The 131,860-nt window shown below is 37.1% G+C and overlaps 5 protein-coding genes, 1 non-coding gene and 2 pseudogenes across 6 annotated transcripts; 1 reads left to right on the top strand and 7 right to left on the bottom strand.

Moving 5' to 3' along the window:
• Nucleotides 1-20,011: 20,011 nt before the first annotated feature.
• LOC106700984 (olfactory receptor 6C2-like) lies at nt 20,012-24,423 on the bottom strand (annotated as a pseudogene).
• Nucleotides 24,424-37,481: 13,058 nt separating this feature from the next.
• Nucleotides 37,482-38,417, top strand: LOC102275433 (olfactory receptor 6C2). Its single transcript, XM_005899022.2, has one exon. The coding sequence runs from the start codon at nt 37,482-37,484 to the stop codon at nt 38,415-38,417; it is 936 nt and encodes a 311-aa protein (XP_005899084.2).
• A 6,297-nt stretch (nt 38,418-44,714) lies between these two features.
• On the bottom strand, nt 44,715-44,821 carry LOC138988075 (U6 spliceosomal RNA). Its single transcript, XR_011464411.1, has one exon. It is a non-coding gene; the product is annotated as a U6 spliceosomal RNA (small nuclear RNA).
• A 16,786-nt stretch (nt 44,822-61,607) lies between these two features.
• On the bottom strand, nt 61,608-62,543 carry LOC102275144 (olfactory receptor 6C2). Its single transcript, XM_005899021.1, has one exon. It carries the CDS (start codon nt 62,541-62,543, stop codon nt 61,608-61,610), a length of 936 nt encoding a protein of 311 aa, XP_005899083.1.
• An 18,871-nt stretch (nt 62,544-81,414) lies between these two features.
• LOC102274873 (olfactory receptor 6C2) lies at nt 81,415-82,350 on the bottom strand. Its single transcript, XM_005899020.2, has one exon. The coding sequence runs from the start codon at nt 82,348-82,350 to the stop codon at nt 81,415-81,417; it is 936 nt and encodes a 311-aa protein (XP_005899082.2).
• Nucleotides 82,351-95,829: 13,479 nt separating this feature from the next.
• Nucleotides 95,830-96,777, bottom strand: LOC106701075 (olfactory receptor 6C2-like). The gene has a single exon (XM_014479693.2). The coding sequence runs from the start codon at nt 96,775-96,777 to the stop codon at nt 95,830-95,832; it is 948 nt and encodes a 315-aa protein (XP_014335179.2).
• Nucleotides 96,778-106,177: 9,400 nt separating this feature from the next.
• Nucleotides 106,178-107,108, bottom strand: LOC102274300 (olfactory receptor 6C2-like; annotated as a pseudogene).
• A 3,119-nt stretch (nt 107,109-110,227) lies between these two features.
• LOC102272579 (olfactory receptor 6C2) lies at nt 110,228-111,163 on the bottom strand. The gene has a single exon (XM_005899016.2). It carries the CDS (start codon nt 111,161-111,163, stop codon nt 110,228-110,230), a length of 936 nt encoding a protein of 311 aa, XP_005899078.2.
• Nucleotides 111,164-131,860: the final 20,697 nt, after the last annotated feature.

The raw sequence follows: 131,860 nt of genomic DNA, 5'->3' as shown, positions 1-131,860 counted from the left end.
GACGGTGGAGAACACTTAGGAACTGATTACTGTCTGGATCTGTCTCCCTCCTTTTCATTCAACCCTTTTATCCTTCTGGCCACCTCTGTCACCTTCCTCCTTCTTCTCTTTTCTGTATAACTCCGTGAACATCTCTGAGGGGTCCAGTTGTGGCGTGCACATAAGGAAGTGACTACTGGCTAGCCCACTCTCTGCACTGTTGATTCCACCTCATCTCATTTGGGTCGCCTCTAACTCCCTCCTCCCTCTTCTCTTCTCCATGTAACACTGTGAACGTCTCTGGGTGACCCTCACAGTAGAGAAACTTTTCATCTTTAATGTAGATGTTTTATCAATGGTGCTGTATAGAAGGAGAAGTTTTGAAACTACTGTAAAAATAAGACCGATAACTGGAAGCAGGAAGCTTAAGTCCAAACCCTGACTCCAGGGAACTCCTGACTCCTAGGAACATTAATTGACAGGAGCTCATCAAATGCCTCCATACCGACACTGAAACCAAGCACCACACAAGGGCCAACAAGTTCCAGGGCAAGACATACCAAGCAAATTCTCCAGCAACAAAGGAACACAGCCCTGAGCTTTCAAGATACAGGCTGCCCAAAGTCACCCCCAAAACCATAGACATCTCATAACTCATTACTGGACATTTCATTGCACTCCAGAGAGAAGAAATACAGCTCCACGCACCAGAACACCGACACAAGCTTCCCTAACCAGGAAACCTTGACAAGCTACCTGTACAAACCCACACACAGTGAGAAAACGCCACAATAAAGAGAACTCCACAAACTGCCAGAATACAGAAAGGACACGCCAAACTCAGCAATTTAAACAAGATGAAGAGACAGAGGAATAGCCAGCAGATAAAGGAACAGGATAAACGCCCACCAAACCAAACAAAAGACGAAGAGATAGGGAATCTACCTGATAAAGAATTCCAAATAATGATAGTGAAATTGATCCAAAATCTTTTTTTTTTAATTAATTTTATTTTATTTTTAAACCTTACATAATTGTATTAGTTTTGCCAAATATCAAAATGAATCCACCACAGGTATACATGTGTTCCCCATCCTGAACCCTCCTCCCTCCTCCCTCCCCATACCATCCCTCTGGGTCGTCCCAGTGCACTGCAGCCCAAGCATCCAGCATTATGGTGCATTGAACCTGGACTGGCATCTCGTTTCATATGACATTTCACATGTTTAAATGCCATTCTCCCAAATCTTCCCACCCTCTCCCTCTCCCACAGAGTCCATAAGACTGTTCTATACATCAGTGTCTCTTTTGCTGTCTCGTATACAGGGTTATCGTTACCATCTTTCTAAATTCCATATATATGCGTTAGTATACTGTATTGGTGTTTTTCCTTCTGGCTTACTTCACTCTGTATAATAGGCTCCAGTTTCATCCACCTCATTAGAACTGATTCAAATGTATTCTTTTTAATGGCTGAGTAATACTCCATTGTGTATATGTACCACAGCTTTCTTATCCATTCATCTGCTGATAGACATCTAGGTTGCTTCCATGTCCTGGCTATTATAAACAGTGCTGCGATGAACATTGGGGTACACGTGTCTCTTTCCCTTCTGGTTTCCTCAGTGTGTATGCCCAGCAGTGGGATTGCTGGATCATAAGGCAGTTCTATTTCCAGTTTTTAAGGAATCTCCACACTGTTCTCCATAGTGGCTGTACTAGTTTGCATTCCCACCAACAGTGTAAGAGGGTTCCCTTTTCTCCACACCCTCTCCAGCATTTATTATTTGTAGACTTTTGGATTGCAGCCATTCTGACTGGTGTGAAATGGTACCTCCTAGTGGTTTTGATTTGCATTTCTCTGATAATGAGTGATGTTGAGCATCTTTCCATGTGTTTGTTAGCCATCTGTATGTCTTCTTTGGAGAAATGTCTATTTAGATCTTTGGCCCATTTTTTGATTGGGTCATTTATTTTTCTGGCGTTGAGCTGTAGGAGTTGCTTGTATATTTTTGAGATTAGTTGTTTGTCAGTTGCTTCATTTGCTATTATTTTCTCCCATTCTGAAGGCTGTCTTTTCACCTTGCTAATGGTTTCCTTTGATGTGCAGAAGCTTTTAAGTTTAATTAGGTCCCATTTGTTTATATTTGCTTTTATTTCCAATATTCTGGGAGGTGGGTCATAGAGGATCCTGCTGTGATGTATGTCAGAGAGTGTTTTTGCCTATGTTCTCCTCTAGGAGTTTTATGGTTTCTGGTCTTACTTTTAGATCTTTAATCCATTTTGAGTTTATTTTTGTATATGGTGTTAGAAAGTGTTCTAGTTTCATTCTTTCACAAGCGGTTGACCAGATTTCCCAGCACCACTTGTTAAAGAGATTGTCTTTAATCCATTGTATATTCTTGCCTCCTTTGTCAAAGATAAGGTGTCCATATGTGTGTGGATTTATCTCTGGGCTTTCTATTTTGTTCCATTGATCTATATTTCTGTCTTTGTGCCAGTACCATACTGTTTTGATAACTGTGGCTTTGTAGTAGAGCCTGAAGTCAGGTAGGTTGATTCCTCCAGTTCCATTTTTCTTTCTCAGGATCGCTTTGGCTATTCGAGGTTTTTTGTATTTCCATACAAATTGTGAAATTATTTGTTCTAGCTCTGTGAAGAATACTGTTGGTAGCTTGATAGGGATTGCATTGAATCTATAAATTGCTTTGGGTAGTATACTCATTTTCACTATATTGATTCTTCCAATCCATGAACATGGTATATTTCTCCATCTATTAGTGTCCTCTTTGATTTCTTTCACCAGTGTTTTATAGTTTTCTATATATAGGTCTTTAGTTTCTTTAGGTAGATATATTCCTAAGTATTTTATTCTTTTCGTTGCAATGGTGAATGGAATTGTTCCTTAATTTCTCCTTCTATTTTCTCATTATTAGTGTATAGGAATGCAAGGGATTTCTGTGTGTTGATTTTATATCCTGCAACTTTACTATAATCATTGATTAGTTCTAGTAATTTTCTGGTGGAGTCTTTAGGTTTTCTATGTAGAGGATCATGTCATCTGCAAATAGTGAGAGTTTTACTTCTTCTTTTCCAATTTGGATTCCTTTTATTTCTTTTTTCTGCTCTGATTGCTGTGGCCAAAACTTCCAAAACTATGTTGAATAGTAGTGGTGAGAGGGGCACCCTTGTCTTGTTCCTGACTTTAGAGGAAATGCTTTCAATTTTTCACCATTGAGGATAATGTTTGCTGTGGGTTTGTCATATATAGCTTTTATTATGTTGAGGTATGTTCCTTCTATTCCTGCTTTCTGGAGAGTTTTTATCATAAATGGATGTTGAATTTTGTCAAAGGCTTTCTCTGCATCTATTGAGATAATCATATGGTTTTGTTTTTCAATTTGTTAATGTGGTGTATTACATTGATTGATTTGCAGATATTGAAGAATCCTTGCATCCCTGGGATAAAGCCCACTTGGTCATGGTGTATGATCTTTTAATGTGTTGTTGGATTCTGATTGCTAGAATTTTGTTTAGGATTTTTGCATCTATGTTCATCAATGATATTGGCCTGTAGTTTTTTTTTTTGTGGGATCTTTGTCAGGTTTTGGTATTAGGGTGATGGTGGCCTCATAGAATGAGTTTGGAAGTTTACCTTCCTCTGCAATTTTCTGGAAGAGTTTGAGCAGGATAGGTGTTAGCTCTTCTCTAAAATTTTTGGTAGAATTCAGCTGTGAAGCCGTCTGGACCTGGGCTTTTGTTTGCTGGAAGATTTTTGATTACAGTTTCAATTTCCATGCTTGTGATGGGTCTGTTAAGGTTTTCTATTTCTTCCTGGTCGAGTTTTGGAAAGTTGTACTTTTCTAAGAATTTGTCCATTTCTTCCTCATTGTCCATTTTATTGGCATAGAATTGTTGATAGTAGTCTCTTATGATCCTTTGTATTTCTGTGTTGTCTGTTGTGATCTCTCCATTTTCGTTTCTAATTTTATTGATTTGATTTTTCTCCTTTGTTTCTTGATGAGTCTGGCTAATGGTTTGTCAATTTTATTTATCCTTTCAAAGAACCAGCTTTTGGTTTTGTTGATTTTTGCTATGGTCTCTTTTGTTTCTTTTTCATTTATTTCTGCTCTAATTTTTAAGATTTCTTTCCTTCTACTAACCCTGGGGTTCTTCATTTCTTCCTTTTCTAGTTGCTTTAGGTGTAGAGTTAGGTTATTTATTTGACTTTTTCTTGTTTCTTGAGGTGTGCCTGTATTGCTATGAACTTTCCCTTGGGACTGCTTTTACTGTGTCCCACAGGTTTTGGGTTGTTGTGTTTTCATTTTCATTCATTTCTATGCAAATTTTGATTTCTTTTTGATTTCTTCTGTGATTTGTTGGTTATTCAGCAGCGTGTTGTTCAGCCTCCATATTTTGGAATTTTTAATAGTTTTTCTCCTGTAATTGAGATCTAATCTTACTGCATTGTGGTCAGAAAAGATGCTTGGAATGATTTCTATTTTTTGAATTTACCAAGGCTAGCTTTATGGCCCAGGATGTGATCTATCCTGGAGAAGGTTCCATGTGCGCTTGAGAAAAAGGTGTAATTCATTGTTTTGGGATGAAATGTCCTATAGATATCAATTAGGTCTAACTGGTCTATTGTATCGTTTAAAGTTTGTGTTTCCTTGTTAATTTTCTGTTTAGTTGATCTATTCATAGGTGTGAGTGGGGTATTAAAGTCTCCCACTATTATTGTGTTATTGTTAATTTCTCCTTTCATACATGTTAGCATTTGTCTTACATACTGCGGTGCTTCCGTGTTGGGTGCATATATATTTATAATTGTTTTATCTTCTTCTTGGATTGATCCTTTGATCATTATGTAGTGACCTTCTTTGTCTCTTTTCACAGCCTTTGTTTTAAAGTCTATTTTATCTGATATGAGTATTGCTACTCCTGCTTTCTTTTGGTCCCTATTTGCATGGAAAATCTTTTTCCAGCCCTTCACTTTCAGTCTGTATGTGTCCCCTGTTTTGAGGTGGGTCTCCTGTAGACAACATATGTAGGGTCTTGTTTTTGTATCCATTCAGCCAGTCTTTGTCTTTTGGTTGGGGCATTCAACCCATTTACGTTTAAGGTAATTACTGATAAGTATGATCCTGTTGCCATTTACTTTATCGTTTGGGGTTCAATTTATACACCATTTTTGTGTTTCCTGTCTAGAGAATAACCTTTAGTATTTGTTGGAGAGCTGGTTTGGTGGTGCAGAATTCTCTCAGCTTTTGCTTGTCTGAAAAGCTTTTGATTCCTCCTTCATACTTGAATGAAATCCTTGCTGGGTACAATAATCTGGGCTGTAGGTTATTTTCTTTCATCATTTTAAGTATGTCTTGCCATTCCTCCTGGCTTGAAGAGTTTCTATTGAAAGATCAGCTGTTATCCTTATGGGAATTCCTTGTGTGTTATTTGTTGTTTTTCCTTGCTGCTTTTAATATTTGTTCTTTGTGTTTGATCTTTGTTAATTTGATTAATATGTGTCTTGGGGTGTTTCTCCTTGGGTTTATCCTGTTTGGGATTCTCTGGGTTTTTTGGACTTGGGTGATTATTTCCTTCCCAGTTTAGGAAGTTTTCAACTATTATCTCCTCAAGTATTTTCTCATGGTCTTTCTTTTGTCTTCTTCTTCTGGAACCCCTATGATTCAATGTTGTAGCGTTTAATATTGTCCTGGAGGTCTCTGAGATTGTCCTCATTTCTTTTAATTCGTTTTTCTTTATCCTCTCTGATTCATTTATTTCTACCATTCTATCTTCTAATTCACTAATCCTATTTTCTGCCTCTGTTATTCTACTATTTGTTGCCTCCAGAGTGTTCTTAATTTCATTTATTGCATTATTCATTATATATTGACTCTTTTTATTTCTTCTAGGTCCTTGTTAAACCTTTCTTGCATCTTCTCAATCCTTGTCTCCAAGCTATTTATCTGTGATTCCATTTTAATTTCAAGATTTTGGATTATTTTCACTATCATTATTTGGAATTCTTTATCAGGTAGATTCCTATCTCTTCCTCTTTTGTTTGGTTTGGTGGGCATTTATCCTGTTCCTTTATCTGCTGGCTATTCCTCTGTCTCTTCATCTTGTTTAAATTGCTGAGTTTGGGGTGTCCTTTCTGTATTCTGGCAGTTTGTGGAGTTCTCTTTATTGTGGCTTTTCTCGCTGTGTGTGGGTTTGTACAGGTGGCTTGTCAAGGTTTCCTGCTTAGGGAAGCTTGTGTCGGTGTTCTGATGGGTGGAGTTGTATTTCTTCTCTTTGTTCAGTCGCGCTCCTTTCGAAGAGTTGGATTGCTTTTCTGGGTGCCTGATGTCCTCTGCCGGCATTCAGAAGTTGTTTTGTGGAATTTACTCGACGTTTAAATGCTCTTTTGATGAATTTGTGGGGGGGAAAGTGTTCTCCCCGTCCTACTCCTCCGCCATCTTGGCTCCTCCGGGGCCAAGGGAACATTTCATGCAAAGATGGGCATCATATGAACCATCCTCAGATCCCTGCTGGTGCCTCCCATTGGCCAAATCCAAGAGGAAGTTAACCATCAAGGGGAACTAGATGATGAAGGCTGTGGAGGACAGACTCCAGCTGCTCTCTGCTCCAGCACCTCCTTCCAATCAAGTCTTTTGCTTTGTTAGCACGTGTGTCTACTCAGACAATTCATTTCCAAGTGTTAAACAAGTGCCCACTCCCAGGCTTGTATTCTGAATGAAGACTGCAACTGCTGCCACTCCTGTTGCTACTGTTAAGCCAACAGGCTCAGGCCGCAGTACTGGCCACGCCAAATTTTGGGCTCTGAGATTGCGTAGGCCCCAGCAAATCTAAAAGAAACAATGGGCTTAGAAGAGCCCACAGCAGAGTTCGGGATGGGGCTTTGGTATCTCAGGATCCACCGCTGTGATGGCCTCAGCACTTCCTAGTGCTCATGTTCACCAGCACACCAACACACACCAGCACATGGTGCCTCACAGAACCCTTAGCACAGGCTCTCGCTGATCCAAAATCTTGAAATCAAAATGGAATCACAGATAAATAGCCTGGAGACAAGGATTGAGAAGATGCAAGAAAGGTTTAACAAGGACCTAGAAGAAATAAAAAAGAGTCAATATATAATGAATAATGCAATAAATGAAATTAAAAACACTCTGGAGGCAACAAATAGTAGAATAACAGAGGCAGAAAATAGGATTAGTGAATTAGAAGATAGAATGGTAGAAATAAATGAATCAGAGAGGATAAAAGAAAAACGAATTAAAAGAAATGAGGACAATCTCAGAGACCTCCAGGACAATATTAAACACTACAACATTCGAATCATAGGGATTCCAGAAGAAGAAGACAAAAAGAAAGACCATGAGAAAATACTTGAGGAGATAATAGTTGAAAACTTCCCTAAACTGGGGAAAGAAATAATCACCCAAGTCCAAGAAACCCAGAGAGTCCCAAGCAGGATAAACCCAAGGCGAAACACCCCAAGACACATATTAATCAAATTAACAAAGATCAAACACAAAGAACAAATATTAAAAGCAGCAAGGGAAAAACAACAAATAACACACAAGGGAATTCCCATAAGGATAACAGCTGATCTTTCAATAGAAACTCTTCAGGCCAGGAGGGAATGGCAAGACATACTTAAAATGATGAAAGAAAATAACCTACAGTCCAGATTATTGTACCCAGCAAGGACCTCATTCAAGTATGAAGGAGGAATCAAAAGCTTTTCAGACAAGCAAAAGCTGAGAGAATTCTGCACCACCAAACCAGCTCTCCAACAAATACTAAAGGATATTCTCTAGACAGGAAACACAAAAATGGTGTATAAATTCGAACCCAAAACAATAAAGTAAATGGCAACGGGATCATACTTATCAGTAATTACCTTAAACGTAAATGGGTTGAATGCCCCAACCGAAAGGCAAAGACTGGCTGAATGGATAAAAAAACAAGACCCCTACATATGTTGTCTACAAGAGACCCACCTCAAAACAGGGGACACATACAGACTGAAAGTGAAGGGCTGGAAAAAGATTTTCCATGCAAATAAAGACCAAAAGAAAGCAGGAGTAGCAATACTCATATCAGATAAAATAGACTTTAAAACAAAGGCTGTGAAAGGAGACAAAGAAGGTCACTACATAATGATCAAAGGATCAATCCAAGAAGAAGATAAAACAATTTTAAATATATATGCACGCAACACGGGAGCACTGCAGTATTTAAGACAAATGCTAACATGTATGAAAGGAGAAAGTAACAATAACACAATAATAGTGGGAGACTTTAATACCCCACTCCCACCTATGGATAGATCAACTAACAGAAAATTAACAAGGAAACACAAACTTTAAACGATACAATAGACCAGTTAGACCTAATTGATATCTATAGGACATTTCATCCCAAAACAATGAATTACACCTTTTTCTCAAGCACACATGGAACCTTCTCCAGGATAGATCACATCCTGGGCCATAAGGCTAGCCTTGGTAAATTCAAAAAAATAGAAATCATTCCAAGCATCTTTTCTGACCACAATGCAGTAAGATTAGATCTCAATTATAGGAGAAAAACTATTAAAATTCCAACATATGGAGGCTGAACAACACGCTGCTGAACAACCAACAAATCACAGAAGAAATCAAAAAAAGAAATCAAAATTTGCATAGAAACGAATGAAAATGAAAACACAACAACCCAAAACCTGTGGGACATGGTAAAAGCAGTCCTAAGGAGAAACTTCATAGCAATACAGGCACACCTCAAGAAACAAGAAAAAAGTCAAATAAATAACCTAACTCTACACCTAAAGCAACTAGAAAAGGAAGAAATGAAGAACCCCAGGGTTAGTAGAAGGAAAGAAATCTTAAAAATTAGAGCAGAAATAAATGAAAAAGAAACAAGAGAGACCATAGCAAAAATCAACAAAACCAAAAGCTGGTTCTTTGAAAGGATAAATAAAATTGATAAACCATTAGCCAGACTCATCAAGAAACAAAGGGAGAAAAGTCAAATCAATAAAATTAGAAACGAAAATGGAGAGATCACAACAGACAACACAGAAATACAAAGGATCATAAGAGACTACTATCAACAATTCTATGCCAACAAAATGGACAACGTGGAAGAAATGGACAAATTCTTAGAAAAGTACAACTTTCCAAAACTCGACCAGGAAGAAATAGAAAATCTTAACAGACCCATCACAAGCACGGAAATTGAAACTGTAATCAAAAATCTTCCAGCAAACAAAAGCCCAGGTCCAGACGGCTTCACAGCTGAATTCTACCAAAAATTTAGAGAAGAGCTAACACCTATCCTGCTCAAACTCTTCCAGAAAATTGCAGAGGAAGGTAAACTTCCAAACTCATTCTATGAGGCCACCATCACCCTAATACCAAAACCTGACAAAGATCCCACAAAAAAAGAAAACTACAGGCCAATATCACTGATGAACATACACGCAAAAATCCTTAACAAAATTCTAGCAATCAGAATCCAACAATACATTAAAAAGGTCATACACCATGACCAAGTGGGCTTTATCCCAGGGATGCAAGGATTCTTCAATATCCGCAAATCAATCAATGTAATACACCACATTAACAAATTGAAAAATAAAAACCATATGATTATCTCAATAGATGCAGAGAAAGCCTTTGACAAAATTCAACATCCATTTATGATAAAAAACTCTCCAGAAAGCAGGAATGGAAGGAACATACCTCAACATAATAAAAGCTATATATGACAAACCCACAGCAAACATTATCCTCAATGGTGAAAAATTGAAAGCATTTCCTCTAAAGTCAGGAACAAGACAAGGGTGCCCACTTTCACCATTACTATTCAACATAGTTTTAGAAGGTTTCGCCACAGCCATCAGAGCAGAAAAAGAAATAAAAGGAATCCAAATTGGAAAAGAAGAAGTAAAACTCTCACTATTTGCAGATGACATGATCCTCTACATAGAAAACCCTAAAGACTCCACCAGAAAATTACTAGAACTAATCAATGACTATAGTAAAGTTGCAGGATATAAAATCAACACACAGAAATCCCTTGCATTCCTATACACTAATAATGAGAAAACAGAAAGAGAAATTAAGGAAACAATTCCATTCACCATTGCAATGGAAAGAATAAAATACTTAGGCATATATCTACCTAAAGAAACTAAAGACCTATATATAGAAAACTATAAAACACTGGTGAAAGAAATCAAAGAGGACACTAATAGATGGAGAAATATACCATGTTCATGGATTGGAGGAATCAATATGGTGAAAATGAGTATACTACCCAAAGCAATTTATAGATTCAATGCAATCCCTACCAAGCTACCAACAGTATTCTTCACAGAGCTTGAACAAATAATTTCACAATTTGTATGGAAATACAAAAAACCTTGAATAGCCAAAGTGATCTTGAGAAAGAAGAATGAAACTGGAGGAATCAACCTACCTGACTTCAGGCTCTACTACAAAGCCACAGTTATCAAGACAGTATGGTACTGGCACAAAGACAGAAATATAGATCAATGGAACAAAATAGAAAGCCCAGAGATAAATCCACGCACATATGGACACCTTATCTTTGACAAAGGAGGCAAGAATATACAATGGATTAAAGACAATCTCTTTAACAAGTGGTGCTGGGAAATCTGGTCAACCACTTGTAAAAGAATGAAACTAGAACACTTTCTAACACCATACACAAAAATAAACTCAAAATGGATTAAAGATCTAAAAGTAAGACCAGAAACCATAAAACTCCTAGAGGAGAACATAGGCAAAACACTCTCTGACATCCATCACAGCAGGACCCTCTATGACCCACCCCCCAGAATATTGGAAATAAAAGCAAATATAAACAAATAGGACCTAATTAACCTTAAAAGCTTCTGCACATCAAAGGAAACCATTAGCAAGGTGAAAAGACAGCCTTCAGAATGGGAGAAAATAATAGCAAATGAAGCAACTGACAAACAACTAATCTCAAAAATATACACGCAACTCCTACAACTCAACTCCAGAAAAATAAATGACCCAATCAAAAAATGGGCCAAAGAACTAAATAGACATTTCTCCAAAGAAGACATACAGATGGCTAACAAACACATGAAAAGATGCTCAACATCACTCATTATCAGAGAAATGCAAATCAAAACCATAGTGAGGAACCATCTCACACCAGTCAGAATGGCTGCTATCCAAAAATCTGCAAATAATAAATGCTGGAGAGGGTGTGGAGAAAAGGGAACCCTCTTACATTGTTGGTGGGAATGCAAACTAGTACAGCCACTATGGAGAACAGTGTGGAGATTCCTTAAAAAACTGGAAATAGAACTGCCTTATGATCCAGCAATCCCACTGCTGGGCATACACACTGAGGAAACCAGAAGGGAAAGAGACACGTGTACCCCAATGTTCATCGCAGCACTGTTTATAATAGCCAGGACATGGAAGCAACCTAGATGTCCATCACAGATGAATGGATAAGCAAGCTGTGGTACATATACACAATGGAGTATTACTCAGCCATTAAAAAGAATACATTTGAACCAGTTCTAATGAGGTGGATGAAACTGAAGCCTATTATACAGAGTGAAGTAAGCCAGAAAGAAAAACACCAATACAGTATACTAACGCATATATATGGAATTTAGAAGGATGGTAACAATAACCCAGTGTATGAGACAGCAAAAGAGACACTGATGTATAGAACAGTCTTATGGACTCTGTGGGAGAGGGAGAGGGTGGGAAGATTTGGGAGAATGACATTTAAACATGTAAAATATCATGTAAGAAACGAGTTGCCATTCCAGGTTCGAAGCACGATACTGGATGCTTGGGGCTAGTGCACTGAAACGACCCAGAGGGATGGTATGGGGAAGGAGCAGGGAGGAGGGTTCAGGATGGGGAACACATGTATACCTGTGGCAGATTCATTTTGATATTTGGCAAAAAATAATACAATTATGTAAAGTTAAAATAAAATAAAATTAAAAAAAATAGATTCCAAGAAACAAATGACAACAAATACATGACGATCCCAAACCTATGGGATTCAGTAAAGCCGTTCTAATAGGTAAGTTTATAGGAATACAATGCTACTTCAAGAAACAAGAAAAGCATTAAACAGACAACCTAACTCTACATCTGAAGCAGCTGGAAAAAGAAGAGGAACAACAACAAAGAAAAACCCTGGTTAGGAGAAGGAAAGAAATTATAAAGATCAGAGCAGAAAAAATGAAAAAGAAATACCTGTGGCAGATTCATTTTGATATTTGGCAAAACTAATACAATTTGTAAAGTTTAAAAATAAAATAAAAATTTTTTAAAAAGGAACCAATAACAAAGATTAATAAAACTAAAAGCTGGTTCTTTGAGAAGATAAAATTGACAAAGCACTAGCCAGACTCATCAAGGAAAAAAGGGAGAGAAATCAAAATAACAAAATTAGAAATAAAAAGGAGAGGTTACAATAGACAACACAGAAATACAAAGGACCATAAAAGAATATTATGAGTAATTGTATGCTAATAAAATGGACAACCTAGAGGAAATGGACAGAGTGTTAGAAAAGCTCATCTTCCCAAGACTGAGCCAGGAAAAAGTAGGAATTATGAACATGACAATTACAAACACTAAAATCTAAACTGTGATAAAAAATCTCTCAAAAATCAAAGTCACAGGGCCAGATGGTTTCACATGGAATTTCTATCTAGCATTTAAAAAGAGGTTAATGCCTATTTTTCTTAAACTCTTCCAAAAAATTGCAGAAGGAACACTTCCAAACTCATATGCAAGACCACAATCCCCCACCCCCACCCCATACCAAAACCAGGCAAAGACAACACACACACACAAATTACAGGCCAATATCACTTATGAACATAGATGCCAAAAAAACCAACAAAATTCTGACAAAAAGAATTCAACAGCACATTAAAAAGCTCATACACCATGATCAAGATGGATTTATTTCAGGGATGCAAGGATTCTTCAATAAGCGTAAATCAATCAGTGTGATACACCATATTGACAAATTGAAAGATGAAAACCATGAGTATCTCAGTAAATGCAGAAAAAGCCTTTGACAAAATTCAGCACCCATTGATGTTAAAAATGCTTTAAAAAATGAGCATAGAAATAACCTACATCAACATAGTAAAGGCCATATATAAGCCCATGTCAAACATTATTCTCAATGGTGAAAAATATACAGAGTGAAGTAAGCCAGAAGGAAAAACATAAATACAGTATACTAACGCATATATATGGAATTTAGAAAGATGGTAACAATAACCCGTGTACGAGACAGCAAAAGAGACACTGATGTATAGAACAGTCTTATGGACTCTGTGGGAGAGGGAGAGGTGGGAAGATTTGGGAGAATGGCAATGAAACATAAAATATCATGTAAAATGAGTTGCCAGTCCAGATTCGATGCATGATGCTGGATGCTTGGGGCTGGTGCACTGGGATGGCCCAGAGGGATGGTATGGGGAGGGAGGAGGGAGGAGGGTTCGGGATTGTATACCTGTGGCGGATTCATTTTGATATTTGGAAAATAAAATAAAATTAGAAAAAAAAAAAAAAGCATTCCCTCTAAGATCAAGAAAAAGGCAAGGGTGTCTACTCTCACCACAATTATTCAATGTAGTTTTGGAAGTCCTGGCTGTGGTTTAGATAAGAAAAAGGAATTAGAGAAGAAAAAGAAATAAAAGGAATCCATATCAGAAAAGAAGTAAAACTGTTTGCGGGTGAAATGATACTATACATAGAAAACCCAAAAGAAACTATCAGAAAATTGTTAGAGCTAATCAGTGAATTCATTGGAAAGGAAATGGCAACCCACTCCAGTGTTCTTGCCTGGAGAATCCCAGGTATGGGGGGACCTGGTGGGCTGTCATCTATGGGGTTGCACAGAGTCAGACATGACTGAAGTGACTTAGCAGCAGCAGCAGCAGCAATCAGTGAATTCAGCAAAGTCATGGGATACAACGTATACACAGATCAATTGTATTTCTATATACTAACAATGAAAAGTCTGAAAGAGAAATTAAGGAATTAATCCCATTCACCACTGCAACAAAAAGATAAAACATCTAGGAATAAACCTACTTAAGGAGACAAAAGAACTCTATACAAAAAATTATAAGACACTGATGAAAGAAATCAAAGACAACATGAACAGATGGACAGAAATTCCATGCGTATGGAAAGGAAGAATCAATATTGTGAAAATGACTATGCTACCAAAAAGTCTAGATTCAATGTGATCCCTATCAAATTACCAATGGCATTTTTTCACAGAACTAGAACAAAAATTTTACAATTCATATGGAAACACAAAAGACCCTGAATAGCCAAAGCAGTCTTGAGAAAGAAAGATGGAGCTGGAGGAATCAACCTGCCTGACTTCAGACTATACTACAAAGTTACAGTCATCAAAACAGTATGGTATTGGCACAAAAACAGAAATATAGACCAATGGAACAAGATAGTGAGCCCAGAGAAAAACCCATACATCCATGGGTACCTTATTTTTGACAAAGGAAGTAAGAATATACAATGGGGCAAAGATAACCTCTTCAATAAGTGGTATTGGGAAACTGGACAGGTATATGCAAAAGAATGAAATTAGAATACTTCCTAATGCCATACACAAAGATAAGTTCAAAATGGATTAAAGACTTAAAAGTAAGACCAGTCAGTTCAGTCGCTCAGTCGAGTCCGACTCTTTGCGACCCCATGAGTCGCAGCACGCCAGGCCTCCCTGTCCCTCACCAACTCCTGGAGTTCACTCAGACTCACATCCATCGAGTCAGTGATGCCATCCAGCCATCTCATCCTCTGTCGTCCCCTTCTCCTCCTGCCCCCAATCCCTCCCAGCATCAGAGTCTTTTCCAACGAGTCAACTCTTCGCATGAGGTGGCCAAAGTACTGGAGTTTCAGCTTTAGCATTATTCCTTCCAAGGAAATCCCAGGGCTGATCTCCTTCAGAATGGACTGGTTGGGTCTCCTTGCAGTCCAAGGGACTCTCAAGAGTCTTCTCCAACACCACAGTTCAAAAGCATCAATTCTTCGGTGCTCAGCCTTCATCACAGTCCAACTCTCACATCCATACATGACCACAGGAAAAACCATAGCCTTGACTAGATGGACCTTTGTTGGCAAAGTAATGTCTCTGCTTTTGAATATGCTATCTAGGTTGGTCATAACTTTCCTTCCAAGGAGTAAGCGTCTTTTAATTTCATGGCTGCAATCACCATCTGTAGTGATTTTGGAGCCTAGAAAAATAAAGTCTGACACTGTTTCCACTGTTTCTCCATCTATTTCCCATGAAGTGATGGGACTGGATGCCATGATCTTCGTTTTCTGAATGTTGAGCTCTAAGCCAACTTTTTCACTCTCCACTCTCACTTTCACTTTCATCCTCCTCACTTTCTGCCATAAGGGTGGTGTCATTTGCATATCTGAGGTTATTGATATTTCTCCCGGCAATCTTGATTCCAGCTTGTGCTTCTTCCAGTCCAGCGTTTAGTAAGACCAGAAACTATAAAACTCTTAAGAGGAAAACATAGGCAGAACACTTAATGACATCAATCAAGAGAAGATCTTCTATCACCCAGTTCTTAGAGAAATGGAAATAAAACCAAAAATAAACAAGTGGGACCTATTTAAACTTAAAAGCTTTTGCACAGCAAAGGAAATTACAAACAAGGTGAAAAGATAACCCTCAGAATAGGAGAAAATAATAGCAAATGAAACAACTGACAAAGAATTAATTTCCAAAATATACTAGTAGCTCATACAACGCAATAATAGAAAAACAAATAACCCAATCAGGAAGTGGGAAAAAGACCTAAACAGACATTTCTTCAAAGAAGCCACAAACACATGATGCCTAAAAAACACATGAAAAGATGCTCAACATCACTCATTATTACAGAAATGCAAATCAAAACTACAGTGTGATACCAACTCCTACCAGTCAGAATGGCCATCATCAAAAAAGGCTACAAACAATAAATGCTGGAGAGGGTGTGGAGAAAAGGGAACGTTCTTGCACTGTTGATGGGAATGTAAGTTGATACATCCACTATGGAAGATGGTATGGAGATTCCTTAAGAACTAGAAATAAAACCACCACATGACCCAGCAATCCCACTCCTAGGTATATACCCTGAGGAAATCAAAACTGAAAAAGACACATACCCCAGTGTTCACTGCAGCACTATTTACCATAGCTAGAACATGGAAGCAACCTAGATGCCCATTGACAGATGCATGGATAAAGAAGTAGTGGTACATATATACAATGGAATATTACTCAGCCATCAAAAGGAACACATTTGAGTTAGTTCTAATGAGGTGGTTGAACCTAGAGCCTATTACACAGAGTGAAATTAGTCAGAAAGAGAAATATAAATAGCATATACTGACACATATATATGGAATCTATAATGATGTTACTGATAAATTTATTTTTAGGGCAGCATTCAAAAAAGACATAGAGAATAATAGGCTTATGGACCCAGAGGGAGGGGACGAAGGAGAGGGTGAGATGTATGGAGAGAGTAATATGGAAACTTACAATACCATATGTAAAATAGATGACCAATGGGAATTTGCTGTATGATTCAGGGAACTCAAACGGGGCTGTGTGACAATCTAGAAAGGTGGGATGTGGAAGGAGATGAGAGGGAATTTTGGGAGGGAGGGGAAATGGGTGTACCTATGGCTGATTCTTGTTGATGTTTGACAATAAACAACAAAACTCTGTAAAGCAATTATCCTTCAAATAAAAAATAAGGTGGCATAAAAGAAAAGAAATACATGCTGCAATTCGATTTTGAGGAAAAACAAAACATAGAAAACTTAAAAAGTATAAGCAATTTATACCAATAAAAGCATTGCAAACAGTAAAAACATTAATATAATTATATATAAAATATATGCTATAGATATTATATAATACAATTAATACAATGTTTAATATTATCCCAGAGGGCTCGAGATACCTCATTTGAGTAAATTTTTTGGAAAAATGATGTACAATCTTTTATGCACTGGGAAAGAATGGTTGATAATGTAGTAATGCTTAGATTTCCTGAAAAAACAGCTTGTATTTTTTAAAAATATATTGTGTGATTTTCAAGGAATTTTCTTTATAAGAAGACTGTACAGGTAGCTTGATTAAGTCAGTACAGAAGGGAAGATCAAATCTAAATTTGGAAGAAACAAAATAGTTTATAAAATTATTTATGAATAAGAAATAAGAAAATTATAAATTGTTTATAAATAAGAAAATTGTTTATGAATCCTGACTTCAACATGCTCCTAATTCTTTGAGACCAATAGAATTCTTTTGACTAAGTCATAAAAGGCTTGTCAAAATGCAGTACTTGGATGCAATCACAAAAATGACAGAATGATCTCTTTGTTTCCAAGGCAAACCATTCAATATCACAGTAATCCAAGTCTATGCCCCAACCAGTAATGCTGAAGAAGCTGAAATTGAATGGTTCTATGAAGACCTACAAGACCTTTTAGAACTAACATCCAAAAAAAGATGTCCTTTTCATTATAAGGGACTGGAATACAAAAGTAGGAAGTCAAGAAACACCTGGAGTAACAGGCAAATTTGGCCTTGGTATACAGAATGAAGCAGGGCAAAGACTAATAGAGTTTTGCCAAAAAAATGCACTGGTCATAACAAACACTCTCTTCCAACAACACAAGAGAAGACTCTACACATGGACATCACCAGATGGTCAACACAGACATCAGATTGATTATATTCTTTGCAGCCAAAGATGGAGAAGCTCTATACAGTCAGCAAAAACAAGACCAGGAGCTGACTGTGGCTCAGATCATGAACTCCTTATTGCCAAATTCAGACTGAAACTGAAGAAAGTAGGGAAAACCACTAGACCATTCAGGTATGACCTAAATCAAATCCCTTATGATTATACAGTGGAAGTAAGAAACAGATTTAAGGGCCTAGATCTGATAGATAGAGTGCCTGATGAACTATGGAATGAAGTTCATTACATTGTACAGGACAGGGATCAAGACCATCCCCATGGAAAAGAAATGCAAAAAAGCAAAATGGCTGTCTTAGGAGGCCTTACAAATAGCTGTGAAAAGAAGAGAGGTGAAAAGCAAAGGAGAAAAGGAAAGATATAAGCATCTGAATGCAGAGTTCCAAAGAATAGCAAGAAGAGATAAGAAAGCCTTCCTCAGCAATCAACGCAAAGAAACAGAGGAAAACAACAGAATGAGAAAGACTAGAGATCTCTTCAAGAAAATTAGAGATACCAAGGGAACATTTCATGCAAAGATGAGCTTGATAAAGGACAGAAATGGTACAGACCTAACAGAAGCAGAAGATATTAAGAAGAGGTGGCAAGAATACACAGAAGAACTGCACAAAAAGGAACTTCACAACCCAGATAATCATGATGGTGTGATCACTGACCTGAAGCCAGACATCCTGGAATGTGAAGTCAAGTGGGTCTTAGAAAGCATCACTACGAACAAAACTAGTGGAGGTGATAGAATTCCAGTTGAGCTATTTCAAGTCCTGAAAGATGATGCTGTGAAAGTGCTGCACTCAATATGCCAGCAAATCTGGAAAACTCAGCAGTGGCCACAGAACTGGAAAAGGTCAGTTTTTATTCCAATCCCAAAGAAAGGCAATGCCAAAGAAAGCTCAAACTACTGCACAATTGCACTCATCTCACATGCTAGTAAAGTAATGCTCAAAATTCTCCAAGCCAGGCTTTAGCAATATGTGAACCGTGAACTTCCTGATGTTCAAGCCAGTTTTTGAAAAGGCAGAGGAACCAGAGATCGAATTGCCAACATCCACTGGATCATCGAAAAAGATGAGATTTCCAGAAAAACATCTATTTCTGCTTTATTGACTATGCCATAGCCTTTGACTGTGTGGATCACAATAAACTATGGAAAATTCTGAAAGAGGTGGGAATACCAGACCACCTGACCTGCCTCTTGAGAAACCTATATGCAGGTCAGGAAGCACCATTTAGAACTGGACATGGAACAACAGACTGGTTCCAAATAGGAAAAGGAGTACGTCAAGGCTGTATATTGTCACCCTGCTTATTTAACTTATATGCAGAGTACATCATGAGAAATGCGGACTGCAAGAAACACAAGCTGGAGTCAAGATTGCCGGGAGAAATATCAATGACCTCAGATATGCTGATGACACCACCCTTATGGCAGAAAGTGAAGAGGAACTAAAAAGCCTCTTGATGAAAGTGAAAGTGGAGAGTGAAAAAGTTAGCTTAAAGCTCAACATTTAGAAAACGAAGATCATGGCATCCAGTCCCATCACTTCATGGGAAATAGATGGGGAAACAGTGGAAACAGTGTTAGACTTTACCTTTTTGGGCTCCAAATTCACTGCAGATGGTGACTGCAGCCATGAAATTAAAAGACGCTTACTCCTTGAAAGGAAAGTTATGACCAACCTAGATAGCATATTCAAAAGCAGAGACATTACTTTGCCAACAAAGGTCCATCTAGTCAAGGCTATGGTTTTTCCAGTGGTCATATATGGATGTAAGAGTTGGACTCTGAAGAAGGCTGAGCGCTGAAGAATTGATGCTTTTGAACTGTGGTGTTGGAGAAGACTCTTGAGAGTCCCTTGGACTGCAAGGAGACCCAACCAGTCCATTCTGAAGGAGATCAGCCCTGGGATTTCTTTGGAAGGAATGATGCTAAAGCTGAAACTCCAGTACTTTGGCCACCTCATGCGAAGAGTTGACTCATTGGAAAAGACTCTGATGCTGGGAGGGATTGGGAGCAGGAGAAGAAGGGGACGACAGAGGATGAGATGGCTGGATGGCATCACTGACTCGATAGACATGAGTTTGAGTGAACTCCAGGAGTTGGTGAGGGACAGGGAGGCCTGTCGTGCTGCGATTCATGGGGTCGCAAAGAGTCGGACATGACTGAGCGACTCAACTGAACTGAAGTGAACTCATTTGTTTGTTCCTCAGTGTATAAATAGAGGGGTTTAACATGGGAGAAATGGAATTATTAAGTATATATACTCCTTTATTAATGGTAATTTCATCTTTTAATGATGGTTTGATATAGACTAAGATGCAGCTGTCATAGGTGATCAAAACCATAATAAAGTGGGAAGAACAGGTGGGAAAGGCTTTTGTACTTTGCTGGGCAGTGGGGAATCTTAGAATTGTTGTGATGATATACATGTAGGACAAAACAACACATGTAAGAAACATGATAAATATCAAACACAGCCAACAATGGTCATTTATTTGATGATACATGGATCTGACCATGATATCTTCAGAAGTGGATTACCATCACATAGAAAAAATGGTCAATGGCAGAGTCACAGAATTCCAGGTCCAATCCCAAGTGAAATGTTGGAATATTGATGGAGAAAGTGGTCATCCAACAGCAGAAGACAAGCATTTTGCAGAACCTGTGGTTCATGATGGTCATGTAATGTAGGGGTTTGCAGATGGCTACATAGTGATCATAGGACATGGTGGCCAGCAGAAAAAATTCTGTTCCTGCAAACACATATGTAAAAAAATATTTGGGATAGACAAGCATTGTAGGTAATGGTCCTGTCTCCTGTTGATATACTGTATAAGAATCTAGGAATGCAGGCAGAAGTGAATAAGATGAATAAGATGAAAATAAGATGAATAAGTGAAAAATTTTGGGGAAAAAAGTACATTGCAGTTTTAAGATGAGAACCCAGTAATATGAGGATGATTATGACCAGATTTCCAATTATACTCAACATGTAGGTGATGGGAAGAAATGTAAAAATAAACATTTGTATTTGTAGGTCATCTGTTAATCCTAGGAGGATGAATGTGACTACTGGCGTGTGGTTTCTAATTTCTGGGTCCTTATTTCTGCACAATCTGCCTATAATACTGAGGGAAGTAAGATCTGAGAAGATGATAAAATGTTTTATAATAGTTGTTGTTTAGAAAAGCAAAACAATGTATTTTATATGTACCTTCTTTTACTCAGTAATGAGCATTTTTAACTAATTCATGCTGTTAGCTCTTTTGACATATCACTTGATAGGTTATAAACTTGGCTTTCAAATATTTCTGATCAAAAAACATGTGAGATATACATTTTATATTGTAGTTTACTGTACATGCACACACATGCATACACAAATATATATATTTCCATGTATTTATAAGAATTTCAATAATAACTAACTCTTATGTGCCCTGCTCTCTGATGTTTTCTATATAGTATATAAAAATATTAACCACAATGCTGTAAATGTAAAGCTAACATAATGCTGTAAATCAAGTATACTTCAATTTTTAAAATAAATACAAAAAATCACCTCAGTTTTATAATCTGCCCAATGGTCATAAACTGTATTAAAAAAAAAAACAACTTCATTTTTTAAGGGATTCTTTAAATAACATTGTCCAAGTAATATGCCCTTTTCAAAACTTTTAAAAATATACACTATTCTGTTAATTTATACTTTGGAATAGATTTTTTTTTCATAGCACTCTTGTACCCTAGCGAGCATTAATATCATGAACTTTGGGATATCACTTTTTCTAAGAATTTTTCCCATATCAATAACTGAAAATTTACAAAGTTTAATTATCTGCTTGAAGGTTTTTGTTCCTGGATAAGTTGAAAAAAGTTGAGGACGCTGTTTCATTGCCATGAGTGAATCTAGACTTACTCTACAAAAGACAGTTCCTGTATTAAAAATTCCTTTCCCAGGTCTTTCCCATGACTTTCTGCAACTGTTTATGCCTTTACATGGCTGTCACTGATTTCCCACTGTGGTGCAAAACATAGAGAGCATTTGACATTTATGGAATTCATTATGTGAAAGAATGTTTTATAACAGCTGAAGGATATTATTCTTGTGTGCTCAGCCACAAAATAGTGTCTGACTCTGTGACTGCCTGGACTGTAGTCCGCTAGTCCATGGAATTTTACAGACAAGAATACTGGGGTGGGTTTCCATTTCCTACTCCAGGTTATATCCCTGACCCAGGAGTCAAACCCGTGTCTCTTGTGTCCCCTGCATTGGCAGGTAGATTCTTTACCACCAAGACACCTGGGAAGTCTTGTTTATCTTTCAATCTGATATGTATTTGTATGATACACTCTGACATTTTTTAGCAAGTCATTGATGTTATAGTCAGCTCTATAAGTATTAAATGTTTTCTCCAGTCTGTCTTCTATCCTTAGCTTCTAATAATTGTCTCTAGCTCCAGACTTCCAACATACTCCACAACTACTTCTGGGGCATTTAACATTGTCCTGGAGGTCTCTGAGATTGTCCTCATTTCTTTTAATTCATTTTTCTTTTTTCCTCTCTGATTCATTTGTTTCTACTATTGTATCTTCTACTTCACTAATCCTATCTTCTGCCTCTATTATTCTACTATTTGTTCCCTCCAGAGTGTTGTTGATCTCATTTATTGCATTATTCATTATATATTGACTCTTTTTTATTTCTTCTAGGCCCTTGTTAAACCTTTCTTGCATCTTCTCAATCCTTGTCTCCAGGCTATTTATCTGTGATTCCATTTTGATTTCAAGATTTTTGATCATTTTCACTATCATTATTCGGAATTCTTTATCAGGTAGATTCCCTATCTCTCCCTCTTTTGTTTGGTTTGGTGGGTATTTATCCTGTTCCTTTACCTGCTGGATATTCCTCTGTCTCTTCATCCTGTTTATATTGCTGTGTTTTGGGTGGCCTTTCTGTATTCTGGCAGTTTGTGAAGTTTTCTTTATTGTGGAGTTTCCTCGCTGTGGGTGGGATTGTATGGGTAGTTTGTCAAGGTTTCTTGGTTAGAGAAGTTTGCCTCAGTGTTCTGGTGGGTGGAGCTGGATTTCTTCTCTCTGGAGTGCAATGAAGTGTCCAGTAATGAGTTATAAGATGTCAGTGGGTTTGGAGTGACTTTGGGCAGCCTGTATATTGAAGCTCAGGGCTGTGTTCCTGTGTTGCTAGAGAATTTGTGTGGTATGTCTTGCTCTGGAACTTGTTGGCCCTTGGATGGTGCTTGGTTTCAGTGTTGGTATGAAGGCATTTGATGAGCTCCTGTTGATTAATATTCCCTGGAGTCAGGAGTTCTCTGGTGTTCTCAGGATTTGGACTTAAGCCTTTTGCTTCTGGTTTTCAGTCTTATTTTTACAGTAGTCTCAAGACTACTCCATCTATACAGCACCATTGATAAAACATCTAGGTTAAAGATGAAAAGTTTCTCCACAGTGGGGGACACCCAGAGAGTTTCACAGAGTTACATGGAGAAGAGAAGAGGGAGGAGGGAGTTAGAGGCGACCCGAAAGAGAGGAGGTGGAATCAAAAGAGGAGGGAGCAAGCTAGCCAGTAATCACTTCATTATGTGCGCTCCACAGTCTGGACCGCTCAGAGATGTTCACGGAGTTATACAGAGAAGAAAAGAGGGAGGAAGGAGACAGAGGTGGCCAGGAGGATAAAGGGGGGGAATCAAAAGGAGAGAGACAGATCCAGCCAGTAATCAGTTCCCTAAGTGTTCTCCACCATGTGGAACACACAAAGAGAGTCACAGCGTTGGGTAGAGAAGATATGGGGGAGGGAGGAGATAGAGGTGACCTGGTGGAGAAAAATGAGAGTCCAAAGGGGGAGAGAGAAGTCAAGCCAGTAATCTTGCTCCCAAGTAAAAATGGGTACTGAAGATTGGGTTCTTAAAGGTACAAAATTGATAACAAATACCAAAAATCAAAGATTAAAAATCTAGAGTAGAGGTTGGATTTTCAATAATACAATATTAAAGAAAAGAGAAAAAAGAAAAAAAAACAAAGTCACAAAAATTACAAAATATATATATATGAAGTTTGATTTAAAAATAGGGTCTTTCTCTTTTTTTTTTGCAAAAATTTCTTTTGCAAAATAATAGTAGGTTATAAAGATAAAAATTAAAGGAGTAATAGAGGACTTAAAATTTAAAAAAATAAAAAATGATAGTAAAAATAGTAAAAATATATCTAGGACTTTCTCTGGTGTTGTTGTGGGCAGTGTGGGATCAGTTCATTTTTGGATAGTTCCTTGGTCTGGCTTATATTTCTCAAGATCTATAGGCTCCTTGCCATGTAGTCAGTACTAACTACAGGGTTTTAATCTATTGCACCTGTCACTTCCAAGACGGTTCCCTCGGTTTTAGCTTCTTCTGTTTGCTGGTCTCTTCAGTGTCTGATTTCCACCCTGACACAAAGGGGGTGGTGGTGGTCGCTTTTTAAGCCTCACTTGTTCAGTCGCAGCTGTGGGGAGGGAGGGACGCTGCAAACAAATAACACTGGCGTGTGCTCACAGTGTCTCAGCCACACTGGGCCTGTCCCTGCTCATGGCGCATGTGCCCTCCCTGCCCACACTGCTCAGGCTCTAGGTTGCTCCACCGGTAACCATCCGAGGCCGCCCTGGGCTGCATGCACCTCCCAGGTCTAAGCCACTCAGGTTCAGGCACTTGGGTAGTCCTCAGAGGTGCAGATTCTGTTGGGCCTGCATTTTGTGCCCCTCCCAGGTCCGAGCAGCTCAGGTGATGAGGTGTTTGGCGAGCGCAGTTGCTGCAACTTATCGCCTCCCTCATCCCTGCCGCTTGGTTTTCTGGGTGTACAACTGGCACGCCTTCTCAGGTGGATGTTGACTGTCCAGAACCCTCAGAAGCCTTTGTTAGCAAAGAAGCCTGCTTGCAGTTAGGTAGATAATGCCTCTCTGGGGCTGCGATTGCCCGTTCTGGCTCTGGCTGCCTGTCACTAGAGGGGCATGGTCTGCAGCGGGATAGCTTTGTTCAGTCCTTTGTTCTGTGAGCGGGCCTGACGGTATCTTAGGTTAGGGCTTTTCACGTGGTACTATCCCACAGTCTGGCTTGCTAGCCCAACTTAGTTCCCTCAGATTGTGCTTGGGGCATTCAGGCCCAGTCCTTACTCTAAGCAATGCAGCCTGCGCCTCCCTGCCTAACCCCCACTTGCTAGTGGCGGGTGCAGGCCTCTGCGCTGCTTCTCCGCTGGGGGAGTTACCGCTGGACATGTAATTTGTGGGTTTTAATTATTTATTTATTTTTCCTCCCAGTTATGTTGCCCTTTGTGGTTCCAAGGCTTGCCACAGACTCGGAAGTGAGAGTGTTTCCTGGTGTTTGGAAACTTCTCTTTTTTTAAGACCCCTTTCCCGGGATGGAGCTCCATCCCTACCTCTTTTGTCTCTCTTTTTGTCTTTTATATTTTTTCCTACCTCCTTTTGAAGACAATGGGCTGCTTTTCTGGGTGCCTGATGTCCTCTGCCGGCATTCAGAAGTTGTTTTGTGGAATTTACTCAGAGTTTAAATGTTCTTTTGATGTTGTGGGTGAGAAAGTGTTCTCCCCGTCCTATTCCTCTGCCATCTTAGGACCGCCTCTCTCAACTACTTCTGATATGGTATCTGAAGATACCACTCTACTGAAATGACACTTGGCAATTTTAGCTGTTGTTTCTGTAAGTTTCAATGAAATGTGGCCCATTTTACTTGCACTTTTTATTGTATCTGGCACTGTCAATCACTCCCTCTTCTTATGTTGTTCTAGACACATTGTTTGTACAATATCTACACTTCTGGTTTTTGTCTGCCTTTCTTGTTTCTCCTTCATTAGAACCTCTTCTCCTATTCATCTATTTCTCACTTCACCTGTACATCATCTTCTCTGCTTATTTTGCCTTTTCTTTGAAAATTGATGAAACCATGATGTCAATTTATCATTTAAAATTTGATAATTATCCAAAATTGCATATTTGATATGATCTCTTTCAAGTTTAAACATTTTCACCTGATAATTTCACACTCCCTGAAAGCACACAGGTTCACAATGGAATACCTCCTCAACTGCATCTCTGTTCACTCCTTGCTTTACTTCCTGTTTCCTGTACTAAAACAAAAATCCAACATGGATTGCCCTATATTAGTAACTGAGATCAAGCTAGAGTTTTCTCAGAAAAACACTAACTTGAAACTCTTTGACTCTGCAGGTATTTTCACTTAATTATGCTGTTTCCCTGACTTAAACACAGGAAGTTCTATTTGTTTGGCAGCCTTCAGTAATGGAGAGTGGCTCTAGAAACACACCATAGTGAGAGTCGGGTATTGTTGTCATCTTAGGTAGACTACCTGTTTGGAAAGTGGTTTTATCTAACCATTTATGATTTTCCCCTCCTCATGACTCCATCTGTTTGTTCCTTCTGACCTATATCTGGCATTTAGTGACTTGTTCCTCTGTTTTCTGTTCAGGTTCTTTCAAGGAATCTCTTAACTTCTCAAACCACAGTAAGACCTAGGTGTTTTGACACATGCTATGCTTACACTTAAAGATGGTAACAATAACCCTGTGTACGAGACAGCAAAAGAGACACTGATGTATAGATCAGTCTTATGGACTCTGTGGGAAAGGGAGAGGGTGGGGAGATTTGGGAGAATGGCATTGAAACATGTATAATATCATGTATGAAATGAGTCACCAGTCCAGGTTTGATGCACAATACTGGATCCTTGGGGCTGGTGCACTGGGACGACGCAGAGTGGGGGTATGGGGGGGAAGGAGGGAGGAGGGTTCAGGATGGGGAACACAGGTATACCTGTGGCAGATTTTTTTTGATATTTGGCAAAACTAATACAATATTGTAAAGTTTAAAAATAAAATAAAATTAAAAAAAAGCTCATTGAATGTAATAACCACAGAACAGAAAGGGTCTGAGAAAGAGAATTAATTCTACATAATATTTACCCTAGACCTAGGTACTTACACTATTTTGGATAGTCACGATATTCAAATCTTTCTAGACAAAGTGAGAATTTCTGACAGTATTAGACTGATATTTGTTTTTCTGTGCCAAACAGGAAGCAAGTGAATAAACACAAGTCCTAGGTGAATTAGGTTTTAAAGTCACTTATGAATGTTTTGTGTATTCTTCTGGCAAAGATCCTGAAACAAACAGCAGTAGGGACAGTTTCCTCAGATAAGTGAAGAATCTACAATGACATTTAACAGAGAACTTTCACATAAAATAAAAATAAAATGATAAAGCTCAAGCCTATCTTTCCTTCATCTTGTTTAATAACATCTATAGTTTTTAAGTGCTGCTCTCAGAATACAATTATCCCTTGATCCTTCTAACTTAATTTTACCATTGTTGCTGTTGTTTAGTCAATAAGTCATGTACAACACTTTTGGGGCTTCATGGACTGTAGCCAATCAGGCTCCTCTGTCCATGGGATTACCCAGGCAAGAATATTGGAATGGGTTGCCATTTACTTCTTCAGGGAAATCTTCCCAACCCAGGGACTGAACCCTGCATTGGCCAGTGGATTATTTACCACTGAGCCACCAGGGATGCCCTAATTTTATCTTAAGTAATTGTTACTTATTACAAACTAGATACAAGCTTATTTTATTTGTGGTTACTCTCAGCAAATATTTTTTGGTTTTGTTTATGCTTTTTCATTTTTCTTTTTATAATTTTGACAAAATACATATAACATAAAGTTTACCAATTCAATTCAATTAAGGGTACATTTCAGCAACATTAAGTACATTTCCATTGTTCTGTATTACATTGATATATTGTGACTTCCATTCTGTCTGCCCTCGGATAGATAAGGATAAGAGGCTTGTGTAATCAAAATGGACTAAAGACCTAGATGGAAGGCCAGGCACTATAAAACTCTTAGAGGTAATCAGAGGCAGAACACTTTTTGGCATAAATCACAAAAGATCATTTTTGACCCATCTCCTCAAATAATAAAAATTACAATAAAACAAAAATAAATAAATGGACTATGTGGGAGAGGGAGAGGGTGGGAAGATTTGGGAGAATGGCATTGAAACATGTAAAATATCATGTATGAAAAGAGTTGCCAGTCCAGGTTCGATGCACAATACTGGATGCTTGGGGCTAGAGCACTGGGACGACCCAGAGGGATGGTATGGGGAGGGAGGAGGGAGGAGGGTTCAGGATGAGGAGCACATGTATACCTGTGATGGATTCATTTTGATATTTGGCAAAACTAATACAATATTGTAAAGTTTAAAAATAAAATAAAATAAAAAAAAATCTGAACTAATGCTGATAATATAAAGAAGGCATCAGCATTCAGCATAAGACACGATCAATAGTATCCTTCAAATTAGTCCAAAACAAGAAAAAGACAAAAATCAGGCTAAGTTACAGTCTTGTTTGAAACTATGCTCTAGAAATCAGTTATTTGTGGACATTAAAAGAAAAACACAACATTGAATATGTGTGTTAACATATTAAGGGTAATACACAGCAATAAAAATGTACTTAATACTCCTTTAAACAAGCTGAGATAGGAAATTTTATTTTATATGCATTTAGTCAAAGTTATAAAAAATAATATAAGGAAAACAAATTTGTATTGAGTGTAATCACACATAATACAAACACAGGTAAATTATTTTCAGAAGATGTCAAAAGAATGAGCAATTTTGAAAGAAAACTATGAAAATGAAAATATTTAACTGTATTAATAAGCAAAAATAAATAGTAAGATATATAATCTTATTAAAAAGTATAGCATATAAATATAGACATGAAAAATGTCATGATCAGAAAAATATGAATTTTTTTCTGAAATGTAACATGAGATTCTATTTCAGGAAAATCCACAAACAAGTTGAAGACCAGTAAAAAGCTGGGGAAAATAGTTACAATCCACACAACAGACAATATGTCAATATACACAGAAGTAATAGCAATAATGCTGACTTTTAGGGAATATAGAAAACTGAAAGTTATTTGCACAAAATGATTTTTGCATCACAGTTGATAATTTATTTAGAAATAAATGAGATACATTTATTAAAAATTGTAGAATTTTATAACAATATCAACTTGAGGTAGTCATTTTTGTAATAGCAAAATTTTTTTTTTTTAGAAATAACAAAGATTCAATTGTTAGAACTGATTTCAATTTATGATGGAATGCCCCAAGAGGAATATTACATAGTTTCCCAAATGATAATGTAAATTTATAATTATTAAGGTAACAAGTAGTTTATTTAAAACTTTTTATTAAGTAGTTTGAAAAGCAACTTGTAAATAAAGTTTACATTTTGAAATAACCAATTAATAAAAATATATGTATATAGGAGATATCTGGAATGTTGTAATGTGAGATATTAAGATTGGTTTTCATATTGAAGTTTAACTTTTCTATTTTATTAATTTATTATATATTAAATATCAATTTTAGATAATAATTAGTGAAAACTTTATAATTTTTAATAAATAGTAATATATTACTATATATTATAAAAAATAAGCAGAGTTAGATATATGTGTTAAAATGTTAAGGATAATACATAATGGTAAAGTGAAAAGAGAAAGTGTTAGTTGTTCAGTCTTGTCTGACTCTTTGCAACCCCATGGACTTAGCCCATCAGCTCCTCTGTCTACTGAATTCTTCAGGCAAGGATACTGGAGTGGGTTTTCCACTCCCTTCTGCAATGATAGGAATGTACTTAATACTACTGAATTGTACCTTTTAGGTAGTTGAGATGGTAAATTTTATGTTATATGTAATTTACAAAATTAAGAAAAATAACATGAGAAAGTATAAAGAAAACCAAGAGAAATATACTGAGAATAGCAAGAAATAAAACAAAATCCATATCTAGTTTATAATAAATAACAATTAGGGTAATTTTAAGTTAAAAGGAGCAAGGGGTAAGTGTATTCTGTGAGCAGCTATTAGCAGCTGTAGATGTTATTATTGGACAAGAGGAAGAAAAGGTAGGCTTGCACTTTATCATTTTATTTTTATTTTATGTAAGAGTTCTGTGTTGAATATCACTGTGAAATCTTCAGTTCTCTGAGGACACTGGCCCCAGGTTGCACATTTCAAAATTTTCCCCAGAAGATCACACTAGAGATTCATAATTAACTTTAAACCTAATTCACCTAGGACTCATGTGTGTTTACTTGGTTTCCTGTTTGGCACATAAAACAAATATGAATCTTGTTATGGTCAGAAATTCTAAGTTTGCCAGGAAGTTTGAATATCATATCTATCCAAACTGGAGAGTTCCTGATATTCCTCCCAACGCTGGGGTAGCAAATACCTTTCAAAGAAACACAAATGCTATGGCAGGAAAGCCTTAGCAACATGTTAGAAATGATAGGATTGGATAAATTAGAGTCATCTCACTGCCTATGAGGTAAGTGTGGGTCCATGAGTAAGAGTGACCAGATGTCCAGGTAAAGTTTACAAAAAATGTTTTTCTTTATCCCAGGATGTCCAGGGATAAATAGCCAACTGAAACCACAACATTTCTGGTCTTTGAGAGACAGAAAATTATTATCTCTTATAAACAGTTTAATCAGATCAGATCAGATTAGATCAGTCGCTCAGTCGTGTCCGACTCTTTCGCAACCCCATGAATCGCAGTACGCCAGGCCTCCCTGTCCATCACCAACTCCCGGAGTTCACTCAGACTCACGTCCATCGAGTCAGTGATGCCATCCAGCCATCTCAACCTCTGTCGTCCCCTTCTCCTCCTGCCCCCAATCCCTCCCAGCATCAGAGTCTTTTCCAATGAGTCAACTCTTCGCATGAGGTGGCCAAAGTACTGGAGTTTCAGCTTCAGCATCATTCCTTCCAAAGAGATCCCAGGGCTGATCTCCTTCAGAATGGACTGCTTGGATCTCCTTGCAGTCCAAGGGACTCTCAAGAGTCTTCTCCAACACCACAGTTCAAAAGCATCAATTCTTCGGTGCTCAGCCTTCTTCACAGTCCCACTCTCACATCCATATACGACCACAGGACAAACCATAGCCTTGACTAGAGGAACCTTTGTTGGCAAAGTAATGTCTCTGCTTTTGAATATGCTGTCTAGGTTGGTCATAGCTTTCCTTCCAAGGAGTAAGCATCTTTTAATTTCATGGCTGCAGTCACCATCTGTAGTGATTTTGGAGCCCAGAAAAATAAAGTCAGACACTATTTCCATTGTTTCCCCATCTATTTCCCATGAAGTGGTGGGACCAGATGCCAGATCTTTGTTTTCTGAATGTTGAGCTTTAAGCCAACTTTTTCACTCTCCATTTTCACTTTCATCAAGAGGCTTTTGAGTTCCTCTTCACTTTCTGCCATAAGGGTGGTGTGTCGTCTGTGTATCTGAGGTTACTGATATTTCTCCTGGCAATCTTGATTCCAGCTTGTGTTTCTTCCAGTCCAGCATTTCTCATGATGTACTCTGCATATAAGTTAAATAAACAGGGTGACAATATACAGCCTTGATGAACTCCTTTTCCTATTTTGAACCAGTCTGTTGTTCCATGTCCAGTTGTAACTGTTGATTCCTGACCTGCATACAAATTTCTCAAGAGGCAGATCAGGTGGTCTGGTACTCCCATCTCTTTCAGAATTTTCCAGTTTATTGTGATCCACACAGTCAAAGGCTTTGGCATAGTCAATAAAGCAGAAATAGATGTTTTTCTGGAACTCTCTTGCTTTTTCTATGATCCAGTGGATGTTGGCCATTTGATCTCTGGTTCCTCTGCCTTTTCTAAAACCAGCTTGAACATCAGGAAGTTCACGGTTCACATATTGCTGAAGCCTGGCTTGGAGAATTTTGAGCATTACTTTACTAGCATGTGATATGAGTGCAATTGTGCAGTAGTTTGAGCATTCTTTGGCATTGCCTTTCTTTGGCATTGGAATGAAAACTGACCTTTTCCAGTCCTGTGGCCACTGCTGAATTTTCCAAATTTGCTGGCATATTGAGTGTAGCACTTTCACAGCATCATCTTTCAGGATTTGGAATAGCTCAACTGGAATTCCATCTCCTCCACTAGCTTTGTTCTTAGTGATGCTTTCTAAGGCCCACTTGACTTCACATTCCAGGATGTCTGGCTCTAGGTCAGTGATCACACCATCGTGATTATCTGGGTCGTGAAGATCTTTTTGTACAGTTCTTCTGTGTATTCTTGCCATCTCTTCTTAATATCTTCTGCTTCTGTTACGTCCATACCATTTCTGTCCTTTATCGAGCTCATCTTTGCATGAAATGTTCCTTTGGTATCTCTGATTTTCTTGAAGAGATCCCTAGTCTTTCCCATTCTGTTGTTTTCCTCTATTTCTTTGCATTGATCGCTGAAGAAGGCTTTCTTATCTCTTCTTGCTATTCTTTGGAACTCTGCATTCAGATGTTTATATCTTTCCTTTTCTCCTTTGTTTTTCATTTCTCTTCTTTTTGCAGCTATTTGTAAGGCCTCTCCAGATAGCCATTTTGGTTTTTTGCATTTCTTTTCTATGGGAATGGTCTTGATCCCTGTCCCCTGTACAATGTCCTGAACCTCATTCCATAGTTCATCAGGCACTCTATCTATCAGATCTAGGCTCTTAAATCTGTTTCTTACTTCCACTGTATAATCATAAGGGATTTGATTTAGGTCATACCTGAATGGTCTAGTGGTTTTCCCTACTTTCTTCAATTTAAGTCTGAATTTGGCAATAAGTTCATGATCTGAGCCACAGTCAGCTCCTGGTCTTGTTTTTGCTGACTGTATAGAACTTCTCCATCTTTGGCTGCAAAGAATATAATCAATCTGATTTCAGTGTTGGCCATCTGATGATGTCCATGTATAGAGTCTTCTTTTGTGTCTCAGCAATTAGAGAGATTAAATAGTTAATAGGGGATCCCCTGGTGGCTCAGCTGGCAAAGAATCTGCCAGTAATGCAAAAGACCTGGGTTCAATCCCAGGGTTTAGAAGACCCCCTGGGGAAGGGAATGGCAACCCACTCCAGTATTCTTGACTGGAGAATTCCATGGACAGAGGAGCCTGGTTCGTTGGGTCTCAAAGAGTCGGACACGCCTGAGTGACTAACACACACACATCACACAAATAAATAATTAATTAAATTTTGATTAAAAGAAACCTGATTTCATAATTTTGAATTGATCGAGGATACTGATGAGACTGGGGTTTGAACTAACAAATATCAGGCAACTTAAAAATAGGTGCAATGAAGGACTTCTAGAAGCAGTCTTGAATTGGACATTATTTGCTGATATGATTAAGATCTTTGCACTCTTTAAAACATTCTGTTCTCTAAAAGGCAAGACAAGTAAAGAGGCATCCATCAAACAATAGTGATAATTTATTTTTCAAGATATTTATGAGCAAGGACAGAGTCTGAAATTTCCAGAGTTGTGAAAGTCACCAAATAAATGTCTCAAGACTGAAGAAAAAAAGATAGGTGGGTTGTACCTGCAATCCTTTTTTGTAATCTGAGTCTGTTATTCTCTTTAATTATCCTGATGATTTAATCTGTTGTTTATATTTGTTTAGTTTATTGTTATATATGTGATGCTCACATATTTGGAAGAGACCCTGGCTCATCCTAAAATATGTTTTTAGACAGTCTGCCCTCCCCCTCTTTAATGGAATCTATAAACTCTGGGAGGTTTACTAGGGGAAATGGGCACATGAGTAGCTCTCACTTTTGCAGGAAAGGAATATATTAAAGCAATCAAGTGATGCTGTCACAATCCAGGTAATTGGAACTTCTAGCAGAAATTATGTTTTTATCTTTAAAAAATTTACTGATGGCCTTGGTCAAAATTTGGGGAGCAAAATCATTTCAGTAGATGTTAGTGTATTGAGTTGGTGTTGGCTGAGGAACAACCACAGAGCAGTTGTTGGTCCAAATCCACAACTGTATTCCTGAATCTCTGGTATTGTTATTTTAGTGTCAGGTGTTTTGAAGAAGCATGAATTGAAGGCATAAAAGGGAAGCTATTTCTTTGCCAAACAGTGTTTGCCTTTCGGCCTTGATGCAAGTGTTTTTTATGTGCTGAGTGGAGAGGTTATAGTGCCATTTAAGAGCCACCTAATGGACTTCCCTGGTGGTCCACTGGTTATGAGTTCTGGCGATGAAGGGACACATGTTCCATCCCTGGTCTGGGGAGATCCCACATGCCACCAGTCAGCTAAGCCCATTCACCAAACTTCAGAGTCCATGATCTAGAGCCCACACTCTGCAATGAGAAGCCACCATGAAGAAAATCCCAAAATTGCAACTAGTGTATAGCTCTCATTCACTGCATATAGAAGTATACACAAAACAAGGAAGACAAATCACAGTCAAAAATGAAAATAAAAATAATAAAGTATATAAACAGATAACAAAATAAATAAAATAAAACTCACCTAGAACATTTCATCAACAAATGTAAAAACCAACAAGAATCCTTGGAATTAGAGTCAGAGATATGTAAAAAGTTAGAAGTGTCAGAGTAGTTATTAAATTGATTCCATATATTATACAATATAAACTGATCTATGTCTAAGGGTAAATATTATCTTGAATTAATTCTATATCTCAGAATCTGTCAGTTCTGTGGTTATTACATAAAATGAGATTTTTGAATAGGATGTGATATAAAGTGTGACAAAACCCATAGGTCTTAAACTGGCTTGAGAGTTTAGGAGACTGCTTAGAGGAGTCTAAACAGAACAAAGAGGAACAAGTCACTAAATGCCAGTTATAGATTGGGAGCAGCAAACAAGTAGAATCATGAGGAGTGGAAGGGAACAAATGGTTAGGGAAAACTACTTTCTGGACAGTAGCCCACCTAAGATGACTACAATACCTGACTCTCAGGATGGTGTGCTTCTAGAGCCACTCTCCATTACTCCAAGACCAGCAAACTTCCCCAAGACCAGATAGAGCTTCCTCTGTATGAATCAGGGAAAAAACATAATTAAATGAAAATACTTGCAATGTTGATAGACTTTCAAGATAGGGTTATACTAAGAAAATTCTAGCTTGATCTCAGTTGTTAATATAGGTCAGTCAACACTAAATTTTGGTTTTAGTACAGCAAACAAGGATTAATAACCTCAGGTATGCATATGACCACCATTATGGCAGAAGGTGAAAAGGAACTAAATAGCTGCTTTGAAAGTAAAAGAGGAGAGTGGAAAAAACTGATTTAAAACTCAACATTTAAAAAACTAAGATGAGGGCATCTGGTTCCATCACTTCATGGCAAATAGATGGGGAAACAGTGGAAACAGTGAGAGATTTTATTTTGGGGGGCTTCAAAATCACTGCAGGTGGTGACTGCAGCCATGAAATTGAAAGATGCTTGCTCCTTGGAAGAAAAGCTATGATCAACCTAGACAGCATATCAAAAGCAGAGACAATACTTTGCCAACAAAAGTCCATCTAGTCAAAGCTATGGTTTTTCCAGTAGTCATGTATGGATGTGAGAGTTGGACTATAAAGAAAGCTGGGCACTAAAGAATTGATGTGTTTGATCTGTCGTGTTGGAGAAGACTCTTGAGAGTCCCTTGCATGGAGATCAAACCAGTCAATCATAAAGGAAATCAGTCCTGAATATTCACTGAAGTACTGATGCTGAAGGTGAAACTACAATATTTTGGCCACCTGATGCAAAGAACTGACTCATTGGAAAAGACCCTGATGCTGGGCAATATTGAAAGCAGGAGGAGAAGGGGATGACAGAGGATGAGATGGTTGGATGGCATCACCGACTTGATGGACTTGAGTTTGAGCAAGCTCCAGAAGTTGGTGATAGGGAAGCCTGGCGTGCTGCAGTCTATGGGGTTGCAAAGAGTCGGGCACGACTGAGCAACTGAACTGAACTGAACACCAAACATGGAATAAGGCAGAGAGTGAACAGAGGTAGTGGAGATGGCATTCCATTTTAAACATGTGTGCTTTGAATGAGTGTGAAATTGCCAGGTGATGATGTTTAGCATTGAAAGTGTGTGTTAAAGTGTGTTAGTTGCTCAGTCATGCCCAATTCTTTGTGACCCCATGGACTGTAGCCCACTAGGCTCCTCTGTCCGTGAGATTTTCCAGGCAAGGATACTGGAGTGGGTTGCCATTTCCTTCTCCAGGGGATCTTCCCAACCCAGGGATCGGTCCTGGGTCTCCTGCACTGCAGGCAGATTCTTTATCCACTGAGCTACAAGGGAAGCATTGAAACAGATCATATCAAATATGAAACATTTTTAAATTACCAAATTTTAAGTGATAGATTGAAGTCAAGATATTTCACAATTTCCACAAAAAAGTCATAGATAAGCAGAAGATGATGTAGGGGTGAAGTGTGAGAAATATCAATGTTATAAAGATGAGTAGTGGAAAAGGTTGTTATAAAGGAGAAACCGAAAGGGCAGAACAAAAACCAGGAGTATGGATATTGTGCAGACAATGTGTTTATAGCAATCTAAGTAGAAGAAGTGATTGACAGTGACAAATTACAACAAAACTTGCAAAGAATATGATCTACACTTCGTTGAAACATAACAGCTACAACTGCAAGAAATAATTGCTACAAATAACAGTTTCAGTGGAGTGCTGTGCTCAGAAACCATATTGGAAGTAGTTGAGGAATAGATTGGAAATTGGATGCAGTTATACTAAAGCTAATGATGAAAGTTCATTTGGAGAAATTCACAGTAAAGGTCTAGGAAAGAATTTTCATTACAGGAACTCTCCTCTGTAGATTAAGTATAGGTTTTGTCATGGCAGTGGAACAGAGTCCTCAAATGCTTTTGCAAATGGATAAAGAAACACTTAAATGTTTTTAATGTATCAAAAAAGGGAGCTTCAACCAGATAATTAACCTGTGCAAAATTTCAATTAGTGATAAAAGAAAAATTCTTAGAAAACAGGATATTCTAAAGTTCATGATTTTATTGATCCTAGGGAACAAGTTTGTTATGAGAAAAATCAGTTCCAAAATAGAAAGTAAAAGCATGACATACTTTTAAAGATGTTTTAAAATATGTTTTACTTAGACAATATGATTTAACAAGCCCCTAAAAAATGAAATGTGTTTTATAAGTACAGGTTATTACCATTTAGCATGCTATAAAATCAATTTTGTGATATTGGTATTTTTTGTTTATTTTAAAGTTGATGTATATTTGATTTACACTATTATGTTAGTTTGACACACACAGCATAAAGATTCAATATTTTTAGAGATTTTATAGAAAACCTCAGAGATCAAGGCATGTTCAGATTGATATTGAAATTTTTGTTGTAGATATATGTTTGTATATATATGTGTGCTTTGTTTGTGTGTCCATACACTGAACTACAATATAAAACGTACATTTTAGCATATTTCGAGGTCCAAAATATTTGGGAGCTAAGTTTCTAGCCTACCACAGATATACCAACAGAGCTTACACCATGAATTAATTAAAATACTCATTATTTAGAAAGAAGATACATATAAATGGCTTGACTTGACTTATCTAAACAAAATCTACATGTGAAATGTAAACCATTTTCTTACACTCTTCTCAGATTTTCCTTCCAACAGTTTAACAGACTGGACAGTTTTAGCAGACTGGACAGAAGTCCATACCCAGAAATGAGAAACCACACACCAGCAGTCAGTTTCATCCTCCTGGGATTAACAGATGACTTACAAATGCAGATTTTGATTTTCACATTTCTACTCATCACCTACATATTGAGTATAGCTGGAAACCTGATCATCATCATCCTCATATTAGTGGATTCTCATCTTAAATCTGCAATGTACTATTTCCTCCAAAATTTTTCCTTCTTAGATATCTCATTCACTTCTGCCTGCATTCCTAGATTCTTGTATAGTATATCAACAGGTGACAGGTCCATTACCTATAATGCTTGTGTAGCCCAACTATTTTTTACCTATGTGTTTGGAATGACAGAATTTTTTCTCTTGGCCACCATGTCCTATGATCGCTATGTAGCCATCTGCAAACCCCTGCATTACATGACCATCATGAACCACAGATTCTGCAAAATGCTTACCTTCTGCTGTTGGATGACCACTTTCTTGATTATATTTCCACCATTTTGCTTGGGACTGAACCCGGAATTCTGTGACTCTGTCATTGATCACTTCTTCTGTGACGTTAATCCACTTCTGAAGATCTCATGCTCAGATCTATGGTTCATTGAGGAGATGACCCTTGTTGGCTCCGTGTTGATATATATCATGACTCTCATATGTGTGGTTTTGTCTTACATGTTTATCATCAGAACAGTTCTAAGATTCCCCTCTGCCCAGCAAAGGACAAAAGCTTTTTCCACCTGTTCTCCCCACTTTATTGTGGTTTCTATTACTTATGGAAGCTGCATCTTTGTCTCTATCAAACCTTCATCAAAAGATGAATTGGCTATTAATAAGGAAGTAGTAATACTTATGACTTCCATTTCCCCCATGTTAAACTTATTTATTTATACTCTGAGGAACAAACAAGTGAAATGTGCCTTTAATGATTTAGTCAAAAGAATTTTATTGGTTTCAAAGAGCTAGGAGAATGTTGATAGGATCCCTAAACAATTTTCTTTTGTGTGTATCCTATTTTATCTCTTCTTGAACTAGGTTTGGTCTTCCATTCTTCATTGACCCTGATGAAGTCAACTCTGTGTGTGTGTGCTGGTCACTTCAGTTGTGTTTGACTCTTTGCAACCCTGTGGACTGTCCCCTCTAGGTCCCTCTGTCTATGGGATTCTCCAGGCAAGAATACTAGAGTGGGTTTACATGCCCTCCTCAGGGAACCTTCCCGACTAAGGGATCAAACCATGTCTCTTTCATCTCCTGCATTGACAAGGGGGTTCTTTGCTACTCATGCCATTTTAGAAACCCTTAGAATTACAAACATAGAAAAAATGAAAATTGTTGTTTCAGGATGTTCACTTTGAACTTTTCTTTCCCAGCACTGAAAAGATTGCATATAATTTCTCTAAACAATTTCTACAAATTGAGAGAAATAATAATAAAAAGAAAATACTATTTCTGAGTTTAACAGAGAAAAAATTCTCAAAACCTCAAAGTTTATTTTAAAGTAAAAAATAAGTATAAATATATAGAATTTCAATAAAGCTTTTATCGATAAGGAAGTTTAAAGTCACAGGTTACATAGTCATACAATGGATATAATTCATTGTAAAAATCATTTAATGACTGCCATGAGGACATTGATTAAAATAAAGAGAGAAATGTATTGCTTATTGCTGCTAAGGATTAAATTTTGCATTGTAATTCCATAAAGGAGATTGATACTGATGTACCAATTGAAATATGAAAGCACAAAGTTGTGGCAGCATGTCTAAGGAACCCCATAGGGCTAGTGTGTTAAGTTGCTTCAGTCATGTCCAACTCATTGTGACACTGTGGACTGTAGACTGCCAGGTTCCTCTGTCTGTAGGCTTTTCCAGGCAAGAATACTGGAGTGGATTGCCATTTCCTCCCCCAGGAGATCTTCCTGATCAGGCAATGTACCCACATCTCCTGAGTCTCCTGCATTGACAGGTAGGTTCTTTACCATTAGTGCCAAGTAGGGCTAGAAGAGTTACAAATAGGCCTAGAAGAGTGATAAATAAATAACAAGGAAGATGGAGAAATGAGACGATAATTAAAAGTAATGTCAACTAAATTATTTGCCTTTTGAAAAGCTTATATGATACTATACATGTTTCAATACAATATTGTAAAGTAAATATATATATATATAATACAAAAATAAAAAATTTAAATGTGAAAAGAAAAGCTTTAGTCATTTCAAGAGTTCAAAATATGCATGTAGTGATACCTCACAAGAAAGATCAGCATTTAATTATTTGTTAAATTCTTCACCATTTGAAGTGCTATTGTTCGTCATATTTAAACTTCCTTTGACTTTTGCTCGCTTTGAGGTTACTTATCTTATCATGGTCCCTGTAGGCAGGAAATTTCCACTCATGTCAACTTCCCAATGTTAGTGTTCAGTTCAGTTCAGTTGCCCAGTCGTGTCCGACTCTTTGTGACCCCATGAATCGCAGCACTCCAGGCCTCCCTGTCCAACACCAACACTCGGATTTCACTCAAACTCACCTCCATCAAGTCGGTGATGCCATCCAGCCATTTCATTCTCTGTCATTCCCTTCTCTTCCTGCCCCCAATCCCTCCCAGCATCAGAGTCTTTTCCAATGAGTCAGCTCTTTGCAAGAGGTGGCCAAAGTACTGGAGTTTCAGCTTTAGCATCATTCCTTCCAAAGAAATCCCAGGGCTGATCTCCTTCAGAATGGACTGCTTGGATCTCCTTGCAGTCCAAGGGACTCTCAAGAGTCTTCTCCAACACCACAGTTCAAAAGCATCAATTCTTCGGCACTCAGCTTTCTTCACAGTCCAACTCTCACATCCATACATGACCACAGGAAAAACCATAGCCTTGACTAGACAGACCTTTGTTGGCAAAGTAATGTCTCTACTTTTGAATATGCTATCTAGGTTGGTCATAACTTTCCTTCCAAGGAGTAAGTGTCTTTTAATTTCATGGCTGCAGTCACCATCTGCAGTGATTTTGGAGCCCCCAAAAATAAAGTCTGACACTGTTTCCACTGTTTCCCCATCTATTTCCCACGAAGTGATGGGACCAGATGCCATGATCTTTGTTTTCCGAATGTTGAGTTTTAAGCCAACTTTTTCACTCTCCTCTTTCACTTTCATCAAGAGGCTTTTGAGTTCCTCTTCACTTTCTGCCATAAGGGTGGTGTCATCTGCATATCTGAGATTATTGCTATTTCTCCCAGAAATCTTGATTCTAGCTTGTGCTTCTTCCAGCCCAGCATTTCTCATGATGTGCTCTGCATATAAGTTAAATAAGCAGTGTGACAGTATACAGCCTTGACGTACTCCTTTTCCTATTTGGAACCAGTCTTGTTCCATGTCCAGTTCTAACTGTTGCTTCCTGACCTGCATATAGGTTTCTCAAGAGGCAGGTCAGGTGGTCTGGCATACCCATCTCTTTCAGAATTTTCCACAGTTAATTCTGTACACACAGTCAAAGGCTTTGGCATAGTCAATAAAGCAGAAATAGATGTTTTTCTGGAACTCTCTTGCTTTTTCCATGATCCAGCAAATGTTGCCAATTTGATCTCTGGTTCCTCTGCTTTTTCTAAAACCAGCTTGAACATCTGGAATTTCACAGTTCAAGTATTGCTGAAGCCTGGCTTGGAGAATTTTGAGCATTACTTAACTAGTGTGTGAGATGAGTGCAATTGTGCGGTAGTTTAAGCATTCTTTGGCATTGCCTTTTTTAGGGATTGGAATGGAAACTGACATTTTCCAGTCCTGTGGCCACTGATGAGTTTTTCAAATTTGCTGGCATATTGAGTGCAACATTTTCACAGCATCATCCTTCAGGATTTGAAATAGCTCAACTGGATTTCCATCACCTCCACTAGCTTTGTTTGTAGTGATGCTTTCTAAGGCCCACTTGACTTCACATTCCAGGATGTCTGGCTCTAGGTCAGTGGTCACACCATCGTGATTATCAAGATCTTTTTTGTACAGTTCTTCTGTGTATTCTTGCCCCATCTTCTTAATATCTTCTGCTTCTGTTAGGTCCATACCATTTCTGTCCTTTATCGAGCCCATCTTTGCATGAAATATTCCCTTGGTATCTCTAATTTTCTTGAAGAAATCTCTAATCTTTCCCATTCTGTTGTTTTCCTCTATTCTTTGCATTGATCAGTGAGGAAGTCTTTCTTATCTCTTCTTGTTATTCCTTGGAACTCTGCATTCAGATGCTTATATCTTTCCTTTTCTACTTCGCTTTTTGCTTCTCTTCTTTTCACAGCTAATTGTAAGGCCTCCCCACACAGCCATTTTCCTTTTTTTGCATTTCTTTTTCATGGGGATTGTCTTGATCCCTGTCTCCTATACAATGTCACGAACCTCATTCCATAGTTCTTTAGGCACTCTGTCTATCAGATCTAGTCCCTTAAATCTATTTCTCACTTCCACTATATAATCATAAGGGATTTGATTTAGGTCATACCTGAATGATCTAGTGGTTTTCCCTACTTTCTTCAATTTAAGTCTGAATTTGGCAATAAGGAGCTCATGATCTGAGCCGCAGTCAGCTCCCAGTCTTGTTCTTGTTGACTGTATAGAATTCTCCATCTTTGGCTGCAAAGAATATAATCAATCTGATTTCAATGTTGACCATCTGGTGATGTCCATGTGTAGAGTCTTCTCTTGTATTTTTGGAAGACCGTGTTTGCTATGACCAGTGCGTTCTTTTGGCAAAGCTGTATTAGCCTTTTCCCTGCTTCATTCGGTATTCCAAGGCCAAATTTGCCTGTTACTCCAGGTGTTTCTTGACTTCCTAAAAGGTCTTGTAGGTCTTTTTTTTTTTTTTAATTTTATTTTTAAACTTTATATAATTGTATTAGTTTTGCCAAATATCAAAATGAATCCACCACAGGTATACATGTGTTCCCCATCCTGAACCCTCCTCCCTCCTCCCTCTCCATACCATCCCTCTGGGTCGTCCCAGTGCTCTAGCCCCAAGCATCCAGTATTGTGCATCGAACCTGGACTGGCAACTCGTTTCATACATGATATTTTACATGTTTCAATGCCATTCTCCCAAATCTTCCCACCCTCTCCCTCTCCCACAGAGTCCATAAGACTGTTCTATACATCAGTGTCTCTTCTGCTGTCTCGTACACAGGGTTATTGTTATCATCTTTCTAAATTCCATATATATGTGTTAGTATACTGTATTGGTGTTTTTCTTTCTGGCTTACTTCACTCTGTATAATAGGCTCCAGTTTCATCCACCTCATTAGAACTGATTCAAATGTATTATTTCTAATGGCTGTGTAATACTCCATTGTGTATATGTATCACAGCTTTCTTATCCATTCATCTGCTGATAGACATCTAGGTTGCTTCCATGTCCTGGCTATTATAAACAGTGCTGCGATGAACATTGGGGTACACGTGTCTCTTTCCCTTCTGGTTTCCTCAGTGTGTATGCCCAGCAGTGGGATTGCTGGATCATAAGGCAGTTCTATTTCCAGTTTTTTAAGGAATCTCCACACTGTTCTCCATAGTGGCTGTACTAGTTTGCATTCCCACCAACAGTGTAAGAGGGTTCCCTTTTCTCCACACCCTCTCCAGCATTTATTATTTGTAGACTTTTGGATTGCAGCCATTCTGACTGGCGTGAAATGGTACCTCATAGTGGTTTTGATTTGCATTTCTCTGATAATGAGTGATGTTGAGCATCTTTTCATATGTTTGTTAGCCATCTGTATGTCTTCTTTGGAGAAATGTCTGTTTAGTTCTTTGGCCCATTTTTTGATTGGATCATTTATTTTTCTGGAGTTGAGCTGTAGAAGTTGCTTGTATATTTTTGAGATTAGTTGTTTGTCAGTTGCTTCATTTGCTATTATTTTCTCCCATTCTGAAGGCTGTCTTTTCACCTTGCTAATAGTTTCCTTTGATGTTCAGAAGCCTTTAAGGTTAATTAGGTCCCATTTGTTTATATTTGCTTTTATTTCCAATATTCTGGGAGGTGGGTCATAGAGGATCCTGCTGTGATGGATGTCAGAGTGTGTTTTGCCTATGTTCTCCTCTAGGAGTTTTATGGTTTCTGGTCTTACTTTTAGATCTTTAATCCATTTTGAGTTTATTTTTGTGTATGGTGTTAGAAAGTGCTCTAGTTTCATTCTTTTACAAGCGGTTGACCAGATTTCCCAGCACCACTTGTTAAAGAGATTGTCTTTAATCCATTGTATATTCTTGCCTCCTTTGTCAAAGATAAGGTGTCCATATGTGGGTGAATTTATCTCTGGGCTTTCTATTTTGTTCCATTGATCTATATTTCTGTCTTTGTGCCAGTACCATACTGTCTTGATAACTGTGGCTTTGTAGTAGAGCCTGAAGTCAGGTAGGTTGATTCCTCCAGTTTCATTCTTCTTTCTCAAGATTGCTTTGGCTATTCGAGGTTTTTTGTATTTCCATACAAATTGTGAAATTATTTGTTCTAGCTCTGTGAAGAATACTGTTGGTAGCTTGATAGGGATTGCATTGAATCTATAAATTGCTTTGGGTAGTATACTCATTTTCACTATATTGATTCTTCCAATCCATGAACATGGTATATTTCTCCATCTATTAGTGTCCTCTTTGAGTTCTTTCACCAGTGTTTTATAGTTTTCTATATATAGGTCGTTTCTTTAGGTAGATATATTCCTAAGTATTTTTATTCTTTCCATTGCAATGGTGAATGGAATTGTTTCCTTAATTTCTCTTTCTGTTTTCTCATTATTAGTGTATAGGAATGCAAGGGATTTCTGTGTGTTGATTTTATATCCTGCAACTTTACTATAGTCATTGATTAGTTCTAGTAATTTTCTGGTTGAGTCTTTAGTGTTTTCTATGTAGAGGATCATGTCATCTGCAAATAGTGAGAGTTTTACTTCTTCTTTTCCAATTTGGATTCCTTTTATTTCTTTTTCTGCTCTGATTGCTGTGGCCAAAACTTCCAAAACTATGTTGAATAGTAATGGTGAAAGTGGGCACCCTTGTCTTGTTCCTGACTTTAGAGGAAATGCTTTCAATTTTTCACCATTGAGGATAATGTTTGCTATGGGTTTGTCATATATAGCTTTTATTATGTTGAGGTATGTTCCTTCTATTCCTGCTTTCTGGAGAGTTTTTATCATAAATGGATGTTGAATTTTGTCAAAGGCTTTCTCTGCATCTATTGAGATAATCATATGTTTTTTATTTTTCAGTTTGTTAATGTGGTGTATTACATTGATTGATTTGCGGAAAAATATGGAACGCTTCACGAATTTGCGTGTCATCCTTGTGCAGGGGCCATGCTAATCTTCTCTGTATTGTTCCAATTTTAGTGTATGTGCTGCCGAAGCGAGCACTGTCTTGTAGGTCTTCATAGGACCATTTAACTTCAGCTTCTTCAGTGTTACTAGTTGGGGCATAGACTTGGATTACTGTGATATTGAGTGGTGTGCCTTGGAAATGAACAGAGATCATTCTGTCGTTTTTGAAATTGCATCCAAGTACTGAAGTTCAGACTCTTTTGTTGACCATGATGGCTACTGCATTTCTTCTAATGGATTCCTGCCCACAGTAGTAGATATAATGGTCATTTGAGTTAAATTCACCCTTTCCAGTCCAGTTTAGTTTGCTGATTCCCAGAATGTTGATGTTCACTCCTGCCATCTCCTGTTTGACCACTTCCAATTTGCCTTGATTCATGGACCTAACATTCCAGGTTCTTATGTAATATTGCTCTTTACAGCATCAGACCTTACTTCTATCACCAGTCACATCCACAACTGGGTATTGTTTTTGCTTTGGCTCCATCCCTTCATTCTTTCTGGAGTTATTTCTCCACTGATCTCCAGTAGCATATTGGGCACGTACTGACCTGGGAAGTTCTTCTTTCAGTATCCTATCATTTTGCCTTTTCATACTGTTCATGGGGTTCTCAAGGCAAGAATACTGACGTGGTTTGCCATTCCCTTCTCCAGTGGACCACATTCTACAATAGATCATGTTCTAACATGATGATTTGAACTTTTGATAATGCTCATGAGAATTTTTATATGAAGATGAAAAATACAAAAGTAACATTTAGGATCAATCTGTGAACATGAAAGAAGAAAAGTATGGTGAAGGTATAATCCTGTTAAAAATGTTTATTTTTAAATTTTGGGATGAGAGAATAGAAATCAAAACTTATTAAAAATTTATGATACTGATAAATATCTGTATCTGATAATCAGTAACTGAAAATTACCCTACAATTATTATGGTCAAAAATTAAACTGGAAACATATGGAGAAATAAAAGTTAAAATAAATAAACTATTGCTAGCAAGTGGCATAAGTAGGATCCAAAACTATATTTATTGGTTTCAAATGGAATTCTTTGTTTAAGTAACTGTATCTGCCTCTGCAGAGACACCAAGAGTGTCTCAAGGAACAGCCCAAGGAATATCTACCAGCATTAAAATTTAGCAAGATATATGTCATAGATAAAATACAGAGATAAAAGTAAAATATAATGTATCATACACATACATTATTCATTGTATGGTAATAATAAATGATATTAATTGTAATTGGATAAAATACCAAACATTTTAGATTAAATTAAAAAATCAGCATACTGATACATGGAATTAAAGAGGAAGAGAAAATGAAAAAACAATAAAAGCAATAGAAGAGTGCCGGGGTCCAGCCCTGGCTGATCCAGGGAATTCGAAGGGGAGACAGCTTTGGCGATTACACTGGCTTTAATTAAATATAATCAAATATATAAAGAGTAATAGAATGAGAATAGCTCAGTAGGAAAATTCAGCGGAGAAAAGAGGCTGAGTAGCTTGGTTTACGTGGAAAATCAATATAACCTGTGACATCAGGCTAGCTCTGACCACGGAGGTTGCAGGCACCCTCTCGAATAGTGGAAGGTGCCCCACCGTAGGCACCTTCTCAAGTGGGTCTTAGAAGCCCAGGCAAATAAGTGGTCGCAGAGGACCCCTGCCCTCCAGATGGAAACCCAGCCAGAGGTTGAGAGAAAGAATGACGTGGGGAGACCAAGCTTCGGTGAGCAAGGCCCGTAGCTTTATTTTCAACAGGGGCTTTTATACCATAAGTTGCACATAGAGGATAATAGGGGGTGTGAAATCATGCAAAGTCAGCAGTCTTTGATCCTTATCGAAACCAGGGTTTCTTTTCTTCAAATTTATCATATACAAATGGTTTAGGTGATTTACATCATCTTCTGGCCAGAAGGTCTATTAACATTTTATGACTCTGACAAAGGTTTGTCAACTGTAAGACTTATTTTCTCTAAGAGTAATGATTTTAAACTTTGGTGCCATCCTCCGAAGGTGTTAGATAAAGTTGCATTCCTATAGGGCAGAGGTGCAGTGGGTTTACAACAAAGGAAAGAATTTATTACCTTAAGGGTCTAAAGTTGCTAACACCAAGGCCACTACTTATTTTTTCTACATACCAACTATATTAATCAATACACATTCAAGGATACAAAACAGGGGATGTGGAAACTTGGCAGCAAGCATTGGCTCATCAATGAAATCTACTAGTTTTATTCTGACAGTTTCTAACTCTCTGAGAGGCTCTAAGCTATTTGAATATCTTAGGCTTCCCATGCCTCTCGCGGCTGGGAGACTAAACAATCGTATGCATAGCTGTAGGAGTCTAGGTAAACTTGTCAGGCAAGTTAGAGAGCTATCTGAGGGGTTTGGATTTAAACACTCCTATTATGCCCAGGCAGAGAAGGCAATGGCACCCCACCCAGTACTCTTGCCTGGAAAATCCCATGGACGAAGGAGCCTGGTAGGCTGCAGTCCATGGGGTCGCTAAGAGTCGGACACGACTGAGCGACTTCACTTTCTCTTTTCACTTTGATGCATTGGAGAAAGAAATGGCAACCCACTCCAGTGTTCTTGCCTGGAGAATCCCAGGGACAGGGGAGCCTGGTGGGCTGCCATATATGGGGTCGCACAGAGTTGGACACGACTGAAGTGACTTAGCATAGCATTATGCCCAGGAACTTTATTAACTGGAGCTGTAAGTTAACTCCTTTTCAGAGAGAGCGAGATGGTCATGGGGGACAGCCCCCCATAAAGTCAGAGGTGAGAGCACAAAGCAGTAAAGTACACAGACTCTAGTTTTGGGGGTAGATACTCGAGAATATCCAGGGGGACTCCTGAGGCTCAATCCCGCCTTTGTGTATGCCGAGCCTCCTTCCTCATGACCTTTGCCATGGGCAGAATTCCTCACGCTGGCTCCCGGCAGAAAAGGAAAAGAGAAAAAATGGTCTTGTACTTTGAATCTTCAACCTCACTGAGAAAAGCCTGCTTCCAGACACTCTCCTTGATGCTAATCATCTGTTCTCCTAAGGCAGACTTCAAATGTAGAGCTAGAAGAAATTCCTGCGGGAATTTCTCAAAATCTTAGAGTGCTTGAGGGACAGGTTGTCCAAGTTCAGTCCTCTTCAGGGATCAAAAATGTTTCATGTCCTTGCAAATTTCAACCCAGAAAAAGCATCTGGGTCTAGAAACCCTAACCCTACAGCTATAGTTTAACTTCAGATTTCTGAAATATTTAGCTTCTCTGATTTTTTGATTCTGCCTATGCTATCAAGTTAAATATAGGATACATACATATGCATGTATATATATGTGTGTATTTATTTAAGATTTCAGTTCAGTTCAGTCACTCAGTCGTGTCCGACTCTTTGCGACCCCATGAATTGCAGCATGCCAGGCCTCCCTGTCCATCACCAACTCCCGGAGTTCACTCAAACTCATGTCCATTGAGTCGGTGATGCCATCCAGTCAACTCATCCTCTGTCGTCTCCTTCTCCTCCTGCCCCCGATCCCTCCCAGCCTCAGAGTCTTTTCCAATGAGTCAACTCTTCGCATGAGGTGGCCAAAGTACTGGAGTTTCAGCCTCAGCATCAGTCCTTCCAATGAACACCCAGGACTGATCTTTAGAATGGACTGGTTGGATCTCCTTTCAGTCCAAGGGACTCTCAAGAGTCTTCTCCAACACCACAGTTCAAAAGCATCAATTCTTCGGCGCTCAGCTTTCTTCACAGTCCAACTCTCACATCCATACATGACCACTGGAAAAACCATGGCCTTGACTAGATGGACTTTCGTTGGCAAAGTAGTGTTTACTATTTTTCTCCATGTGAGAGTTGCTTAGTCTATCTATACAGTTAAGATGAAGGGTGCAGTGTTTGCCTTCTGAATAGTCTTCACTGATATCAATTTATATAACTGTGGTTACAGTACTGATTCCTGCTTTCTTTAACCAAAAGTGCAAAGTCATTTTCTACACAAGCCTGGTTTATCCTCTGGGTTCACAGCTTGGTCACACACGTGAAGGGTATCCATATTAGTTTTCTAATGATAACTGGCTGCTAACTGATATTATTAAATCACACATTTCTTCAATATGCATTCCAAACAAATTGAAAAAAGGCACTGGAGTCAAGTAAGTGTAAATAATTGTTTCACTCACGATGAATGCAAACTGAAGGATATGTCTAAGATAATAGAACTTCCTTTACTGGCCTAATTTATTATACCTGTGGCATTAGAAGTATAGAACCCACTGCCAATTTAGGAGATGTAGTAGACATTGGTTTGATCCCTGGGTCAGGAAGATCCCCCTGGAGAAGGAAATGGCAACCTACTCCAGTATTCTTAACTGGAGAATCCCGTGGACAGAGGAGCTGGACTGTAATCTGTAAGGGTCACGAAGTTGGACACGACTGAAGTGACTTTGAAATCACACACTTCTGATGTCATAGGTGAGGACACTCGGCCCTAGGGAGCTAATTCAGAGGCAGATGCAGGGAAGAAGGCAGCTTGCTTGTCTTTCAGGTCACCAGTCATGGGTGGTGATGATACCTTCAACTCAGTAAGCAGATCTATTTTGTAGAAAGTTATTCAGTCATCTAGGTTTGATTTTATTAGTTTTAATTTTTTATTTTATACTGAAGTATAGGCAACTAAGAATGTTGTTATAGTTTTAGGTGTATAGCAATGCCACTCAGCCATACATATACATGTATCCATTCTGAGCAGAGTTTCATGTGCTATCCAATATTTTGTTGGTTATCTGTTTTAGACATAATAGTATGTACATATAGGTTTTAAACCATTCTCAAATGGTATTTTTAAACACTTATAAAGGGAGAAAAGACATAATAGTTGATGGAAAAGTACCCATTTCTCAGATGTCATAATTAGCAACATGTCACCTTCTGATCATTTATTTTTTGACTGTCATTTCACCTTATAGCATTTTACCCATACATACATTTTATTTTATTCACAAGTTTATCAGTAGGTGGAGGGAAGGGAAAATCACTCAGTTGTGTCCAACTATTTGTGACCCAATGGACTGTATAGTCCATGAAATTCTCCAGGCCAGAATACTGGAGTGGGTAGCTGTTTCCTTTTCAAGGGGACCTTCCCAACCCAGGCCTCCCACACTGGAGGTGAATTCTTTACGTGCCGAGCCACCAGGGAAGCCCAAGAATCCTGGAGTGGGTAGCCTATCCCTTCTCCAGCAGATCTTCCTGACCCAGGAATTGAACCAGGGTCTTCTGCATTGCAGGTGTATTCTTTACTAGCTGAGCTACCAGGGAAACCCTGGTATCAGTAGGTGTAGCTAACTGATAAGAAAATGTTCTTTTACTTCCACCATGCTGTTGTCCCATATATCAGTAAGTCAAAATAGATTCTCATATTCAGAGTGTATTCATACTTTCCTGGTTCACATAAAGGTTTTTTTTTTTAATTTTTATTTTTACTATTAGGTGTGTGAATCAAAATCCAAAGGAAATTCTTTATCTTGTTCAGTTGTTAGGTTACTTACCACTTTCTGTCTATTTTTTTCCCCGCATTTTATTTATTTTTTTAAAATTTATTTTAATTGGAGGCTAATTACTTTACAATATTGTGGTGGTTTTGGCTAAGATCAAGTGTAGTATCTGTCTATTCTTATAATGATGTAATTTTTTTTAACTTTAATTGATGGTGAAATGAAGTCATTTTAGTATAGAATGTCCTTGATTATTTAACTGATTGCTTACTTGCAGGATCACTGAAATTATTTCTCTAGTGCCTAGTTTCTTCTCATGTATTAATTAGATTTAATTTTGATTAAATTTAGATTAATATTTTTATCATATATGGGTGAATCTAAGCAATTTATTCTTATGAACAAAGAACCATTTGACAGGGACAGTTCTAATCAACACATCAGGCAGTACTGAAAGGAGGTCCAGCTGACTTTATAAGGCTCATGAAGTCTTGCAGTATGAGTCACACAACCTCATTTATCAACTACCTTTTGTAAAAATATGAATCCAAATTTTCATTGCTGCTAGGTTAAATGATAGTCAAAAAAAAAGATTAAAGCATTACAGAGAAAAATAATTTTAAAAAGGTTGATTGTTTAAATCAACCTTTTAAAATCTGCAAGAAGACTGAACATTTTTGGTCCCAGATGGGCACAGAAGTTGGAAAACCTCTCGTTCAAGCACTCAAAGATTTTGAGAAATTCCTGAAGGATTTTTTTTTTGAAATCTATTATTATCTAAGGCTATATACCTAATTATTGTATTATTGTTGTTTGTTCAGTCGCCAAGTTGTGTCTAATTCTTTGATATCCCGTGAACTGTAGCATGCCACACTTCCTTGTCCTTATCTATCTCCTGGAGTTTGCTCAAACTTATATCCATTGAGTCAGTGATGCCATCCAACCATCTCATCCTCTGTCGCTCCCTTCTCTCCTGCCCTCAATCTTTCCTAGCATCAGGGTCTTTTCCAAACAGTTGGCTCTTCGCGTCAGGTGCCCAAAGTATTGGAGCTTCAACTTTAGCATCAGTCTTTCCAGAGAATATTCAGGGTTGATTTCCTTTGGGACTGACTGGTTTGATATTCTTGCTGTCCAAAGGGACTCTCAAGAGTGTTGTCCAGTATCAAGTCTTCGGTGCTCAGCCTTTTTTACAGTATGACTTTCACATCTACATGACTACTGGAACAACCATAGCTTTGACTCTACAGACCTTTGTTGGCAAAGTGATGTCTTTGCTTGTCAATACACTGTCCTTGTCATAGCTTTTATGTTACTAACCCTGTTACCATAGCAACAGCCATGTATCATTGAACACTTGCTCTTATCAGATGCTACACTGGGTTCTACACACAATCTAATTAATCCTAATGGCAAGGTAGGTAAGCCACTTGATAGGTCAAAAGTCCCAGAGAATTTCAGAGAATTAAGTGGCTTCTTCATATCAGGTAGCAAATAAATTATGTAATAAGAATTTGAATATGGATCTGCTTGGTTCCAAGTCAGTCTACTGAAGGATCTCTCTGACCAAAGTACAATTCTGATTTACAGGGTATATAGAGTCAGACTATAGAGTAACAGTAATTTAGATATGGGGTTAGATAGGTAGGTATGGAAAAGTTTGTCTTATGTGCCAGGCAGTGCTGTGCCAACTATTTAGTGTTGTTGTCTCATTGAATCCTGATATGGGTTCAAATTCCAATTTGGTAATATTTGGATAATATGAACTTCACATGATTGATTTTAGGATTAAGAGAGAGGAAGTATTTAAGCACCTGACACCATGCACATAGCATGTGCTTAAGAAATGGGAGAGAGCATCATGATCACCACCATCATCCTTCCTCTGAGGTCACACAACTGGTAAGTGGTTCAGATGGGGCTAGAGCCAGAACCTGTGCCCCTCTGAAGTCTGCTTTCACCCCAGCACACTTCTCTGGCTTCAACTTAGTTTCTTTTCATCTACCAGTTGGCCATGGTGCATTAACTTTTCTAAAATATATGTGAATTCAATTTATTAAAGTTTTGTTAAGAATTTTTCAACTATGTTCAACAGGATATGGGTCTGTAGTTTTCTTTCTTTCTTTTTTTAATAAAATATTTGTTCTCATATCAGAGAGATACTGGACTCACAAGATGAGTTGTAAACTATTCCCTCATCCTTAAGTTTTCTAGAAGAGTCAGTGCAGACTTGGACATTTTATAACCAAGCAGGACCCATCTGGGCCTCCCTGGAACAGACCTCCCCTCTCCCCGCCCACCGTCATGCTTACCACATCCTCTGCCTGCCTCTTGATTTAAAAAAAACCTTTAGCCTTCTAGGCCTTCCTTGAGTGACAAAGAATGAATTTAACCAGGGAACCTGTGGGGTCTAGATGGATTGACATTTGAAGTCTGTGCCTTAGGAGGACAGATGATCAGCACCAAGAAATGTTTCTGGAGGCAGGTTTTTCTCAATGACATTGAAGATACAAATTACAAAGCCACTTTTTTTTCTTTTTTCCTTTTCTCTTGCTTGTACTACTTTTTTCATTTTCTCTTGCTCTTTAATTCTATATATTGGCACTCTCAATTCAGTTCAGTCATTCTGTTGTGTCTCTTTGCAGCCCCATGGAGTGCAGCACGCCAGGCTTCCCTGTCCATCACCAACTCCTAGAGCTTGCTCAAACTCATGTCCATCGAGTCAGTGATGCCATCCCACCATCTCATCCTCTGTCGTCTCTAAGGGCTCCCCATGCCTTCAACCTTTCCCACCATCAGGGCCTTTTCCAATGAGTCAGTTCTTTGCATCAGGTGGCCAAAGTATTGGCGTTTCACCTTCACCATCAGTCCTTCCAGTGAATATTCAGGACTAATTTCCTTTGGGATTAACTGGTTTGATCTCCTTGCAGTCCAAGGGACTCTCAAGAGTCTTCTCCAACACCACAGTACAAAAGCATCAATCCTTTGGCACCCAGCCTTCTTTATGGTCCAACTGTCACATCCATACATGACTACTGGCAAAACCATAGCTTTGACTAGGTGGACCTTTGTTGGCTAAGTAACGTCTCTGTTTTTTCATATGCTGTCTAGGTTGGTCATAGCTATTCTTCAAAGGAGCAAGCGTTTTTAATTTCATGTCTGCAGTCACCATCCACAGTGATTTTGGAGCCCAAGAAAATAAAGACTGCCACTGTTTCCACTGTTTCCCCATCTATTTACCATGAAGTGATGGGACCGGATGGCTTGATCTTCATTTTTTGAATGCTGAGTTTTAAGCCAGCTTTCCCCACTCTTCTCTTTCACTCTCATCAAGAAGCTCTTTAGTTCCTCTTTGCTTTCTGCCATAATGGTCATGTCATCTGCATATCTGAGGTCATTGATATGTCTCCAGCAATCTTGATTCCAGTTTGTGCTTCATCCAGTCTGACATTTCACATGATGTACTCGGCATACAAATTAAATAATCAGGGTGATGGTACTCTGATTTTTATTTAATCTTGCAGTTTTTATTGTATTTATCCTATTACAATAATATCATTTAAGTTCTCACAAGATGACAGAGTAGAAGGACCTGCCCTCATCATCTCCTGTGAGACCCCCAGAATTACAACTCACTGCTGAACAACCATCAGTAGGAGAATGTTGGATCCCACCAACAAAAGATAACCCACATCCAAGGACAAAGGAGAAGCCCCAGCAAGATGGTAGGAGGGGTGAAATCTCATTTAGAATCAAACCCCATATGCTCCAGAGATGCTCAGTGGGCTCAAACAAAACTGTGTGCACTCCAGGAAGAGGGTGTTTGCTATGACCAGTGTGTTCATCACTGAGGAAGGCTTTTTATCTCTCCTTTCTATTCTTTGGAACCTCTTCAGTGATCAGTAAAATATATGAAACTGAAAGATGAACTCCCTAGGTTGGTAGGTGCCCAATATACTACTAGAGAAGAGTGGAGAAATAACTCCAGAAAGAATGAAGAGACGGAGCCAAAGGAAAAACAATGCCCATTTGTGGATGTGACTGGTGATGGAAGTAAAGCCTGATAATGTAAAGAGCAATATTGCATAGGATCCTGGAATGTTAGGTCCATGAATCAAGGTAAACTGGAAGTGGTCAAACAGGAGATGGAAAGAGTGTACATTGACATTTTAGGAAACTAAAATGGATTGTGATGGGTGAATTTAACTCAGATGACCATTATATATACTACTGTGGGCAAGAATCCTTTAGAAGAAATGGAGTAGACCTCACAGTCAACAAAAGAGTCCAAAAAGTAGTACCTGGGTACAATCTCAAAAAACGACAGAATGATCTCTGTTCATTTCCAAGACATACCATTCAATATCACAGTAATCCAAGTCTATGCTCCAACCAGCAATGCTGAAGAAGCTGAAGTTGAATGGTTCTATGAAGACCTACAAGACCTTCTAGAACTAACACCCCTCAAAAATGTCCTTTTCATCATGGGGGACTGGAATTCAAAAGTAGGAAGTGAAGAGATACCTGGGGTAACAGGCAAATTTGGCCTTGGAGTACAAAATGAAGCAGGGCAAAGGCTAACAGAGTTTTGCAAAGAGAAAGCACTGGTCTTAGCAAACACCCTCTTCCAACAACACAAGAAAAAACTCTACACATGAACATCACCAGAAGTGTCAATACCCAAATCAGATTGATTATATTTTTTTGCAGCCAATGATGGAGAAGCTCTATACAGTCAGCAAACAACACTGGGAGCTGACTGTGGCTCAGATCATGAACTTCTTATTGCCAAATTCAGACTTAAGTTGAAATAAGTAAGGAAAACCACTAGACCATTCAGGTATGACCTATGTCAAATCCCTTCCGATTATACAGTGGAAGTGACAAATAGATTTAAGGGACTAGATCTGATAGACAGAGTGCCTGAAGAACTATGGATGGAGTTTTGTGACATCGTACAGGAGGCCATGATCAAGACCACCCCCAAGAAAAAGAAATGCAAAAAGGCAAAGGTTGCCTGAGAAGACCTTACAAATAGCTGAGAAAAGAGAGAAGTGAAAGTTAAAGGAGAAAAGAAAGGATATACCCATTTGAATGCAGAGTTCCAAAGAATAGCAAGGAGAGATAAGAAAGCTTTTCTCAGTGATCAATGCAAAGAAATAGAGGAAAATTATAGAATGGGAAAAACTAGAGATCTCTTCAAGAGAATTAGAGATACCAAGGGAGCATTTCATGCAAAGATGGGCTGAATAAAGGACAGAAATGTTATGGACCTAACAGAAGCAGAAGATATTAAGAAGAGGTGGCAAGAATACACAGAAGAACTGTGCAAAAAAGATTTTCATGACCCAGACAATCATAATCGTGTGATCACTCACCTAGAGCCAGACATCCTGGTGTGCGAGGTCAAGTGGGCCTTAGGAAGCATCACTATGAACAAAGCTAGTGGAGGTGATGGAATTCCAGTTGAGGTCTTTCAAATCCTACAAGATGATGTTGTGAAAGTGCTTCTTTTTTCACTCAATATGTCAGCAAATTTTAAAAACTCAGCAGTGGCCAAAGGACTGGAAAAGGTCAGTTTTCATTCCAATCCCAAAGGAGGGCAATGCCAAAGAATGTTCAAACTATCCCACAATTGTGCTCATCTCACATGCTAGCAAAGTAATGCTCAAAATTTTCCAAGCTGGGATTCAACAGTACATGAACTATGAACTTCCAGATGTTCCAGCTGGATTTAGAAAGTAAGAGGAACCGGAGATCAAATTGCCAACTTTCGCTGGATCATTGAAAAAGCAAGAGAATTTAGAAAATTATCTACTTCTGCTTTATTGACTATGCCAAGTCCTTTGATTCTTGTAGATTACAGCAAACTGTGGAAAATCCTTCAAGAGATGGGAATACCAAACCACCTAACCTACCTCCTGAGAAATCTGTATGCAAGTCAAGAAGCAATAGTTAGAACTGGACATGGAACAACAGACTGGTTCCCAATCAGGAAAGGAGTGCATCAAGGCTGTATGCTGTTACCCTGCTTACTTATCTTACATGCAGAGTACATCAAGCAATATGCAAGGCTGGTTGAAGCACAAGCTGGAATCAATATTACTGGGAGAAATATCAATAATCTCAGATATGCCGATCATATCACCCTTATGGTAGAAAGCGAAGAGGAGCTAAAGAGCCTCTTGATGAAAGTGAGAGAATGAAAAGGCAGGCTTAAAGCTCAACATTCAAAAAACTAAGATCATGGCATCTGGTCCCATCACTTCATACCAAGTAGATGGGGAAACAATCGAAACAGTGACAGACTTTATTTTTTTTGCACTCTAAAATCACTGCAGATGGTGACTGCAGCCATGAAATTAAAAGACACTTACTCCTTGGAGGAGAAGGCAATGGCACCCTACTCCAGTACTCTTGCCTGGAAAATCCCATGGACGGAGGAGCCTGGAAGGCTGCAGTCCATGGAGTCGCTGAGGGTCGGACACGACTGAGCGACTTCACTTTCACTTTTCACTTTCATGCATTGGAGAAGGAAATGGCAACCTACTCCAGTGTTCTTGCCTGGAGAATCCCTGGGACGGGGGAGCCTGGTGGGCTGCCGTCTATGGAGTCACACAGAGTCGGACATGACTGAAGTGACTTAGCAGCAGTAGCAGCAGTACTCCTTGGAAGAAAAGCTATGACCAACCTAGACAGCAAATTTAAAAGCAGAGACATTACTTTGCCAACAAAGGTCCATCTAGTCAGAGCTATGGTTTTTCCAGTAGTCATGTATGGATGTGAGAGTTGGACTATAAAGAAAGCTGAGCACCAAAGAACTGATGATTTTGAATTGTGGTGTTGGGGAAGATTCTTGGGAGTCCCTTGGCCTGCAAGGAGATCCAACCAGTCAATCCTAAGGAATCCTGAATATTCATTGGAAGGACTAATACTGAAGCTGAAACTCCAATACTTTGGCCACCTGATGCAAAGAACTGACTCATTGGAAAAGACCCTGATGCTGGGAAGGATTGAAAGCAGGAGGTGAAGGGGATGACTGAGGATGAGATGGTTGTATGGAATTACTGATTCGATGGACGTGAGTTTGAGCAAGCTCTGGGAGTTGGAGATGGATAGGGAAGCCTAGCATGCTGCAGTCCATGGGGTCACCAAGAGTTGGACACAACTGAGCTACTGAATTGAACTGACTAAATATCATTTATTATTACCAAATAATTATTAATATATAATTAATGTATAAATACTTTGTGCTCAGTTGCTCAGTCATGTGCACCCTACGACCCCATGGGCTCTAGCCTTCCAGGCTTCTCTGTCCATGGGATTCTCCAGGAAAGAATAGTGGAGCAGGTTGCCATTTTCTTCTCCAGGGGATCTTCCTGACCCTGGGATCAATCCCGTGTCTACTGAGTCTCCTGGGTCTCCTGCATTGGCAGGCAGACACTTTACTACTGAGCCATGTTGGAAAACCCAACATTTTATGTTTGTATTTTGTTTATGACACATCTCGCTCAATTTTAGTACTAGTAATTATTCTTTGGGCTCTTCCTTGAAACTCTCTTGATGCCTCTGCTGAGGCAGGTACAGTTACTTGATAAAATAGCTCCATTCAAAATCAATAAAAATAGTTTCGGATCCTAGTTATGTCACTTGCTAATGATAGTTTACTTATTTTAACTTTTATTTCTCCATATTTTTCCAGTGAAAATTATGACTAAAGTGTGTGGGGTAATTTTCAGGTTTATCAGTATTATGAATTTTTACTATCAATTTTTAATAAATTTTGGCTTATATACTATTTCATTACAAAGCTTAAAGATCCCTAATGTTACTTTTGTATTTTTCATGTTCCTATAAAATTTCTCATTTTGCATTATCAGAAGCACTCAAATCACCATGTCAAAAGATGATTATTGCATAACCAATATTTGTCTAGGTGCCAGGAATAAGAGAGTCTAGAATTTGACACATGGGTTAAACTTCTCCAAGGCATTTACCACTTAGAATAGAGTAAGAACTTAGAATAAAGAACAAGCAAACATGAAAGTGTAGTTTGATAAGAGATATGAGAGCAGCAGATAAGTGATGACAGGTGTGGATGAGTAAGACTAATCGAGTCTTGATGGTCATGTTGGTGGAGGAAGAATAAGACAATATCAGCAAAAGATTTCTTGTGGAAATGTCATTTAAAATGGAGGACCCTGGAATTGTGTAGCTGAAATGAGTGGAAAATTCCTGCCTGCAGGTGCCATAATAAATAAAGTCAAGTAAGAGAGCAAATGTCAAAGGACATTAAAGTAGGCTGATTCTGAAAGTTCAAGAGGGTGAAGAATTTAACAAGTAATTAAATGCTGTTCTTTTCTTGAGAGCTGTAATTGGGTGCATATTTTGAACTCTTGGAATGACTAAGTTTTCATTTTCAAAAATAAATAAATCATTTTACTGAAATTAGTATGCACATTTTCCCCATCTCCTGCATATTTGGGTTGCTGCTTATTTATTTATCTAGGCCTATGGGGTTCCTTAGACTTTCTGCTTTGTCTTTATGATTTAACATTTCAGTAGTTACAATAGTGTCAATCTCTTTTATGAAACTTCAACACAGGATTTAATCCTTAGCAGACATTACAAAGGCATTTCTATCTTTAATCTATATTTTATTGGTAATTTTTTTGTCTTTTTAAAATTTTTAACTTTACAATATTGTATTGGTTATTGGTAATTTAAAAATAGCTTTCATATTGTTTAGATGCATTTAATAAATACAATAAATATGTAAATTTTGACTTAAGGCTTTCTTATTGGTAAAGGCTTTTTTGACAAATTTTTTAAAATTTTATTTTATTTTTTAACTTTACAATATTGTATTGGTTTTGCCATATATCAATGTGAATCTGCCACAGGTATACACGTGTTCCCTATCCTGAACCCTTCTCCCTCCTCCCTCCCCGTACCATCCCTCTGGGTCATATTTCTTTCTTTTTTTAAAAAATTTTTTAGTCTTATTATTATTATTTTTACTTTACAATATTGTATTGGTTTTGCCATACATCAACATGTATCCACCACGGGTGTACACGTGTTCCCCATCCTGAACCCCCCTCCAACCTCCCTCCCCATACAAAATATTGCTTTAGAATTTTGAGAATTTTTTCCTTGTTACCAGTGAAAATAGTATTCTTTCTTTTTAATATTATTTCTTTCCTCATTTGAGTACTTTTTTTTGAAAAATTATATGTAATATTTTCAGCACTGTGAAAGAATGTTTGAGAGGGAGGACTTCCTTAGATTTTCTTTATTTTTTTGGTAAAGTTTGTAATTCTCAAAGATTTGATTTATAAGGGGGCTATTGTTGTTCAGTCACCAAGTCATGTCTGACACTTTGCGACGCCATGGACTGCAGCAACCTAGGCTTCCCTGTCCCTCACCATTTCCCAGAGTTTGCCTAAGTTCATGTCCATTGAATTAGTGATCCCATTATACCATCTCATCCTCTGTGGCCCTCTTCTCCTTCTGCCTTCAATCTTTCCCAGCATCAGGGTCTTTTTCGATGAGTCAGCTGTACGCATCAGGTAGTAGAAGTGTTGGAGCTTCAGCTTCAGCATCAGTCCTTCCAAAGAGTATTGAGGGTTTATTTCCTTTAAGATTGACTGGTTTGATCTCCTTGCAGTCCAAGGGACTCTCAAGAGTCTTCTCCAGCACCACAATTAGAAACCATCAATACTTCGGTGCTCTGCCTTCTTTATTGTCCAGCTCTCACATCTGTCATTGACAACTGGAAAGACCATTGCCTTGACTATATGGGACTTTGTAAGCAAAGTGATGTCTTTGCTTTTTAACACACTGTCTAGGTTTGTCATGATCTTAGCTTTTTTTTTTTTTTCAATTGAATTTTAAGCTGGCTTTTTCACTCTCCTTCACCTTCATCAAGAGGCTCTTTAGGTCCTCTTTGCTTTCTGCCATTAGAGTGGTGTCATCTGCATATCTGAGGTTGTTGATATTTCTCCCAGCAGTCTTGATTCCAGCTTGTAACTCATCCAGCCTGGTATTTCACACGATGTGCTCTATGTATAAGTTAAATAAACAGGGTGACAATAAACAGCCTTGTTGTACTCTTTCCTCAATCATGAACCGGTCAGTTGTTCCATACATGATTCTGACTGTTGCTTCTTGACCTGCATACAGGTTTTTCAGGAGACACGTAAGCTGCTCTGGAATTCCCACCTCTTTAAGAATTTTCCATAGTTTGTTATGATCCACACAAAGACTTTAGTGTAGTCAATGAAATAAAGATAGATGCTTTTCTGGAATTCCCTTGCTTTCTTTATGATCCAGCAAATGTTGGCAATTTGATCTCCAGTTCCCGTCCCTTTTCTAAACCCAGCTCAAACATCTGGAATTTCTATACAGAAGGGAACTATAGAAATGACTTAATCAGAAAGGAAGACCAGATTTCACTTAGGAAGAGAATAGAGGATATAAGATCAGATCAGATCAGTCGCTCAGTCGTGTCCGACTCTTTGCGACCCCATGAATCACAGCACGCCAGGCCTCCCTGTCCATCACCAACTCCTGGAGTTCACTCAGACTCACATCCATCGAGTCAGTGATGCCATCCAGCCATCTCATCCTCTGTCGTCCCCTTCTCCTCTTGCCCCCAATCCCTCCCAGCATCAGATTATTTTCCAATGAGTCAACTCTTTGCATGAGGTGGCCAAAGTACTGGAGTTTCAGCTTTAGCATCATTCCTTCCAAAGAAATCCCAGGGCTGATCTCCTTCAGAATGGACTGGTTGGATCTCCTTGCAGTCCAAGGGACTCTCAAGAGTCTTCTCCAACACCACAGTTCAAAAGCATCAATTCTTCAGCGCTCAGCCTTCTTCACAGTTCAACTCTCACATCCATACATGACCACAGGAAAAACCATAGCCTTGACTAGAGGAACCTTTGTTGGCAAAGTAATGTCTCTGCTTTTGAATATGCTATCTAGGTTGGTCATAACTTTCCTTCCAAGGAGTAAGCGTCTTTTCATTTCATGGCTGCAGTCACCATCTGCAGTGATTTTGGAGCCCAGAAAAATAAAGTCTGACACTGTTTCCCCTGTTTCCCCATCTATTTCCCATGAAGTGGTGGGACCGGATGCCATGATCTTAGTTTTCTGAATGTTGAGCTTTAAGCCAACTTTTTCGCTGTCCACTTTCACTTTCATCAAGAGGCTTTTTAGTTTCTCTTCACTTTCTTCCATAAGGGTGGTGTCATCTGCATATCTGAGGTTATTGATATTTCTCCCGGCAATCCGAAAATTGTTTAGGGAACCTGACTTCAACATTCTCTTAGTTCTTTGAGACCAGTAGAATTCTTTTGAGTAAATCTTTAAATGCTTGTTTCACTTGTTTGTTCCTCAGAGTATAAATAAATGGGTTTAACATGGGGGAAATGGAAGTCGTAAGTATTACTACTTGCTTATTAATAGTCACTTCATCTTTTGATGAAGGTTTGATATAGACAAAGATGCAGCTGCCATAGGTGATAGAAACCACAATAAAGTGGGAAGAACAGGTGGAAAAAGCTTTTGTCCTTTGCTGAGCAGAGGGGAATCTTAGAACTGTTCTGATGATACATATGTAGGACAGAACAACACATGTAAGAGTCATGATAAATATCAACACACAGCAAACAAGAGTTATCTCTTCCATGAACCATGGATCTGAGCATGAGATCTTCAGGAGTGGATAAAAGTCACAAAAAAAGTGATCAATGACAGAGTCACAGAATTCCAGGTTCAGTCCCAAGCAAAATGGTGGAAAAACAATTAAGAAAATGGTTATCCAACAGCAGAAGATAAGCATTTTGCAGAATCTGTGGTTCATAATGGTCATGTAATGCAGGGGTTTGCAGATGGCTACATAGCGATCATAGGACATGGTGGCCAAGAGAAAGAATTCTGTTACACCAAACATATATGTGAAAAATAGTTGGGACAGGCAAGCATTATAAGTAATGGTCCTGTCTCCTGTTAATATACTATATAAGAATCTAGGAATGCAGGCAGAAGTGAATGAGATTTCTAAGAAGGAAAAATTTTGGAGAAAAAAGTACATCACAGTTTTAAGGTGAGAATCCACTAATATGAGGGTTATGATGACCAGGTTTCCAATTATATTCAACATGTATGTGATGAGTAGAAATATAAAAGTCAAAATCTGCATTTGTAGGTTATCTGTTAATCTCTGGAGGATGAAACTGAATACTGGTGTGTGGTTTCTCATTTCTGGGCCCTGACTTCTGTACAGTCTTCCTGTAAAACTGAGGGAGGTATAATCTGACAAGAAAGTGAGAAAATGTTTTACAGTAGCTTTTGTTTAGAAAAGCTAAACAATATATCTTACATGTATTATCTGTTACCCAATAAGTGAGTATTTTTAACTAATTCATGCTGTAACCTCTGTTGATATATCCCTTGATAGGTTAGAAACTTGGCATTCAAACATTTTTGACCACAAAATATGGTGAGATATGCATTTTATATTGTAATTTACTGTACATGCAAACACACACAAATATATATACTTACACAGCTTTGCAAAAAGAATTTAAGTAAAATGCTAACCCTCAGATGCCCTGTTTTCTGATATTATACATGTAATCTATAAAGATTACATATCAACCACTATGCTGTGTATCTGAAACTTAATATCAACTATACTACAATTTTTTAAATAAATAAATTCAAATATGATCACATTGATTTTACAGTCTGCTGAATGGTTGTAACCTGTGTTTGAATAAAAAGACATTTCATTTTTAATGGTTTCTTTAAATAATATTCTCCAAGCAATATCTAATTTTTCTATGATATTTTTAAAATGAACACTATCATTTTAGCATATACTTCAGAATAGATCTTTTATAGCACATTTTTCCCCTAGGAAAAATGAAATAATTAATTTTAGGATATTCTGTTTTCTAAGAACATGTCACATATCACTAACTGAAATTTTGCACAGTTTAATTATCTGGTTGAAGGATTTCTTTTCCCCTGGATAAATTGAAAACAAATGACAGTTCTGTATCAATTTGCCAAAGCAGTTGAGGATTCTGTTCCACTGCTATGACAAGCCTATACTTAATATACAAAGTATGGTTCATATATTGAAAATTCCTTTCTGAGGTCTTTCTTATGACTTTCTACAATTGTTTATACCTTTAAGTGATTGTCACTTATTTCCCACTTTGGGGCACAACAAAGAGAGTATTTGACACATACTGAATTCACTAAGCGAAAATATGTTTTGTATACAGCTGAAGAATATTATTCTTAATGTGTATCATTCAGTCTGATGTGTATCTGCCTGAAACACTCAGACTCCTTTTGATCAATTCACTGATGTTATAATCATCTGTAAGTATTAAATATATTCTCCAGTCTGACTACCATCCTTAGATTATAATAAATTTCTGTAACTCCATTCAGACTTTCAACCTTCTCAGTTGCTTCTGATAAGGCTTCTGAACATACCACTCCACTGAAATGCCATGTGGCAATTTTAGCTGTTATTTCCTTAAGTTTCAATGAAGTGTAGACCTTTTTATTTGCACGTTTTGTTGCAATTGACCAAATTGGTCCATCACTCCTGCTGCTTATGTTGTTCTAGATGCATTGTTTGCACAATATCCACACTCCTGGTTTTTGTTCTGCCCTTCTGGTTTCTCCTTTATAAGAACCTCTTCCTCTATTCATCTTTATAACACAGATATTTCTCACACTTTGCAAGTACACCATCTTCTCTGCTTATCTAGGAATTTTTTTCTTGACATTGTTGAAATCCTGTGACATCAATTTATCATTTAAAGAAAAAGGAGCCTATTATACAGAGTGAAGTAAGTCAGAAAGACAAATCCTGTATGTTAATGCATATATATGGAATTTAGAAAGATGGTAACGATCCTACATGCAAGGCAGGAAAGGAGACACAGATGTAAAGAACAGACTTTTGGACTCAGTGGGAGAAGGTGAGGGTGGAATGATTTGAGAGAATAGCACTGAAACATGTACATTACCATATGTAAAAGATATGACCAGTGCAAATTGGATGCATGAAGCAGGGCATTCAAAGCCAGGGCTCTGGGACAACCCACAGAGGTAGGGTGGGGAGGGAGGTGGGGAGGTTCAGGATGGGGGGACACATGTACATATTTTTGATGTATGGCAAAAAAACCACCACAACATTGTAGTTACCCTCCAATTAAAATACATTAATTGAAATTTTATAATTATAAAACATTGAATATTTAATATTACATCTTTCAATGTTAATCATCTTCATCTGACTATTTCCCACTCTCTTTAAGCACACATGTTCACAGTGGAATGCCTTCTCCACTGCATCTCTGTTCCCTTCTTGCCTTACTCCTTGTTTTCTGTTCTAAAACCAAAAGCTAATTTGGATTGATCTATATTAACAACTGAGATGAAGCTAGAATTTTATTAGCCTAACCCTATCTTGAAACTCTATTGACACTTCAGGTATATTTTCACTTAATTCCACTGTTTCTCTGACCCAGACAAAGGGAAATTCTATTTCTTTGTTTGTTTGATGGTCTTGGAGTTATGGAGAGTGGCTCTAGAAACACATCATGTGAGAGTCAGGTATTGTAGTCATCATAGGTGGACTAGCTCTCTGGAAAACCATTTGTGCTTTTCTCTCCTGGTGAATCCATCTGTTTGCTGTTTCTGACTTATATCTGGCATTTATTGACTTGTCCCTCCATTTCCTGTTTAGACTTTTGGAGGAGTCTCCTAACCTCCAAAACCACAGTAAGAACTGTGTTTTGCCACACACTATGTTCACACTGTATTCAAAATCCCATTGAATGTAATAACCACAGAACTGAAGGAATCTGCCATATATAAATTAATGTAGATAATACTTACCTTTAAGGACTTCCCTGGTGACTCAGTGGTAAAGAATCCACCTGCAATGCAGGAGATGCTGGTTCAATCCCTGGGTGGGGAAGATTCCTTGAAGAAGGGAATGGCAACCCACTCTAGTACTCTTACCTGGGAAATCCCATGGACAGAGAAGCCTGGTGGGTTGTAGTCCATGGGGCTGCAAAAGAATCAGACACAATTTTACAACTAAACAACAGTTACCCTTAGACCTAGACCAATTTATATTCCATAATAAATGGAATCAATTTTAAAAGTAAGCTGACATCTCTTACTTTTGCCCTATCCCTGCTTCCAGTTTCAGGGATTCTTGTTGGCTTTTGTTTTTGGTGGAGGAAATGTTCTAGGTGACTTTCATTAAAAAAAAATTATTTATTTTAATTGAAGGCTAATTACTTTACAATATTGTATTGGTTTTGAGCCTATTATACAGAGTGAAGTAAGTTTAGGTGACTTTCAAATCACACTATAACCTCTTCACTCAGCATGTACACAACACCTGCATTAAGGTCAAAAGTACTACATGACTTATCACTTTGCCTGGCAGAGAATATTTTCATTTATGCCTTCTCTTCATGCTTCATTGATACACTGGAGAGAAATGTATTAACACCAGAGATTAAGGACTACAGTTCTGGATTTGGACCAATAGCTGCTCTGTGGTGGTTCTTCAGCCAACACCAAGTGAGCATGACACTAACACTGGCTGAGACAATTTCTCTCTCCAAATTTTGTTCAAGGCAATCAATAATTTTTTTTTTTTTGGAAAATGTAATTTCCCTTAGAAATACCAGTTATCTGGCTATGCTTTGGTGTCAGTTTATTGCTGTAACATATTCCCTTACTGCAGAACTGGGAGCTGCTCATGGCCCATTTCCCGTATTAAACCTCCCAGAGTTTATAGGCTCCATTAAAGAGAAAGAAGACTGTGAACACATGTTTTAGGATGAGCTGGGGATTGTTCCAAATATGTTAGCATCACATATGTAACAATAAACTAAACAAATATTAACAACAAGTTGGGCTTCCCTGGTGGCTCAACTGGTAAAGAATCTGCCTGGAATGCAGGAGACCTGGGTTCAGTCTTTGAGTTGGGAAGATCCCCTGGAGAAGGGAATGGCAACTTACTCCAGTATTCTTGCCTGGAAAACTCCGTGGATGTGGAGCCTGGCAGGCTGCAGTCCATGGGGTCACAAAGAGTCAGACATGACTGAGCAACTAACCCAAGTACCAACAATAAGTTAAATCATTGGGATAATTAAATAGAAATACCAGACTAAAGATACAGAAAAGAACTGCAATTGCAGCCCACCTACTTCTCTTTTCTTCAGTCTTCAGCCTTCTAGTTGGTGCCTTATACAACTCTGGAAACTTCAGGCACTGTCCTTGCCCCTAAATATCTTGAAAAATGAATTGACATTGCTTGTCTGACTGCTACCTGTGTACTTCTCTTGCCTTTTAGAGAACTAAACATTTTAAACAGTGCAAGGATCTTAATATCAGCAGATAATACACAACTGAAGGCTGCTTCTAAAAGTCCTTCATTTCATGTATTTTAAACTCACCTGCTATTTATGAGTGCAAAATCCAGCATCATCAGTACCCTGGATCAGTTCAAATTTATAAACTCTTGCTTCTTTTAATAAAAATTCAACTAACTGTTCACATCTCTGTAACTATGCCAAGATATATTAAACTATTTATAAGAGATATTTTTTGTCTCTTAAATATCACAGATGTGGCAGATTCAGTTGGTTTTTAATCCCTGGACATCTTGAGAGATGAAGGTAAAGGAGACTATGTTTGCACAAGCTTGTACGTGGACTTCTGGTCACTATTACTCATGGACCTATGCTCCCCTTACAGGCAGTTCTGAGATGACACTGATTTATCTGATCTTTTCATTTCTAACATGTTGCCAAGACTTTCCTACCAAGGCATTTGTGCTCCTTTGAAAGGTATTTGCTACTCCAAGGTCTGGGGAAATATAAGGAACTCTCTCTAGTTTGGATAGTCATGCTATTCAAACCTTCCCAGACTATGTGAAAATTTCTGTCAGTTACAAATTCAGTGTTTGTTTTATGTGCCAAACAAGAAACCAAGTGAATAAGCATGAGTCCTAAGTGAATTAAGGTTTAAATTCACTTATGAATCTTTTATGTAATCTTCTGGCAAAAGTCCTGAAATATGCAGCCATGGGGACAGTGTCCTCAGAGAGCTAAAGATTCCACAATGACATTCAACAGAGAACTTTTACATGAAATAAAAATAGAATGATAAAAGGCAAACCTATCTTTCTTCCTCTGTTCAATAACATCTATATCTGCTACTAGCTGCTCACAGAATAAAGTTACACCTTACTCCTTCCAACTTAAGTTTACTTTTAGTAATTACTGCTTATTATTAATATAAACAGGCTTCCCAGGTTTCTCAGTGGTTTAAGAATCTGACTGCCAATGCAGAAGGCACAGGAGATGCTGGTTTGACCCCGGGGTCCGAACAATCAATTCCCTGAAGGAGTAAATGGCAACCTACTCCAATATTTTTGCCTGGAGAATCCCGTGGACAGAGGAGCCTGGGGGACTACAGTCCATAGAGTCACAAAGAATTGAACAGGACTGAGCGACTGAGCACAGACACACAGATAAAAGTTTAAGAGTTTAAAAGTTCCCAGGTAGTGCTAGTGTTAAAGAATCTGCTTGCCAATGCATGAGAGTAAGGTTCGAGGGGTTTGATCCCTGGATCTGGAATAGTCACTGGACTAGGAAATGACAACCCACTCCCATATTCTTGCCTGGAAAATTTCACGGACAGAGGAGTCTGGTGAGCTACAGTCCATGGGAGTGCAAAGAGCCAGACATGATTGAACAAGCATAGGCACCAGGTTTTTAATGTGATTACCCTCAGTAATTTTGGAGGATTTTGTTTATACTTTCTCAAGCTATTTTAAAACATTTTTGGTAAGTTACAGATAACATAAAATAATCGTTCTCAACTCTTTAAAAGGTACAACTCATTATTAAGTACATTCTTATTGGTGTATATTTCTCTTAATACTTTAATACATACATCTAATTCTGTTTTTTTTCTTATAATATCTAGTGCTTACTATTTATTATAAGTTATAAAGTAATTTCTAGTTATCATCCACAATTTCTATTTATTATAAAATTAAATTAACCAAAATAGAAAAGTTAAAACTTAAATATAACAACCAATATCAATAGCTCAGATTACAATTTTCCCAAAATTTCTTATGCAAATAAGAATAGTCACATTAATTGTTATATTTCAAAACATGCAACTTTCTTTCCATTTTGTTTTTCAAACTATTTTATAATAAAAACTTTTAAATAAACTAACTTTCAACTCAATAATTATAAATTTACATAATCAGTTGGGGAACTATGTAGTAGTCCCTTTAGAGCATTCCATCATAATCTGAAATCAATTCTAACAATTGAAACTTTGTGGTTCCTAAAAATATTGTAAAGTAATTAGCCTCCAATTAAAATAAATAAATTTATATTAAAAAATTACTGCCTCAGCTGGTATGATGTTATATAATTCTACAGATTTTTAATAAATTTATGTAGTTTCTTTCTAAGTAAACTGTAAGATGCAATGCAAAATACATTTTTGTATAAATGTCTTTGTCTATTTACAACATTCCCTAGAAGTGAGCATTATTGCTATTTCTTCTGTGTGTAATCACAGCTTTACTATTAATGTGTGTTACAAATATTTTCCCAGTTTTTACTGTTCTTTATCTGTGTTTACAGTTTTTACTTAAATAGAATATCATGTTACATTTCTGAAAAAGTTTATATTTTTCTGATTAAGACATATATTTTTTCAAATCTTCATCCTTTATATTTTTAAAATGAGATGGTGTCATATTTTTCAACTTTTAAAGATTTAATAATAAAGTTAAATATTTTAATTTTGACTTTCCTACTTTTCTTTTAAAATTGCTCATTATGTTTGAAATCTTCTGAAGAATATTTACCTGTGGTCTTGTATTATGTCTGCTTACCTTCAATATTTGTTTTCTTTATACTTTTCCATTTTACTTTTTTATAACTTTGATAATATATATACAACATAAAATTTACCATCTCAACTACATGAAAGGTACAGTTTATTAGTATTAAGTACATTTCTGTTGCTGCATATTCCCTTTAATGCTCTAAGACACAAATCAATGCTGTTCTTTTCTTGTAATCTCTGTGAATACTTGATGTAAAGATCCTAGTTCCTAACAAGGCAAGTCGCTCAACCTGATGCTTGTCATTCCTTCCTTTTGTTGGACCACTTTACAGCATACTCTTGGCTAGTGTATTGTGCTGAATGGTAATACTTTCTTTTAATTAACCATATTATTTCAGATTTAATAAAAAAGTATTATTCATCTTTGTAATATCTTACTCCTGTTGGTTCACAGGTATTTTCCTTTCTTGGATTGCTGCATTTTTCCTTCTTGCTAGAGTATACCATTTAAGAATTCTATTGATTATCATAAAAGTTGCACCCTTTGAGTCCTATCATTTCTTAAATTGTATTAACTGAAGTCTCATTCTTAGGTGGTTCTTATCCCACGTGTATAATTTTCTATTGGACACAATTTTCTGGAGAAATTTCTTCTTCTTTACTAAAACTTTCAGTGATGAACATATTTTGTATATTGATACATTAATACAATACGGTAGATTGATAATCATTCTTAGGTGTTTAGGATTTTTATTTATACTATTCTTTTATAAATTAAATTTTATTGGACTGTAGTTGTTTTACATTGCTGTGTTAGTTTCTACCATACAGCAAAATGAATCAGCTGTATATATCCTCCTTTTGGACTTTTTTTTCCCATTCAGCTCACCACAGTGCATTAAGTAGAGTTCCTTGTGATATACAGTAGATTCTCATTTCACACATAGTGTGTACATATGTCAATATCAATCTTTTTATTCATCCTACCACCTTCTTCCTTCTTTAGTATCCATATGCTTGTTTTCTACATCTGAGTCTTTATTTCTGTTTTGCAAATAAGTTCATCTGTACCATATTTATAGATTCCACATATAAGTAACATTATACAATATTTGTTTTTCTCTTTCTGACTTACTTCACTTTTGTTCCTTTATATGGCTGAGTAATTTTCCATTGTATAAATGTACCACATCTTTTTAAAAATCCATTCTTCTATTGATGGAATCCATCAATCGATTTTTAAAAATCCATTATTCTATTTAGGTTGCTTCCATGTATTGGCTATTGTAAACAGTGCTGCAATAAATGTTTAGATACATATATCTTTTTGAATTATGTTTTCTCCCCCTCAGGTATATGCCCAGTAGTGAGATTGCTGGGTCATATGGTAGATAATGTTTAGATTTTTAGGTACCTCCATACTTTTCTCTGGGGTGACTATATCAGTTCATATCCCCTCTAAAGTCAGGAACAAGACAAGGGTGCCCACTTTCACCATTACTATTCAACATAGTTTTGGAAGTTTTGGCCACAGCAATCAGAGCAGAAAAAGAAATAAAAGGAATCCAAATTGGAAAAGAAGAAGTAAAACTCTCACTATTTGCAGATGACATGATCCTCTACATAGAAAACCCTAAAGACTCCACCAGAAAATTACTAGAACTAATCAATGACTATAGTAAAGTTGCAGGATAAAAAATCAACACACAGAAATCCCTTGCATTCCTATAAACTAACAATGAGAAAACAGAAAGAGAAATTAAGGAAACAATTCCATTCACCATTGCAACGGAAAGAATAAAATACTTGGGAATATATCTACCTAAAGAAACTAAAGACCTATATATAGAAAACTATAAAACACTGGTGAAAGAAATCAAAGAGGACACTAATAGATGGAGAAATATACCATGTTCATGGATTGGAAGAATCAATATAGTGAAAATGAGTATACTACCCAAAGCAATTTATAGATTCAATGCAATCCCTATCAAGCTACCAACAGTATTCTTCACAGAGCTAGAACAAATAATTTCACAATTTGTATGGAAATACAAAAAAACCTTGAATAGCCAAAGCGATCTTGAGAAAGAAGAATGGAACTGGAGGAATCAACCTACCTGACTTCAGGCTCTACTACAAAGCCACAGTTATCAAGACAGTATGGTACTGACACAAAGACAGAAATATAGATCAATGGAACAAAATAGAAAGCCCAGAGATAAATTCACACACATATGGACACCTTATCTTTGACAAAGGAGGCAAGAATATACAATGGATTAAAGACAATCTCTTTAACAAGTGGTGCTGGGAAATCTGGTCAACCACTTGTAAAAGAATGAAACTAGAACACTTTCTAACACCATACACAAAAATAAAACTCAAAATGGATTAAAGATCTCAACGTAAGACCAGAAACTATAAAACTCCTAGAGGAGAACATAGGCAAAACACTCTCTGACATATATCACAGCAGGATCCTCTATGACCCACCTCCCAGAATATTGGAAATAAAAACAAAAATAAACAAATGGGGCCTAATTAACCTTAAAAGCTTCTGCACATCAAAGGAAACTTTTAGCAAGGTGAAAAGGCAGCCTTCAGAATAGGAGTAAATAATAGGAAATGAAGCAACTGACAAACAACTAATCTCAAAAATATACAAGCAATTCCTACAGCTCAACTCCAGAAAAATAAATGACCCAATCAAAAAATGGGCCAAAGAACTAAATAGACATTTCTCCAAAGAAGACATACAGATGGCTAAAAACACATGAAAAGATGCTCAACATCACTCATTATCAGAGAAATGCAAATCAAAACCACTATGAGATACCATTTCATGCCAGTCAGAATGGCTGCGATCCAAAAGTCTACAAATAATAAATGCTGGAGAGGGTGTGGAGAAAAGGGGACCCTGTTACACTGTTGGTGGGAATGCAAACTAGTACAGCCACTATGGAGAACAGTGTGGAGATTCCTTAAAAAACTGGAAATAGAACTGCCTTATGATCCAGCAATCCCACTGCTAGGCATACACACTGAGGAAACCAGAATTGAAAGAGACACGTGTACCCCAATGTTCATCGCAGCACTGTTTATAATAGCCAGGACGTGGAAGCAACCTAGATGTCCATCAGCAGATGAATGGATAAGAAAGCGGTGGTACATATACACAATGGAGTATTACTCAGCCATTAAAAAGAATACATTTGAATCAGTTCTAATGAGGTGGATGAAACTGGAGCCTATTATACAGAGTGAAGTAAGCCAGAAAGAAAACACATATATATGGAATTTAGAAAGATGGTAACGATAACCCTGTATGCGAGACAGCAAAAGAGACACCAATGTATAGAACAGTCCTTTGGACTCTGTGGGAGAGGGAGAGGATGGGATGATTTGGGGGAATGTCATAGAAACATGTATAATATCAAATAAGAAATGAACTGCCAGCCCAGGTTCAATACAGGATCCTTGGGGCTGGTGCACTGGGATGACCCAGAGGGATGGAACAGGGAGGGAGGAGGGAGGGGGGTTCAGGATGGGGAAGACGAGTACACCCTTGGTGGATTCATGTTGATGTGTGGCAGAACCAATACAATATTGTAAGGTAATTAGCTTCCAGTAAAATGAATAAATTTAAATTAAAACATGTTATTAAATACATAGGAATAAATCTACCAAAATACCCCATGAAATGTCTATCAATATTGTGCAAGGCCTCTACACACTTAAAACTGTGAAATTTTTTTGAAAGTAATGAAGATACCAATGGGTTGGCTCTATACCATGTTTTAATATATTGGAACTCTCAGTGTTGTTAAGACATTAATTTCCTCCAAATTGGCCTATGTATTCAGTGCAATCTTAAAATCACTAATGATAATTTTTGTTTGCAGAAATCCCCAGCATTTTTAAAGCTTTATGAAAAACAAATGGCTGAAAAGAACCTAAGTCACATTTAGGAAGCAGAAGAAAGTTGTTTGAATAACAATGAGTGTATCCATGCTCAGTCTTTTAGTTGTGTCCAGCTGTTTGCAACCCCATGGATTGTAGCCTGCCAGGCTCTTCTGTCCAGGATTTTCCAGGCAAGAATATTGGAGTAGGTTGCCATTTCCTACTCCAGGGAATCTTCCCAAACTGGGGGTTGAACCCATATCTTTTGCATCTTCTGCATTGGCAGGTGGATTTTTTACCACTGTGCCACCTGGGAAGACCTTGAGTAACAATACTTAATATGAAAACTAATAATAAAGCTAATATAAATAAAACAGTTCAGTATTGATTCAGAGACAATATCAATTGGCAAATAGATGGGGAAACAATGGAAACAGTGACAGACTTTATTTTCTTGGTCTCCAAAATCACTGCAGATGGTGACTGCAGCTGTGAAATTAAAAGACACTTGCTCCTTTGAAGAATAGCTATGACAAACCTAGACAGCATATTAAAAAGCAGAGACATTACTTTGCCAGCAAATGCTGGCAAATTATATTGTCCATATAGTCAAAGCTATGACTTCCCGGTAGCTCAAGCGGTGAAAGAATCTGCCTGTGATGCAAGAGACAAGGGTTCCATCCCTGGGTTGGGAAGATCCTCTGGAGAAGGGAATGACAATCCACTCCAATATTCTTGCCTGGAAAATCCCATGGTCAGAGAAGTCTGCAGTCCATGGGGTGGCAAAGAGTTGAACATGACTGAGCGACTAACACACTTGATTTTTCCAGTATTCAGGTATGGATATGAGAGTTGGACCATAAAGAAGGCTGAGTGCCAAAGAATTGATGCTTTTGAACTGTGGTGTTGGAGAAGACTCCTGAGAGTCCCTTGGACTGCAAGGAGATCCAACCAGTCAATCCTATAAGAAATTAGTCCTGAATATAAATTGGAAGGACTGATGCTGAAGCTGAAGCTCCAATACTTTGGCCATCTGATGTAAAGAGCTGTTTCATTAGAAAAGACCCTGATGCTGGGAAAGATTGAACACAGGAGGAGAAGGGGACAACAGAGGATGAGATGGATGGATGGCATCACCAACTCAATAGACATGAGTTGAGCAAGCTCTGGGAAATGGTGAAGGACAGGGAAGCCTGGTGTGCTGCAGTCCATGGGGTCACAAAGAGTCAGACAGGACTGAGTGACTGAACAACAACAGCAACAACAATCAATGGAATTAAATGAAGAAACTTGTGAAACAATTGATTATGATAGGGTTGCCACTGAATGCAAGAAGAAAAGGTTAATCTTTTCCATAAATAATGCTGGTTAACTTAGATATTCACAAGAAAAAATATTGTTCCTTATCTCAAACCATAGATATAAGTTAATATCAGATGGGCAATTATCCTTAATTTGGGAGATATTTGAGAGAATTTATAGATTACAACACTGTTACCTACTTTCATGTATTATGTTATGCAAAAATTTCTGAAATAAAAAACAAAGAGCCCTATCAACAACAGAAATAAAATCATAAATAGGAGTTCATAAAAATTAAGAACTTCTGCCTTTTCAATTACACATTAAAAAACATAAAAATCAAGACATAATAGAGGGTAAAAGAACTTTAATACATATTTTTGACAAAGGACTGATGCATAGAAGATTCATAAAACTTCTAAAATAAATTAAAAAAACAAATCTAATAAAAAGGCAAATTATTTTAGTAGGCACTTTACACAAAGGATGGAGAAGGCAATGGCACCCCGCTCCAGTACTCTTGCCTAGAAAATCCCATGGATGGAGGAGCCTGGAAGGTTGCAGTCCATGGGGTCGCTGAGGGTCGGACACAACTGAGCGACTTCACTTTCACTTTTTACTTTCATGCGTTGGAGAAGGAAATGGCAACCCACTCCAGTGGTCTTGCCTGGAGAATCCCAGGGACGGGGAGCCTGGTGGGCTGCCGTCTATGGGGTCGCACAGAGTCGGACACGACTGAAGTGACTTAGCAGTAGCAGTAGCAGTTACACAAAGGATGTCTGATATCCAAAACATATGATAAGGTGTTCAACATCACTGAAAAGTGAAAGTGAAGTCGCTCAGTCATGCCCAACTCTTTGCGACCACGTGGACTATAGTCTACTAGGCTCCTCTGTCCATGGGATTCTCCAGGCAAGGATACTGGAGTGGATTGCCATTTCCTTCTCCAGGGGATCTTCCCAACCCAGGGATCAAACCTGTGTCTCCCACATTGCAGGCAGACCGTCTACCCTCTGAGCCACCAGGGAAGCCCAGTTATGACTAAAATAAGTAGGTTTGACAAAGTTACACATTGGCAAAAATGTGGAGCAATTACAGCTTTTATCCATTGCTAATAGGAAAGTAAATTGGTACAATATTTTCAATAATTATTTGACAGTTGAACACACAGCTACCATATAGCCTATCAATTCCATTTCTTGTTCTGTATGCTAAAGATATAAGTTCATATGCCTGCCAAAAAGAAGTATAAGAAAATTCTTAGCAGCTTTATTTATAAGCCATATATGTGAAAAGCCTGAATTTCCATTAAGAGAAAATGACTAATGATTAATGAATTGTGCTATGTTTCCATTACTGACTACACATAAATTAAAAGAATAAATTATTGCTGGCATAACAACTTGGACAACTGTACAGGCATAATGTTGAGCGAATGAAATCAGACTCAAACCAGTTCATTCTGTGCACTTCTATTCGTATGATAATAATGAATATACAAAACTAATAATGTTCAGCATTGTAAGGCAGTATAGCAGATTCATTTGGGAGTATATTTCTCTGGAGAGGCATGAAAGAGAATTCTATGATTCTGAAAGTATGCTATATTTGCATCTGTGTAATGTTTAGATCAAACCAGTCAATCCTAAAGGAAATCAATCCTGAATACTCATTGGAAGGACTGATCCTGAAGCTGAAGCTTTAACACTTTGACCACCTGATGTGAAGAGCTCACTCATTGGAAAAGATCCTGATGCTGGGAAAGATTGAAGTCAGGAGAAGGGGACGACAGAGGACAAGATGGTTGGAAGGCATCACCAACTCAATAAGTTTGAGCAAGCTCTGGGAGATGGTGAAGGACAGAGAGGCCTAGTGTGCTGCAGTCCATGGGGCGCAAAGAGTAGAACATGACTGAGTGACTAAACAACAGCAACAAAGATTTACATAGGTATCTATACTTAAAGAATTCATCAAACTGTACACAGTGAATTTTTTTCTTTATATTACACCTGAATGTTTAAAAAATATTTGTGGTTTTAGAGACACATACTGAAATATTATAGATGAATTAATATGTATATCTCTTTCAATAATCAATTAGGGGCTGAGAGGAATGGACCAGTTTGTAGATGAGACAATATTGGCTATAAATTGATGCTTGACACTGTGATGCATACAGCAGTGAACATTATGAAATTTTCTGTATTTATATCAGTTTAAAATTAAGAGAAATAAAGTATATAACATATGGCTTGGTACAGAATAATCACCTCAAAATATACGGGTTTTTTTTAATATTTATTTATTTTTTTTTACTTTACAATATTGTATTGGTTTTGCCATACATCAACATGCATCCACCACGGGTGTACACGTGTTCCCCATCCTGAACCCCCCTCCCACCTTCCTCCCCATACCATCCCTCTGGGTCATCCCAGTGCACCAGCCCCAAGCTTCCTGTATCCTGTGTTTCTGAAGTTAGAGTTTAAAAAAAAAAAAAAAAAAACACTTTTGGACATTTCAAAGAACTTAGGAGACTAGTTCTGATTAGGGCTGAAAAAGGTTGGCATTTTGAACAAGGACTGTAGGGGTAGTACTTTTCAGTCTGGGCCCCCTGTTAAACTTTTAGTGAGCCTGAGAAGCAAGGCACTGTTTTTTCTGCAATGCAATACAGGCCTTTTCCAAGACACCTGTCTCAAGATAGGTGAGGGGTATTATTGCAATCTAAATTTCTAGAAACTGAAAGTTTCTAATAACTTCTTGTGTTGTTCAATTGGTAAGTCATGTCTGATTCTTTGTGACCCCATGGACTGCATCATGCCAGGCTTCCTTCATTATCTCCCAGAGTTTGCTCAAACTCATGTCCATTGAATTGTTAATGCCATCCAACCATCTCATCCTCTGTTGCTCCCTTCTCCTCCTGCCTTCAATCTTTCCCAACATCAAGGTCTTTTCCAATGAGTCGGCTCTTTATGATAACATTGTCAAACTGAGGGTGAAGGAATGGACGAGGCCAATTAAGGAAATGTGAGATTATTGGGCAAATGTGCAAAAATGCTGTGGAAAAAAAATAAGTCACCAGAGAATCAGAAATTTTGTAGCAGAACGAACTGGAGTAAATGCTGTGGAAAAATTGAAATAATGAGTTGCCAAAAACGTTTTGCCTGTGTTAGAAAGAGCTTCCCAAGTTCCTGAACTCATTTCAACCTGCTGCTTTTACTAACCCCTCAAATACTTACGAGTGTTGCTCTAAGAAGCCAAATGGTTTAAATATTCAGATTCCCATTATTTATGTTAATTTATTTATATTAACAGCTCAACTCTTTTTAAAGGAAAACTAGAGTTATGCTAGTAGGCCCAACATTTATATTTTCATTCAATAGCTCTTTTAATTTTTATTTCACACATTGGTTTCATTTATTCATTGTCAGTCTTTTTATTTTATTTTATTTTTTTATTTATTTATTTTTTACTTTACAATATTGTATTGGTTTTGCCATACATCAACATGAATCCACCACGGGTGTACACATGTTCCCCATCCTGAACCCCCCTCCCACCTCCCTCCCCATACCATCCCTCTGGGTCATCCCAGTGCACCAGCCCCAAGCTACCTGTATCCTGCATCGAACCTGGACTGGTGATTCATTTAGGGAGTGGGGAATGATTTGGGATAATGGCATTAAAACATTGTCAGCCTTATAGTAAAAAAATGTATTTTGTAGTTTAAGCTTGCTGTGAGCATTTTTATTATGTATTACTTATACTGATTTTAATACATGTGGGGTTTGTTTGAGGAGTTACTTGAAAATATCTTATTGAAAATTTTTCTCTGGTGAGGCTTCCTTAAGTTAAAAACAAAATTTTTGGTCAAACACACAGAATTTGAATTCTGGATCTGCTACTAATCAGTTTGGTTAATCTGAAGCCTTTTAATATAAATATAGCATGAGACATATGCACAATTTAGAATTTTCTAGTAGCCATACTATAAAATAAAAATGAAATTATTAATAAATCCAGATGTATTCAGCTGTGTCTGACTCTTTGTGACCCCACAGACTGTAGCCCACCAGGCTCCTGTGTCCATGAGATCTTCCAGGCAAGAATACTGCAGTGGGTTGCCATTTCCTCCTCCAGTGGATCTTCCTAACCCAGGGATCGAATGTGCGTCTCCTGCATCTACTCATTGGCAGGTGGATTCATTACCAATGAACCACTTGGGAGTCTTAAATCCAGTGCATCAAAATATTATTTCAACCTGATATCAATACAAAATTATTTTCGAGATATGTCACAATCAAGTTCCTTGAAATGTGATTGATGTCTTATTTGACCTGCTTGTTTCTCAAGGTGTAAATTGTGAAAGTTAATAAATGCAATTTCAACTAATACAGGGTTAAGAGGCCTGAATAGGGTCTCTTATGTCCTAGGACAGCAGCAGAGCCCAAAAGGAAGAAGAAAGACTTCCTCTTTTTCCGTGGCAAGAGTTCAGCCTATGAGAGACTGTCACAACTCAGCCAATGCAAAGTCTTATACTCTTTGTTTACTACAGCCCTCCCAACTTCTTTTCCCCTCTTTAAGAGTCCCCATTCTTGTGTGAGAACTTCTATATGGCTCACCATAGTTGCAGAACACAAATCACAGTTCTTTTTGATCTTGAATAAACAATTTTTTTTTTTCCTGGAGAAGTAATTGGCAATCTTTTTAAGTAAGCAAAATGAAGAGATTCAGCATAGGAGGCAGTGAGCACTGTCATAACTTTTAATAGCCATTGATTCTTTTACTGATGATTGAACAAAGATGAAAATACAGGGAAACCCCTCTTCTAATCATTTTCTTACCAGCTAATGCATACTGTTACAGGTTGATGTGTAGAAACAAATACTGATGTATTGGATTGACCCAAAAGTTCATTCAGAGTTTTCAGTAAGATGTTATGGAAAAACCTGAATGAACTTTTGGCCCACCTAATACATAAATAATTGTTTTCCTCAAAAATTCACATGGAAAAATTGTTAGCACTTTAATTTCACATGTTTTCTGTTTAAATTGATCTGTAAGTCTGGAATTTTTAGAGTGTTCAATATTGTAAGAGACTATTTTTTTTTAATCTAATTTTATTTTTAAACTTTACATAATTGTATTAGTTTTGCCAAATATCAAAATGAATCCATCACAGGTATACATGTGCTCCCCATCCTGAACCCTCCTCCCTCCTCCCTCCCCATACCATCCCTCTGGGTCGTCCCAGTGCACTAGCCCCAAGCATCCAGTATCGTGCATTGAACCTGGACTGGCATCTCGTTTCTTACATGATATTTTACATGTTTCAATGCCATTCTCCCAAATCTTCCCACCCTCTCCCTCTCCCACAGAGTCCATAAGACTGTTCCATACATCAGCGTCACTTTTGCTGTCTCATACACAGGGTTATTGTTATCATCTTTCTAAATTCCATATATATGCATTAGTATACTGTATTGGTGTTTTTCCTTCTGGCTTACTTCACTCTGTATAATAGGCTCCAGTTTCATCCACCTCATTAGAACTGATTCAAATGTATTCTTTTTAATGGCTGAGTAATACTCCATTGTGTATATGTACCACAGCTTGCTTATCCATTCATCTGCTGATGGACATCTAGGTTGCTTCCATGTCCTGGCTATTATAAACAGTGCTGCGATGAACACTGGGGTACACGTGTCTCTTTCCCTTCTGGTTTCCTCAGTGTGTATGCCCAGCAGTGGGATTGCTGGATCATAAGGCAGTTCTATTTCCAGTTTTTAAAGGAATCTCCACACTGTTCTCCATAGTGGCTGTACTAGTTTGCATTCCCACCAACAGTGTAAGAGGGTTCCCTTTCCTCCACACCCTCTCCAGCATTTATTATTTGTAGACTTTTGGATCGCAGCCATTCTGACTGGTGTGAAATGGTACCTCACAGTGGTCTTGATTTGCATTTCTCTGATAATGAGTGATGTTGAGAATCTTTTCATGTGTTTGTTAGCCATCTGTATGTCTTCTTTGGAGAAATGTCTATTTAGTTCTTTGGCCCATTTTTTTGATTGGGTCATTTATTTTTCTGGAGTTGAGCTGGAGGAGTTGCTTGTATATTTTTGAGATTAGTTGTTTGTCAGTTGCTTCATTTGCTATTATTTTCTCCCATTCTGAAGGCTGTCTTTTCACCTTGCTGATAGTTTCCTTTGATGTACAGAAGCTTTTAAGGTTAATTAGGTCCCATTTATTTTTGCTTTTATTTCTGATATTCTGGGAGGTGGGTCATAGAGGATCCTGCTGTGATGTATGTCAGAGAGTGTTTTGCCTATGTTCTCCTCTAGGAGTTTTATAGTTTCTGGTCTTATGTTTAGATCTTTAATCCATTTTCAGTTTATTTTTGTGTATGGTGTTAGAAAGTGTTCTAGTTTCATTCTTTTACAAGTGGTTGACCAGTTTTCCCAGCACCACTTGTTAAAGAGAGATACAATCATTTGTAATAGTTTCTTTCCTTAACTTAAAAATATTATTTTTATTGTTGCTCCTTGTGATGGTTATGTTTTTTCAAATGTTGTGGTCATATATCTCTTCTTAACGATAAGAAATGTAAAGGCAATACATTTTTAGGTTTTCTATTCTGTTTCTAATACTTGAAATGGTGCCTGACATCAAAAAACACTCTTGAAATCTAAAAAAGGAAAAGGCAATCACACAATTACCCTGTTCAAAATGTACAGTGAACTTGTAGGTTTTCCTTCTTTCATTTCATTGTTAGCCCTTTGGTAAACTCTTGTTAGTGTGTAATGTCATTCTTCTTACTTTTTTAAAAATATAAATTTATTTATTTTAATTGGAGGTTAATTCTTACTGTCTTTTTAAGAGAGCTGCCTGAAACAGTTTCCATACCAGGAAAGAAATGACTGAAAGCTTAAAGATACATACTTAGGAACAAATGATCTTTTCATGAAAAATTGATTCCTTTACATTAGCAAATTCCATTAGATCTTTGAGAATAATGCAATTCTTTTGATTGCATCACCAAAGGCTTGTTTAACTTGCTTGTTTCTCAAGGTGTAAATGAAGGGGTTCAGCATAGGAGCAATTGAAGTAGTGAGCATTGCCACACCCTTATTAATACCTTCTGATTCCTTTGCTGAAGGCTTAACATAGATGAAAATACAGCTTCCATAGGTGATGGAGACCACAATCGAATGGGAAGAACATGTGGAAAATGCCTTTTTCCTTTGCTGGGCAGAAGGGAATTGTAAAATGGTCTTGATGATGTATACATACGACAGAATAACACACAGGAGGGTCATGATAAAGGTCAACACTGCACAGACTATGATCATTTGCTCTATAAGCCACGTTTCTGAGCATGAGATTTTTAGAAGGGGGACTGCATCACAGAAAAAATGGTCAATAACATTGGAGTCACAGAATTCTAGATGCAGGCCCAGGCTAAGTGGAGGGATTATGATTAACAAGCCAGCCATCCAGCAACAAAGGATGAGTCTTCTACAGACCATGTTGTTCATGATAGTCATATAATGCAGGGGTTTGCAGATGGCCACGTATCGATCATAGGACATGGTAGCCAGGAGAAAAAACTCAGTTACACCAAAAAGATCAGCAAAAAATATTTGACTGATACAGTTATTATATGCTATTGTTTTGTCACCTGTTGATATATTATACAAATATCTGGGAATACAAGCAGATGTAAATGAGATTTCTAAGAAGGAGAAATTTTGTAGGAAAAAGTACATGGCAGTTTTCAGGTGAGAGTCTATGAAGGTGAGGGAGATGATTGTCAGGTTCCCAGTTACACTCAACATGTAGGTGAGAAATAAAAAGATGAAAATCACAATCTTCAGTTGTGGATCATCAGTCAGTCCCAGCAGGGTAAAAGTTGTTACTGTGTGGTTTCTCATCACTGAATCCTGACTTTTATTCAATCTGCATTTACGATTCAGAAATATTTGATATGCATAGAGTGGTTATTAATGGAGGCAAAACAATGCAAACAAACTCACAGGCATTAAAAAATTTTGTTCAGAAATATTTTCAGTACACTGGTATCCTAGGCTCCACAATTGTGTATTATTGATCATTTCAGGGAGATTAAAAAATCAGAATTGCTTTATCTATATCATGCTATGAAATATTATTGGTGCTTCTTCCTCATTACATTTTATGTTTTGTTTCCACTTTACATTTTATCTATATCTTGGATTTGATTTTCCCTTATATTGGATTTAGCTGCTAATGTTTTGTCAGAGTAAGAGTTCTTTCTTACTCCCAGACTCATTCCTAAAACTGAATTCCAAACTTTCATTTTTACCTTCATGTGTTTCCTTAAAATTTTGTTATTGACACAGTTGATCACAAATAGTTTGTCTCACTAAATGCATTCCATGTCCAATACTGAAGATGCTGAGCACTAGGATTGCAACATAAACGTCTATGTTGCCTTTAAACAACTTCTGTCTTACTCACCTATGCCCCTGAATCTATCTCATAATTTTCTGTTTAAAAACACTAATTTCCTACTGTGGTACAGAAGACAAGGAATATTTTGATGACAAATACATGATGTAGAATAACAATATATGTTGGGTATAAATATATAGGGGAGTAAAAGATCATTACAATTTTTCTTAGTTTTCAACCCATTTAGTTAAGGTTGAGACACATTCCAAAATATTATTATTAGTATTACTAACTACAAAAAATTCAGGTTAAATTATTAGGCATATTTTTCAAGATTAGCTTGCTTTCACTGTGACTCAGTTATGCCATTTACAAAGTGGAAATAATATTATTATCCTTCATATATATATATATAATGTTGAAAAATTAAATAAGTTAATATTTAGAGTACTTATAAAAAGTGCCTGGCTGATAATGAGTAATAAACAAATTTTAACTATTTCAATGACCTGGTCCACAATGATTTTCATTTTAGAGACAGACCATACATTCAATCATCAATACATTGTAATCACATTTTCTAATGAAACATAAATCTAATGAAAAAATTTATGCCAAAGTTCATCAAACACCTTCTTTTGACTAATAGAGTTCAGGAAAATTCATAGGAAAGTCTAGTTTTAACCATACAATAGTCATAGAATTCTCTCATAACTTACTTTAATATCACGTTTTCCTGTCATCATTTGGCTTTCTAATATCTAGACACTTCTTTTTTCCCCCTGAATTCTATGTTGATAGTTCTTAGCATTTCTTTACCATTTTCCTGAATTTTTTAAATTTAATAAACTTGACATGTAACATTATATAAATTTAAAGTATATAAGGTATTACTTTGATACATTTATAATTGCAACATGATTGCTCATGTAGTGGATAATTATCACCTTACATAATTATAATATAATATTACTATCTACAATTACTGTAATATATACATTAGATCTCTTTGATTTACTTACTACTCATTGCAAGTTTTTACTTAAAGCTTTACTTAACATATGTACTCTTTTGGGGTATTTTCTTGAACTTCTAATCTCCAAAATGATTGATCTTCAGTTATATACCCAAATTCACTGCAAATATAAAACATCCAAAATGAAACTCTTGATTTTTCACACTCTCTTCCTATTTTTTAATAACCAAACCAATATTTCCCACTTCCATCTCTGTCCCCAGTCTTGAATTTTGTGGGACAAGCACATACTCAGCCACTTGTTTTCAGTTTTTAGTTTCCACGTGTATTAATTTGTCACATATAAATTATGTTATTTTTAGATGATCTCTTATTTTTTTGTAGCTCAAAATAATCTTATCAATAACTATATACTGTCTAAGATTAAAGTGCTCTGAAAATGATGTTTAATGGATACCCACGTTAGAATTTCCACTGATAAATTTTGTACAATCAGGAAAGATTAACTTACTAGAGGCAAATATTACCCAAGTATCAAAAAATGTAACTGAAATGCAGAATTTATAATACTTACATTCTTGCAGTTAATCATTCTTATAGCTACCACTTGAAAATGACTATAATGCAAATAGTATTAGAAGCATGAGAATTTCTGGTTACTAATGATTGAATGGGCGATAGAGGGTGAGATGGTTGGACGGCTTCCCCAATTCAATGGACATAAACTTGGGCAGACTCTGGGAGATGGTGAGGAACAAGGAAGGCTGGCATGCTGCAGTCTGTGGGGTCAAGAAGAATCAGACACCACTTGGTGACTGAACAACAACAACAACAACACTGATTGAATCTGGTCCCTCCTAGAGTAACAGCAGCTTGGGAATGCATAATTTCCTTAAAACTTTTTGTCTTCAAATATGTCAACTTCCTCACAATAGATTTGGTGCTAAGACAAATCTAGGAAATAGCTTTAAAAGAAAAAAGAAAAAGTTTCAATAATTGAGAGGAGAAGCAGGCTCAAAGGAACACCTACTAGTTTTGGACAAGCTGATGTTCTGAACTATTATGCTTAGAGAGAGAGGATTTTCTCTTAATATTATATTTATTTCATTTGCTGAATCTGCAACAAAATTAATAAATAAGAGAGCCCTTGGTGACTCAGGATCAAAAACTACTAATTTAGCATCTGTGTAATCATCTTGTATCAATTAACCTTTGGGTAATTGAAACAAGACAAACTAATATAATAACAGAGGGGAAATGACCTTTAGAGACAGAGAAAGCAACAGAATCACTCTAGGGACTGGGAGGACAACTGACTTTAATTAAAAACAAAACATAGTCCAGTTTCTTTTAACTAACTATTGTGTAAGGTAAAGATGATATATCTCTCTCTCTACTTTTTCTATTTGTTATAAAATGAATATATTATATATTAAGACATTTGATGAGACATATGACAATAAGAAATTAAAGTGAAAAAGAATAAAGGAAGACTTAAAATAGAGATAATAGGTAATTTTGGAGCATGTCCTTCCATACTTTTCCTCCTGCAGATCTATCCATGTGTATCACATGTAATAATTAGAAATGCATAAACATTATTGAAAAATACTTCCATACTGTGGTACTCAGATTGTCACAGTTATTTTACAATTGGGCTTCCCAGGTGGCTCAGTGGTAAAGAATGAACCTGCAATGCCGGAGTCATAGGTTCAATCCCTGGGTTGGAGAAATCCCCTGGAGAAGGAAATGGCAACCTACTCCAGTACTACTGCCTGGGAAATCCCATGGACTGAGGAACCTGGTGAGCTACAGTCCATGGGTTGCAAAGAGTTGGCCACAACAGAGTGACTAAACAACAACAATTTTACACTTAGATGTGTGTGAGCCTATTATGTGTGAGCCTAAATAATTTATCAATAATTATTTGCATGCATTATTTTAAATCTATTTAATTTCAGTCCACTGTATTACTGTAACAACAGCATTTAAATTCAAATTTATCACTGTTGTAAATAAATGCTGTTTCAAGTTTTACCGTTGTAAAATATCACTCTGTAGATAATTATGCTGTTTCTAATTATCTTTAATCATTTTAGCATTTTTATATTTTCTAAAATATAAAAAAATTACAAGAAATTTTTTGAAAGTATTTCTGCACATTTTCCAGAAAAATGGATCAAAGTAAAAATTTCTTTGAGGTACTGAGATTCGTACTTAGAACTATAATGTACTAATACTAATAATTAGTATGTTCCTTCAAGTCACGTGTATAAGAGTATCTTTCTGCATACACTCAAGAATGCAATTCTGCTTTTCCTTTAAATAATTATTCAATTCAGTTCAGTCGTTCAGTCGTGTCTGACTCTTTGCAACCCCATGAACCGCAGCATGCCAGGCCTCCCTGTCCATCACCAACTCCTGGAGTCCACCCAAACCCATGTACATTGAGTCGGTGATGCCATCCAACCATCTCGTCCTCTGTTGTCCCCTTTTCCTCCTGCCCTCAATCTTTCTTAGCATCAGGGTCTTTCCAAATGAGTCAGCTCTTCACATCAGGTGGCCAAAGTATTCATTTGTGGACTAATATAGGTCAAGGCTGTATTGCAGATTGAAGCAATATTTGCATACAATAAGTGGAACCTTTAAAATATTTTAGTGAATTTTTAAAATATATACTTCCCTAATCATTGCTTTCACTGTAAAGACAATAAGCACTTCCATATTCCCACAAATTTCCTTTGTGTCCTTTCCTAGTAAACTTTTTATCCTGGGCAGCTAGTGATCTTTCTGTCATTTTAAATCAGATTTCATTTTTATTTTTCTTGTGTTTCATTTGAATGGAATAATCATGGCATTATTCCCTTATAATTTTTTAATATTCAATTTTATTATTGCATATACAAGTAGTTCACTTACATTACTGAGAAATATCCATGATTTAGACATATTGCCACTTTTTTAATAGTTTTTTTACTTGCTTTGTAATTCCTTTTTTCCTTTCTTTTTCTTTTGCCCTCTTCTTTTGTCCTTTGATGACTTTCTATAGTGGAATGTTTCTTTTTCCCTCTTTTTGTTTTGTTTTCACTGTGTACAGTATGTTTATTTTTATGTTGGAAATGTATATGTTTATAAATGCACCCAAGCTGAACAAGACCTGACACCAAAACAAGACAGAACTTACAAGAGTGGAAAATCAGAGTTCACTCTTTCTCACGAGCATAGATGTAAAAATGAAACAAAATATTGAATCCAGAACTGTATAAAAGGAATAATACATCATTACAAAGCAGAGTTTGGACCAGAAATGCAAGTTTAGTTTTAACATTAGTCAGTCAATGTAACAAACCACATTAACAAAATAAAGGAGAGAAAAATAATCTCAATACATGTGGAAAAAGCATCTGTCAAAATTCAGCACACATACATGATATCCTCAGAAACTAGAACTAGAAGGGAAATTTTCCAATCTGATGAAAAGCATGCAAGAAAAACCTACAGCTAACATCATTTTTAAACAGTGAAAAAATTGGATGCTGTCCTCTAATGTTAAGAACAAGACAGGATATTCACTCACATAACTTCAGTTCAACAGTAGTTTAAGTTTCCAACTATTCCAATAAACGAAGAAGAAGAATAAATACATAAAAAGATCTGGAATAAGGAGATAGAAGTGCCTTTTTTCATCAGATCAGATCAGATCAGTCGCTCAGTCGTGTCCGACTCTTTGCGACCCCATGAATCGCAGCACGCCAGGCCTCCCTGTCCATCACCAGCCCCCAGAGTTCATCAGACACATGTCCATCGAGTCAGTGATGCCATCCAGCCATCTCATCCTCTGTCATCCCCTTCTCCTCCTGCCCCCAATCCCTCCCAGCATCAGAGTCTTTTCCAATGAGTCAACTCTTCGCATGAGGTGGCCAAATTACTGGAGTTTCAGCTTCAGCATCATTCCTTCCAAAGAAATCCCAGGGCTGATTTCCTTCAGAATGGACTGGTTGGATCTCCTTGCAGTCCAAGGGACTCTCAAGATGTACAATTTTTTTAAATTAAAAAAAAAAAAACAAACAAAAAAAAAGAAAACTAAGACCATAGCATCCAGTCCCATCATTTCATGGCAAATAGATGGGGAAACAATGGAAACAGTGACAGACTTTATTTCCTTGGGCTTCAAAATAAGAAAAAAAAAAAAAAAAAGACAAACGGGTAGAAGATCTAAATATACATTTCTCCAAATAAGACATACAGATAGCCAAAAAGCACATAAAAAAAGATGTTCAACATCACTAATTATTGTGTGTGTGCATGCATTATTAGAGAAATGCAAATCAAAACTACAAAAAAAAAAAAAAAGCTACAATGAGGTATTATCTCAAACTAGTCAGAATGACCACCATCAAAAAAATTTACAAACAATAAGTGCTGGAGAGGGTGTGGAGAAAAGGGAAACCTCCTACACAGTCAGTGTGAATGTAAATTGGTACAGCTACTATGAACAACAATATGGAGGTGCCTTAAAAAACTAAAAATAGAACTATCATACAACCCAAAAATCCCACTCCTGGGCATATACCCAGAGAAAACCATAATTCAAAATGATACATACACCTCAGTGTTCATTGCAGTACTATTTATAATAGCCAGGACATGGAAAACAGTCTAACTGTCCATCAACAGAGGAATGGATAAAGAAAATGTGGTACCTATATACAACGGAATATTACTCAGCCCTAAAACGGATTGAAATTGTGTCATTTGCAGAGATGTAGATGGACCTAGAGACTGTCATACTGAATGAAGTAAATTAGACAGAGGAAGACAAATATCATATGATACCACTTTTTGTGGAATATAAAAATGATAATACAAGTGAACCTATTTAAAAACAGAAATAGAGTCACAGATGTAGGAAGCAAACTTCTGGTTACTAGGGGGGAAAAGCAGTGGGGGGCAAGGAATTGGGAGATTGGGATTGACATATAAACACTGCTATATATAAAATAAATAACTAATCTGTATAGCACAGGGAACTCTTCTCAGTACTCTGTAACTACCTATATGGGAAAAGAATCTAAAAAAGAGTTGATATATGTATATGTATAACTTATTCACTTTGTTATAAAAGCAGACACTAACAAAATATGCAAATCAACTACATTCCAATAAAAATTTTTGAGAGATACACAATACAGAAAATAAGTCAAAAAAAAAAAAAAAAAAAAGAGTCTTCTCCAACACCACAGTTCAAAAGCATCAATTCTTTGGCGCTCAACCTTCTTCACAGTCCCACTCTCACATCCATACATGACCACTGGAAAAACCATAGCCTTGATTAGACGAACATTTGTTGGCCAAGTAATGTCTCTGCTTTTGAATATGCTGTCTAGGTTGGTCATAACTTTCCTTCCAAAGAGTAAGTGTCTTTTAATTTCATGGCTGCAGTCACCATCTGCAGTGATTTTGGAGCCCCCCAAAATAAAGTCTGACACTGTTTCCACTGTTTCCCCATCTATTTCCCATGAAGTGATGGTACTGGATGCCATGATCTTCGTTTTCTGAATGTTGAGCTTTAAGCCAACTTTTTCACTCTCCACTTTCACTTTTATTAAGAGGCTTTTTAGTTCCTCTTCACTTTCTGCCATAAGGGTGGTGTCATCTGCATATCTGAGGTGATTGATATTTCTCCCGGCAATCTTGATTCCAGCTTGTGTTTCTTCCAGTCCAGCGTTTCTCATGATGTACTCTGCATATAAGTTAAATAAGCAGGATGACAATATACAGCCTTGACGTACTCCTTTTCCTATTTGGAACCAGTCTGTTGTTCCATGTCCAGTTCTAACTGTTGCTTCCTGACCTGCATACAAATTTCTCAAGAGGCAGATCATGTGGTCTGGTATTCCCATCTCTTTCAGAATTTTCCACAGTTTATTATGATCCACACAGTCAAAGGCTTTGGCATAGTCAATAAAGCAGAAGTAGATGTTTTTTCTGGAACTCTCTTGCTTTTTCTATGATCCAGTGGATGTTGGCAATTTGATCTCTGGTTCCTCTTCCTTTTCTAAAACCAGCTTGAACATCAGGAAATTCATGGTTCGCATATTGCTGAAGCCTGGCTTGGAGAATTTTGAGCATTACTTTACTAGTGTGTGAGATGAGTGCAATTATGCAGTAGTTTGAGCATTCTTTGGCATTGCCTTTCTTTGGGATTGGAATGAAAACTGACCTTTTCCAGTCGTGTGGCCACTGCTGAGTTTTCCAAATTTGCTGGCATATTGAGTATAGCACTTTCACAGCATCATCTTTCAGGATTTGGAATAGCTCAACTGGAATTCCATCACCTCCACTAGCTTTGTTTGTAGTGATGCTTTCTAAGGCCCACTTGACTTCACATTCCAGGATGTCTGGCTCTAGGTCAGTGATCACACCATCATGATTATCTGGATTGTGAAGATCTTTTTTGTACAGTTCTTCTGTGATTTCTTGCCATCTCTTCTTGATTTCTTCTGCTTCTGTTGGGTCCATACCATTTCTGTCCTTTATCGAGCCCATCTTTGCGTGAAATATTCCTTTGGTATTTCTGATTTTCTTGAAGAGATATCTAGTCTTTCCATGATTGTGTACACAGGAAATTTTAAGGCATTTACAAAAATTAAAAAAATTAAAATAAATACTAAACTAATATGTGAATTTAATAAGATTTCAGATGCAAAATCAATGTATAAAAATAAGTTGCATTTCTATACACTAGAAACAAACTTGAAAATGAAATTTAAAATACCATTTATAATAGCATAAAAACCAGAAAATATTTAGAAATATACTTGAAAAAATATGTGTAAAACTTCTTCACTAAAAAAATTACTGAGATACATTTTAAAAGGCTGAAATAAATACGGAAATATGTCATGTCTATGGGTTGGCAGATTCAGTGTTGTTTGTCAGTTCTTCCCAAATTGACTTCTAAATTCAAATGCAATTTAATCACTATCCCAACAGGCTTTTTTAAAAGAAAAACTGAAAAGCTATATGTAAAATTTATATGGGAAAGGGAAGCAACTGATATCAAGTCAAACCTATCTGGAAAATGCTACAGAATTTACAGTATGTAGTTTCCAGACACTTTAAAGCCACAGTGATAAAAACAGTGAGGTACTGATGTAAAGATCAACACACAGATAAATAACATAAAATGGATCATCCAGATTCAGAAATACATGGCCAACTGATTTTGACAAAGGCACTGGAGTAATTCAGCATGTAGGCAAAGATTTCTTGGGACACACAATCAAGTACAAACCATAAAAGTAATAATTGATACACTGGATTTCAAAAAAATTAAAACTGCTCTTCAAAAGACATCATTAAGAAAATAAAAAAGCAAATCCCAGACAGGGAGAAAATAGTCACTATATATATATTTGAAAAAGGATTTGTATGAGAAAGCACTGATGTAGAAATTGTTAGACAGTCAGTGTAGAAGTCAGAGTCTTTGTTCTTTTTCTAATTTCAATTTTAATTCTCACACACAAGCGTTTTGGCTCCATTAGCCTAAAGCTGTATTTTTTCCAGTTTCTAGGCATTCAGAGGAATTCCTCCCTGATCTGGAGTGTCATAAAACATTCAGACCCAGGACAAGACAATCATTGACTGCTGTCCAGTTTATCAAGGAGAAAAATTCCAGGTAGACAATTAGCTCTTAAACATACATCTGTACTGCACTGTGCTTACTCAGTCATGTCCGACTCTTTGTGGTCCCAGGACTGTAGCCCCACAGGCTCCTCTGTCCGTGGGGTGAGAACCTCCAGGTGAGAACACTGGAGTGGGTTGCCCTCTGGCTCCTAAATAACGGTCTGGAGGTTTCGAGAAATGGTCGAGGGATGGCATCGATATGTCTAGAAAAACTGAGAAACTGGGAGATCCAAGAAAGCCATAAAAATGACAAACAGGACATTGCACAATTTAAACTGATTGGTCAAAAATTACACATATCTGGGCCCAAGCCAACCAAAACTGAACAGATTAATTCTAATAAAGATATAAAAACTGCTGTTATTCCCATCTTTTGGGGCTCTTTACCCCTTCTCAGTGTCTATGCTGAGGGCTTTGTGTCTCTATCCTTTTAAACATAAACTTTGCCTGCGTGAGCGTTTGCTGGTTTGTGAAATTCATTCTTTGGCTCCATGAACAGAATCCTGTTTCCCGTTTCAGCCCCACCAGATGTTCACCAGCCCATAAGCTCTCTGAAACTCATCTTTTTGGGGTTTTATGGAGGCTTTATTATGTAGTGATTATTGGTTAAATCATTGGTCTCTGTACATTGAACTGATTCTCCAGCGAGGGCCCTCTCTCTCACTGAGGTGAGGGATTTCAGTTCAGTTCAGTACAGTTGCTCAGTTGTGTCCGACTCTTTGCAACCCCATGGACTGCAGCATGCCAGGCTTCCCTGTCCGTCACCAGCTCCCAGAGTTTGCTCAAACTCATGTCCATTGAGTTGGTGATGTCATCCAACCATCTCATCCTCTGTCATCCCCTTCTCCTCCTGCTTTCAATGTTTCCCAGCATCAGGGTCTTTTCCAATTTGGGTACTGTAAATTCCAATCCTCTAATCAGGTGATTGATTTCCCTGGCAACCAGGCTTCATTTTTAGGTGACCTAAGGTCTTCCCACATCTTCTCATTAACACAACAAAAGATACCTTTATTGCTCTCATCCCTTAAGAATCTCCAAGGGTTGTAGGAGCATCCTGTCAGGAACTGGATGATGACAAATAGATTTTTTTTTTTTACTATAAATCACAAAATCACACAGCCCAGAGATCTTTATTGTTCATGATAAGATAATAGTATCAGTGCTATGATTACTGTGTTATTTTCTGAGCCCATTTTGTTTTTTTGGCAAATATACAATAGATATTCTGATGATCCTTTCATAAAATTTCAAAGGTGAAGCATAGACATGTTGTAAAAATGTGAAATCTGAAAGGAATAGCCCTTTTAGTAACAGTAGGTATGGCTGAATGATGGGTTGGTTATCATGTACAGGAATATTAACTAGCATCAAGGTTTAGCTCTAGGTGTTCACTGAAATCATATTTATAATGGCTTGTCTCTTATCTGAAAAATGTATATGTGTGTACATTTTCTGAGAAGATTTTATTGTGGTAAGAACACTTTGTGAGAACTACCCTTTTAACAGATTTTTAGTGTAGAATACATTATTGTTGATTATAGGTACAATGTTGTAAAGCAGGTCTTTAGAGTTTATTAATGTTACTTAACTAAAATTTTATGCCTTTTCATTAATAAGTCTCCATTGCCCTGTCCCTTTCAGCCCTGTTCCCTGGTAATCACTATTCCAGACTTTAATTTTATTAATTTGACTATTTTAGAAATTTCATGTAAATACAATCATGAAGTTTTTGTCTTTCTGTATCTGGTTTATTTCACTTAGGATACTGTCTTCAAGGTCCATCCACAGTGTCACATGTTGCTGAATTTTCTTCTTTTTGAAGGCCAAGTAGTATTCCACTGTGTGTATATACCACATTTAACTTATCCATTAATTGGTAGGTAGACATTTAGGTTGTTTCTACATATTAGTTATTGTGAATATTGCTACAATGAACATGAGTGTGCACACATCTCTTTGAGATCCTTTTTAGTTCTTTTGGATATATACCGGAAATGAGATGGCTAGATCATAGGGTAGTGTGTTATATTTAATTTTTTAAGGAACCTGAGTGACTTTTAAATAAGAAAACTGAAGGGAAAAAAGTGTGCTCCAATAAAGGATGAGAATATATATAAAATACAGGGAAATAGCAGTCAGAAAAGACTAAATGTGAACCTCTTGAACACAGGTTCAAGAGCCTATAGCATGAATTGTAGAGAATGGAGGAAATAGTTTCAGATGATGATCTGTGTAAATTTCTTTTTCTAGGAAATGTGGTAAATAGTGTGTGTTCTTCCAATGTATAACCATTTATATCATTAAAAAATGGAATACCTTTATGTACCACTCTTTGTATTTCTTTTGAAAACATTTATAAGTTTCTAAGATTCCATACATCTGGCTGTTTTTACTTTATTTCTTTTACTTAATTTTTGATGTGTGCTTGCCTATTTTAGAGACATTGTGTGTTGGCATTTCAATATATGTGTCTGCATCTGGCAGGCTTTTGTAATACCAAAATATTTAAATTCTTCAAAATAGTTGTTATCCATTCTCACAATTTTCCCTTTCTTTTTTTTTTTTTTTTTTTGAAAAATCTTAGAACATTTAAGAGGCTTCCCAGGTGGTGCAGTGGTAAAGACTCTGCCTGTCAATGCAGAAGGCATAAGAGACACCAGTTCGATCCGTGGGTTGGGAAGATACCCTGGAGTAGGAAATGGCAACCCATTCCAGTATTCTTGCCTGGAAAATCCCATGGACAGAGGAGCCAGATGGGCTACAGTCCATGGGGTCACAAAGAGTTGGACATGACTGGGCATGTATGCATTACTACTACTACCATAACATTTAAAAGTCTTATTATTAAAAATTTAATGTGCAATTTGTATACTTTTTGTTTTAATATTTAGTATGTAGTTTTGCTATAGATTAATTGAAAATAAGTGCCTGAGTTTATTTCTGGGTTCTCTACTCTCTTCCCTTGATCAGTATGTCTATTTTTGTTCCTGTACCAAACTGTTTTGTTTAGTTTTTAGTATTTAGTATTAAGCAAAATGCTGTTTATTTATTATTTCCATAATTGTAAAGGTTTATAATTCTCCTTCATAAAAAATGTTTATTACTGAAAGTTAACTTTTGCTTTCTTTAACATAGTGTTTCTTCTGTTCACTCCTGAAGGTACGTGGGAATAAAATTCTGCTGGTTGTCTCTATTTCTAGTGCCTAAAGCAGTACCTACCCCAAAGGAATTACCCAATACATATTTGTTTTGTGAATCAATGAATAAGTAATTTGAAAGTTTTGGATTTGAAAAACTAGTGGCAACCATTACTTATTCTTTCTCTGGAAAATGTAAGAATTTATCAACTTACTGTTCTCTTTTGGTAGGTCTAATTTGGAGATATGCTTCTGTTTTACCTGTTGTGCTTCATTTTTTGATATTTTTAATTTGGAGGTGAAGCCAGGATTTAAATTTTAAAAAATTATTATTTTCTCCCATTCTGAGGAAACCAGAAGGGAAAGAGACACGTGTACCCCAATGTTCATCGCAGCACTGTTTATAATAGCCAGGACATGGAAGCAACCTAGATGTCCATCAGCAGATGAATGGATAAGAAAGCTGTGGTACATATACACAATGGAGTATTACTCAGCCATTAAAAAGAATACATTTGAATCAGTTCTAATGAGGTGGATGAAACTGGAGCCTATTATACAGAGTGAAGTAAGCCAGAAGGAAAAACATAAATACAGTATACTAACACATATATATGGAATTTAGAAAGATGATAACAATAACCCGGTGTATGAAACAGCAAAAGAGACACTGATGTATAGAACAGTCTTATGGACTCTGTGGGAGAGGGAGAGGGTGGGAAGATTTGGGAGAATGGCATTGAAACATGTAAAATATCATGTAAGAAACAAGTTGCCAGTCCAGGTTCGATGCACGATACTGGATGCTTGGGGCTAGTGCACTGGGACGACCCAGAGGGATGGTATGGGGAGGGAGGAGGGAGGAGGGTTCAGGATGGGGAACACATGTATACCTGTGGCGGATTCATTTTGATATTTGGCAAAACTAATACAATTATGTAAAGTTTAAAAATAAAATAAAATTAGGAAAAAAAAAGAGTTAATGCAGATAAGAACAGTGGCAACCAAAATAAAAGTATTTTTGAATCGGAAAAAAAAAATTATTAGCATGCTGGGTTATGGAAGGTTCTTAAATGATGTTTCTGAAGAAGTTGTCACTAGATCAAGATGAATGAGAGTGTTTTGAGTAAATTAACCTGATGGCAAAACTTGGTAGTTCAGTATGTGTTTATTTGGCTTTACATTCTCTTATTTTTTGGGGAAAGTATTGTGATTCTTTTGATTGAATTATTGAAGGCTTGTTTGACTTGCTTGTTTCTCAGTGTGTAAATGAAAGGGTTCAGCACTGGAGCGATGGAAGTAGTGAGCATGGTCACACCTTTGTTAATGGCCACTGAGTCCTTTGCTGAAGGTTTGATGTAGATGAAGATGCAGCTACCATAGGTGATTGAAACCACAATTATGTGGGAAGAGCAAGTAGAAAAGGCCTTTTTCTTTTGCTGGGCAGAAGGGAATTCTAAAATTGTCTTGATGATATAAATGTAAGACAGAACTACACACGTCAGTGTCATAAGGAGGGTCAGCACAGCACAGATGATAACAGTCTGTTCCATGTACCAAGTATTTGAACACGAAATTTTCAGGAGGGGAGATGCATCACAGATAAAATGATCAATGGTATTAGAATCACAAAATTCCAATTCTAGGCCTAGGCTAAGTGGGGGGATTATAATAAACAGACCAGCTACCCAACAACAAAAGACAAGTCTTCTGCAGACCATGCTACTCATGATGGTCACATAATGCAGGGGTTTGCAGATGGCCACATAGCGATCATAGGACATAGCAGCTAGGAGAAAAAATTCAGTTACACCAAAGAGGTCAGTAAAAAATACTTGGCTGGCACAGGCATTGTAGGTAATGACCTTGTCACCTGTCACAATGTTATACAGGTATCTGGGAATACAAGCTGATGTGAATGAGATCTCCAAAAAGGAGAAATTTTGTAGGAAATAATACATGGCTGTCTTAAGGTGGGAATCCAGGAAGATGAGGAAGATGATGGTCAGATTCCCAGTTATGCTTAGCATGTAGGTGAGAAAGAGAAAGATAAGAAGCAAAATCTGCAGTTGAGGGTCATCTGTCAGTCCCAGCAGAATGAATGTTGTTACCGTACTGTTTCTCATTGCTGACTGCTGAGTTCTGTTAAATATGCTGTTAACATTGAAATGCTTCATTTAGGATTATTTTAGCAGTATGGAAGGTACCATATTCAAGTTTTTCCTTATTTATCATTATTTAAAATATTTACAATTTAAATATTCATTTTGTAAAGGACTACTTTTGACTGTGGTGGGTATGTCATTTTGTAGGAGCAAAGATGTCTTGTGATATTCAAGAGTTCTCTGGTTGCTGTTGTTGCTTGAATTTCATTCTTTATTAAAGTATTAAGATGTGTAAGATCATTTGGGTTCACTGTGCACATACTCTGTAGTCACTTGAAATCTCTGAGCTCTATGGTTAAAGAATTTTGTTTTCTGTTTTTGTTCATTGCATACAAGTCCCCTCAACACCTCTAAACTATCATGTGTACACACACACACACTCACACACACAAACACACAAAACTTCTTCAGCTCCCCACCTGACACTGCTTCTGTCAAGGTTTCTCTGTCCCTAAGTAATCACTTATAATCCACAGTGATGCAAAATATAAAATGTCTTAAAGTGCAATATAGTTGTACTTATGCACAATATACATTTATATTTTCATGAAATGCCCTGGTAAATAAACTTCAAAGATAGTACAGATGATGTATTTCTCTGGCTTTTATCTGTCTGTTAGTATTCTCTTCACTTCTTTCATGTCTCACCATACTAATATCCCCTTTTTATTTTCATTAATTCTTATGTTTTGCTATGTCTTTCAGATGGTCATTTCTAAATCGATATCTTTGTCTTGTAATACTTGATTCTCAGATGAAATTTGACATATCTATTTGAACATTCACATGGACTATGTCGCAAATAAAACTCATGGTCTTTATCTCTCCCCCTTCTCCTCTTAAAATGTCCCTTTCAACAAAGATAAAAGATTACATTTATTGAGCATATTCCATGTAACAGATTTTTTTGTAAATACTTCTCACACATCATATGTTTTCTGTCTTCAACTAACTTGAATAACTACTATTGATTTTCAGTTTCACCTTGAAGCCCTCTGGAAAGTTTCCTGAAAGTCCAATCACTATGCTATCTCTTATCCCAGCCTCTGTGTTCCCATAGAAATCAATGCTTGCTACCATTTTAACACTTAAGAAAGAACACTTATTTGTGTATTACGTTTCCTCCATACCCCTCAATTCATGTGTATGTGGACTCACTTTACTGTGTGAACTAGTGTATTATTTTACTGATATGGGACAGGGTCAGCTCTGACTGACTCAATAGAAGATGCAGCTAAGGCCTCAGGGTTATAGTACCTGACGTGAAGAAGAAGAGTTGAATGAGGCTCATGGTTTGTCTGAGCAACCTAAGAGGATTGGAAATATATCAGCAAATAAATTAGATTAAGTTGATATGTAGGAGAAATATTTCTGCTGCTCATCTCCTATCTTCCTCCAACTCTTTTCCTAAATCTCAGGCAACATATCCATCATGTCACTGAATGAACTTAGCCCTATCACTACCATTGGATATCATTCAATGTTCTAAAAAGTCTGTTTTTTCCTTCTAAAGTTACACAAAGTATAGTAAAACAAGATTTAAAAGAAGACTCACTGATATGTGGCTAACTGGTTTTTGTTTATCCTACTTTTTCAAAAGACATGTTTGAAATGAGGACAAGAATCTCTGATGAGGATGCAATTTCAGCCACATCATTCTTTGGGTAAACTGAGGAGTATACTTACCCAATTAAATGAATATAGCCCTTATTTTTTGCTGTGAATTTAATATATTTCTGGATGGTCATCAAATTTTAATCCCATTAGATGCCAGTATATTTTTGTGCATAAAACTCCAGTAAAATGATATTTTTATATCCAAAGGAACTGTGTTCTAAAAATATGAAAAAAGTATATTTTACCAAATATAGAAATTTATCACTCACATTTTCAATTTTTAAAAGACAGGTAAAATATATTTTCCAAAGCATAGCAAGACTTAAATCACACAAAACTGAATAAAGTTGAAATGACAAACCTCACTCTTATGACTGTCAATCATAGTCTCTGTTGTTTGTTGAAACATATGCAGTCTTAAAACTCCTAAATTGAAAATGACAGTTAGGACGAAGATTTTTATATGAGCTTTTGGTTACTTTTGCTTATGAATCCACTATCATGTTCACAACAAATCCAAGATGCCTCTTAGAGGTATCTTTCTGAAGCATCCATCTTCAAACAATTACATGGATTTTCTTGTTGTATTCTTATAACCTTCTCTCAAGAAAGAAAGAAATATAATATTATATGAGGATGATGGAATGTCAGAAATCTTCTCCAGTTTGAGGAAAGTTGCTATGCTAACCTCTCAGGGCTCTGAACACATTAACTACACCTAGCTTGACATTTGCTTTATTTGTTAAAAATACAACCAAGTGAATAAACAGAGTCCCTGGTGACCCAAGAACAAAGTCACTAATGAATCTTTTGAGTAATTAAATTTGTGGTAAAAAATGTGGTAACTATATCTTCTTTGGATATAGTTTCCTTGGAGACAGGAGGACGCTGCAGATAAAAGCCAGTAGGAAAACAGAAGGGGCTTCCCCAGTGGCTAAGTGGTAAAGAATCTGCCTGCAATGCAGGAGCCACAGGAGACACCAGTTTGATCCCTGGATCAGGAAGATCCCCTGGAGAAGGGCATGGCAACTCACTCCAGCATTCTTGCCTGGAGAATCCCAAGGACAGAGGAGCCTGGCAGGCTACAGTCCATAGGTCGCAGAGTTGAACACGACTGAAGTGACTTAGCATGCATGCATGCAGGACAACAGAAGAGTCTGGTTGTAAAATGAAATTTTAGCTTCTTCTTACTGTCACATGGAATAAACTGATACACATGATATCAGTTCAGTTCGGTTTGGTTGCTCAGTCGTGTCTGGCTCTTTGCGACCCTATGGACTGCAGTATGCCAGGCCTCCTTGTCCATCACCAGCTGCTGGAGTTTACTCAAAGTCATGTCCATTGAGTTGGTGATGCCATACAACCATGTTAACCTCTCTTGTCCCCATCTCCTCCTGCCTGCAATCTTTCCCAGCATCAGGGTCTATTCTTTTTTTTGTGTGTGAGTTCATTCTTTTTTTTTTTTTTTTTACTTTGCAATATTGTATTGGTTTTGCCATACATCAGGGTCTTTTCAAATGAGTCAGCTCTTCACATCAGGTGGCCAAAGTATTGGAGCTTCAGCTTCAACATGAGTCCTTCCAATGAATATTTAGGACTTGTTTCCTTTAGGATGGACTGGTTGGATCTCCTTGCAATCCAAGGGACTCTTAAGAGTCTTCTCCAACACCAAAGTTCAAAAACATCAATTCTTCACCATTAAGCTTTCTTTATAGTTCAACTCTCACATCCATACATGACTACTGGAAAAACCATAGCTTTGAATAGATGGACCTTTGTTGACAAAGTAATCTTTCTGATTTTTAATATGCTGTGTGGGTTGGTCATAACTTTTCTTCCAAGGAGTAAGCGTCTTTTAATTTCATGGCTGCAATCACCTGCAGTGATTTTGGAGCCCCCCAAAATAAAGTCTGTCACTGTTTCTACTGTTTCCCCATCTATTTGCCATGAAGTGATGGGACCAGATGCCATGATCTTCGTTTTCTGAATGTTGAGTTTTAAGCCAGCTTTTCCACTCTCCTCTTTCACTTTCATCAAGAGGCTTTTTAGTTCCTCTTCACTTTCTGCCATAAGGGTGGTGTCATCAGCATATCTGAGGTTATTCGTATTTCTCTTGGCAATCTTGATCCAGCTTGTGCTTCATCTAGCCCAGCGTTTCTCATGGTGTACTCTGAATATAAGTTAAATAAGCAGGGTGACAATATACAGCCTTGACGTACTCCTTTCCCTATTTGAAAACAGTCTGTTGTTCCATGTCCAGTTCTAACTGTTGCTTCCTGACCTGCATACAAATTTCTCAAGAGGCAGGTCAGGTGGTCTGGTATTCTCATCTCTTTCAGAATTTTCCAGAGTTTGCTGTGATCCACACAGTCAAAGGCTTTGGCATAGTCAATAAAGCAGAGATAGAAATAGATGTTTTTCTGGAACTCTCTTGCTTTTTTGATGATCCCACAGATGTTGGCAATTTGACCTCTGGTTCCTCTGCCTTTTATAAAACCAGCTTGAACATCTGGAAGTTCATGGTTCACATACATTGAAGCCTGGCTTGGAGAATTTTGAGCACTACTTCCCTAGCATGTGAGATGAGTGCAATTGTGCAGTAGTTTGAGCATTCTTTGGCATTGCCTTTCTTTGGGCTTGGAATGAAAACTGACCTTTTCCAGTCGTGTGGCCACTGCCGAGTTTTACAAATTTGCTGGCATTTTGAGTGTAGCACTTTCAGCATCATCTTTTAGGATTTGAAAGAGCTCAATGTGAATTCCATTACCTTCACTAGCTTTGTTTGTAGTGATGCTTCTTAAGGCCCATTTGACTTCGCATTCTAGGATGTCTGGCTCTAGGTGAGTGATCACACCATTGTGATTATCCATACACATGGTATGGGAAGACCATTAAAAAACTACATTTCTTATTTATTAGTCTATACCATAAATTATTAACTATATTTAGGAACTTTTAATTAGATAAGAAATTTAAAAATACGTAAAATCATATAACCCATATAGACATTTTTCTTCAAATGTATCAACATATTTATAAGACTAAAAATAAGCATTAACAACAGATTAAGTATAATTGGATACATAAGTCAATGTTTTTAACCTTCTAAACATAGTCTAAATTAATATACATATAGTTATATATTAGTTATTTATTCTTATTAATTCATGTTCAACATCTTAGTATCTTAATGTTCCTTCAGATATTAAAATCAAAGTACTATAAATTCATGTCCTTTAAAGTTTTCCGTGCTCCTATGGTCAACTAATTTATGACAAAGGGGACAAAAATATGCAATGTGACAGGACAGTGTCTTTGATAAATCGAGCTGGGAAAACTGGACATTGTGCATGTGTGCTTAGTTGTGGCCAACTCTTTGTGACCTTATGAACTATAGCCTGTCAGGTTCCTCTGTTCATGGGGTTTTCCATGCAAGATTACTGGAGTAGGTTGCCATTTCCTCCTCAAGAGATCTTGCCCACCCAGGGATTGAACCCACGTCTCCTGTATTGGCAGGTGGATTCTTTAGCACTGAGCCATCTGTGAAGCCTGGGAAAACTGGACAGCCAAATGCAATAAGTAAATAAAATAGCATAAAACTGGGTTAGTACTACCTTACACACTGCATGAAAATTAACTCAAATGGATAAAAGACTTGAATGTAAAACCTGAAACTATAAAGTTCTCAGAAGAAAACACTGGCAGTACATGCCTTGACTCCAGTCTTGGTGATGATTTTTTTGGATTTGACATCAAAACCAAAGGCAACAAAAGCAAAAATAGACAAGTGGGGCCTCATCAAACTAAAAAGCATCTGCACATTGGTTCAGTTTAGTTCAGTGGCTCAGTTGTGTCTGACTCTTTGTGACCCCAAGGAATGAAGCACAGCAGGCCTCCCTGTTCATCACCAATTGCTGGGGCTTACTCAAATTCATATCCATCAAGTCGGTGATGCCATCCAACTGTCTCATCCTGTCGTCCACTTCTCCTCCTGCCTTCAATCTTTCCCAGCATCAGGGTCTTTTCCAATGAGTCAGTTCTTCACATCAGGTGGCCAAAGTATTGTAGCTTCAATTTCATCATCAGTTCTTTCAATGAATATTCAGGACTGATTTCCTTTAGGACTGACTGGTTTAATCTCCTTGCTGTCCAAGGGACTCTCAGGAGTTTTCTCCAACACTACAGTTCAAAAAATATCAGTTCTTGGGCACATAGTCATTATGTTATACATTAGATCCTCAGACATCTTCATACCTAAAAGTTTGTATTTTTCTTAATAACCAAACTCTCCTTTTTTCCCCCATCCCCCAATTTTTGGTGATCACTTTTCTACTCTCTGAGTTTTATTTTAATTTTTAGATTCCATGTAAAAGTGATACCATGCAGTATTTAACTATGTCTGACTTTTCTCACTTAGCATAATGCCCCCAAGTTCAATCTATGTTGTCTTAAAAAGACAAGATTTCTTTCTTTTCAGTGGCTGAATATGCACTGTACATATCCACGTGCATTTTTTCTGTAGCCTTTAGGGGGAAAACTACTTTCTTTCAGCTTCTAGAGGCTGCATGCATTCTTTGACTCCTGGTCTTTTCCTTGTATTATTTGATCCTCTTTTTTCCATTGTCACATCTCCATCCACTAACTTGATTCTTTTTCCTTATGATTAAATGGTGCCCATTCACATAATCCAAGATAAATTTATCTTAAGATCCATAACTTTATCACATTTATCAAGTTCCTTTTGCCATGTAAGGTAACCTTCACAGGTTTCAGGGGTTAGAATATCTTTAGATGGATCATTATTCAGTGTATTGTGCATGAACACAATTGTCCAAGAAAAACATGGTCAAAATCTACAGTTATTAGTGAGTTTATTCTAGCCCAGGTCCTGGTTGAGCAGGTAAGAAAAATTTACAGAGTCTGGAATTGTTAATATTCTGTCTTTATATATTTCTTTCAGATGGAATTTTCATTTTTCAATAGAAAGACTCAATGGAACTTCTTAATTAGGCAGTGTATTTTTTTACAGTTACTAAATGAAGCTAATTTATTACATATACTTATTACAGTAGTAGTTTCAAACAAATAAGAATTTTGTGAAATCAAGTAGAGATTTATTCATCAGGTTACTTTAGGGTGATTTTTCATATTGAAGTACAGTTGATTTACAATATTGTTTTAGTTTCAGGTATATAGAAAATGATTCAGTGATTTTATATATATATATATGTGTATATATATATTCAGATTATTTTCCATTATAGGTTATTACAGTATATTATGTATGATTCCTTGTACTCTACAGTAAATCATCATAGCTTATCTATTTCATATGTAGTAGTTTGTATCCATCAGGTCAGTTTAATGGGCTACTTAGTATAGGGAGAATAGGAGTTGTCAGAAACCAAATACCTTAGTAGCCAAAAACCAAAGTAGCCTTAGAAAGACTCCCTTATTTTTTTCCACTTAGGGTGGCTGAGTTTTCTATTATATGGTGTTAACTTTCTTCTTTGCTCGTGGTGTTTTGGTGTTACTTCTTCTCTATTCACTCTACGTTCAGGAAGCTTTAGGCTATTTCATTTCCAACTCAAACCAGAGTGATCAATGTAAATTCAGTTATTTGATAATTTAATTTCTAAATAATTACCTTCTCTAAAATAGAACAGGTGCCACAGTCATGGGATGGATAATAATTACAAAGGTTATAATGCAGGACCTTCTGCAAAGAGCTATGTGAGAAGCTGAAAAATTCACTTAGAATAAAAGCCTTGCTGTGTGAAAGACAAAGTAAATGGTCTTGAATAAATTCAAGCTCATATAATTTGGTGAGAGCAAAAAGGTTAAAATGAGCCTGTGCCCTCATAACTGATCTCCTATATATTGATCAAAAGAACCTAATTAAGACAGAATATATAAGTAAGACCTGATTGAAGGGACATCTGTGGCTCAAGGTGGCTCAGTTTTTAATACGGATTCCTGAATTTGTTTACAGTCATTGGTCATATATTAGTGGCATTTTTGAGCCCACACCCTGGTTTCATTGGACCTTTCCTGGAAACATTCACAGTTATTATACTCATAAATTCAGTTCTATATACCAATTCATAGATAATTCCATTTTTATCTGTCTTCTTAGGGAGAGTGTTCATATGCTATTGACCTTACTTTTTGTCCAGAACTTCCTGCTTTTCATTGTTTTATGTTAAAGTATGTCTTCTTTTTGTAAATGTTATATAAATATACACTATTTTCTAATATAATTAATGTTTTCAATTCTTTACAAATTATGAATGCTTATATTAAGATGGAATGCTGTATTTAAATAATTTTCTCTTCAGTTCAGTTCAGTTCATTTGCTCAGTTGTGTCTGACTCTTTGTGACCCCATGAACCGCAGCACGCCAGGCCTTCCTGTCCATCACCAACTCACGTCCATTGAGTCGGTGATGCCATCCAACCATCTCATCCTCTGTCATCCCCTTCTCCTCCTGCTCTCAATCTTTTCCAGCATCGGGTCTTTTCAAATGAGTCAGCTCTTCACACCAGGTGGCCAAAGCTTTGGAGTTTCAAACTTCAGCATCAGTCCTTCGAATGAACACCCAAGGATGATCTCCTTTAGAATGGACTGGTTGGATCTCCTTACAGTCCAAGAGACTTTCAAGAGTCTTCTCCAATGCCACAGTTCAAAAGCATCAATTTTTCTGTGCTCAGCTTTCTTTATAGTCCAACTCTCACATCCATACGTGAGCACTGGAAAAACCAAATCATGTAATAATGTTCAGTTTTCATAAATTAATACCTTCATTTGGCATATGTAATTTTCCTAAAGTGTCCAATGAGGACATTTTACCATTAAAATGGACATCATGGGGCATCACATATGTAGCAAATACTAGTGTTTGAGTCAGATATAAATGGAAATTACTTCTTACTAGCAGTGTAACTCTGCTGTGCTTTAATTTTCTTAAGTGGGAAGACAAAACATCTTTTAAATTTGTTTTCCATATATTAAAAAGTAGTAGGTCTCTAGTGATTTTCTAATTGTTAGCTGCTAATCATTGTCATCATGATATGAAGATGAACATATAAAGAAACAGTATTATAACTTCAAGTTTTAAATCTAATTTTAATATTAAACTCATTTTCCCTAAACCAGCCTTCTCTTGGGTTTATTGTTAAAAGTCAAGAAGAGAATAATCTGGAATGGTGCTTCTTTGGAGGACTGATGCTATAACTGAAGCTCCAATACTTTGGCCACCCCATGTGAAAAGCCAACTCATTGGAAAAGACCCTGATGATAGGAAAGATTGAAGGCAAAAGAAGAGGGTGGCAGAGATTGAGATGGTTAGATAGCATCACCAGCTCAATTGTAATGAATTTGAGTGAACTCCAGGAGATAGTGAAGACCAAGGGAAGCCTGATGTGCTGCAGTCTATGGGGTTGCAAAGAGTTCGACATGACTGAGTAACAACAACAGAATGGGGCCTGAAATCAAAAAGGCCTCAAGTGCTGAGGTGGGAATAGGCAATAAGCACAATTAGTAAATCTATAATATTAAGATGAAGTTATTGTTTCTGTTTGTGGTTTTATTAAGAGTTGGTAAATTGTAAAATGATTCTTTACTGACACATGTAATCCCAATAAAGCTTCCTCATTATGTAGGAAAGCCTTAAAGTTTAAAGATATAGGTTGAGGATGTCTAATCTATTCATGAAAACTTGATTTTTCCACTTTAGCAAATTCCCTTACTTTATTAAGAACAATGTGAATCTTCTGATAGCATTATCAAAGGCTTGTTTAACTTGTTTCTCAAGGTGTAAATGAAGGAGTTCAACATAGGAGCGATGGAAGCAGTAAGTACTGCCACACTCTTATTAATAGCTACTGATTCCTTTTCTGAAGGTTTAATATAGATGAAAATACAGCTTTCATAGGTGATGGAAGTCACAATCAAGTGGGAAGAACATGTAGAAAATGCTTTTTTCCTTTGTTGAAGACAAAGGAATTGTAAAATGGTCTTGATGATGTATATATAGGATAGAATGACACACACAAGGGTCATGATTAAGGTCAAAACAGCAGAGACTATGATCATTTGCTCTATGAGCCATGTTTCTGAGCATGAGATCTTTAAGAGGGGGGCTGTATCACTGACAAAATGATCAATAACATTGAAGTCACAAAATTCCAGATGCAGGGCCCAGGCTAAGTGGAGGGATTATGATCAATGCCAGCCATCTAGCAACAAAGGATGAGTCTTCTACAGACCATGTTGTTCATGATGGTCACATAATGCAAGGGCTTGCAGATGGCCATGTATTTATCATAGGACATGATAGCCAGGAGAAAAAATTCTGCAGGAGCTAAGAAGTCAGTAAAAAATATTTGACTGATAAAATTGTCATATGTGATTGTCTTATCACCTGTTGATATATTACACAAATATTTGGGAATACAAGAAGATGGAAATGAGATTTCTAAGAAGGAGAAATTTTGCAGGAAAAAGTACATGGCAGTTTTCAAGTGAGAGTCTATGAAGGTGAGGGAGATGATTGTCAGGTTCCCAGTTACACTCAACATGTAGGTGAGACGTAAAAAGATGAAAATCACAATCTTCAGTTGTGGATCATCAGTCAATCCCAGCAAGATAAAAGTTGTTACTGTGTGGTTTCTCATCACTGAATCCTGACTTCTATTCAATCTCCATTTATGATTCAGAGATATTTGATATGGAGAGTGATATTAATATCAAATATCAATAATCACTTAGCAAACTATACAAAACCATCTAACATGCAATTTACAAAGGCATGCTTATAAGTATTATTATTAATAGGTCATCTGAAGCAGTATGCATGATAATCTTAAGGCATATTTTGAAAAATATTAGATGGCTTTATCCATATCAAACTTCAACATATTACGGGTCTTCTTTTCCATGCATTATGTTTTACTTTTATCTTCATCTGGGATTGGGATTGCTTATATAGTTATATTTTACTACTAACTGAAGCCAAATGCAGAAACCAAATCTTAAGTTTCTCAATGCTTTACTATTTCTTTTTGTAGCTTGGTTATTGATAAAGTGAAAGTAAGACCCAAAATAGTTTAAAGCTTATTATACAGGCTTTCCTTATCCACTGCTTGAGATTTGAGTATTAGCATTAATCCATTTTTAAAAACTAGTATTTTATTATCTAAATTACTTTATCCTCATTCACTTCTTCCCCTGTGCCTCTCATGACCTTTTGTTTAAAACTTGTAGAATACAGGCAATATTTCGGTCAGAAAATTGTTAAAATACTTTAGATGTGGCATTCACAAGTTTTTATGAAGTTATCACAATTGTTTTTAACTTCTAACCCATTAAATTAATATGTAAACATTCCAATGTCTTGATGCAAATGTCATTAATTAGAAGAATATCAGATTTGGAGTACTAGTTACACTCCCCAACCACTGTTTACTTTCACCATGATTCAGTTTGTCATGGAAATAAGAACAGTATCCTTTATATGCAGAGTACATCATGAGAAACGCTGGACTGTAAGAAACACAAGCTGGAATCAAGATTGCCGGGAGAAATATCAATCACCTCAGATATGCAGATGACACCACCCTTATGGCAGAAAGTGAAGAGGAACTCAAAAGCCTCTTAATAAAAGTGAAAGTGGAGAGTGAAAAAGTTGGCTTAAAGCTCAACATTCAGAAAACGAAGATCATGGCATCCGGTCCCATCACTTGATGGGAAATAGATGGGGAAACAGTGGAAACAGAGTCAGACTTTATTTTGGGGTCTCCAAAATCACTGCAGATGGTGACTGCAGCCATGAAATTAAAAGATGCTTACTCCTTGGAAGGAAAGTTATGACCAACCTAGACAGCATATTCAAAAGCAGAGACATTACTTTGCCAACAAAGGTCCGCCTAGTCAAGGCTATGGTTTTTCCGATGATTATGTATTGATTCGAGAGTTGGACTGTGAAGAAAGCTGAACATCGAAGAATTGATGCTTTTGAACTGTGGTGTTGGAGAAGACTCTTGAGAGTCCCTTGGAAAACAGAGTTTTCTCTTGTTTTTTGAGGTAAACTTGTATTGCTACAAACCTTCCCCTTAGCACTGCTTTTACTGAATCCCATAGGTTTTGGGTTGTTGTGTTTTCATTTTAGGACTTCCTGATGGCTCGTTTCTATGCATATTTTATTATTTTTTAAAATATCTTCTGTTATTTGTTGTTTATTCAGAAGCGTGTTGTTTAGCCTCTATATGTTTGTATTTTTAATAGTTTTTTTTTTTTTTTCCTGTAATTGACATCTACTCTGACTGCATTGTGATCAGAAAAGATGCTTGGGATGATTTCAATTTTTTTTTTTTTAATTTATCAAGGTTAGATTTATGGCCCAGGATGTGATCTATCCTGGAGAAGGTTCTGTGTGCACTTGAGAAAAAGGTGAAATTCACTGCTTTGTGGTGAAATGTCTTATAGATACCAATTAGGTCTAACTGGTCCATTGTGTCATTTAAAGTTTGTGTTTCCTTGCTAACTTTCTGCTTAGTTGATCTATCCATAGGGTGAGTGGGGCATTAAAGTCTCCCACTATTATTGTGTTATTGTTAATTTTCCCTTTCATACTTGTTAGTATTTGCCTTACATATTGATGTGCTCTTATATGGGTGCATATATATTTATAACTGTTATATCTTCTTCTTGGATTGACTCTTTGATCATTATGTAGTGTCCTTCTTTGTCTCTTTTCACAGCCTTTATTTCAAAGTCTATTTTACCTGATATGAGTATTGCTACTCCTGCTTTCTTTTGGTCTCCATTAGCATGAAATATTTTTTTCCAGCCCTTCACTTTTAGGCTGTACGTGTCCCTTATTTTGAGGTGGGTCTCTTGTAGTGCTGTTGGACTTTTTAAAGAATTGGCTTTTAATCTCTTTAGCTTACTTAGTTGACTTCATTTTCTACCCATAGTAAGTTACATTTTCCGTTTACTTTTGTTAATTCTTCATTTTTTTTCAATTTATTCAGATGACTACAAATTCCCCTCTTTTGGGCTAGTTTACTTTTTTGTAAATAATGAATAATTTAAGATAACAGAATTCCAATTGAGTGTAGCTTTTTCAGTGTTCCAAATAATTTGTGATGTTTGTCTGCATTTCACTGCTTTCCTGATAGTAATTAGTTGATGTGGTGTAAAAACTATAATTTTCAAGAAATTACATTTGTGTGGATTTTTCTAGTTGTTGTATCTAATAATTTAGATAATTATGATAGAATCTGGAATATAAAAGCTGAATTGGTGTTAGATGTTGGCACAAGTAGCAAATATACTGGGGAATGTTTTTTCCTTGACTAACAGCTGTAGAAGCTACAGATAATACTTCTCAGGAAAAAATGTAATCTTTCCATGAAAATAAGTATGATTTACTAATTCAAACTTTCATTACATGTGCATCTATTGTGTCACAAGTGCTCTTACTGCAGTAATCCTGAGACTTCAGCCTTAAGTCTCTGTGATCTATAGTGCAACCTCTGTTCCCATATGCCTGCCTTTACTCTCCTAATTATCCACATGCTTTTATAGATTATTGCTCTACTTAGTTAAATCACTATTTCTAATACATTCTATTGACAACATTTAACATAGATTCAAGAGAATATTTATTAAGTTTTATCTGCTATATATGTGTGTTCATAGTAATATATGTATTTTGCTATTAGTAAATTATAAACTTCAAAAATATTTCCTTCCTATCCTTTTGAGATGATATTTTTTAAATATTTTTTTCTTACTTAGATGAGAACAAAGCAATTCTTTTGATTGAGTCCTTAAAGGCTTTCTTAACTTGGTTGTTTCTCAAGGTATAAATAAATGGATTCAACATAGGTGAAACAGAAAAAATGAGGAGTGAAACCACTTTTTTAATGGCCACTTCTTCCTTTGCCGTAGGATTGATGTAGATGAAAATGCATGTGCCATAGGTGATAGAAACCACAATCATGTGAGAAGAACAGGTTGAAAAGGCCTTTTTCTTTTGCTGAGCAGAAGGGAACCTCAAAATTGTCTTCACAATGCAAGCATATGACAGAACTACACAAGTGAGAGTCATATTTAGGGTCAGCACAGCACAGATTATAACCGTCTGTTCCATCAGCCATGTTTCTGAGCATGAGATTTTCACTAAAGGAAATGCATCACAGCCAAAGTGATCAATCTTGTTAGAGTCACAAAATTTTAGATTTAAACCCAGGCTAAGTGGTGGGATTAATACACATAAACCAGACATCCAGCAAGAGATGATGAGAATTCTGCAGACTCTGTTGCTCATGATGGTCACATAGTGCAAGGGCTTGCAGATGGCCAAGCAATGGTCATAGGACATGGTGGCCAGCAGAAAAAATTCTGTTACTCCACACAGATCAGTAAAAAATACTTGAAGGGCACAAGAATTATAGGTAATGACCCTGTCACCTGTAGCTATACTATACAGGTATCTGGGGATACAAGAAGATGTGAAAGACATCTCCAAGAAGGAGAAATTTTTTAAGAAAAAGTACATTGGTGTTTTCAGGTGGGAATCCACAAATGTGAGTGTGATGATGGTCAGGTTTCCAGTTAAACTCAGTGTGTAGGTAAGGAATAGAAAGATAAAAATTAAACCCTGCAGCTCAGGGTCATCTGTCAGTCCCAGCAGAATGAATTTTGTTACTGTACTGTTTCTCATCACTGACTTCTCACTTCTCTCCAATCTGTATGTGATATTCAGAGAAATTTGCTTATAGACTATTTTAACTGGTTTAAAATTTAATACATTTAATCTTTTAGTTTATATATACAATATATTATATATATATATACATACTATATATATGTATATACATAAACACGTGTATTTTGTCTGTCTATCATGTGTTTAAAATTTTCCATTGTGACTAAGTAGATGCTGAGGAGCTACACTTTCATAGGTTGCAATAACATCTTTTGACTTTCAAGATTTTTCCTTATTCAGAAATGGAATCAGAAAATTGCATCCTTGATTTTGTATCTTTTCTTGACACTTCGAATCTTTTAAAAACAGTGCTAAAATAACTGGGGTTTACTTCATAGACTCTAGAGAAAAATCTGAGGTCTTTGTTCCAAAAGAAAATTTTGTATGCTAGTTTCTTTTTAGGTTAAGTGTGCTTAATTCTTACAAATAAGCTAAGCCCTGCTGCTTGCCCATCACCCAGTGCTACATAGTCCACTTTTTTTTTCCCCATCATTGCCTTTACTGAACATGTGTGTTACCCTGATGCTGATATATATGATAATCACCTTCTCTTCCCTTCTACAACTTCCAGCCAAGGAATTAATCTTCACTGATACTACACCAGTAGAGACTCAAATATTTCTAATATACAATTAGTGTTTCTTATCTTGAGATTTTCTAACATCAATGAATAGAAAAAAATTCACCCTTTTTGTGCTTGGTTCATTTGTTTTACAAGTGTATTTACTTTATTGTTTAACTTATTGTATTCTTTTCTTACTGAGGTTGGTCACGATTCATCGTAACTACTTACTTAGGTCCAGTGTTTCTGATATAGAGTAAAATCACTGACTGACGATTACAGCTTACTTGAAAGTTAAAATCTTCTTAAGAAATTCAACAGCTGTCAAGTATTTATATCAAATTGATATGTAGAAGAAATAGACATACATATGTATTTGCAGCCCATCTACCTTCCTTTCATCTTTCATAATAATTTCTCAGATGATATGTGCATCATTGTGAAATTTTACTCTGCCCTTCAAACTTTGACCATCACACAATTCTTGAAATACATCTATTTTTTTTTACAAGACTATTTTATAATAGAAGTTAGTAAGCATATTGACAATAAAATGTTAGTATCTGGTTTCTGATTATTCTTTCAAACAAATGTTCAATATGAACACAGGGCTATGTAATGAGATATGTCATTTTAGTAATTATGTTATTTTCGGGGATATGTAAAGAGGAATGAAAGGGCATGCTTAAATACTTCTTTATACAGGAAAACACTATTTTTATTTGAGATGTATCTATCCAAAGTTATCTTGAATATTTCTTACATTAACTTTGATACAGAATTTTTTATATATGACATACACTTCCCAGGAAATGAAATTTATCCACACAATGGAAATTCATTCTAAAAACTGGCATTTCAAAAATATATTTTAATACATTAAAAATAGAAATTACTACTGAAATTTTTTTTGTTTCCAGCGGAAAATATAACCAAGATCCTATGAAAGGAATTACAATCCAAGAGACAAACTTTATCGTACTTACTTTTCTGTGAGTAAATCAAAGCTTCTGGTGCTTGTTTAAACATCAAAAAATTAAGATTACAATGCTAATAGTCATATTTTAATAAGGATGTTTATGTCTTCACACTAATTGTCATGTCTGGGAATGAATAGGGCTCCCTTTGTCCACCATCTCCAACAAATTGGAAAGATTTGTTTATGATGGGCTTAGTGCTATTATAAATGTCCAAATATTTTCTTACTATCTCCATTATTGAAACAAAAATAAATTACAGTAAGAGCTGAGGAATTCTCTTAACTGCTAGAGGAGATATATGTTAAATCAGCAGGACAGAGGAAATGCTTTTACAGTCAGTGTCAAATGTCACTTTTTTTTAATTTGCAGAAAATACAACTAGGTGATAAAAACAAATGGTCCTTGCTGATCTACAATCAAGAGTCATTATTTAATCTTCTGAGTAATGAAGTTTGGCAAAAAAACACATAACACTGTGTCTTTGGAGACAGGAGGATGTTACAGCAGCATTTGACCCAAGTCAGCAGGAAACGGTATCATTTCAATTACATAAATCATTACAAAAATCTTGAAAAAATTAACTGTTTAATTATATGAATGAAATCTGTAATTATATGAATGTTTTATTATTGGACAATTCCAATCAGATAAGAGAAAGGAAAAGTTTATAAAATTATACTAGTTTAATGTTTACATTATAGAACTTATACTTAGATATTTCTGTCTTGGCACAGACTACCTGTGAATACTTAAAAATTTGCCACCATATCTTGTAATTGGATGCAAAATATGTTTTTATGATTGTACAACAATATGGGCTCCCCAGGTGGCTCAGTGGTAAAGACTCTGCCTGCAGTGCAGGAGATGCAGGAGACATGGATTTGATCCCTGGTTTAGGAAGATCCTCTGGAGAAAGTAATGGCAACCCACCACAGTATTCTTGCCTGGGAAACCCCATGGACAAAGAAGCCTGATGGGTTGCAGTCCATGGGGTCGCCAAGAGTCGAACTAGACTGAGCAACTGAGAATCACGCATGTATGCACAGCAATATGAATGGATTTAATGCCACTGAATTTTACACTTAAAAATGGTCAAAATGATAAATTTTGTTATGTGTATTTCATGAAAACAATAACACACTTTTATATATTTAAACATAACTTGTTTACCTCAGAGTATCAATTTTTTTTTTTTTTTGCAAAGTAATGTTGCCTCAATGGCAATTTTGGCCAGTTTTAAAACAATACCTGAACTAAGTGTAAAATTATTTTTATTGTCCAAAGTTGCTAATTATTCTATCAAAAGGATGCTCATACAAATGTATTTTAATGTGTGAGAATAATTTATAGAAGTGAAATTTCTCAATAAAAATATTTTGCTTTTAGAAAATTTATATAATATTATAGAAATCATGAGATCAGTTTATAGCAAATATTTGCCACTATAATTAGATTTGGTAAATTAATTTTTATACTGATTCATGGGAAAGGCTTATTCTTTTATAGTTATTATATATGTATTTCAAATTTTGAGTCTTTAAATGTTGATATTGAGTTTTGTGACTTTAGTTCATAGTTTTTTTTAATTTAAATTTATTTATTTTAAAACATTTGGAGGCTAATTAGATTTACAATATTGTATTTTTATACCTATTCATCAACATGAATTTAAATTTCTTACATGTGTTCCCAGATTTGAACCCCCTCCAGCCTTGATCCCCAATTTTTGTCCCTCTGGTTCATAGTTTTATACAGCTGTCTATAAAATATTTTTTGCTCTTTAATTTTTAACTACATTATTGAGATATAATTGACATACAATAAACTTCACTATTTAAAGTGTACAATTTGATATTTTGACATATGTGTACTCCCAAGTGTCAGCCCATCAAACTAATCCTTCATTTTCCAGTTTCCATGTGCTCCTGTTTAATCTCTCTATCCTACCCATCCCTGTTGCTGCTCTCAAATACCATCTCTATCATTATAAAGTCAATCATCCATCCATCTCTATTATTATAGATTAGTCTGCATTTTCTAAAATATTTTATAAATGGAATCATATAGTCTTATTTATTTTTTCATTTTTCTAAAACATATTTTTTCACCTTTACTGAGGTACGAATGAAAATATACATGTATGTATAAGGTATAAAATCTGATAGTTTCTTATAAATATACATTGAGAAATAGCCACCACAATGAAGCTCATTAGCATTCATTACCTGAAACAGTTACTGCTGCTTTGTTTTGTCTTGTTTTCATGGCTTATTTTCACACTTAAAATTTTAAATTATTTAAATGCAACCCGTTTGTATGAATAAAAAATAAATTTTTCATTTGAGCTTTTTTTGTGACTGAAGCAATTATTATATAAACAATGATTTTCTTAATGAACTGAAAATATCCAACTTTTATTTAACAAGTAAAGTAAAACTTTATATAAAAATAAAGGCTATTTTTTAGTGTATACTTTCATGATCCCAAATGTTCTACTGAATGTTTTATCTTTTTTAATGCAAGTACCATATTAATTTGGTTTTACTGATCTATAATATGTTTGATACTATTTAAAATAAGTTTCTATTCACTAATAATCATTTTTCATTTATGTGTTACACATTCATGAGATTTAACTGTTTCATACTGAGATAATTTGTGCAATTAAAATTTTTTAAAAAGTTGATTCTAACTGGAGTTGTGTTAAATTTGTCTATTGAGTGGGAAAATTAGTATTTTATTTTGTAACACATTGAATTCAGAATAGAATCTATTCTTTAGCAGTTTTATTGATTGCTTTGATGGAGGGGCTTATTGCTGCTATAAATGTTGGTCAAAAACTGACTTTTTGATTGCATTTATCCTTTCTTCATCCAAATAACTAAATGTTCTTATTATGTTTGTAAGTTTTCTATTAGATTTCATCAACTCTAATTAAATGTATGTCACTATTTTATGTACTTTAAGGTCCATCTAATCAAGGCTATGGTTTTTCCAGTGGTCATGTATGGATGTGAGAGTTGGACTGTGAAGAAAGCTGAGAGCTGAAGAATTGATGCTTCTGAACTGTGGTGTTGGAGAAGACTCTTGAGAGTCCCTGGACTACAAGGAGGTCCAATCAGTCCATCCTAAAGGAAATCAGTCCTGAATATTCATTGGAAGGACTGATGTTGAAGCTGAAACTCCAATATTTTGGCTGCCTGATGCGAAGACCTGACTCATTTGAAAAGACCCTGATGCTGGGAAAGATTGAGGGCAGGAGGAGGACGACAGAGGACGAGATGGTTGGATGGCATCACTGACTCAATGGACATGGGTTTGAGTGGACTCCGGGAGTTGGTGATGGATAGGGTGGCCTGGCCTGCTGCAGTTCATGAGGTCGCTAAGAGTCGGACATGACTGAGTGGCTGGACTGAACTGAACTGAAGATGGTGATCACTGTAAAGTACATTCACTTCTCGAACAGGTGAAAACTTGAAAAAATATGGCTTTCATAATTTCTAACTACAGTGGTTTCAAAAGTTCATTCTGATAATTCCAACTATTTTATTATTTATCTTATGGAATTTTCAAGATGGTAATAGAATGCTGATTATCAGTGATGAAAGTGAGCATCCATCACTTGTTTCTTTTTTTTCTCATTTGTTTTTGATTTTAATTAAAATAAGTACACAGTAGAATAAAAGTATATGGCTTTTATTTCTTTAGAAATTTTTATTTTATTGTGGTAGTTTATCATATTCTTATTTTACTTTAAACATATTCAGTTCAGTCGCTCAGTTGTGTCCGACTCTTTGCGACCCCATGAATCACAGCACGCCAGGCCTCCCTGTCCATTACCAACTCCTGGAGTTCACTCAAACTCACTTCCATCGAGTCCATGATGCCATCCAGCCATCTCATCCTCTGTCGTCCCCTTTTCCTCCTGTCCCCAATCCCTCCCAGCATCAGAGTCTTTTCCAATGAGTCAACTCTTCACATGAGGTGGCCAAAGTACTGGAGTGTCAGCTTTAGCATCATTCCTTCAAAAGAACACCCAGGACTGATCTCCTTTAGAATGGACTGGTAGGATCTCCTTGCAGTCCAAGAGACTCTCAAGAGTCTTCTCCAACACTGCAGTTCAGAAGCATCAATTCTTTGGCGCTCAGCTTTCTTCACAGTCCAACTCTCACATCCATACATGACCACTGGAAAAACCATAACCTTGACTAGACAGACTTTTGTTGGCAAAGTAATGTCTCTGCTTTTTAATATGCTATCTAGGTTGGTCATAACTTTCCTTCCAAGGAGTAAGCATCTTTTAATTTCATGGCTGCAGTCACCATCTGCAGTGATTTTGGAGCCCCCCAAAATAAAGTCTGACACTGTTTCCACTGTTTCCCCATCTATTTCCCATGAAATGATAGGACCAGATGCCATGATCTTAGTTTTCTGAATGTTGAGCTTTAAGCCAACTTTTTCACTCTCCTCTTTCACATATTCAGGTTAATGATGCATAAAACATACATATTTAAATTGCTAAAAGCTATATTTTTATATCTTCTGCTTATCATTTGTAACAAATTGTATTTATAGTTATTTTATTTTTTAATGGTGTTTCAAGGCCATACAAACAATGTTGAATAACAAGGATGAGATTGTTGTTGTTGTCATCTCTTGTGTTGTTGGAAGAGAGTGTTTGTTATGACTGGGCTTCTTTCCCACTTTGGCTCAGCCTCTTCATTCTTTCTGTAGTCGTTTTTCTGTTGTTCCCTGATAGTATATTGGACACCTATCTTCATGGGGAGTTCATCTTTCAGTGTTATATCTTCTTGCCTTTTCATAAACTATTCATGAGGTTCTCAAGGTAAGAATACTGAAGTGGTTTGCCATTCCCTTTTCCAGTGGACCAAATTTTGTCAGGCCGTGGCCTAATGTATTGTGATTCATGGGGCACAAATAGTCAGACATGACTGAGCGACTGAACTGAACTGAACTATCAGGGACATGACCTTCAGTCAATCAATGTAGCTGGATGACACACCTGGTGCCCTGACTGTCTCACTGCTGGTCCTCATGGAGTGATGAAATTAGACATCCATATTTGGTTCTTGATTTATATACATAGTCTGAAAGAAAAAAAAAAAGAAAGTTGCACAGTCCTGTTTGACACTGTAATCCTATGGACTGTAATCTGTCCCACTTCTCTATCCATGGAATTCTCCAGGCAAGAATACTGTAATGGGTTAACAATTCCTTCTCCAGGGGATCCTCCCAACCCAAGGATTGAACCTGGGTTGCAGGCAGATTCTTTAACAACTGAACCACTAGGGAGTGAGTGTTAGTCGCTCAGTCGTGCTCGGCTCTTTGCAACCCCATGGATTGCAGCCCACCAGGTTCCTCTGTCCATGGGATTTTCCAGGCAAGGATACAAGAGTGGGTTGCCATTTCTTTCTCCAGGGGATCCTCCCCACCCAGGGATGGAACCCGGGTCTCTTGTACTGCAGGCAGATTCTTTACCATCTGAGCTATGAGCCCTAGTGTATTCATAGTCTATTTGTAATTTATTCTTTAAAATAAATTTTATTTTTTGTGAATAGTTTTATTTATCATTTTATCATGTTCTCATTTAATTGTGAATTTTTCATGAGTATTAAATTTTATGAAAGGGTTTTCACTATCTACTTATCTACTTTTCTGATTGTATTGTTAAATATTGATATGATAAAGTATGTGGATAGATTTTACTGAGGTATAGCTTTTTTTTTAAATTAAACTCTACTTGGTCCTATTCTTTTTTTTCTTTTAATATGTTCCTAACATGTACTTAAAAATATTTTATAGAGAAAAATCTTTATTTGTACACTTAAATGAAGTTAAAAATTTTTTTTGATTTGGAATGGATTCATTTAGGCTGAAATTATTTAGGACATTTATTAAGTCATTGAGAATTAAAAAAATAATTTTCTCTTTCCACTTTACAGTCTGAAATTTATTCATTTTTCCCAATAAATTATATGGGTATTGCTATATTTAAATACATAATTTCTTTTTTCATATTTTACCAAGAAGTTTTTCTTTGAGTTCTTTAGTAAAATTTATTGCAAAATTGATGAAGCATGTGTTTATATCTATTTGAATCTCCTATGTATTCATATTTATATCTTGTTTCTAATTCTTAACCTCAAATATATTGCTTTTTGACTTTTTCTCTGTATTTGGGTATGTAAGATTATTTTTCCTAAGTTTTACAGAGAATCAACCTCTGAATTATTTACCTTAAATTTAACACTTAATTGCTTTTCTTTTTTATCTTAAACTTTCATTGTTAACTCTACATTGTTTCATTGTATAGTTTTTCTAGTTGCTTAAAATGAGTATGTCACTTTATTTTTAATCTACTTTGAAAAATGTTATTATCAAAGATTAGTAAGTACATAAATTACTCTCAAGTAAAAATTCATACATGCAAATGTCTTTAGACATACAAACTTTATAAATGTGTGCTTTATATGGATATTTATCATGTTATTGTTTGCTGTGTATCCTCTCTGTTCTAGCTGACTCTTTGTGACCCCATAGGCTAGCCTACCAGGTTCCTCTGTCCATGGAATTTTTCAGGCAAAAATACTGGAGCTGGTTGCCATTTCCTACTCCAGGGGATCTTCCCGACTCAGAGATCAAACTCACATCTACTGTGTCTCCTGCAATGGCTCATTTACTACTGAGCCATCTGGGAAGCCCTATTGTTGGCTAGGTATGCTCTAACTTGTCTCAAAATTTTAATTGTTATTGAAGTTGGGTACTTAAGTTTAAATGGTTTATTTTAAATATTTACATGTAAAGTTTTATTTCTGATTTATAGACTTTAAAATGCCACTTCTGTGTTTTACAATCAAGGTTTAAATTTTCAATACATTAGAGAATCTGTTTCTCTCTCATTTTTAAAAAATTGATCTGAATTTGTGATTGGATAGATTGAATTATAATTTTGCTTTCCACTGAATGTATATCAATTTGGTAATCTTAGTTTCATGTTACTGTATCATTTCTAAATTTTTTGAATATGTAACTATTGAGATCTTATTTCCACCTCTGTGTTGTATTTAAATTTATTTTGGTTTGATACATTTTGAAGTGTCTTTATTCATATTGCCGACAAAAATTCATAAAGTCAAAGCTATGGTTTTTTCCAGTAGTCATATGCAGATGTGAGAGTTGGACCATAAAGAAGGCTGAACACCAAAGTATTGATGGTTTCAGACTGCGGTGCTAGAGAAGATTCTTGAGAGTCCTTTGCACAGCAAGGAGAAAAAGTCAGTCAATCCTAAAGGAAATCAACCCTGAATATTCATTGGAAGGACTGATGCTGATACTGAAACTCCAAAACTTTGGTTACCTGTTGCAGAGAGCTGACTCTCTGCAAAAGACCCTGATGCTGGGAAAGATTGAGGGCTGAGGAAAAGGGGGTGACAAAAGAAGAGATGGTGGGATGGCATTACTGACTCAATGGACAGGAGTTTGAGCAAACTCTGGGAGATAGTGAAGGATGGGGAAGCCTAGTGTGATGGAATCCATTGGATCACAAAAAGTTGGACATGACTCAGCAACTGAACAACTGAAACTTTCACTTTTTATTACTGAATTATACCTTACTTACAACTTTTAACCCAAATATTATTATAAACATATCCATTTGGATGGAATTATTAAACAAATTTGGAATACAGGAATCATATTGTAATAGTACCCAATCAGTAAAGTTAAAGAAGTTGTTAAGTGTTAAAATAAAAACAAACAAAAAAAACTTGATATGAGATTACTGTTGTTCAGTTGCTAAGCCATGTCTGACTCTTTGTGACCCTATAGATTGCAGCAATCCGGGCTTCTCTGCCCTTCACTAACTCCTGGAGCTTGCTCAAAGTCATGCCCATTGAGTCAGTGATGCCACCCAACCATCTCATCCTCTGTCATCCCCTTCTCCTCCTGACTTCAATCATCCCCAGCATCAGGGTCTTTTCCCATGAGTCAGTTCTTCCTATCAGGTAGCCAAAGTATTGGAGTTTCAGTTTCAGCATCAGTCCCTCCAATGAATATTCAGGATTGATTTCCTTTAGGATTGACTGGAGATGTTTAGAAGAGACAAAGACTGGCTATTTACCCTGTTATTATTGTTACTTCCATTTCTGAGAGCAAACACAGAAACTCCTCAACTGGAGACCACCTATCTCTTGCCTCAGGAAATGCAAAGAGGAGGCTGGCTGATAGTAAATGTCCAACCTGGAACCTAGCTATCTCCTACTGCAATGTTTCTTGCATTTTCTATATTGGCAGGAGGGTTCTTTACCACTGTGCCACCTGGGAAGCCCAACTACATAGTTCAGTTCGGTTCAGTTGCTCAGTCATGTCCAACTCTTTGCAAACCCATGAAGTGCAGCACACCAGGCCTCCCTGTCCATCACCAACTCCCCAGAGTTCACACAAACTCACGTCCGTTGAGTCCGTGATGCCATCCAGCCATCTCATCCTCTGTTGTCCCCTTCTCTATGTGCCCCCAATCCTCCCAGCATCAGAGTCTTTTCCAATGAGTCAACTCTTTGCATAAGGTGGCCCAAGTACTGGAGTTTCAGCTTTAGCATCATTCCTTCCAAAGAACACCCAGGACTGAGCTTCTTTAGAATGGACTGGTTGGACCTCCTTGCAGTCCAAGGGACTCTCAAGAGTCTTCTCCAACACCACAGTCCAAAAGCATCAATTCTTCGGCACTCAGCTTTCTTCACAGTCCAACTCTCACATCCATATATGACTACTGGAAAAACCATAGCCTTGACTAGACGGACTTTTCTTGGCAAACTAATGTCTCTGCTTTTGAATATGCTATCTAGGTTGGTCATAACTTTCCTTCCAAGGAGTAACCGTCTTTTAATTTCATGGCTGCAGTCACCATCTGCAGTGATTTTGGAGCCCCCAAAAATAAAGTCTGACACTGTTTCCACATCTATTTCCCATGAAGTGATGGGACCAGATGCCATGATCTTAGGACTGGAAAAGGTCAGTTTTCATTCCAATCCCAAAGAAAGGCAAAGCCAAAGAATGCTCAAACTACTGCACAATTGCACTCATCTCACACGCTAGTAAAGTAATGCTCAAAATTCTCCAAGCCAGGCTTCAGCAGTACGTGAACCATGAACTTCCAGATGTTCAAGCTGGTTTTTGAAAAGGCAGAGGAACGAGAGATCAAATTGCCAACATCTGCTGGATCATGGAAAAAGCAAGAGAGTTCCAGAAAAACATCTATTTCTGCTTTATTGACTATGCCAAAGCCTTTGACTGTGTGGATCACAATAAACTGTTGAAAATTCTGAAAGAGATGGGAATACCAGACCACCTGATTTGCCTCTTGAGAAACTAGATAGTAGATATCATTTATTACTGTATTAAACATGAGTTAATGACAGTGATCAGGGTAGTAGAAGGTTCATGCTAAAATTTAACTTTACCAGCAAGTGCACAGATGCAGCTAGGAAAAGTTTCTAGAAACTGCTAAAGTTTGGTCAAGCTTGGGAATTCCCTGGTTACCCAGTGGTTAGAACTCTGTGCTTGCAAAGCCAAAGACACAGATTCAATTCCTGGTCAAGTAACTAAGATCCCCAAAAGCCAGGTAACATGGACAAAAATTTTTTTTTAAAGTAAAAATAAAGTTTGATCAAGCAAAGAATCCTTGTCACCAGCCAATCACCCCACTAGCCTTCTGTGTTATACAATTTATAATAAGTGTTTATTGGGTCTTCACCCAGTTTCTGTCACAGAGCTCCTAAAACCCTTGGAATTTTCTAAAAAAAAAAAAAAAAAAAAACCTTGGAATTTTCTGAGTGCTGAGAATGGTCAAGTTTATCTTTTGTTATGTTAGTGAAGTGAATTTTGGACCTCTTCTAAGAATTGGGGCTGGTTGTTAGGAGACCCAACCAATCCTGTGATTAGAAGGGGAAGGGAAATATGTTAACGTGTTAACAAATATGTTAATCTTGTTTAAAATTATTTTGACTATACTGGTGTGTGCATGCTCAGTTGTGTCCAACTCTGCAACCCATGGACTGTAGCCCACTAGGCTCCTCTATCCATGGGATTCTCCAGGCAAGAATATTGAAGTGGATTGCCATTCCCTTCTCTAGGGGAATCTTCTTGAACCAGGGATCAAACCCATATTTCTTACATTTCCTGCATTGGCAGGCAGGTACTTTAACACTAGCACCACCCGGGAAGCCCCTATACTAAGACTATACTAGGTCTTTTGAATTTCCATATGAATTTTAGTATCAGCTTATTAGTTTCTACAAAAAGTCCTGCTTGGAGTTTGAACCAGGCTTCATTGAGTCTGTAGATAAATAAGCAGTCTTTTATACTAAGTGAGAGTTGCACAGTTATGTCCGACTCTTTGTGAACCCACAGACTATACGGTCCATGGAATTCTCCAGGGCAGAATACTGGAGTGGGTAGCCTTTCCATTTTACAGGGGTCTTCCCAACCCAGGCATCAAACCCAGGTCTCCCACATTGCAGGTGGATTCTTTACCAGCTGAGCAACAAGGGAAGCCCAAGGAAACATGGTCTATATCTCCATTTATGTAGGTTTGACTTCTTTCAACAGAGTTTTGTAGTTTCAACATACTAGTCTTAGACATCTTTTGTTAAAATTCATTCCAAGGACATTTTAGACTACTTTCAGTTCTTTTCCTTTTATTTTCAGACTTCTTTTTGCTAGTATGTAGAAATATAATTAATTTTTTCTTATTGATCCTTTATGTTATGTCCTTGCCATTATTCTCTTATTTTTAGTAGCTTTTTTTGGTATTCTTGTCTACATAAACAAATGTGTTATTTGCCAAAAAAGATAGATCCACCTTAAAGACAAAAACCAAAAAACTCTGTCTTTAATTTTTGTTTTTATGAAATTTTGCTATGACTATTTTTCTTATTCCTGATCTTAGGTAGAAAGCAGTGAGTTTTTCACCATTAGGTATGATCTAAGCTGTATTTAATTTTAAACATTTGTATTGAATTATAATATACTATTTTAATCGTTTACAAATCATATATTAATAGTAAGATAGGTTTTCACAAGTATACTAGGTGAAACTACAACTAGCAAACTACAAAAACAAAACCAAGCTTTGGTTATAGTTTACTACAACCAAATTTACCAGGTTAAAAATAAAAAACAATGCTTTTGATGCTTAAGCTTTTCTGAAAATATTGTTCTATTTGTATTGGTTTGTCATACATACCATGTATGCATGCTAAGTCACTTCAGTTGTGTTCGACTCTTTGGGGCCCTACAGACTGTAGTCCACCAGACTCCTCTGTCAATGGGATTCTCCAGGCAAGGATACCAGGATGGGCTGACGTGCCCTATTAAAGGAGATGTTCCCAATCCAGAGATCAAACCCACATCTCTTATGTTTCCTTCATTGGCAGGAGGGTTCTTTACCACTAGCACCACTTTCTCCTAGCTTTGCTAGTCATCTTCAAAATTTTCCTGTGCACTTCTACAATTTCCATATAAAATTTAGATTCATCTTGACAATTTCCACAAAAGTGAGTGAATATTTTGCCCCTTTAGAAAGATCTGCCTATACTTTCCCCAGACTTCATCAACAGTTTTGCATATAGGAAAGACATAACTACTGGGAAGTCATTGGGCACACTATTAGGAATTGAATTATGCTTCCTCAAAACGATATGTTGAATATTGTGATGAGCCTTATTTCAGAATATCTGACACCCTGATAAGAGGAGACACTTGGACATAGATGCTGACATGCATAGAGGAGAGATGAAGTAATGACAGACAGGCAGAAGATATGCATATGATGAAACGCAGTGATTAGAGAGATGCATCCTTGAACGAAGAAATGCCAAGGATTACTGGAAAATTCTAGAAAATACAAGAAACAAGGAGGGCTCTTCCCTAGAACTCTCAGAGAGAGTATGGCTCAGCTGAGACCTTGATTTCAGGCTTTTAGCCTCTAATATTGTGAAAGAGTAAAATCCTACTGTTTTAAGCCATCCAATTTTTGGCACTTTGGTATGGCAACCTTAAGAAAACTATTAATAATACAGATATACATGTTTGGTCTCTGTCTATAAGTAACTCATTTTGTTTTGGATGCTTAAGACATACACAAACCTAGATGACAAACCTAGACAGTGTATTGAAAAGCAAAGACATTACTCTGCCAACAAAAGTCTGCATAGTCAAGGCTATGGTCTTTCCAGTGGTCACATACAGTTGTGAGAGCTGGACTGTACAGAAGGCAGAATGCCAAATAATTGATGTCTTTGAACTGTGATGCTGGAGAAGACTCCTGAAAGTCCCTTGGACAGCCAGGAGACCAAACCAGTCAATCTTAAGGGAGATCAACCCTGAATATTCACTGGAAGGACTGATGCTGAAGCTGAAGCTCCAGTAATTTGGTCATGTGATGCACACAGATGACTCACTGGGAAAAGTCTCTGATGCTGGGAAAGATGGAGGGCAGAAGGAGAAGAGGGTGTCAGAGGATGAGATGGCTGGATGGCATCACCAATGCAATGAAAATGAACTTGGGCAAACTCCAATGCAATGAACATGAACTTGGGACAGGGAAGCCTGGAGTGCTTCAGTCCATGGGGTCACAAAGAGTTGGACACAACTAGGTGACTGAACAATAACAACAAGATAAACACATCTGAGCAGTCAGGGTTGGAGCATCTCAACTTTCCAACTGCTCTAATCAATAAATCATTTGGCAAATTTTCTTTTTTTCTCCCAGACTCATATTTCATCTATGAGCAAAGGGAGTTGCATTAGAACTAAAGAACCATTCAGTTCTAACATCCTGTCCTCTAAAATGAGTATCTAATGGAGGACAAGAGATTATTTAGACACAGACTAATTTCAGGGGGTAAAATAGCCAGTGATTTAGTAAATAGACTCCAAACCAAAATGGAGTTAGGCTCAGCTTTCTTCTTTACTTTCATAAAACAATTGTGGTGTTTAATAAGGGAAGTCCAGGTGGCTCAGTAGTAAAGAATCTGCCTACCAATGCAGGAGTTGCAAGAGACATGAGTTTCATCCCTGGATAAGGATATAGCAACCCACTTCAGTATTTTTGCCAGGATAATTCCATGGGCAAAGTAGACTGGCAGGTTACAGTCCATGAGGTTGCAAAGAGTCAGAAACGACTGAAGTGACTGAGCAAATATAGGTTTAATAAAGGGAGAAAATCATGCTCTGGAATATTTTCTGGTTTTCCAACAGGCAAATAGGGTACAGAGAAAGTTTAATTAGGCTGCTGGTTACACATTTTAAAACCATTTTTTAGCCTAAAGTGTTGAGAGCTGGCATTCACATTGCTGACTCAAATGTCCAAGGTAGTCAGCACACCTGTTATTTGAAATCTCCTGAGGACATTCCCCTGTAATGAAAAAGGATATCTTTTTCAGGTGTTAGTTCTAAAGGGTCTTGCAGGTCTTCATAGAACTGTTCAACTTCAGCTTCTTCAGCATTACTGGTTGGGACATAGACTTGGATTACTGTGATATTGAATGGTTTGTCTTGGAAAAGAACAGAGATCATTGTGTCATTTTTGAGATTGCATCCTTTTCATTACAGAGGACTGGAATGCAAAAGTAGGAAGTCAAGAAACACCTGGAGTAACAGGCAAGTTTGGCCTTGGAATACAGAATGAAGCAGGGCAAAGACTAATGGAGATTTGCCAAGAAAATGCACTGGTCATAGCAAACACCCTCTTCCAACAACACAAGAGAAGACTCTACACATGGACATCACCAGATGGTCAACACCGAAATCAGATTGATTATATTCTTTGCAGCCAAAGATGGAGAAGCTCTATACAGTCAACAAAAACAAGACCAGGAGCTGACTGTGGCTCAGATCATGAACTCCTTATTGCCAAATTCAGACTTAAATTGAAGAAAGTAGGGAAAATCACTAGATCATTCAGGTATGACCTAAATCAAATGCCTTATGATTATATAGTGGAAGTGAGAAACAGATTTAAGGGTCTAGATCTGATAGATAGAGTGCCTGATGAATTATGGACGGAGGTGTGTGACATTGTAAAGAAGACAGGGATCAAGACCACCCCCACGGAAAAGAAATGCAAAAAAGCAAAATGGCTGTCTGGGGAGACCTTACAAATAGCTGTGAAAAGAAGGGAAGCAAAAAGCAAAGGAGAAAAGGAAAGATATAAGCATCTGAATGCAGAGTTCCAAAGAATAGCAAGAAGAGATAAGAAAGCCTTCCTCAGCGATCAATGCAAAGAAATAGAGGAAAATAACAGAATGGGAAAGACTAGAGATCTCTTCAAGAAAATTAGAGATACCAAGGGGACATTTCATGCAAAGATGGGCTCGTAAAAGGACAGAAATGGTATGGACCTAACAGAAGAAGAAGATATTAAGAAGAGGTGGGAAGAATACCCAGAAGAACTGTACAAAAAAGATCTTCATGACCCAGATAATCACGATGGTGTGATCACTGACCCAGAGCCAGACATCCTTGAATGTGAAGTCAAGTGGGCCTTAAAAAGCATCACTATGAACAAAGCTAGTGGAGGTGATGGAATTCCAGTTGAGCTCTTTCAAATCCTGAAAGATGATACTGTGAAAGTGCTATACTCAATATGCCAGCAAATTTGGAAAACTCAGCAGTGGCCACAGGACTGGAAAAAGTCAATTTTCATTCCAATCCCAAAGAAAGGCAATGCCAAAGAATGCTCAAACTACTGCACAATTGCACTCATATCACACGCTAGTAAAGTAATGCTCAAAATTCTACAAGCCAGGCTTCAGCAATACGTGAACCATGAACTTCCAGATGTTTAAGCTGGTTTTAGAAAAGGCAGAGGAACCAGAGATCAAATTGCCAACATCTGCTGGATCATGGAAAAAGCAAGAGAGTTCCAGAAAAACATCTATTTCTGCTTTATTGATTATGCCAAAGCCTTTGATTGTATGGATCACAATAAACTGTGGAAAATCTGAAAGAGATGGGAATACCAGACCACCTGATCTGCCTCTTGAGAAATCTGTATGCAGGTCAGGATGCAACAGTTAGAACTGGAAATTGAACAACAGACTGGTTCCAAATAAGAAAAGGAGTAGGTCAAGGCTGTATATTGTCACCCTGTTTATTTAACTTATATGCAGAGTACATCATGAGAAATGCTGGACTGGAAGAAGCCCAAGCTGGAATTAAGACTGCCGGGAGAAATACCAATAACCTCAGATATGCAGATGACACCACCCTTATGGCAGAAAGTGAAGAGGAACTCAAAATCCTCTTGATGAAAGTGAAGGAGGAGAGTGAAAATGTTGGCTTCAAGCTCAACATTCAGAAAACTAAGATCATGGCATCTGGTCCCATCACTTCATGGCAAATAGATGGGTAAACAGTGTCAGGCTTTATATTTTTAGGTTCCAAAATCACTGCAGATGGTGATTGCAGCCATGAAATTAAAAGACACTTGCTCCTTGGAAGAAAAGTTATGACCAAGCAGAGACATTACTTTGCCAACAAAGATCTGTCTAGTCAAGGCTATGGTTTTTCCAGTGATCACGTATGGATGTGAGAGTTGGACTGTGAAGAAACCTGAGCACCGAAGAATTGATGCTTTTGAACTGTGGTGTTGGAGAAGGCTCTTGAGAGTCCCTTGGACTGCAAGGAGATCCAACCAGTCCATTCTGAAGGAGATCAGTCCTGGGATTTCTTTGGAAGGAATGATGCTAAAGTGAAACTCCAGTACTTTGGCCACTTCATGAGAAGTGTTGACTCATTGGAAAAGACTGTGATGCTGGGAGGGATTGGGGGAAGGAGAAGGGGATGACAGAGGATGAGATGGCTGGATGGCATCACTGACTTGATGGACGTGAGTCTGAGTGAACTCTGGGAGTTGGTGATGGACAGGGAGGCCAGGCGTGCTGAGATTCATGGGGTCGCAAAGAGTCGGACACGACTGAGCAACTGAACTGAACTGAACTGAGGACATCCCCATATTGAGATAACCTTCCAAGATTGGCATGGCATGCCTGAAAAAAGACAAATGAGCTCAGAAGGAGACACCGATAATTTACCACAACCAAATCACCCTCATTTCCTACATTGCCAAATATGGGATTTTTCAACAAGATACTGAAAATTTTTCATGGCAACTTGACTGTTATAACATGACCATAAATCATTTGTATCTCTGAACCCTGATTGAAGATATTACATCTTGAAACATGATTTGACAATTTCTTGGAGACAGGAACTACAGAAAAATTATTTTGAATTTCCTGTAGTGTCTAGTCAGGTGGTAGTTTTGTCTCCATCCTTCACCCCTCATAGAGACAGGATGGACCTTTATTCAAAGTTTGATTTGGATGTAGAGATGGATGACAACGTGCACACACGAAGAGGGTTTGTAAGGTTAATTATTCAGATAATGAAGTTCTCTGAGAAGAGCAGAAATTCTCTGCTTTTCACGCTGGTCTAAAAATCGCATGAGAGAACAGGAAAAGAAGATTGGCTTGGTTCTACGGTGGTGAAAAGGTAGGGATGGGGTGAAATTACCTGCATGTGGTCTCAACATCCTACCAGAACCAAAGAAATGAATGTTTGAGCTTTCTTATCAGTTTACCCAGATATGAGCAGAAGTAGGGGCTTTCCAGGTGGCACTAGTGGTAAAGATCCCCACAGCCAATGCAGGAGATGTATGAGATGTGGGTTTGGTCCCTAGTATGGAAGATGCTTTGGAGGAAGACATGGCAACACATTCAGTATTCTTGCCTGGAGAAACTCATGGATGGAGGAGCCTGGCAAGCTACAGTCCATAGGGTTTCACAGAGTCAGACATGACTGAAAAGACAGCACGCAGGCATGCACGAGCAGAAGAGGACAGAGAAGTGGGACTCAAAAGCTGACAACAGTCAGACCTCAAAAAATTTAGTCAGACCCTTTAGTAAGCTTGCTGCTACTGCTGCTGTTGCTAAGTCACTTCAGTCGTGTCCAACTCTGTGCGACCCCATAGATGGCAGCCCACCAGGCTCCCTCGTCCCTTGGATTCTCCAGTCAAGAACACTGGAGTGGGTTGCCATTGCCTTCTGCAACGCATGAAAGTGAAAAGTGAAACTGACGTCACTCAGTCATGTCTGACTCTTCGCGACCTCATGGACTGTAGCCTACCAGGCTCCTCCATCCATGGGATTTTCCAGGCAAGAGTATTGGAGTGAGGTGCCATTGCCTTCTCCGAGTAAGCTTGCTATATACTCTTATATGGATAGAGGTGACTATATGCAACCAGTTATAGTTTAAAGCAAACATCACTGGTGAAGTGAGAGAAATCCTTTTTAGATACAATTTATATACTTTTAATTTAGTAAGGGAGCTTGATTTTCCTACTTCTTTTAACCTGTATTGAACATGTGGTTGAATGTTCTGCAGCTGTGTAGCAAACAAGAAGTGAAAATCTCATGTAAAGACGCACAGAACATGAAGTCCAGAAGAAATCAGATCCACTGAAAATGCTGTTAAGCTACCATATAAAATCTCAGTCTTTTTATGGAAGGCAGTAGTTTATAGGAGTGCTGAGGTAGTCATCTCCTCAGATGTTGGGTCTATCAAGTATGTGCAAGTTAGAAAAATAAAAATAAGCACAGAGAAAAACAAAGAAAATAAGATATTGTATTGCAATGAATGTTAAATATGATGCAGAAGGTAAGGAGAACACTTTAAGTGCATGTGAATGAGATGCTTCTCAAGGAGAATGGGCAAAGTTAGAAAGGTAAGAGGAGAGATATTTGGATTTTCCTTCATTTGCATACTACTAGTTGATTGTAAAGGCACCCCACTCCAGTACGCTTGCCTAGAAAATCCCATGGACGGAGGAGCCTGGTAGGCTGCAGTCCATGGGGTTGCTAAGATTTGGACACAAATGAGCGACTTCACTTTCTCTTTTCATTTTCGTGTGTTGGAGAAGGAAATGGCAACCCACTCCAGTGTTCTTGCCTGGAGAATCCCAGGGACGGGGGAGCCTGGTGGGCTGCCGTCTACGGGGTTGCACAGAGTCGGACACGACTGAAGTGACTTAGCAGCAGTTGATTGTATTTAGATTTTAAGATTGCTTTCAGTGTTAAATAATAACAGAAGAGTTGAAGTATCCAAATACAACAGTTTTATGCCCCATCATCTAACTAGGGAGACTTTCTTTTTCTTTTAATTGTAAATTTTCAGCATTTGATTAGTTGCATAATTTGGGGTGAAATAAAGCTTGGTGACTAAGAAGTTGAGATTGTCAAAAGTTCAGAAATAACAGAATAAAACCAATAAAACATTGAAGCTGTAATTAGTAAAAGTTTATTGTGTCTATACCACAAAGACAGTTTGTGAATTGAAAGTCCTCAAACAAAACACGGAATGAGACTCTAGAGTGTATTGTGGGACATCCTCAGTGGTCCAGTGGTTAAGAATCTGCCTACCAATGCAGGGGATACAGGGTCAATCCCAGGTCCAGGAAGATTTCACATGCTGTAGGACAACTAAGCCCATGTATCACAACTATTGAGCCCATGGATCCTAGAGCCTGTGCTCTGCAATAGGAGAAGCCACTGTGGTGAGAAGCCCACCCCCCATAACTCGAGAGTAGCCCCCACTTGCCACAAGTAGAGAAAGCTCACATGTAGCAATAAAGACTCAGCACAACCAAAAATAAATAAATATATTTTTAAAAAGAGTATATTGTTATAAAGCAGTCTATCTAGTAAGAAGAAAGTGACTGTTTTTTCTCCACAGTGACTGTTTATAATATTAGAATTTTCTTAAATAACGGGAAGTGGTTAGTGATGACCTTATATCAACCTTTGGTTAGTGATGACCTTATAAAAGTTTTTGTGTTTTACTTATGATTTCCAGAGGCATAAATAAGAAATAACCCAAATTAGCTTTGTCTGCTAAGGGAATTTTCAAGGATGGTCTCCATTTGTTTTTGATTTTAATAAGATAGGAAATATAAATTAGATTTTTTCAGTCTGAACTCACTGTTTGACTTTTATGTTATTTCCATTAATGACTTATTCCTGTCTCAGATTT

Source organism: Bos mutus, chromosome 5, assembly GCF_027580195.1.
Source record: "Bos mutus isolate GX-2022 chromosome 5, NWIPB_WYAK_1.1, whole genome shotgun sequence".
Lineage (NCBI taxonomy): Eukaryota > Metazoa > Chordata > Mammalia > Artiodactyla > Bovidae > Bos > Bos mutus.
Note: the sequence above shows the minus strand (reverse complement) of the source record. Positions and strands in the feature narration are given on the sequence as shown.

Bases quoted from the DNA above. Each gene is read 5' to 3' on its own strand.
- LOC102272579 (XM_005899016.2), bottom strand. From the start codon at position 111,163: ATGAGAAACAGTACAGTAACAAAATTCATTCTGCTGGGACTGACAGAT.
- LOC102275144 (XM_005899021.1), bottom strand. From the start codon at position 62,543: ATGAGAAACCACACACCAGTATTCAGTTTCATCCTCCAGAGATTAACA.
- LOC106701075 (XM_014479693.2), bottom strand. From the start codon at position 96,777: ATGAGAAACAGTACGGTAACAACATTCATTCTGCTGGGACTGACAGAT.
- LOC102275433 (XM_005899022.2), top strand. From the start codon at position 37,482: ATGAGAAACCACACACCAGCAGTCAGTTTCATCCTCCTGGGATTAACA.
- LOC102274873 (XM_005899020.2), bottom strand. From the start codon at position 82,350: ATGAGAAACCACACAGTAACAACTTTTACCCTGCTGGGACTGACTGAT.